Here is a 129,337-nt window from a genome sequence, read left to right as displayed (position 1 = left end):
CGTTGTTGTGCATTTAAATGAACTAATCACCTTTAATGCTGCATTGTTATGTGGTGTGTTTCTGAGACCTCTGTAGCTGTGGCAACGTTTCTGTTCATGTACAGGATACACCTAAATGATGAGTGATGCACAAATATAGTTTTCTTTGTGACGCAGCAGAGAAGTCCATGTTCCTAAGCCTTCTTTTATAGCATGGCTTCAAGCAGGAAGGCAATTATCATTCAAATGTTCTCATCACACTGAGTCTCTGGCTCCCAATTATTGTGTAATTGAAGTCTCTGGGTTTATGTTCTCAGGCCTCTCTGTCAGCCAAGCACAGAATAGCTGATCAGTAGTTAAAAGCAGCTTCAGCCTTTCTTGTTTTCAGTACTACATTCTACCAAAACCAAAGTCCTGTACAATCTGGTCATTGTTATATAAACCTTAAATAAACTATTTTTTCTTTACCATAGTTTCTGTTATTTATTTCACCAACTGAAACAAGTTACAGTTGTGGTCAGGAGCTTACATACACTCATCATGGGCATGAATGTCATGGTACTTTGGGGCTTTTAATGATTTCTTTGAATTTATTTTTGTATTTCCTTTAATCTACACACAGACTCAAATATATTCCGATAGTTCTACAATAGCTTTCATCTTTTACCGTATTAGTCATCATGATTGACTACAACTGGTAGTTACTCTTTGCCAGCATGAAAAGGGTTCCTCTGGAAGCACTGACTGAACTGACAGATTTTTAGAACAATGGAAAGATCCTAAAACTCAGTGAAGATCTAAGAAGGAGATCTATACATTTATACAAGTTATTTGAATGTCTAAGCACTTTGCTAAACTGTGAAGGAAGACCCAAAATCTCACCCTCAGATGTGAGGAAATTAGGTCGTATGTTCAGGAATAACCTAGGAACCACCAAAAGTTTCAAGCCTGCCATGAACTGGAAATGCTTTTTGGCCATAATACCAAAAGGTGTATTTGGAATATGGAATATAGGTGAGGTTTTTAAACCTAAGAACAGTGTAACTGCTGTCAAGCATGCTGATTATCATCATGCTCTGGGGCCGTTTTGCTGCCAGTGGTACTGTTAGGTTGCACAAAAAAATGGAATAATGAAGAAGGAGGAGTACCTCTAAATTCTTCAATTTCCGCTTCAATTAACAGCTAGATGACCTAAATCTGGATAAATTTAGGTGTTCCAGCAGGACAATGATGTCAAATACACATCATGGTTTGGAATGTTTAAGCAGGCTAAGATTAAGCTTCTGAGGTGACCTTTCCAAAGGCCTGACCTCAAGCCTAAAGGAAATTTGTGGACTGCTAAAAAGCCAGGCCCACTCCAGGAAACCAACCAATTTCAGTGAAGTCTTAGACCACTCCTCTGCAGAGAAGTCAATCATCCAACCAGAATCTTCCCATTCTGTGCGCATATTTATTTACCGGTTGGGTTAGAATTAAATTGAAAAAAAAATTCCAAACTGTGCAACCAATTCTTGTTGGGTCTTTTGGGGGTTTTTTTAAAAGTAATTTAGGATGTATGCTGGACAATCATTCAGCCCTGGGAAAAGAAAAGTCCACAATTACCGTAACATTCATGCCCATGATGACGTTTGTAAACTTATGACCATTTATTACATTTTCCATCATAAACTACCAGCTGTGTATAACAAGAAAAGGCAGAAGTAGTTTGGTGCCTTTATATGCCCTCAGACTTTGACCCAAGAGGCTATTTGTGTTATTTATAGTCAGTGTTTATTTCTTGTGGAAGATTATTTTTATTACTTCCCACAAGCAGTGTAAATTGTTTAGAATTAACAGTTAAATGGCACAAATGGCACATCATCAAAATAACATCAAAATTCCATTCAAGACCATTCTTCCCAAAGGGGGATGTTGCATAAAGTTTGGGGATGTGACACAACCAAAAGGATTCAGTTTTAAGTCTGCTGTTTGCTATTTTAGCCACTCTGGGAACCCATCAGCTCGTCTGCGGACTTAGCCTCCGAGGTCAAGGGACAGTTTTTTGGGGCTTCGAGTGTAGCTAGCGGATATACAGGCCAACTTTCAGTTTTTCCACTACATTTTTTTTTCTAAATAAAGCTATGAGCAACTATTCAGATGATAGATGATGTTTTAAGATTGCATTTCAGCTAGGGCATTCCCTTTTCTGCTCTCTTCATGACCTGTTTGCCTCCATGCACGCAACAGCTTGCTCAAACCTGATTGGTGAATAGAACTCTGACCACAAAGTCCTGCATATTAAAAGGCAGATTTTAAACTAATTTCATTGAGTCTAGTTCACCACTTATCAAGATTCTTTAATGGATGATCACTATCAGCCCTTAACCACTTAGCCAATTAGCCCTGAATATTTGAACCTAAATCCTGATTGTTGACTAACTATAATCTACATCATCTCTTTACAAAAGATACTACAGTTTCTAACATTATAGGCAAGTAATATTGTTGTTTAGTTTGCAGGACTTGTTAAAAATACTATACTAGACTTGGTGAACTCCTCAAACAGTCTTACCTGTTATCTTTGTTGTCAGAGTGTTGTTTCTACTCTTCACCAGCAGCTCACTTATGGCTTTCAAACTGTGCAGCCGAACGATTCCACACCAGACTTTGTAAAACTGGTTTTTAAGCTGGAGCCTTTTGGAATCATGAACTGATTTTATTTAATATGATGGTGGTTTATATTTCTGCTAGAAGAGCCTCTGCTTTTGGCTGTTTAGGTTCCAGTTTATAATAGTCCTCCCATTTTTTATTTCAAGAGAGCATCTTCTTGCTCCTTTGACATTTTACCTGAGTCTTTGTTCAAAAAATGCCTTTCAGTCTATCAGTCCCTGTGTGCTCAGTAAAACTGATGCTTCACTCTGGTCAGGTCCCTGTCTATTTTAAGAATGGCATCATCCTGCTTCAAAAAAATTCTAGTTACATACCAACCTTATAATTAGATTTTATTGCTGGGTTTCAAGAAAAGGTTTTGAGAAGCAGCTTACAACTGTTCTAGAAAAAGACGACATTATTGATCTTTTTTTTTTTATCTTTTTCTGGTGATTATTTCTCTGAAACTGCTCTTGTTAGAGTCTCCAATGACATTTTGGTGTATGGTGATGCAGGACATTGCTCTGTTATACTTATCTCTGTTGATCGTCACATTATGCTTGATTATCTGAGTTACTGGGTGGGTATAGCTGGGCCTGCTTTTGAGTTTACCAGATCCCTATCCAGCACATTTCAAGCACGCTGAAGGACATTTCTTTTCGCTGCTATGTAAGTGACATCATCTCTCTCTTATGAGACCCAAGACGTTTCTTAGTTAGAGAACTTGCATAGGTACTGTAATAAAAGTTGAATAGTTGGCAATTATTGTCAAGTTAATGAAGAAAAATGAGAAGACCTTGTTTGTGGCTCCAACAAACTTGAACCCAAGGTAATGGAAACTCCAGGTTCCCTTGACACATTTGCTCAATCTTCTATGAGGAACCTTGAGTGAACTTTTGACTCAGTCTTTCTTAAGAAGGAGCAAACTTACAAAATATTGGTAAGTTGAGTTCTTTTGTATCACACACTGAATTGGAGATTATTCATTCATGCCTTTATTTCATATTATTATTTAGATTTATTCTCTGTTTACTTGTCTGAACAAAACCTCCTTAAAATATCTGAAGTTCTACTGTAAGGCTTCTGATCCACTCGTATAAATCCTTGTATCGCACATTTGATAATTCTGTTACACTGACTCTCCATTAAAATCAGGGTCCACTTTGAAATTCTAGGCCAGTGAACTTTTACATCCATATATGCTCCGGAGGTCCCCTGAGGTTAAGTGGTTAGGACCTGATGGCTTTGCATGATACAAGACATAGCACTAAAGAAGAGAGAGTTTTAAAAATGGTGGCTGCCAGTTTCTTGAACTCTCTCTCAGTGAACCCAGAAGCTGGGGGCTCAGTGATCTCTTTAAAAGTAGGCTAAGCTTTTTAAATCTTTTTAAATTTGCTTTAAATTAACTTTTTGTCTTTGATTGTCACGTACCTTGTAATATTTATCTTGAAATGTGCTACATAACTACTGTTTATTTTAATGAAATACACAAATTTAAAATTATATGACTAAACAACATTTCCATGCTACTTTGTCATAGCATTTCCATCATTATCTTTGGTTTTACTTCTTAATGGCACCACCGAATTGATCGTGCCCACTGACTTGGTAAACAGCACCTAAAATCCAATACTATCTTCCATAAAAGGGAAAAAAACAAGGACGGTAACCAGTGACGACAATTCCTGCTTAGATTACAATAAACCAAAGCTGATAACAAATACAGACTTTGTTCTCTCACTTCAGTTACTCAAAAATCTGTCATGTGCTCCTTCTTACAAAGACGGCAAAGAAGATTAAACTTTTGCAGTCTAGATTGCAGCTGCTATAATTTGCTGTAATTAAAAATGTTGAAGCATGTTTTACTTAGTTTTTTTCAACTATCTTTGCAAGTCACATAACAAGAGACAGTTTCAGACTAATAAAAGATGGGGGGACTCTTTAGTTAGCATGCCTAAATTCAGCAGCTTTTCGAATGACAGAATACATTAGAGTTTTTATGTAGGTGGTAATCCACTGAACTGCTTCTAATACATCTAGACATTGACCACCCCGTTAGTCACAATAACAAAATCCTTGACAACATGACTAAAGCTCAGCCACAGCAGCAGTAAACTGAAAATATTGGTATTTTCCTGCAAGTGCAAGGAGTCCTCTGTACATGGTGCCTTATGAGGGGATTTTCCAAAGAATACAAATGGAGCACAAATCTTGTTGCCTGAGGACACCAAAGGGAAAGCCAACATTTCAAAGCACACCTACATCATATTGATAGTGGTACAAAATATCCTCCATGTCTTCTTTTGATTGGATGGAAGCACTTTTTTCATGGCCCATTTGGGCCACATCAACCTACCACAACACCTGCAGCTTCTCTGCATGTGTCACTCATGTATGATTTTTTTTCAGTTTTCAAGTTCCTCTATGACATAAATTATTCCCATAACCTTATCAGTAAATTTTACACCAAGGTATTGCATCTGATTCAAAGACACAGAACACTTTTTTATGGTTTTTCTCAAAAGTGATGTTTGGTTTCCGTTCGTACTTCTTTAGCATTAACCACTGACAGATGATGAATCCAGCTGAGGCCATGAGAAACGAAAAACCTTCTGATGATTTCAGCCAGACAGTTCTATTTTTATGCTTCCTTTAAGTTGCGAGTTGTCTGCAATGGTAGTTAGCTGCGTCTCACACAAGAACGTGACCCAATTTTCTGTCAGAGATTAGGTTATCCTCCTCAGTGTCAATCACTGCCTTTGAAGCACTTTCAGTATCACACTCTCTTATGCCATTTTTATTTCCCAGCAATTACTTGAACAAACTGGGTTTCACTTTGATAGAAGTTTAAATTATTTTATGTTATTTTTTTAAGTAAGCAGAAATTACCTCTCTATGTATCGATACACAATACTCAAACAGTAAATAGTCACTTTATAAATTTTTGTGCAGCTGTCCAATATCGTGCAAAGGTCTTGAGCCAGATGTTATCATAATTTTCTTAAATGGTCTTGTACAATAGTTCTCCAGGCTGCTTTTCACTTTCAGTCCAGTCCTGGGACCTGCTAATTTTCCAGAAAATTGACCAAGGAATGTTTCTTTTTCTGTGTTTGTTTTGTTCTTTTGTCCACTTAACACTGAGTAAATGAGCTATTTTAAGTTTTATTTTTAGGCACTTAGTTACCAGAAACCAGCTGCAAATTAATAAGTTAATTAATTAATTAATTTCAATTAAATAAAAAGATATTTTTTCCTAATTCTTTGGGTGAACTTAACAGTATTTGATTAATAGTTTGGGGAGGTTTTGTACTAACAAGGTGAATCACAAAACGTTATTAGCCAAAAGTGTGGCATCTTTCAACTTGGTGTGTAGCATATCCTTAATAAAAGTAATGAAATTTAATAAGTGGAAAACAAAAGAAGAAGTTACAAGTGCCTAAGGTATCTGCAGTGGATTAATAGTATCTGAAAGTGATGCCCAGCAGGCAGCAAAGACCTGACACTGAACATGAGAGATTCATCTGCATTTCAGCTGATCCATCTACTGTTCACTGAAGCCTCAACAGAAGAAATGGTCTCAGTGGAAGGGTGGCTGTCAAGAAGTCAGGAAGGAAGAGATACGGGGAGAAAAAGTTGATATATACCAAATTTCACAAGAACTGCACAGTGACAACAGATCTTGTGAAGTGGTGGATTTAAATTTTTCGGTACAAATCATTGTACACAGGAGGTCAAGAGGTACAACACTGAGTGTCTACAGCCATCTGTAATAAATGATGGAGGTGCTGTCATGGTTTAGGGCTGCATTTCAGTCAGTGGTGTTGAAGAATAAAAGGTGGTGCTGTAAAATATTGATTTTCAAGCTTGTTATATTTGTGCAAACTCTGTTTTTGCCTTACATACCATATTTCCATTTATGTTTGCAAATGTTTCAATAAATCACTGCACCCATTTCCCATTTTCTTAGCAAAATATAAAAAAGGGAGGGGCTGACTCAAGACTTACGCAGTGTACTCTACAAGTTACGAAATGCAGTGCACACATGGACTTGCCTCAAGGCACAGGGAAACTAACACTGATTTAACTCTGTAAGAGGTTTTCTGTGGGTTTTGATTTATAATTTAATATTTGACATGAATTTACATAACTCTGTTTTTCTTTTTGTCTTTCTTCTTCAGGGCCATGTTAGCCTAAGAGCTTAAACTAAAAATTCATTACTGGCACTGATCAAAAGCTTCAGAATGGCATCTTAACCAACCTGTGATGGTAAGACCTCCCCAAGGTCAAGAACTACTGTATTCGTTTAGGAAGCAGACTTTAAACCTTAGTGTTACTTCTCTTTTTACAGTTACAATATTTCTGTTGTCAAACCCTTGATCATTGCAAGAGAATCAGGTTAGGGTCTTTGAATAAGCCTTGAATCAATTTGGGTGGGAAATACAAGTCAATATTCTAGGAAACAATCAATAATCTTCTCCTTTTGGCAACACTGAATAACATTTTCTGCTCGGTTTATCCACTATATCTATTACAGCAACTACCACACACAGCCTGACCGCTCAAAAAGTCACTGCTGCATCCAGTGTATTTGAATAAAGCTATTACTCATCTCTCTCTTGCTTTTAAGTAGCACCGGTGGATATTATTTCAAGTCAAGCATGAGTGAACGATTCGCCTGATAACAGCATGGGTAGGATGCAGCATAGATTCAGCTCCTCTGTGGACATAACAAGGAATTGTGGGTAGCCCCGAAGGGAGTTACGGCTTGACAAATATTTGAAGTGTAGCCCAGCTCTGTTTACCTCAGCCAAAGGTGCAGGTCAAAGCTTTTACTGATGAATTCTGCATCACAAAGGAGACAGAGCCAGAAGTGTCAATCAGAGATATTTAAAAGGAAACATGTTTTACAGAGCGTCAGATGATATAAAATGTGCACTTGGTATCTCTGCTCCTACTTATTATACAACATTTTAATTGAGCAACTGACTTTCAGGAAATCTGTGAGAAATCATTAAGATTGATGTAAGGTCGCTAAAAGATCCCCAGTGTGCATGAACCTGCAGATTTCAGTATATGTGATGCACTTCCAGAAACCAAGACTGAACACACAGTTGAACTCGGATTGTTTCACATTGTAAACATGTATTTGCATACTCTACGTCAGTGTTTTAATCTTATGAAAACCATCGACATCGAAAGTGAAAATCACGACAACATCTAAGACATTACTAGAAATGTTCAGAAAGTGGAATTTGACAAAAAACAAAGGCAGCAGACAATACCCAAAACATTTCTGTAAATCAAACATAGAAAAGAAAAGTCCCACAATGGGTTAAGTGAAAAGACCAACACTGAGATGTGTTCATATACACAGTGCAATCAGATTAGAACTATTTTTAAAAACTGTTTTGTTAGCAGGTCCATAATGGTTGCTTGATTATTTGCTGTGGAAATATATTATCCATTATCAGTGCATCCCTCAAGATAATTGGATTTGTACAGTGTTGTTTGACTACTGATGTCACCTCCAATAAAAAGAAAGATTTATGAAGGCATCTATTTTCCTTCATCATGGAGTCATTGTGGAAGTCCTTAATTATAAAACTGGACCTCTCGAAGAGCTGTGAAATTGGATGGAATGGACATATTTGTCAGACTAGAAATATTATATTGATATCAAATTGATTCACAAATGGAAATACAGTGCTTCAGGGAACCTGCTTTTCTGCAGTAAAATGTCGAACCTGAACTTCTACAAGAGCTACAACTGCAAATCAGAAGAAGGAACCAGAAGAAACCATGCAGACATCATTGTCTTCTCCCAAAGGAGTTCTGATTTTTCCAGTGTTGCAGATCAGAGGCCAACAGTACAGTTCATGGATCCACGGTGGGAATTGTGCTGACCTTGTTGTTCCTGCTGATCCTGCGTTCTGGCTTCTGCTTTGGCACTTTGGTCTGGATCAGCTCCTCAGGCGTGTTACCCAGCGGTGGCAGTAGCCTCTTCTTGCTATTCCTGGTCTCAGGTAACCACTGAGGTGGCAGCTCAAAAGGTCCAAAACCAAACTGTGGGGAGTCCTCTGCTTCTGTAGGTGTAGCAGGTGCCACTTGTGATGAAGAGGCATAAGCGCATGTATGGACTGGAGAGGCCCGGGGGGCTATAACTGAAGGAGGGACCTCCTTGGTGATAACCAGCCCTCCTCCTGTGCCCTGCAGAGAGTCCTTTTTATTAATCACTTCACCTCTGAGGCTTCCCATTCTTGACCCACCTTTCTGGTCATCTTTGGGCCCTGAGCCTTCTCCTGATCCTTGAGATGGGAGCTCCACATCATTCTCCCCATCCTCCTCCTCTTCTTCTTCAGACGGTCTGAAGATCTGCTGTTGGCCAATGTTAAACATCTCTAGAAGCTGGCTTCCAGATCGACCAGCAGTCTCCAGTCCTACTGGCTCCCCAATCACGCCATCTGCTCCTAAAGAAGCCAGACCTCCAGTGCTAACCACGTTACGGCGACTGTAACGTCTGTGAATCCTGGCCAGCAGGTCCAGACAGCTGTGACGCGCTGAGCGGTTAACAGTCAGAAACAAAAGTGGGTTGGTGAGCAAGGATACCTTAGGAAGCCAGAGGGCTGTGAGATACAGTGAGACAGGCAGCTCTTTAGCATCTGCCAAAATAGTGCGGTAAAATACTAAGGCCCCATAGGGCGCGCTGCAAGCTGAGAAAGCCAGTACCACAGCCAGAAGAGTTACATGAAGTTCGGCTTCCCTCTGGGACACGTATGGGATAGAGATGCTGTTCTGGGGAGTTCGCAGAGCTGCGATGATCACCTTCTTCTTCTGGCTGGCACTTAGTGCTCTGCGGATCAGAAGCATGAGAAGGAAGACCAGAGCCAGGGGGAGGATCACTGTGGTGATGTTGTAGATCAACACATACACCATGTGACTCAGCGAGCGGGCGGGGTCATTTGAGCAGGATGAGGTCACGTACACATCAGTCACATTGGTCACAGCAAACACGGGGAGGCTGACCACAGTTGCATGGACCCAGATATAGATGACCAGATCTCGAGATCTTGCGTCTGAGATTTTCCTCTCCAGTGGGTACAACACTGAGTAGTATCTACAGACAGAAAGACAAAGTAATTCAATGCTTAACAACATGTATTTGATATTTGATAAACCCACTCAATGTCCATTATGCGTTTCCTACTTCACCTTCTAGAGGCTTATTCAGAGAAGGCTTTCTTGCCTTGCTGAATGGAAGAAGTAATGAGTAATCTGTTTTCGGGCTAAAATAGAAGCAAGAATCCACATATGAGGCTGTGAGGAAGACTTTATTCCACTTTACACAAGTGCCTTACATGTTTGAGGTTCCTCGTGTTAGAACATTTCTTACAAGCAATTTCTTTTGAGTTATTTGGAGCTAGCTTGCTGACAAAGCCAACTAGCGTTAGCTGCTAATTTAGCAGTCTCTCGTCCAAAAAGTTGTGACTTCTGGCTCAACAAAATAAATAAACCACTCACAACTCTAAGCACTTGTTACTAAGCTATACTTGTTACTTAGCTCTCCTATGTAATCTGTAATACAGTAGCTAACTGCCTTCTCAGCCTGATTGTAGAGGAGAGCATCTATTAGCAATAGGTACAGGGCTGTTAACAGCTGATAATGGTTATTAAATGGTCTGATAACATTCAAATTGGGCGCTTTCCCCAGTGGAGAATTTTTTACATCCTAAAGCTTGCAGCAAATCAATAGAGGCATAGTTTTGGTGATGTTCACACTGTGAAAAAAAAGCTTTTTCCTAAGCCAGAGTGTCACCTGAGTCCAGGCGTACTGAAAATGCTCACAGAAATCCATCTTATGGTGATTTATGTGAAAATTATTTTAAAATAAACGTTAAAAATACTGACGTATGAGCTTGAAGGGGTTTTAGCAGAAAGGTAGTGCTGGTATAAAATTAATGAATCCATTATACAAGCTCCAAATAGACAAAAAGGTGAGAGGTGCAGTTTTCTGGGAGTTTTTTTATGTAGTTACTAAATTTATCCTGCAGCCTCTTCACATATTTATTGTATTACATAGGCTTATTATTTGTCACAGCCATTTTGAGGTATTTTTATAAACAGGAAAAACAGGAAATTCCACAGGAAATGGACAAAGCTCAGTTATCTAAAAATAAAGCCAATTGTGCCATTTTTAGTGGCCACTTTGGATACATTCAATCATGAACATTTAGCCCTTTTTAGATCAAAGAATTTTAATTTATCCATGGTATATTAACTTCTGCAGAGGTTAAAATTATATGGGTGATCTCTTGATAACTGCAGTGCAGATAATAGCATGCAGATTGCCTCACATCCTTTTGTTTTCCCTTACTCATAAGGAGAATAAACGAAATGAAAAAGTCATTACTACGATGTCCCTTGACTATCTTGTCTGTGCTGCAGTATGATTGTGTGTGTTCGTGTGTATGTACACTGCAGTCCCAACCTGTGTACAGAATATCTACAGCCTCGATTACCCTCCTGGAGAATAAATAATTCATTGGTTTGATATCATTCTGACTGTACCAGTTGCTATGGAGGCAACATAATCTCTATAGCAGTGAAACGAGGGCTGGGAAGAGGTTGCAACAATACAAAGTCTCCCTGCAATCACTATAAAGTTGGTAGAGGATATTCACGTACTACTGCAGTCATCCATATTATCCCTGGTATATTTTAATATTATATATTAATAAAAATGTGGCTTCTGTGCACTTTTATGCTCCATTTTGAACATGTCTATTCATGATATTTGCTATTTTTTTCTGCATTACATACAGAAGCTGTGTTATCTTAAGCTGCAACATGCAAAGAGATAAAAACATGATTCGATAAATATCATATAATAATAAGTCATGTATACGATTCTGAAAAAGGAACTCTTTTAGGTTTTCTCAATACTTGTATAAGTATATTTTTTATATTTCGTATAAGTCTGTGCATCTGTACTTGGGCTGCCCACTGTTTTCTATGCCAATTTTCTATTTTCTTACTGGACTTTTTTTTAAGCAAAAACAACACTGGTGTGGAGAAAATGCAAACATTAGAGCCACTGAATAACTACAGTCATTTTTACACATGAGTTCTGTACAATGTTGAGAGACTCAGCTGGGAACAATCTGTGAGAAAGGTCAACTATGGACAAAGTGGACAACAGGAAATAGTCACAGTTTTAGGAAATATTATACACATAACCAGCACCCACTTGCAATAATTAATGAAAGCAAAAGGTTAATTAAAGGGTATAGCATAAGAAAATGAAATTAAACTAGTTAAACAATATGCTTCAAACACTTCAGCTGAGATAAAGTGGGGAAATAATTAAAATTATCACCTGTTGATTTTATAGGTTTGCTCATTTACAAAAATGCAGAAAAGTAAATTACATAAAGGTTCAAAATTGATTTGCATATCAGTGAGTGAAATAAGTACTTCATCCCCTACGAGCAAGTCAGAGTCTGTGTGCTAATGTGGCAGACAGATTGTGTTCAATTATTCAAACAATGACAAATACTCCTGATCTCAATTTATGTGTACAAACCACACCTGTCCAGAGAATCAATTTCTTCTACTCCAACCTCTCTACACCACGGGAAACACTAACGAGCTGTCAAAGGACATCAGGGACACAATTGCAGTCCTGCACAAGACTGGAATGGGCAAGAAGCTTTATGAGAAGGTGAGAACTGTTGGTATGATTATTTGGAACTAGAAGAAATATAATGACCATCAATCATCCCCTATCTGGAGCCAAATCATGCCTCATGGGGTGAGCTACACAGGACGAGCATGTTAATGATCTCAAGGCATTTTGGACCAAGAACATCATTGGTAACACACTACGCTGTAATGTAAAGGATTCAGAGAAGGCTTGGAAGAAAGTCCTGGGGTCAGGTGAAACCAAAATCGAGCTCTTTGGCATCAGCTCGAGCCGCCGTGTTGGGATGCGGAGAAATGCTGAGGATGCCCCAAACCACCCTATCATCCCCACAGTGAAGAACGGAGGTGCTAAGGGTACAAGATGACTTCACTGCATCGAGGACACTGCCAATGGACAGGGCTATGTACAGTCATTTTGAATGAGAATTTTCTTCCCTCAGCCAGAACACTGAAGATGAGCTGTGAATGGGTCTTCTAGCGTGATAATTACAAACATTAACCCCAGGTTAACAAAGGAGTGGCTAAAGAAGAAGCACATTAAGGTCATAGAGAGTCCTAACCAGTTTCCAGACTTCAGTCCTGTAGAAAAATCTGTGGAGAGTGCTGAAGCTTTGAGTTGTCAAGCGACAGCCAAGAAACCTAAAGGAGTTGGAGAGTTTCTGTAAAAAGGAGTGGGCCAAAATCCCCTCTGAGATGAGGGTCAACCTGGTGACCAACTACCAGAAGTGTCTTACCACTGTGCTTGGAAAAAAGTGTTTCTCCACCAAGTACTAAGGCGCGTTTTGCTAGAGGATGAAATACTTATTTCACTCAGTGACATGAAAATCAATTTGTAATCTTTGTGTAATGTTTTTTTCTGGATTTTTGATTGGTAGTTTTTCTTTTCTCCATTAAAAAGAAACTACCATAAAATGAGACTATTCATTTAGTTGTAAGTGAGCAAACTTACAAATTCAGCAAATTCAAAGTGGTACTGGGAGGCCTGGGACACACGCTCCACCAATCACAACCCTGCACCTCCTCTTAACAGGGTGTTAAAAGAAGGTGTAGAGATGTTTTTCTGCTTTAAAAAAATCTTTCAGAGTTGGATTTCCAGGTGTTTAAAGAAAGAGAATTAGCCGAGTTGACTATGCTAAGCAACATATTGACAAACTGATCAGAGAGCTGATATAAAGGACCCACTTTTTTTGCCCCAAGCGGTCCATCCAGATACAGAGAGGTGAGTAGGAGGTGCATGTTAGTGTCTTTCAAAAGCATCATTTAAACACAGTGATTCTGGCTACAAACCTGAAGTGAGAAAAAATAAACACATCACTCATTTTACTGAAAGGATAGAGTGCTCTTTGGGTTTTGTAATTTCACGCACAATCCACACTTGATGACTGAAAACAAATGATGCTCCCCCTATCTACTTTAATTCTGTGTATACACTGAAAAGTATCATGTTTTTGCATTTACCTGTCCAATGCGATGGCGCTGAAGCTGAGAACGGTGACAGAGCAGAAGAGTTTGTGGAGGAACTTGAGAGCTTTGCAGAGCACCAGCGTGTGAAGCCACAAGCAGCACCGAGGATTGGCTCCGAGTGCCACATCAAAGGGGATGCACACCAGGCCGGCACAGATACCAGACCATGCCAGGTTCTTGATGAATCGATTGGTCACTGTTTTAAAGACGTTTGTGCAGCAGGTGCACCACAACACAGTGGCATTACCTGTCGAGAGAAAGAAAGATGTTTAAAGATTTAGAATAAAATGAGATTAAGTTTGCCTACTAACCTGCACCCCTCAGTAGAAGCTACAATTATCGACTCCTATAAGTCTGCATCTCTGCCAACCAGTCAAGTTTTGTTTATACGCACTCATTGTAATAAATGTAATGAAGATTTTATTCATTTAAAGGTTAGCTCCAAGGTTTGGTGTCACCAATCCTGCATCCAACCAAATGTGAAATATGGTCACAACTTGGTTTTCTGATCTTGAGTTAAAGTGTAGAATTATGGTCATATTATCAGTTCACATACAAAAACTTGAATTCTACAGTCTGTGTTGTCATAAGTCTAACTCAGTTTAAATAAAGGTTGGAAACCTGAACGCTGGTACAAGCAGCCCTTTCCTTTTGTTGTGCTGGTATGAGTTTTTACCAGGCACACCATAGATCTCAAAGAAAAGACCTGGTTAGCTTGAAGACTAAATTGCCCATTGACAGGAAGGAAGGCTTACTTATCTTACTGATCTGCTATAGCACAGATTAATGATTTCTCAGCTGCTTATTCCTGACGTCCATCCAAGACAAACACTGCGACTGAACAATGTAAGGAATGCAAGTACTTCTCGGACTGAGATTTAAGCCAACTGACAGATGTACGAAAGGAAAGAAAATGTGTCACTTTCAATCTGCCCGTTTTACACTTGCCATCAATGAACTCATCTGTGAACTGGAAGTCTTTACACATTAGATTGGAAGCTGCCTCACAGCAGGACGAGGAATCCGCTACCAAGAATACTGCTTCAAATCAAAATCAAACTCTTTATGAATTTGTCCAAAAAAAAAATGGGGGGGAAAGTTCAATTTGAATGTTATTATTTGCATCTGGACACCCCTTTTTACCCCCATTTTACTGCAAAAAGGCTTCCCCTGTGACAGTTCAAGGAGTTTCAGCCCCCAGACTTGCTCTTTCTTTTCTTTTCTTTTCTTTTTATTTTTGGGGGATTTCTTGAAAAAATTATGAAAATTGTTTAAAGGTAAGCGCCTTCTTGTAAAGACTTGATGGCAGAGCACAGGACAAAATTAGTGATGCAGGTGCCGCTAAAGCATAAAATAAAAAATAGCCAAATGAAATAAATCTATATCAGCAATAACAAATTCGTGCTGTATGTCACTTGTAGCAGGTTCAAAGAGGGATAAAAAGAAAAAAACAAAAAAAAAAACAGTTGGTCCACCCTCATAAGACATCCTCCCAATCATTTACATCTAATAGCCTGCAAGCTGGAACTTACTAAAAAGAAACTGCAACTGCAACCAAATCAAAAAGGACAACAGGAGACATTTTTATGTTTCTATTTCTCTCTGCATAATTTGGAGTGACAAAGTGGTAACGATTGGTAATTAAGTTTCAAAAGGTGAACTTTTTCCTTCTTGCACTGCATTAACTCATGTCAGGTCACACGGGACCCTGTGTGATTTCAGCTCCTTCAAAAGTAATTACCCACAGAGTGTTAGCTGCACTCTGGCTGAGAGCAAGATGTTCTGCAGTGAAGGAAACTGTTTCACGTTTTTCCTGAGACCTGTGCTTTAAAATAAAAGGTCTCAGTTTGTCAGAAGAAAAACGCATTCATCGTCAGGTGGATGGGGGAATAGAAAAGTAACCATAGTTTATAAAACTAAATGAAAGAGAGAAAAAAGACCTTTTCTATGAAAGCAAGGTCGTATATAACAACCACTTATCCCTGATTTCTGTTGTTATGTACCTCAGGAGGTTTCAAATGGAGGCGGAAGAAGCTGTTTTCAACAGGACATGGTGTGCTTTAACTATGCAGAACTGTGATACAGAATAGCACATAGGCGTGGTATTTCGGGGAAACCCTGGTAAAAGTACATTCTGCTAGGCTGACTAATGTGGAATAATTAAATCAGCACAAATATTAATTATTTCAAATGCAAACTACATAAAAAGAATGTTTATTACAAATGTCTGTTCATACGGTATGTTGACATTTTATCTTGCTACCTTTGGTCTCTAATGTGAGGCAATTAATACCCAGTCTTTCAAAAAAAAAAAAAAAGAAAGGAAGAAAGTGTGATACTACATTTATAAGGCGATAAAACTATTACTTAAGATATTTTTGTCCAGATCATTTCCAGAGTCATGCTACCATGTGATGTTCAAAGCAGATTTCAATAATCAAAATACAAGAGTTGATTTTTATCTTATAGATTTCAGACAGAAAATAAAAACCAAATTTAATCTCTGTTAAATACTCATAGAAACTGGTAGCTGCCAAAGATTAAAAAAAAAACTGCTGTGACAAAAAACAAAAATCGTTTTATTTTTTGTTTTTTCAGGACTTGTATTGTCTGGAAAAACAACATCACCTTGTACTTTTGAGCCCAGAATGCTCGCTGGGCATTTGAGGAACACCTTGGTAACCATAGTCAGAGCAGCCAATAGCGAGAGAGCGCAAACAGTACGGATGATTATTTTGCCCGCTTAACAAATGGCACCCTAACTAGTGGTAGCAGCAACGTGGTCTGCTTCAATTTGAGCTGGATCATTTTCCTATTGATGTCTAACATGTGCTGTTCGACATACTAAGTATACTTAACAGTTTTTTACTTACATCCTGGTGATTTATAATTAACCTAGTTTTAGTGACAGGCTCATTTAGGTGCAGTAACCGCAGAGCTAGTCAGCCACATAATTCCCCACAGACCTTAATACAACTGTTGGCAAAGTCAGCCAGTGCCATGCACACTGTGACACATTAATGAGATTTGCAGTAAAACTCAAATCTTTGCCTTATCAGTGAAACTGCATAATTATGGCAGCAAATGTTATACATTAAAAAAAATCTAAATTTTGAGGAATCTATTCTCCCTTTCTAGGAGAGTTAGATGAGAAAACTGGAATGGCTCGCACATCTGTGCATTGAGGGGGGGGGGGGGGGGGGGGGGGCATTTCCTGCTGATGCCTCTCTCTTTACTTCAGTTTAGTTTATATTTTAGGAAGAGTTACAGCTTTCTAATGGGGCCTATCTACGTCTGTTTCTGCAATGAAATGACTGCATCAAACTAGTTTCCTCTTTATTTATGGTGTAAACAAATAAGATTTCCTAACTGGTCAACTTTGGAGGTATTAGGCATGTTTGGCATGTTTTAGCACTTTCCCCTCCTACCAGGGTTTAAGCGGTTATCCTTAAAGGTATGAGACAGAAATGCCCTCCTGATCCAAATCTGAAAACAGAACAAGTGTTACAGAAACATTTCTGAAACGTGACAAAATCAGAATGAGACTACAGTCACATTTGAGAAGATTGTGTCTCTACACAACTTAAAGATGATAATGTAGAGCGTTACAAATGCAGTGGTTAAGTGGTGTAAAAATAACTCCCCAACTTCTAACGCCTTTCAGCACACCCACCAACAAGTGCCCATGATTCTCTGGCAAGCTACACACTTCCTATCTGGACACACGTGTATCCAGGTGGGAACATTGAGGAATTAAATGGGATATTTAACACCTGCCAAAGTACTCAGCAAAGTATACTTTTGCTGAAACCACTATATGGCTATATGTCAGTCAACTCCCAAAACAGCATTTTACAGCACACTGTGGCTTTTCAGACCCGTTAATCAGCAAACCAGCTTGATGTTAAGCCAAGGATCCCTACATTTCAAAACATAAAGCAAAAGATGAAGGGAAGGGAACCTTAAAAGAAGCAGAGGAATTTCTATCGTTAATTACTTGTGCTGGAAAACAAACCTTCAAATTTAGATAGCAGGGTTTTTTTCCCACTAGAGAGACTGTTCGTTGGCCTAATTTGTGATAGAAAAACCCTTCTTACATATCCATTTCCATGGGTTCAAATGCTCCACATTCATGCATTATAGCTGAATGTCATTCAAAGCTTCAAAGCAGATCCTACAGTTATAATTTATTAGTCTTATTAGTGTTGTTTTGTTGCACACATCTACAATGTGTGTTAAAAAAAAATCTTTTAAATTTAAAAAAAAAATGTCATTCTTCTCGAGTTTGAGTATTTCAGACCAGAAGGTGGATGATTCAGCGAGTTAATACCGATACAAAGTGCACAAACTAAGTGAAAACAATCTGCATCACTGAGAATTTAATGTGCTCTGGATGTTACCACATTGAGGCTTTTCAACAAATTTGCAGTTTGTGCAACATTTAATTTCCTTCACCTTCGCACATCTCTGTGTGCCATAAGAGAAGAAGTCATAAGCAGATACAGAAGGCAGTTACTTTTATCTTTTCCATGTCAAATGCCTCAGGTAATAAACATGAATCCTTCAACGATTTGTATTGATGTGCACAAGTTGTTAATGACACAGATGCCTCCAAAACAGACATCTCCCCATAAAAATTGCATGTTTTTTTCCCCTTTCAGCCAGTGATGCAGGTTTTCTTTTGGGCACTAAAACCCCCATAGAGACAACAAAGTGCCTACATAATGGAACCAGCATATCCTGCTCATCTATGATAATAAGTGATGTCTGAATATAAATATGATGCAGCTAGGCTTTTATCATACAATCAAAGCCTTTTTTGAAATCATTAAAAGTAGCTTGAGAATTGACCACAGACACTTTTTTAGGGGACTCAACTTCAAAAGACAGCCCCGTGGAACCATCATCATTTTAACACTCATCATTTTATGCTGCAGGTAATATAATGCATGTATTTAAAGGTGCCCACTGATGAAGTGTTCAGTTTCTGACTGGTCCTGAAATTGATTCAGATATCTGATGCTAATTATCTTTATTTTTTCCAGTAATAATTATTACTGTGATTATTGTGATTATTTCATTAGCAAAGGGGAACCCATTACTGTTATGGCACACACAGTCTGTTTGTATTTTATCACTCATTGTCTTATAGCTGTCATTAATATGTCTCCAAGAATCTTAGTGACCACACAAAGGTGCCCTGTTGTATTGACGTTAGAGAATTTATGCTATTCACCTTCCTGGAAGTGGGTTTGGTTCATTGGTGTATGTATTCCCTGCGACACGTAGAGCATGCAGAGAGAAACAAAAAGGCATTTTGAGCCATGCTGGCAGAGGGCAATTTTTACAGCTAGTCAGGGCACGCTTCTCTGACTCTGCGCATTGCACTGAGCAGCAGGAGGTGGCACTGGATCAAAGCAAGTCATTTGGACGTGTTTTTTTTGTCCGTTTTGTATCAGTTGCACAATATTTCATCATGGTGAGCTGTGCTCCTGCTTCTCACTGAGCCCATATGTTTCCATACAACACTAAGGCTGTGTGTGTTTCTGTAGCAGGGCAGAGAGGGCAACACAAAAACATTTGTGACAAATAACACATTTATTTGTAGCAATCATTAGAAGCGGGTTAATTATGCTTCTGGCGATCTATATGATGGAGACGGGATGTCAAAGCCAGGAGTGTGCAAGAGCAGTAGATCATTCTACACAGCTCCTTCCACACTTATACCACCATCATCATCACTGATGTCTAGTCAACACATATTCAACTCTAAGGAAGTTTAAAACATGTAAGTTACTGCTACTATTTATCAGTTTTCTGGTGGAAAAAAACAATAAAAATCTTCTTTGCTGACTTAAATATACAGCAAATTTTGCCAAAGTATTTCTGCTTATTTTAAATGGAATGCATCCACGTCAAACCAGAAAATCAGGAGTTATGTGTGTGACTGGTTTAGTGTTATTTGAATGGTTTTAGCACCTTGATCAAACTTATACATGACTGCAGGGGGCTGAGAGGTAAGCAGAGTAAGCAGGTGACATGGGCTGTGGGTTGTTTACATTTGGCAGCTGCTGGTGGTTTTAACGGGATATTAGATTAAAAATAATAATAATGTACCCTTGTAGCAGTTTTGTTTGTTTCTAATAAACTGGCCTACGCACTCATTTCTGTCATGCTTTTCTTATCCTTTACTTTTTAGTCGTCGTTTGACTTTTCTTTTAGTCGAAGATACTAGTTTACTATACTGACCAGAAGATGATTGATTGGCTGACTGATAAACGCTGGAAAAAGTCTCAGATATTTCAAATACATTCTACTGGGACACAGGTTGTCCGCACAGGAAGATCCCCTACACAAATCTTAGAGTCTCACTGTTTTCAATTGTATTTGAAAAGCAGTGCCCTGTAGTTCAAAAACTGTGCAGCTGTTTAATCTAAATTTAGCAGAAATGAATAAGTAAATACATAAACGAGGCTGGGTTTTTAATATGTTTATGATTCCCTACTGAGTTTGCATTGAATGTGTGGGAGTACTGAGCGGACTTACCGATCAGCGAACCTAGGAGGATGAAAACCTGAACGGTGGTGGTGAAGTCCCGGTAGGCTTGCTCTCGCACGAGTCGCTGCCGCTCGTCCAGCCCGGTGCCCTCGGCAGGCGGGCTGCTGTCCCACCGGGTCGATGGGCTCGAGGCGTTCAGTAGATCCAGCCAGAGGTGGGCTGCTGTGAAATTGACTGCACCGTCCCCCACCATCGCTGCCCGGCTCCCTGCACTATCCATGTCGATTCACGCCGAGATCCTAAATATGCCTTTCTGTTGTTGATGTTTGTTTGTTTGTTTGTTTGTTTTTCAAGAAAGCTCACAAAGAGTCAACAGCCAAGAGTAAAGGGGCATTTCTGACCTGCTTTTTTTTTTATAGTAAAAAGGGGGATAATCGACATATCACATCTTATGTTGCACGGGAGATCTCCATGAAGATTTAACGCGGACACAGGCAGGAAATGCGTTCCTCTGCCAGCAATGAGATGGTCTTTTGTCAGTAATTATGTCTGATAAATTGGGGAGGAAAATACATGTTAAAATAATCCCAGTCTGTATCAAAGCACGGGGAGATGGAAAGCCTACGCTGTATGCCCCATATTTCCCCAGTAATGCGGATGCACGGCAGAAATCGGTCACTGAAATCCGTGCGCAGTGTGGCTGGATGGATGCTGGACTATCTGACGCCCAGTGCACCTAAAACCACACCGGTTTGCGAAGTGTCCATTCCGGGAACGACGCCTGCAGCACCGAGAACACAGCACCATCACCCCTCGCCGTCCAGAAAAAAATAAATAAATAAAAATATGTGTGGCTGACAGACTGTTACTCCTGCTGCCGCTGCCAATCGCACTGTCAGAGGCCGTTTATTGGTAGACTGGATGGTGCGGGGAGCCTGCAACTGAATATTTAACAACGTGAGGTGCAAGACTGAAGAGGAGAGCCCTCCTCTTCATGTAGCACCGAGAAACTCCACTTAATCTTATGAATGACAAGCAGCATGGAGGAAGAGGAGCCTGGCTGATACCGAGAAATAAAGGTAACGGATGGCTACATTCCTAATAGGCTGTTAAATCACAAAAAAAAAAAATACTTTAAGGAAATACTTCATTACATTACTTCACCTTAAAAGTCGTGTTTCTAAGCAATTTATAAACCTTTATATTGGTCAAAAGGCGGGATTAAGGATTAAAATTCAAAAACAAGGGTAGGTTTAACTTCACTCTCTTTTCACACTGACCCTGTTGTCTTGGTCAGTCTGTACTCTCATGGGAGCTTGCGACATTCCTCTCATGGTTGCTGAAAATACCAAAAATAACCCCGTACCAGAGGACATTTCATGGATCACTTAGCATTTTAATTAATAATGGACTTTCTTTTGGAAAATACCATGAAAAAAATGTTTAAATGTAGAATTAGTGCCATTTAAATACACTCCATGTTTTCCTGTTTGTTAAATAAGATGACATCCTATTACACAGAAAATCCACATTTTCATGTGATCAAAATATCAGTGAGGGACATATGTCTGTATGTTTTTCCCAGCTTTCGAATAAGACTCCCTTCTCTGGTGCAGTGTACTCTCGGATCCTTGCTCAGATCATCACAGTATATACACATTCTTGAAACAGGCATGGAAATAAAACCAGCACAGCAGGATTTATAATAGTATTTACATATTTGCTTTTGCTTTATTATAGGTTATATTGTACATGACAACAAATTTCTTTCATTTTTTGGGCAAACATCAAATATTTTTTACAAAGATCACTTTTTTCAGCTTTCTTAAAATACAGAATTATTCCAGTCCCTATACAATTTAAATATCAAATACTGCTAGATAAGTGCCAGAAAGATAAAACAAGATTAAAGAAGCTTAACTATTGGTTTTCAGTAGGTGATTCCATAACATGCTACCGTTTTGATAGTTTTCCACTCAAGCTGAAGTTACAAACTGCTCCATGCATTTTCACCAGTTCAGATGCCCAAAAATCTGGCACCAGCACCACATATTTACCCCCCCCCCCCCCCCTTTTTTTTTTTTTTTTTGCTATACAACATTAAACACTAAATAAGTTACAAATAGCACAAAAGCAGAACTGGTTCTGTACCAACATCATGTCAGTGGAGAAGTTATCATATGTAGGTTATTTTATAGGTAGACATTTTGTCAAGTAACTGCAGGAAAAGTCCAAGTGTCTTCTACTTTTGTGAGATACTTCAACAAAACAATCAAGTTTGAGCTGATGGCTGTGGCTTATGACGTAGACCACTACTCAGACCTTGAGTCTGCATCAAGAAGTGGGGATGACACTAAATTCAACACCCTACCCCAACAAAACTCTGTAGTGCTCTTTATGTGCAGTCCCTTTACATTTCCTTCCCATGACAAGACAAAATCTCAGATTCTTTTTACTATAGACGATTTTTTGCTACAAGCCCGTGTCCTACTGAAAAAAACTCATCTGAAACCAAACGATTGTTGGAGTGTTTCCGATGCAGAACACTAGACGGTTAATGGAGTTCTCACAATTTTACTAATTAGAAAATACAGGCACTGGTAACCATTTCTAAGAACAACCATTCAGAGATGCTCGATGGATTAATACAGTATCAAGTGCTCTTGTTGCCCAAGTGGGTCTTGAAGAACTCCTGGACTCTTTCCCACAGGTCCAGCTGAGCCTCAGAGTGGGCTTTTGGCTCCCCACCAAACACCACAACACTCCCTACAGCTGGATGAAAGCCAGATGAACAATAAGGCATGTACGGCACATCCAGAAAGTGACCAGCTTTTGGATAAGTAACAACCTCGTAGGATTTTTTGCCATGCTTTTTCAAAATTTCAGCAGCCTGACTGGCAAAAAACGTGCTGTTCCAGTTGTGGTCATCTTCAGAAGCAGCAAACAGGAAATGGCAGGTGGCTCGTTCAATTGGAATCAAAGACGCCCTGTTCTTGCCCTTGGTGGGGTCTGGTAAGGCGTCACGTATATCTACAAGCCCAGACTCTGTGAATTTCACATTCTCCATGACAGGGGGCAGTGGCGGGAATACAATGTCTTTGTAGTGTAAAGGAAGCACAGTGTTTGCATTACAGGCATTAATACAGACAGTCGCTGAGATCCCAGAGAGAAAAGATGACATGCTCAAAGCCAAGGCACCACTATGAGAGATTGATATGACGCCAATCCCAGGACCTTTCACCTGAATCAAGAGGTTTTATGTTAGTTAAATTTTTTAAAGTAACAGGTGCACATCTGCTAATACAGTGCAGATCACAAATTGATGGACACTAGCATTTCTTTGTTCTTTAGGCTCAGCTTCAGTTAGAATGGGTTTACTTCAAAAAAGAAAGATATGCGAAAAGAGGAGAAAAGGGAGCAGCTCATATTGTTATCCGTTCAAGATGCTGGGAGTTCTGCAATGACTGAGAGACATTTAATTGTGCAGTAGAGGACAACAACCTTGTTATATATATCCAATGTGACCAAAGAGGGAGATTATCCTTAGCTGCACAAGTCAATCGACTAATTTTAGTTCAAGAAATATGAGAACAGGGTGTTGTATGCTCACTAGGACTAACAAAGTGTTTGCTGTTGTTTCCATGTCTGACAAATACTTTCTTTAAAATATAAAACTAAATTTTGCTTGTCTTTGTGTGTTTCTACTCAATTACTTTTGAACCCCTAAACATTTTGTAATGTTATCGAACTATTACTACCACAGATCATTACACCTTGCTGTAAACCTCCAAAATCAAAATTACTTATGGCCAATTAACTATTTCAACTAAAGAAAAAATGACAAAAAGCTTGTAATATTTTAAGACTTAAGAAATATAGAGGTTTCATCATTAATCCATGATGGTGATATCAGAAGAAAAGCCAGCAGGTGGCAACATTGACACACTAGACACAAATATAGGCCTCTATCTCAAATCCACTTCAAATGCAGATGTTTGAGCAATATTTTCACAACCTTCACATACATAAGATGCATAACATTGAATTACTTCTAATAAATATGTCCTTTGCTGTTTGCTCTTCAATACTAACCTCTTGCCGCTTCCTCAGATATGTGACCGCCTCCTCGAAATATTCCAAATCCAGGTTTTTAGGGTTTTTTGGGAGATCCTGGTAACGAAAATAAGCCAGTGCCAGAACAACAAAGCCTTTACTTGCCAAGAGGCTGGATCTGGGTTCAGTGAGACCTCCACCAAAAGTGTACAAATCTACAATTCCTGGGAATGGGCCATTTCCTAAAGGGGGGGACAGTTAATGTTGACTTGATACCTAATTTTGTGAATAATTTGTTAAAATCCTACTAACCTGGTGGTATGAAGAGGACACCTCGTATTCTGCCCTCTTGTAAAGGTATTCTCTTCATCCCCTCAATCATGTATCCTCTCTCATTAGATTCAGATGCTAAAACCTCGCCAGTCTCTCCATTAAGAGCCTCCAGGGCCACGCGTGTTGGGCTGAGCACATCCTTCTTCATGAGTTTAGTGTGTGGTGCGTCTGGTGCCAGGGCCCAAAACAAACCCATGGGCTCCACGCCGGTGTAACTACCACCCAGAGAGGGTGTGCGGAAGACATCCACCTGACCACTTTCATCTGCTTTGTACAGGGCAGAGGCTTTGAAAGTGACACCTTTGTCATCAACCAGTCTGGACCTCAGCTCCACTGGTTTGTGAGGAGTGAGTCCCTCTACTTTTACCCGCACCATCTTGTCAAAGAAGCTGCGAACACTAGGGAGAATTTTCAAGCGGATCTGTGATTGCACCATTTCAGCTGTTTAAGATGGGAACGGTTGTTTCACTGTAGCCTGGAATCGTGTCACTGCACCTGTCAAGGCAATTGAGAATTAAGTCAATGTAACTGCTTTCACCTAGAAATCACTTTTATGGGTTAACATCATCATTTACAATAGAAATATTCACAAAACAACAAAAAAAAGAGATAAATTTTAAGAAAAACTATTTATACCACAATACGAAACCTAACTGGGCTCATGAGATATATCACAAATCTCATTTTGCATTTAAGCAGCCTATGCATGGTGCCTAGGTGGAAGATAAAAGACAGTCTGTATTCAGCAAGAGGCCTTGAACATAGCCATTGCTCCAGTTTAGATAATTTATTTTGGAGATTGACTACAACAACCAAACAAGGACCGAAGCTGTGAAGTTAAATTGGAAAAACAACAAATGTAGATATAACTACTAAACTTATGATTATCTGTACACTTGCTTTTCATATATATGTAAATTAAAATAGCAATATACCCGGTATAGAATTTGGAGAATACGTGGGGTATTGTAGGATGTGTTCTCTCCAGCCTTGTTGGTGAGCCTTGTACATTAGAATGACGGCATTGACACAAGACCACAAATGAAATTTAAGAATAAAATGGATAAATTTAAGTGAAAGTAACCAAATGAACACTATAATGTACACGTTATTATTAAAATTAACCTTTTACGCACAATAAGAGAGTGACGAGTCACATTGGCACAGTTATCAGGGGACACTATGGTCTGTCACACTTTCTAGCTAAAGTGTTTAAGTAAGAAATGGTTTGATGGTCATCAGTTGATGGGAAAGGCTGGTGTCACGCTGAGATTAAGCAGCCACACGGCGTCACACAGTAATGTTTAACTGGGTGAAAGGTCAAGAAATTCTTTCGTTTTCTCCGGTTGACAAAACAACAAGGGTAGAAAACACAAACAAGCTAACTTGAGTTGCTTTCATTGTTTGGGCTAGCTATAGTTGTGGGCAACCAACAGGCTAAAACCAGGTCAAAATGTTTATATTAATATCAGAATTAACACACCCCCTCTCCAGTCTGACCGTACCTGTCCAACCTTGAAGCTTTAATGTACAAAATCGACGCTAATAACGGAAGTAGCACTGTCCAAGTAGAAAGCAAGCGGAAGCAGCCACTTATAAAAACGGGGGCGTCGGGGGTACGATTTAAGATCACCTGTAGCTTTGTCGTGTTTGTATTGCGTTAGTGTAACACTCTTTTTTACCCTGGTTTTCTAAATATGCCTTTCAAAATGTCAAAAGTGAGAGACATTTTTATTTCATGACAGTTTGAGAAGAATTGTTATCACCACCACCACCCCCACCATCCGCAATGTAACCGTCCATAATATTTTGAACCAGGTGATCTGTCAAAAAGCGATCGTCTGCGCGTGATTTCTAATGTTTCTATACGATTTTATGCCTAATGTATTTGCTTATGTTGGTAACCTGTAGTCAACTGGAATTACAAAGGGTTTATATAAAAATAACAAAATTGCCTGTTTTGCAAGTGTGTTCATGAGTCTACGTTATTGTACCTACTCAGTTTTCTACAGTATAATCAGTTCAATCATTTTTGGCTACTTAAAATATCCTTACAGAAAATTTATGTTAAATTTGTCGCAATTTCTGCTGCACATTCATTCACATAGACGTTCACATTCACATACAGTTTTAATGTCAGTTCCTGTTTTTATATGGATAAATAAAAGATACATACTTACACTTTAAAATCATTCATGAGAAATATGTCTGAGATTTCCTTGACAGATTATGGGGCAACTCATTTATATAACTAAATACCAGTAATCATCCATTTTTATCACGACACTAGAATGTAAATGAGTGTAAATTAACACATTTCTAATGATAAAGTAATTTATACGGAGATCTTTCTTTTTTTTCAGCAAATATCATGAAGTAAAATACCTATACATGTAGGTAAGTAGTCGATGGAGCCACTAGATGTCAGCACTAGTACAGACTTCTAATGCACAGTCTCACTCAAAGATAATACAGGGTACTTTACATATAGCCTGGGTCTTCTGTAGAAGACTAGCACTTTTTATATATACATATATCTTAACACAGAATAGACATTTGCATCCAGAGCATGCCCCAGTCTTATCTGTGTGAACACAAATCCAGAACAGAACATGATAAGTCATATCTCATTTACTTATCTAATGTATTTCAATGTAGAGCGAGAGATATTAGTTGTTAAACCACCTTAGTGCATACATTTAAATTTTTATGAACAAAGCGGTTGGACAGTGGGTGTCCCGCTTCTTGTTTCTCTACTGGGTATGAGTTTCTTTACAAGACTCAGTGGCATGTCTAGGTGTCAAACTGGAGTCTTAACATAATCCTATAACTGGCTGACCTTTACTTGGGCCTCTGTTATCAGGGAGATTTCTTCTCAGGGAGAGGAGAAGAGAAAGGAAACTTTTATGGAAAGAGGGGAAATTAAAACATGACAAAGGTGTGAGTAGGGATTAGGACGGCATCCAAATTTAAGCAAAACTGGAAAGGGTAAATTTTAAAAATGTGTTTTAAAAGCTATGCAGACACAACACGTTGGCAAAACATTAAACAGTCGTCAAAATTAGTGATCTCTTATTGGACTCTGAGGGATTTAAAAGGAAATTATTCACGTGACTCGAATGGATTTAAGAGGATAAGAGAGATTACTGTATGATAGGGATGAAATTAAACTCACATTAAAGATAATTCTGGTTAATATCATCCAATTTAAAATCACTCAGTGAGACCTTATTTGGTTTCCATGACTTCTTTATCGGTATTTCATTTTTTTTTCTCTTTAGGACAACCATTCTTTAAAAGTGCATGACAGAATTGGTTAAATGTTTTTTGATCTATCGGCAGTGATGTTTGCAAGCAATTGATCAACTTTCTTATGGTAAGCTCTAGTAACATAAGGGGTTTAAAAGGAGTGACTACCCTCTTTCATCCATATTTGCAGTAAAACTTCATGATCTGCAGAGCTGAGTGACGTTACAGTGATGTGTAAACTGCATTTAGCTATAATGAGAAATCTCAAAGATCTCACATTTCTCCTCTAAGCGAATGAAAGCAAAAATTTTCCCACTCGTTTCCTGCCTTCTTCTACAGGCATATTGCATAAAGGCAGACATTTAGATCATGTGTCTATTTATGCATTGCCTCCTCAGTTTAAGAACCAGCCATCTGAGTTAATACACACTGGGATGTTCTTTCACTGTAGCATCAAAACCAATAAAAAAAAATCACATCAAAAGATCTAATGACACACTCACAGAGGCACCAACCAAGGCATTGTTGGTTGCCTCTGCAGAAATCATCGGGAAAATTATTCATTAGATATAAACCCTGGGAGATAATTCAAATACTAATACATTTACATAATCTCACACTTTACCTGTGATATAATGGTAATGTCCAGAATGTATTTGTTTTTAAAGCATGGTTGATGTATATAGAGTATATTAACCTCAGTAAAGGGGAGACAGACAGGCACTAGCATTCTGTTAAAGAGATCATCAGAAAGAGCAAACCTTTAAATTAACAAATAAATTAAAAAACACCTATGCATGAAAAAAGTATAATAATTCAAACATGAAAAATGCAAGGCGCACACAAATAAAGAATCTATTAACATGTCCACAACCCCTCTGGACTATTCTTTTCTATTCTTAGCATTTTAGATTCTGTGGAAACACAGGAACATCACATTATTCCATTCTTCCCTAATTCATGTAATAACGTTAAATGTTAATTGACAAATAGTATGTTATAAAATTAGATATTATATACTAGATATATTGTAGAATGTTAACAAAATGAAAAATCTTTACAGTCATTTTTACAGTATTTTACTGTCATCTCATAAAGCATAACTGATAAACAGGTGAATATTATTTTCGATTATTACTAATTCTCTGATAATATTTGGCTTTTTATCTCTTGAAGCTGATATCTCGGGATATCAGATATTTATTAACCCAAATCTGTTGGCGAGCATACTCATACGACTTTATAAAAACTACATGCAACTGTAGCATACAGTTAAGCATTTGCATTTTTATTGTCCTTTTGTTTGATTCTTTTTTTAGTGATTCTTTTGTTTCCCCTCACCAAAACTCTGCGCTTTTATTTTGAAATCCAGCCCAGTGACTTGACAACCCATGGATCCGCCCTTTTTTTTACAGAGGTAGCCATGGACACCGCGCGAGAGCGAGTCAGCCCCGTAGAGTTCTCACAGCGAGTGTTTCCGCTCACCTAAAATAAAGAGCTGGCTGAGTCGAGGACAGGGGACGAGCGGAGCGGCACTGACGGAACTTGACGCCGAGGACGTCGTATTTTTATATTTCTATACTCAGGTCCGAGCGTCTCCATTTATACAGTCCTTAATGCCTCGAATGTGAATGTAAGAGAGGAGGGCTCGCCGCCGCTGGTAACCTTTACGTTGGTGAGTCTTGAACGTATTTTTGCCAGCTAAGCACACACAGGCCACACGAGAGCTCTTGGTCTTCTCTCTTCTGTCTCTGTCTTTCTTTCTGTCTCTCTCTGCCCGTCAGTATTTGGTCATTACATAATAATTATAATAATAACCAGGAAAAGCGTAACCAATCTTAGGGTCACGCTTACTAACTCGTTAGTGTAAATAATTCGTTTGATCTTTTTCCTTTTATTTTTGTTTAACAAACGAGGTCGATTATTAAACTAAGCTAGCGTATGATAAACGTAGTTACTGTTTGGCTAAATGTCATATTTTTTTTTCTCTGACGGTCTCTTGGATATAAGTTTGAATCTGTGGAAATATCTCACCTTGACTTGTCAGATACAGTGAAACAAAGAGCAAATTGTCTGTGGTAGCTGGTGAGTCCCGTCTAACAGTTACCCACTGTAACAACGTTACAGCTGGTCATGTGAACAAAAAAAGGAACGAGGAAGCAAGAAGTCTGCTTGTATTGTGTTGTTTATGGTGCATACATAAGAGGCTGAGTCGGTGAAGAACCGGGTACATCCAGGTGTATTGCTTGTTTGAATCGTGTTGTTTTCTCTTTTTATTCAGCTTTTTTTTTTTTGTTCCCGTGGCATTGGCAGCCCACCACACTCTTTGTTTAAATACCTCACTGTACAGTTGCACGTGTTGAAGCGTGTGACTGCCGTAGGACTGCTAAAAAGAGCCAGCTGACCACATTTGATACAGTTGCAGAGATGCATCTTTGAGCTATTATTTGTCTCTCTCTGTGTGTGTGTGTGTGTGTGTGTGTGTGTGTGTGTGTGTGTGTGTGTGTTTGCGCTGGGGGGGTCTCTCATTCCCAGCAGTGCAGTTTCCCACCCCACGCTTTTGTTCCAGTAAAACTTTTTTTTTGAGTCGTTTCCTGTTACTAGGGAAAGGGTAAGATGTGACACTTGACCCAAAGCGGAGAGCAGGGAAGTTCAGATGTGAACTGTTGTGTTTATACCGAAGATCAGAGTCTGGGAAGTATTCAGGTTCAATTTCCTATTGTGGTCTCTTGATAATACAAGGCTGAGAAATGTTTTGATCCGATCTCTGTGCGCCACCTTCTTATTGTTTTGGTCGTTTCATAACATATACCGTATGTTTATTTAAGCTCCGATTTTCAGCCCAGTTATCATATTTTGTAATCATTTTTACCTTTCTATTTTTGTTTTAATAGAAATACAGCATTTCATATCATGTAGACATCCCAGACTTTTTAAACATGCACCAAAGTTTTTGTCTTTTTCAAAAGATTTTGTTTTTTATTAATATGTTTCAGTTATGTGCAAAACATTTTTATCACGCTAGTTAAATGATTTACTCTAACATGTGTACAACATGCTGTGAATAGCACTTTCCTGCCTACTGGCTACTTTATTGAGCAGGTCAAGGTTCAACAGTAAGTTGTTTGTGCCCATCCCTCGCTCGGTTTGCTCTTTAGAAATCCAGCTTACAGCTTCCATCTGCTGTCAGCTCATGTTTTATGTGAAAAGACTTCAATACATTCACTAATATGATGGGCTTATTGCCCCAAAATTTCCCAATATTTCATAATGCTGTCACTCCTGCTAGTTGTTGTTCAGCGATACCCAAATGTTTGCGTCTAATTCCTAGAGCTTATTTTTGTTGGATAGGTTTTTTTCAACAGAATTAAGGCGTGAGCTGAAAGGCTGTTTTTCTTTGCTGAACTCACTCATGTTCTTAATTTATTTATTTATTTCCCCCATTGTTTAGACTGACTAGTTTTGTTTTCATGCATTGTACAAGCCTTAGCATCCGCAGAATAATGGATATACAATGTGAAGCTTTAATGGTTCTTAGTTTAAAGGACATTATGTAACTGCAGTGAAATTTTTATAACTCTGGGCCCTGAGTTTGGGGGCGTTTTCTGTTTTGACAACATACCTAGAGAAAACACATTGTGAGTATAAATGAGAGTACTGCTTTTGCCTTAAATCCTTTCCTCATCTTTCACCACTATCATATTTCCCCCTTTTTCCCTTGTTTCTTCTTCTTTCTCTCCTTCATCTTTCTCTGTGTCTCTCTCTCTTTCCTTGCGGCAGTACAGAGGGATGCTGAGGCACTGTGGGGTTTAACACTATCGTACTTAATAACAAAGGGTCCTTTCTCTTCTGCCATGCAGAGCCCCGTTTCTGGGCTCCCTTCATAGGCCCACGTAGGCTCTACCAGCAGCAGCAGTAGCATGGAGGGCTATCGGATGGAAATCTCCTCTGGGCTGTTTCTTTGGCGCACTGAGTCCTCTCTGTTCCCGGACACATGCCTGTGCTGCTGCTCTCTCCTTGGCTCCCTTTGCATTCCAGGAGCCTCGGGCAGCTGAAAAACTGCAGTAGCAGTCTGCTGACTGCCTGGTTGGCTCATTGGTGTCTCAAGTGGAGAGTTACATAGTTTTTTCCCCCAAAGTTCAAGACTACACACTCTGAAAATGTGTTTATGTTTTTAAAACCTCAACTTCTTTAATGTGCTAGACCTAAGTATGGCCTACAGATGTAACACATGGAACGACCAAGAAATGTCCAAATGACTTATGAAGTGCAGTTTTAAACTTGAGGGATGTCATGATCCAGTTTTTTCCATTTGATAGCCATTCCTTGGTTTTGGGTATCTGCTAAGACAGAGTACTTATCCAGGTCCAGTGTTAAATTACCACACTTTTTTTCCTCACACTGAAAAAGAGACTGGGAATCATCCTTTTATTGGGCTTTACACAAAGATTTTATTTTCTAATGTTGTAAAATAAAACTTGATGGATGAATTTGTTGAAGAATATAAACTTACCTAATTGGTATTTTTTTTAGTAAAGTAATGCATAAAAGAACAGACCAAAAACAACTGAAGTTACAATTTTATATATCTTTTTTGCCAACATCTCATTTCCACTCAATTAAAGAGAAAGTCATGGTAGTTTCTAGTTTATTTAGGGCTTTTTTTTTCCGTCTTTTTTTTTTTTTTTTGCCTCTTTGTACACACACAATGCGGAACTGACAAGAGATAGCTGAAGTGAAATATTAATCTAGTTCACAGTGTGTTGCTGTAAGTGTAATAAAAGCTTACCGAAACAACATCCTTCTAGTTTCTACTTTATATAATGTCTCTCCCAGCACAGATAACGAGAGCAAAACTAAAAGGGAGAGAAGACAAAAAACATTTCGTTGTCTGAGCTTTTCACTTGACCACAGTTTGCACGTAATGAAAAACATATAAAGAAAAGCTGTCAGTTTAGCAGGCATGAAATACATCCAAATCGCTTGCTCTTTTGCTGTTAGCTCTTTTCAGCTCTGCTGCTGTCGCATGGCGACATAAACATAGAACAACAGTTAAAAGATTTGAATAGATTGGTGCAGAGACTGGGAAGTTGTCACTGATATGCGATCCAGCTTTACAAGTCAATATCTGATTACAATATTGGATCGTTGCATCCTTAGTCTTCTTAATCAGACTTTGTGGTGCAGATTGAAAATTTTGGTCAATAGACTTCCTTGTCTATTAACTTAATGGCAAGCTAGAACTGCCCGTACCAGTTTTGTTGGTTGGCTGTTCTTGCCACTTCCTGTCCTCCTGCCTCAGAATGCTGTTACAGTATTGTTTACTGTATCTCATTTTTATGGGGGGTTGGTATGTTTTCTGAAACTCACACAGTTTTTTCCTTTTAGTTGCCTTTTTGTTGGTATATATAATTTGATAGTGATATTTAGTATAATAGTATAATGTAAAGTAGTTATACTCTAATAATTCATTTAGAAGTCAACCATTTATATTGGTTTGATTTCTAATATTTGCTATCTTTAAAGACACTGTACTTTAGTTTCGGTCTCAATTGCTTTGTTAGTACTGTGCAGCTTCTGGCAGGAAGTGTTTTTGTGTGCAGGTTGATTAAAAAAAAGGTGTTTCAGGAAACTTGAGGTTGAAAATAGAAGCACATTCTATAATGTGATGTTTCAAGCTTAACATCTTTTGCTGCATTTGACAGGAAACCCACACATTTGCAAGGCAGGTTGACATCCAGACTTAAAGTATTCCTGTGCTTTTAGCTGTCAACCTGCCTGCTCTGTTATTAATCAATTAAATATGTGAACATAAAGTCAGTGCATTAGAAGATGTGCAAAAATTCCTTTCATGTTGTGAAAATGTCTTGTTATAGCTAATTGGAAGCTGTGCTTTTTAGGATACCCTAGAACAGACTTAATGACTTTCTCCTTTTTCAGACTCTCTTGTGTGAAAGCAATTAAGCTAATTCTGCTTTAGTTTTCACTTTGTAGACATTCTGGCTGGTCAATACTATGCCCTCAGCTTTTTCAGGAGGTCAGTCCTGCATTTTAAATGCAGCCCTAAGCAGTTATTTAAACCTCAACAATTGCAGTTTTTTGTCTTTCCTTTGTGCATTTTGTCCTTGATACTTCTAAAATTGACATTCATCTGTCAAAAAGATAATGAAGGGCCTCTATATAACCCGACAATAGCAGCCAGCATGGACAAATGAGAAAGCATCTATGGATCAAATGGCTGGCACAGATCCATTGCATGTGCTTTTGACTAGCTGCCCTTTGGCTCAATGCAGTGCCCAGACTGTCCTGCCAAAATTGACTTACGTCACTGTTTCCCACTGGCTTGCGCCACAGTCAGGTATGACTCTTCATCCCACTCTTAGGGGCATCAGAAAGATGGCAGGCAGTGGGTGGGCTGCTTTCCCTTGTTTGTGTTGGAAATTTGGAATATAGCCCTGTCCAGAGCACTCAAATGCTAAAACACAGGCGATTAGAAATACAATGTTGAAGTTAATTAGAACCTATCTAATCACCTTGATGCAGAAAGCACACTAAAAACACATGACTCTCATTGACTTCTTAGTGAAGCAATGAGGAAGCAGCTATATTTTAATTAAACTGTCATATCTGCATCCTGTACCTGAAAAACGTAATAAGATTCCAGTATATAGTCACTATATACTGGAATCTTATTACGTTTTTCAGTAACTGTAACTGTAAGTAACTGTAAGGACATATACACTATATTATAGTGTATATGTCCTTACAGTTACTTTCTTCTACACAGTCCAGATCATATGCTGTGTCAGTGCCAGTGGCCATCCAGCAGATCAGCAATTAAATTTGCGGCTCTCTAAGTGCAGCCATGCCATTACTGTAGGCATTAGCTTCGCAGCCTTGTGGAAATGTAATGGGCCTCTGCCTCCTCTTGAGAATATTCTGCCTGCAGGCCATCTAGTTTCCCACAGAACAGAGCCACTTCTACTTCATCCTTATCCCTCTGATGCAACATAAACAGCTCTATGTGCATCTGCATCTCATTTACGTAATGGTGTGTTGCATCGTATCACCTCAATCAACCAACAAATGCTTTTAGGAAGTTATTTAAGTTGGTATCATGGAGAGATATTGGTGGAGAGAGGATGAGGTTGTTGCTCTCTATTTGCATATTACTGTTTAAAGATGTCTCACAGTAACTCTTGATGTCCTTCATGCTTTTGTTTGCTGTCTGCCCAGAGAACTAGGTGTCTGATTTTTGCATTTGCATCTTACCTTTAAAAAAAAAAAATTACAGCACTGATTTTGATTAAACTTTTTTATACAAGAAAAATAATCCGTAAGTATTATTTTCCGTCTCCAAGTAGTATAGGGAAAAGGAATCTGAACAGACTGATATCATTGCCAATTTACAGTATATGGTAAACAAAATATGGGAATCATTTCTGAATGCATCACCTATTGCCATTATCTTTGCATACATTTTCCATCACACTCCATTGTAGTAAACAACCAACAGTATGGAATAGAATCACAGTTGAGGTGCACACATAGCATGAAAAAATCTTTAAGAACACTGTTTATTTAGATGTATAAATAATATTATGAAATATAAATGATATCCTTACAAATGTCTGAATTTTTGCTGATGCTGACTGCTTTAACAGCACAGTAGAGTGTGAGACATGATCTTCTGGAAATTAAACTTCTTTCATGATGATGATTTTCTTAGACAAACTCCTTTTTCCCAGTCATCTGGGTCTTTGCAAAAGTTGCAGTTGTAATCACACCCAAATTTTCTCTCTCACACACATTTTTAGCCTCTGTCTCCACCATGCCCAGCCGCCAGTGTTGCTAACTCACCAGCAAGAGTGATCTCGTTACATCATCTACAACGGACTTTAACGTCTGGTTTATTTGGTTAGATGCTGTGGCAGAGCCAAGATTAGGGATCGAGTGGAGATAAGAGGAACACTGGCTAATGCTGGAGGATCCTAATAATAGATCAAACAAATGAGGAGGAAATGGACGTAGAGTCATTCATGCAGTTATTAATATTAGGAATTCAGCTGCTGTTTAATAAGATGCAGGTCAGGGCTTCACTTTGTGACTCTGTCTTCCAGCCCGTGCACTGTGGCTATCTCTTAATTCCCTCCTGTCTCTGTGTTGCTTGTGGTTACGTAATCCTCGCTGAATGTTGATAGTAATCCGCGCTCTTCCTCCCCCCTCCTCATACCTCTCTGTCCCTTCCTGTCTGTGTGGCCTGCACAGGTTAAGCCATAGAGGACTCTCCCTGGTTGTCGGAGGAAAAGATGTGCGATGGAATGGTAGCGTTTCAGACGAGAGCCCTGTCCTCCTCTTCTTCATCCTCTACCTCCTCCTCCTCTCCAGCTCACAGGCTGGCTGCCTCCGTGCTTATCCTCCTCTTCATCCTGCTCCCTCATGGTCACGCATCAGGTAAGTCACATGCTCATGGCTTTTTGAATTCTCTGCCTTTTCTCTCACACGATACACATCAAATAAACTGTTATCTTTGCCTGTCTCTTGTGAATTGATTGAGGTTATTTTCCCCTCCTCCCACAGGTCAGTTAGATTAAATCGTCTTCCTTTACCCTTGGGTTGGTCAGGTTCAGAGCGGCAGCTAAGAGCTCAGTCCCACACGCTCTGTGAATCCATTCACTGTCCTAATGAGTCACAACAGTTTTCCTCCCCTATTGAGTGAAACAGAGAGATGCGGTCACATTTCTGTCATAAGGTTTTAATCAACCATGACATTTAGAACCCTCCGAGAGCTTTTGGCACGGCTAGACAACTTTTGTTATTGCCCCACAACAACCCTCAGATCAGGTTTGGCGTTTTACCCTGAGGTCCTACATTATTTGGGAAGTGTCAGGTTTTAAAACTGAATTCATTGTTGTCTAATGGAGGGAAATTTGGTCTTGCACGTGGTAAACAGTAACATAATACAGGAACTATAAAGCTGATGTCCTTTGTTTCCTCTAAAGAAGTGTAATGTCGATGCTGTGGACTTGCTGAACCCCTCCACTTGTGTCAGCTTTCTTTTCTCTTCCAATCTTCCAGTCCCCTCCCCCCTACATACACACAAAACGCAACCACACTCACACTCACATGCACTTTCCACACATAGCCAGCTTGTGAAATGTGCCAGATGTCCTTGCCACAGAGTGCAAGCATACTGTGTGAGCGTGTGTGTCTGTGTGTGTGTCTGTGTAAGGAGTGGTTTAAGGCTCTCAGATGTTTATATGCATTAATTGATTTTCTTCTTTAATTCCTTAAATAAATAGTGTGTTTATGAGAGTCAGAAACAGCAACAGTAGGAGTATAAAACGAGGGAGATGTGCCGTTGAGCAAGGGAGGAGGGGATTGCTAATGGCAACTGTATTATCTCTCGGTATGCCTTATGTAACACACATGACTCATGTTGAGCCCAGGGGGGCTGGTATCACGCTCACGTTCTGCGTCCAGCACACTCGCACGCATAGACTGTCTACCAATACCAACAAAAGTGTGTCCTCAAATCCCTAGCCCACGTGCTCAGGGTGCTGTAGAAGATTGTGTGTGTGCACACGCGTGTGTGTATGTAATCAAGTATTTCTGTTTGCTGTTTTGCCTCCTGTAGGGCTGAACACAGATATTCGAGCCACTTCATTCTTTTTGACACAGAAAAAGGAACCTGCGCCTTTAAGACTGTCAGTCAGCTTCTGGGAAGTCACAGCTAGTTCTCTATACTCGCAACATATATTTGAGCATAATATGAAGTGTCTTGATCCCTCCGACATACAGGAAAGAAAGCAAAACAATGCTTAGAAATGAATTAAAAGACAACATTGTGTTAATGAATCTCAACGTGAATGACTGTAATGAGTCTGTACTGCTGTTTAACTTGGTTCCAACAAAGGGTGTGCCACTAATGCTTGCCATGGCCATGTCAAATGATTCAATATTGGTATATGTGTACAAAACAATCCCTTTTTTAAATATATGGTAAATATTAACCTAAGTCTTCTATCCTCTTACTGCAAGCATATAAATGTTTGAATTAGGAGACAAATATTACTTTTTGATGAGTGTAAAACAGTCTGATTTGAGTCTGTGTTTGACCTCTGCAGTGATGCATATTATACAGTTGAAAGGATGTAGGCTCATTTAGTTGTTTATACAGCATTTCAGAGGATTGTTTTATGTAAGTAATCTTTGCATGACAATATCAGTCAGCTCAAACATAAATATAATCAATTGTGCACCCTGTCTCACATGGGATGAAGAGGACTAGTACTATTATGGTATGTAAATTGTACAAAACAGTCAACATTTTTAAAGAGAAAGCTCTTGTTTTTTGTTTTTTTTCTTTTGTAAAGAGACATGCTTTTGTAGGCCAACAAACAGCCTACTGTAAAATAGTCTGCTGTGTGCACTACATTTCATGGAGTTTTACCATAATTCTGAAATATGTGTGTCGTCTGTCCATTCCGTGGCCCTTCATTTGCTTCTGGAAAACAAATGTTGCACACCCTTGCTTCAGCACTAGACTTTTAAGCTCTGTAGCATTCTAGTCTTGCTGTCTTTTTAGCAAGTTGCTTGAAGGAATCTGTATAAATCAAACTAAGTGTTGAAGTTTTATAGTGATTTTGTATATACTTTTTTTCTTTCTTTTTTTTAAACTTCCACTTTTATGCAAAAAATTGTTTGTCATGCTGCAACTAGCTGTTCAGGAATGCAATGGAACATTTCAAACGCTGCTGCGTGTTAACTGATAAAAATCCAAAGGTTATTTTTAACTGTTGTAGCTCTGTAAGTTTTTTTTTTTTTTTACTTCCGACCACTTCCTTACAGTACATAAGGCAGTGTTTAAGCTGACTCACAGTTCAAACGTTCAAGTGTCCTATAACACTTAATATTTTCCTCTTTGGCATTAATTAAGTCCAAATGAAGATGGCTTATGCACAAGTTTTGGGGGGGTTTTCAGTACAATATTTCAGATTTCCTTTGAGGTTTCTGGGGTATCTTTTCAATTCAAGCACCGTATTATAAATTTAAATATTTGATCACAATCACAAGGAACTTGTAATGAGCAATGAAACATTTAGAGGCTTAGCTCCTTAGTAAACAGAACTTGAAGCTCATTTCATTCTTCTTAATTGAGCCCAGATCGCACAAAGCAAGATGAACCTGATATTTATTGATGAGACTCTGGTAAACTATGTCAGGATTAAAAAAAGAGAAAGAGAATTCAGCCAAGAAAAGTCATTGGAAATAATGGTAATACGGAGGGTTGGCTGTAAACATAAGTGCCATTAGAACAAGACACGAGTTGCAGCATTTACAGCAGAAGTATGGTGTTAAATCGATAATTAGAGTCAAATTACCATAAAAGCAAAACACTCATGTTAAAGCGTTAACTTCATCATTAGCTACTGGCCGTTTCCTTTCGCTCTCCTGCTCGACATACATAATTCACACAGGTAATCCCTTGACGTGTTCCAGGGATGGAGATTGCTGTGGAAATTTCATGAATCTAAAATTTCATCACAGCCAACAGGCCTATTCCAGACTCCAGCAAACAGCAGTGTTGATGATGAATAGAAATGGATACTAGAAAATATACTATAGTCCATTTAAATAGAAGTTTACACTACAGCAGAGAGCAGCATCAGATTTCTACTTCAAGTCTGTGTAGGTTTTGTGGATATAACTCTTTTAGGAAATTTGACCTTTAGCTGATGGAGAGAGAAAATGATAGACATTAACCGTTTGAATGTGCTTTGCCTGTCTTTGGTTCCTTTAACACGTCCGGGAAAAGCTTTAAGCGCCTGTATTTTCGGCCTCATGTTCTTTCTGGAAAAGGTCAGGAGAACAATTTCTTGTAACTGCTAATACAGCCTGTTAGAAAGTAGTTGCAAAGCCTTCAGAGTCTAGGTATTTTTAAAACTGGCTATGTCTTGTCTCTTGTCATGTCTTTTATATCTGTCGTTCAGCTGTTCATTGTAAACAAGATTACCAGAAGGTTATCTTCTGGGTTAATGTAAATGGCTCTCTGGGATTTGTGTTTGTGATTGCTTCACATGATTACATTTGCGTTTATGATTCTCGACATTCTTCCCAAAGTAGCAACATACTAAACAAAACATCCTATTCATTGAAGCAGGGTGCCAGTAAACAAACATGGCTACGAAGCAGCACCTTGGGTTTTGTGTATGCAAAGGATAAATAGCATCAGTCTGGAGGATTTTCAGGGCACAGTGCAAACGCTGCTTGTTTCATGTCTTTTCTGAGTCTATCTGACATCCCACTATGCTAGCTCCACAGAGCTCAGTTCCTAATATGGTGTCAATTCCTAACAGTAAGCCTTTGTGGTTTGTTTCAGAGGAAGTGAGCCCAGACAGTGAGTCAGAAGTGAAAGAGCAAAGATGGAAGCTCAGAGGGTCTATTCACATAACTGCATGCTGCGTGTTTTCTGCTCTAAATGTGTTGTGTATCAAGAGCCAGAAAGGCTATAACTTTCCCAGTCAAATAGATAAATATTGCCCCCCCCCAAAAAAAAAGAAAGAAAATTATCCTCTGAAGTTGAGTTAAAGCTGTACATGAAAGCACTAGCAAGGACCAGAAACAAGCCCGCTGTGTGCTCTGTGTGGTGGTGACATTAATGTATGTTCATGTGTGAGAAAAGGAAACGGCTCTCCAGGGCTCTGGGAAAAAAAAGTATAGGATAAAGAAAGTGGTGGAGGGAAGAGGGAATGAGAGCAGGACAGGGTCCAGAGGGCTGCATTTTTAATTTCCTTTGTAATTTGTGTTTTTAACAGTCAATTGTTGTGCATTCATGGAGTAAATACATTTTTCTCTGCCTCATCAAGAGCTATTGTGCTCATAAATCCATTTTTCTTGGCATGTCATAAATCAGTCCAACCCAAGGAACTTTTTTTCTTGAAGGCTCAGTTTTAAGTCTTAAAGAACAAGACTTGACAACTCTCCTCTCTCTATAATAATGGAGTAGACTCTAGTGGCTAACATAGCGTCATTGCTCTGACCACAGAGGAAAATATCTGAATGGGCCATGCCCTACTTCTTGCATCTTCAAACAGGATAAGTCTTTGAAACTTGTTGCTTTATGTAGCAACAAAATGGTGTGTGTGTGTGTGTGTGTAACAAAAAGACCACAGTGTGTGAGTCTCCTTCTACACTATTGGTTTCCAACCATCACAGAAAGTTTGCTAGATAGGCTGGGTTTACAAACAGTGCAGCCCAAGGGAGGGGGAACAATTGTTCCTATGCAATTAACTCTTCAGAAAAGCCCCCTAAAGTCCTGTTAGCAAGGCGGTTGCAGGCAGGCAGGAGTAATCCAACACACTGGCTACTGGCTCCTTACTGAAATGTGAGAACAAAGAAGGCTTTTAGCCCTCTATAGCCCAAATCACAGCAAGCTGCACCTCCCCTAGATCACCACTCAGCAATTAGAACTGCTAACTCAAGTCTGTGTGTGTATGTGACTGTGTGTAGAACACACTAGAGCCTTTTTTTTATATGATGTCTCTCTTCTTCTCTCGCTCTCCTTCTCTCTCTTCCTCTATGTGTAAAGCCAGCCATTAGCCAGGTGAGACTGGAACCCATTAGCAGCAGTCTGGTCGAATGCAGCAGCCTTTCTCTTTCATTACCTGTGTGTTTATCACTTGAGCCATCAATCTCTGCTCTCATCTTGTGTCATTTAACAGCTCTACCAACCAATCAAGCCCTAAGGGGAAACTTTAAATGCCTCACCAGACAAAGAAATACTTCATGAAAACAGATGCTGCAGTGTGGACAGGTGATGCAAGACTATCTCATTCACTTTAAAGTGTTGACCAGACAGTTCCATTACTGGTACACATCCCAGATGGCCAGGATTATTGTTAGCTACACAGTGCTGCCTCCCAGCTTTTTGCCACTAAGCTTGTCACAATGTATGATTTACATTTTTTTCTTTAGTGTTTATCTGTATTTTAAATTTTCTTCCCATTGATTTTGGTGCAGTTTTTGGTTAACATGTATATTGTCCTGTCCTTAAGATGCTTGACTAGTCCTTTGCCATTGACAGATGTTTCATCATAAAGGTTAATGAATGTCAAACAAGGAAGTAGTGGTACAAGCGCACCATCAGTAATGTACAAAATGATAATGTACAAAATGTACACAAAGCTGCTTTTATAACATAACCTCATTCTTACTGGTTACACCTCAGGCTGATGTAGTGTGTGTTGTGTTAAAATCTATGCAGTTATCATGATTAAAACATGCCGCTTTGTTGTTTAAAGCTTTGGTTTTGGGCCTCTTTTCAAAAACTGAGAATCATTTTGAAGCAACATTAAGGCTGTGGAGAGGAGAGGCGGTTTGTAAATTGTTTTCCAGTGAGATGTGTGTGGTTGTCTGAAGCAGCAGGCAGTCATAATGATTTCCAAAGGGCCTCATCTGAGGGACCAGCCTGCTGAGTAGAGGACATCTCTGACTAATGAGCTGCTAAATATATCCCCCAGTCTCCTGTCTTGTGTTGCTTTTGCTTCTGCTTTTTTCTTTTTGTCATTTATTCACTCAATTTTTCTTAACGTGCATTAACTCCCAATGTTTTTGCCTACCTTTGTGAATTTCTGTTTTCTGTTTCATGTTTTTTTTTTGTTTGTTTGTTGTTGTTTTTTTTTGGACTTTGCATTGTCAAGCTGTCACACCTTTATGTTAATCTCTTTCTGTCGTTGACTCTTTTTTTTCTATCGAAGTTCAGTCTCCTTTTTTTTCTGCCTTGTCTTTTTTCCCTCCTGTCTCGCCTTAACTTTGATGTGTGTTTTTCAGGCATACTGAAATGGTGTGGGCTGGGTTTTTTTTCCCTCCTTTTTTTTGTATCACACCGTTAGTCAACAGCAACATCCTGTTCAAACAAGTTCATCAGCTCACACATAAGGCTCCGAGCATCCCACACACATATGCTGAATCTGCCAATGGTTGAGACATCCAAGCTGTTTCAAACTGTGAGCAATCGTCATGAGCGCACATGACGTGGGTGCATCGTGCATCGTGAATGGTTTTCTGTGTAGCAGTATGGAAGGGTAAAATGGAACTCACACTTAATCTCATGAAAATGTCGGCAGGATCAAGCATTGCTGCAAAAGTGTTATCACTACTACAAATACTCTACATGGTTTAGGGAACGAAGCTGACCAGATTAGCTTTCACTGGACTAAGACAACTTATCTGTTCTGTTGTTGACTTGGACAGCAGCAGACAGTACAAACCGGTACACTGAAGTGGAGTCTTTATACATCTGCATGGAGCCTTGCACTACATGTTTGATAATGACCTTTATCTCATCAAGATCCTAGCTTAATGGAGGAACGGAAACTCTAGCTTGCCTTGAATATATGCAATGACTTTACAGTGTGCACAATCTGACACTGAGTTAACGTCGAGAAAAGTTCAGGAATTTGGTTTTAGTGATAGGGGCCAATGATCAGCTTTCTGCTGATTTGACCAACCCCCATAATATAATTGGAAAAACAATGTTATCTTGCTTTGTAGCTCAGTTGATCTCTGACACTGTTGGCAAATAAAGCTGCACTTCCTGTTGTTGCGTGTCAATGAGGCCTTCCAACGCATCGCCATTTGAAAGCTTTTACCATGAAGCAGAACAGCGGCTACAACTCCAAAACATAGAAAGATACTTGGCTATACAGAAATGTTTTTGTCCTTTTACCTCAGCAGTACCTCTTTTAATGGTACCTATCATGTTTCAGCCAAAACTGCAAAAGTGAAGTACATTGTAGATATGTGCAGTGTATGTTCAAGCCTCAACATGTGGAGCTGTGCCGAGGCAGTGAAAATGGGAGAATAATGCACTGCCTCGCCACACAAACCCTAACTGTTACCCTAACTGTTACTTCAGCTTTACTGCAACTCTTCCTTAATCTCCAGCTTTCATTTTAAAAAATCAACTGGTTTAATAACTAAATAACTTCTCCAAAGTGCATATTGGCTGCTCAAATACAGTCACTCTCATGCAGAAAAAATGGAAAGCAAGATAAAATTTGTCTGACAGATTTACTGTTATTGAGCCAAGGGGAAGGGCTGGGCTGTACATGTGCTATCCTGCTGCATGCGTGCCGCTTGTTGTCATGGGTGGAGGTGCTGTACAGCTGTTTCTCTTTAACCAACTGAAATGCAGTTGGTTAAAGAGACTCTTATCTGATGTTCTTGCATAGAGAAATCAGAGAAATACCATCGCTTGATTTTGCACATGCTTTCAGTATTGAAAACGCTTCAGTATTATTTGTGTTTACTGTTTTGCAGGCCTGAGATGGGTTCTCACATAAAGCACATCCCCTTAGTCTCACCCTCTTGACACGGCTACTGACTTTGCAGTGAATGCATTGTACGAAACTTGGCTGTGGTCTCAGGAGAATGTCCCAATTACCAATCAGCATTTCCTGTCTATTTCTCATTATTTCGTGTTTCTTTTTCCTTCTTTTCTTTTGTCTTGTCTCATCGCTCAAACTTTAAACAGCCCATTAGTTGGAGTGTTGAGATATTTCGTGGCCAGTTGGCTTAGGTCCACTCTAATGCCCTCTGTGCTTATTACGTAATTTGTAAAACAGCTCTCTGTGACAAACAGCAGCCAAATGGTGAAAGTGTTTGTTTATGCTACCCTGGAATCCATTTGGATAATTGTGTTAGCATTTACAGGAAGCCGGCTTGTGTATATCCTGAATATCATATTTTTGTATTTGCATATCTATTTGTATAGGTGTCTTCCATCTATCAGAGTCAAGAAATGTCTTTTAAAGTGCTTATTTTGTCTGACAAAGTGTGAGCCAACACACTTAGATTTAGAAATTATGTGTTTTTTTGGCTCTTCATTTTCATGCAATGAATTTGCTAAATATGTTTAAATTGAACAGCTGGGGCTTGCATTTGTAGGCTGAAGTTATTACTACTAGTTGTTTATGTCGCTGCGCTGGAGTCCCACAATTTAGTTTTGATAATGTATTTGGCACATTTAAAAATAACTAGAAACTTGTGACACTCTTAATGACTGGAGGCTTGGCTAACTTCTAAATATGAACAATTATTCTATTGTTTGTAAATGACTTATTTGTTGTTCATTGTTTTGTGCTTCCTCTTTGTGCTCTCATTCACAGTGCTAAAATGTAGTGTGGGTAAAGTTGCCCTCCTGGCCGCAGGGCCATTCAGGCTTTGAGTTTTATAACATAGCCGTTCATGTCCATAAATGGCTATGTTTTAGGTCTACCCAGCAGTATAAACTGTACTTTGTAATTGCCTTATGATGATACAATAGTTATCTCTCCTTCTCTTTCTGGACCACTTACTAATAATAAAATCAACCTGCGTTTCTCGCTTGAAACTCTGTTGTTTTGTTTTTACCCTTTTTTCAAGCTATTATGTTTCTATATTCTTAGAAATACATCATTTTATATTCAGTGTTTTCCATCAGGGATGTTTGGCCAAAGAAATCAATTTAAAACTAAAGACGAGACTGGAATCATTTTGTATTTATCGCTGTTTCATACGAGACTGGAATTTTTTGGTCGTGAATCATTTTTGTCTGTGTTGAATACAGGCAGGAACATCTTTGCTTTATTACTCTATTCAGTAGGACTGACAGTAAGTGGAGATGTCATTATCAAGTTTATATTGCCCCTGATGTGTATGCAGTTTCTGAAATAGTTAGCCTCTGACATACTGAACACAATTCATTGCTTGCTAATATGTGAATTTAAAGTGCTGGCTGCTGTTTCTTTGTAACAGTTGTATCTCTGATTAGGAGATAAGGTTGCCTCTGCTATACACAGAACAAACAAAGGGTATAAATGGATCAGGCTTTACAGTAAATAGTCTATCGGAAAGTGTCTGGATTGTTCCCCGGGAAACCTTATGAGAAAATTAACTGATCGTTACAGCAGAGTAAACAGACTTGCAGTGTTTCTTCTTAGATTTGCCACAGACATCCTTTGACGTTCTTAGCTTGTTATTAAGAGTGTTTGGTAACAGTTTAAGGTTTTATGCTGAAGAAACATGAAACGGTGTATTGTCAGCTAAGTATGTTAAGTATATGGGCCAACTGTTACAAAAAATGTGAGGCACACATGGACAAGAAATAGCATACCACTTCTATCAGCAGAGCAGGCTGCAAGTGTTAAGAGGTGACACACACTCATGCTTGATGCCATTTGTCCACCCTCTCGGTGACTTGCTCAAGCAGTTGCTCTGTCTTCGTCCAGTTGGACTTCATTACGTTGGTGGTAAAAGCGAGGCTGCAACAGTGACTGCATTGTCTGAGTGTGGGTAACATTGTTTCTGTATTCCCTGCCTTTCTCTTTTTGACAGGTATAGGATACCATAATCCTGTATTACCCGATGTTGACATAACAGAAGTAAACATTTATTGTTCTTGCTAAGTCTTCCAGTGCTCTGCAGTACGACTGCTCCATTTATTCGTGCTTTCCCTCTAGCCCAGAGGTGTCAAACTCATTTCAGTTCATGGGTCAACACGGTGCAATTTGATCTCAGAGGAGCCAGACAAGTAAAATGAGTGCATTAAAAAATCCCTTCCTTTCATTGAAAAGATGTATAAGTTACTTGTGAAACCACTGAGATTTAATGAGCCATTCATTCACAAAACACCCTGAAATCTCTTAATAAAAATAAGTGCAGTTTTGTCAGTATGTCTCAGATTACAAAGCTGTTCAGTGGAATACACTGAACCCTTTGGCCATATGTTGGACATCTCTAGCTCTAGCCAGTGTGTTGTCTGTAATAAACTTGTGTCCTGTGCTTTTGCAGTGAACCTGTTAATGAAACAGCTCACGCAGGACTGAAAGGATGAGTTGGCCAGAAAAGAGCAGCCAGCTGCAGATTGAGCTTATGTCACGAGCACGAGTTTTATATAACATTTCTTTGCTATTATATCTCGTACACTGCTCTCAGCAGTGGCTCTGCTACTATTAAAACACCAGCATGCCAGCTCTGGTGAGCAGGGTTGGTGATTTCACCCTGACTTTCACCTTCAACAAATGTTCCAGGCTCAGCATTCATACCTCTTCAGGCTGTTAAGCTCACACTGTTGAAATATGATCAACCCACAGTTGCACTGACACTGCTTTGGTTAGGGGGGGGGGGGGGGGTTGTGTGTGTGTGTGTGTGTGTGTGTGTGTGTGTGTGTGTGTGTGTGTGTGTGTGCCTGAACACATGCACGTGTATGTAGAAGGGGTCCCACACACTCTTTTGTTTTCCTCTGAAAGCTGAGAAGAAGGAATGTCTGCCTCCCAGCTGTCCTCAGCAATGAGGGTAACAGCAGAGCGAAGGGGGAGCTCACTATTCGCCTCCTCTAACATCCTCCCATCTGTTACATGGAGGCTGAGAGTGAGTGTGTGTCTGTATGTTGAGGTCACACAATAGGGGTACTCCCCCTTGCCCTTACCCTTAGTCGCCTTGGCCTCTCATGCATATTTAACCCTTTAGATGCAAAGTTGTCTGTTGCCCTATTCAGAGGCACGCTGCTTAAATCTGTCACTGTGCCCCATCCCTCAATGAGCAGGAACAATGGGATGTATTGGCAGCACACGTGGCTTGCTAAATGCATTGCAACAGCAGGGGGGTAATGGGTGTGGAGGGGGAGGGGGAGGATGCCTCTACCTGCTTAGAGGCGATGCAGCGTGGGTTAGTTGCTCTGGGGTGCAGCTGCAGGAAGATAAGTGGCGACTGGATGGCTAAGTTTTCTGCAAAATGCTCCTTTGGAGGCTGGCAGCTGTTTGACTCATGTTTTCTGGCAAGTTTCCTGTTTACCCTACAAATGACAACGTTGGCTTTGGCAGCAGTGTAGATAACCAATAGTGGTTGGCCTTGGAGAAAAACAAGTATAGCCTGACTGATGCTGGATCAGGGGATGGGGGTCGGGGGAAGCTGTGTTTATACATAGGGAGTAAAAATTCAGATTCTGATTGATATTTACACATCCAACCCCTTATCCAACTTAGGATTGGCCACCAGCTAAAAATAGACGTGCGCGTGTGTTATGAGATTCAGCCAAAGTAGCTTTAGTTTTTATCGACAATAAGGTTGATAACAGAAGTAGTGAAGATGATGCTGTCGTTGATTATAGTGGAGCTGGAGTCTCTTCAGAGGGAAACAAATAGACAGCGCTGCAACTCACAGTTTTCTCGAGCTAACAATAGCAACGCTCGTTACTATAAACACAATCAAAGCCTTTGAGGCGAGGAAAACTGATCTAGTTCTGGACAAATGTTAGCTTGGACAGCTCTCACCACAGGGATAAAATGTATGTGCAAGACACCTTGTGATATACCTGCAACCTCTGCTTACATAGTGAGTAGACTGCTTGTATTTGTGAGTACTCAGGCTATTGTATAAAGGCAACATCACCTCCCTTTTCTTCATCCTCCACCTCCCTCCTTTCTTATGTTCTTCCATCTTCCAGTTAAAGCTCAGGACATTGATCAGCAGCACCTTAAAAAATGTGTTTCATGCTTTTAGATTTCAGCTGTGTTTGAAATTTATTCCAATGCTACAGTAATAGAAGTTCACTGTTTTTTTTTTAAATATTTTTTTCTTTAGTTTCATTTCCAATATTTTTTCTTTTTCATTTTTTGTGCTCTTTCTTTCTCTTTAAGCCCAGCCTTTACATATTCTAAGTGGAGTATGATTTGAGTAGGACTGTGTGTTTCAGTGTATCAGGGTTTTTAGTACAACAGGACACTGCTATTATCTGTCGCTCACATAACAAGCATCGGATGTTACATATCACCCACCTAGGTCGGCGTACTCGTTGTGTCACTGTATACTGTGTGAGATGTCTCTCTGCTTTGCTTGAATGTGTGTGAAAGAATAAGTATTACACATAGGATGTTGTGTCACATTATGCAGAAGCAATGACTCATCTAATAACTTCTAGTTTCGTGCCTACATGACCAAATTATGAAATGCTTTCACTGTCATGACTTCACAATAATAGGGTTTTTCCCAACATGTGGAAACCACTAAAGATGTGTTATCCTCCCACCAGATGAAAATAACCAAGACGCTGAAAATTTTTTGACCTTTTTAAGTGGAGTTTAATTTACTAAAGCATGGAATACATTTGATTAGCATATGGCCAAAAATGCCAGGAAAATACACAGACTTCTGTTGCGTAAGGCACCCTAGACCAATTGATGTAATTATGTGCAGACCAGTCATGTTTATGAGGTCCATTATAAACCAGGAAAAATCTTTTACAAATACCAAATTTGGTAAAGTCAAAACTTTTACTGACCAGTTTTCTGTCAGTAATCATTTTAGTAATATTTTTACTTTTGGTAGACCTTTCACAATGACCACACTGTCAATTTTTTATTCTTTTTGGATATTTAAAATGAATCATAACAGATTTTACCAATGGTAGAAATGAGTTGGCGAGACCACTAATTCTTTCCAATGCTACCCTCAACACAGGCTCTGGTGTACTGTACTGTACTCTAATAACAACAGCTTGGCTAAAAATCCCACGGATTAGCAGGAGAGACAGGGGAACGTGGCAAAAAACAAAAAAACACCCATCCCAAAAATGACAGCAACGTCGTCAGAAACAACAACAACAGAGGACTTGGAGGGAGGCCGAAAAATGAACAAAAACATATTTACACAGCCAAAGAGAGCATCGTCATCCCCTCGGTTTTGAGCTTAATCCAATGCACCCCCCCCCCCCCCCCCCCCCCCCCCATAGCATATATCCATGCACACAAATTCCCTCGCTCCCTGACACACTTAAACATGCCCACTGGAAAACACACCCTCTTTTATGGCCCATTGTTGCATAGAACAACCAGACAGTTGGCTACAGAAGTCATCAGTATCTGATTTGCTTTAGAGCACACCCAGCTTGTAATGGAGGATAATTAGAAATTTAATTTGCTGGGGCAAAGAGGGCTCAAACCCTTTTTCCCACTTCTGTTTTCCTCAATCCATTCCCCACCCCCTCCAGCTCTTAGCAGACTGACTACCATCAGTAACAGATGGGAAAAGGGAGATATTCACAGCCCGTCCGACACTTTAGAGCAAGGCAGGCGATATTAACGCCCCCCGTGGTCTTAGTCTCCTAGAGCATAGCCTTAAGGCGCTGAATGTTGGGATTAGCATTCAGCCTCATGGGTGCCCTGTGTTTCCCCAACCTTTTAGCAACTAAGCTCTTTCGTCAGCTTACAACTGCGTTCTTAGATTTATTCTAATATTTTAACCTTTTCACATGTTTGTTTTATTTAACTCAATATGGTAAATGTTGGAGCATAATACTGCTGGGGTCTTCAGTGGATAATGAAGGCAAGGGGATAATCTGTTGGCCACATCCTTAAACACAAATGTATTTGTACAAATGTATTTTTTTTTTTTGAAATTCTATAAGTGTGCTTTTTACACTTGTTCCTTCCACTGGCTTCTACAAGGCACTTGTGACTCTCCTTTAGTCATTGTTGTTTTTCGACATTTCTCAAAAACCTGCTCTCTTGAGCAAACTCTTAACATCAGACCAGCGAGAGAACAGCTTGTGTTTAACTGTGACTCATTCCCTTCTTCATAAGCACAAAACGTGGTGTGCTGAAATCCACTCTGGCATTGCTTAGTGCTTTAATCATTTTTCCTAGTGTGTGCTTTCAAAGCTAGTATTCAATTTAGGCTGAGAGGCTGATGGAAAAGGGGGAAACAGCAAGGTTATACATTATCTTTACCACTGCACCATCTCTGGGCACCAAACGAGTGTTTATTCTTTCCTTTAACAGCCTCTATCTGTTTTTGCTTGTCCGATCCATGGTGTGGTATGAACTGAAGACTCATCTCCCCATTGCTGTAGTGCAGAGCCTCTCCCTCACACTTATGACTGTTAGTTGACACTTACCTGCCGCAACATGTCTCATTGTGGATTGTGATTGCTCAGAGCCATCATGTTCCACGGTAATGACGTATTTCTGCGCTCTTCCTTCTCTCGCTCTTCCTCCCTTCTCCTCCTGTTCTGTTTATCTCATGATGAGTGCATATTCCTGTCAGTATTTTATGATTTTACTGCTTCTCGTTATTTTCTTTACCGCTTCTAAACGTCACCTCTATCTTCTTTGGTAATTTTCAGAAGTACTTCTTTTCCCCATCTGTGCTCTTTTTGCAGTTGAATATAATTATATATTTGACCCTCAGGTAGGCTCAAACTAGTTTTGACAAGTACAGTCCCATGAGGGTATGGGTTTAAGTCAAATTTCTTCACTGCTCCACTTCCTTTTGACGTTTCTTTATTTTCCAGATCTTTTTCATCATTTTCACTTTTTAAGCTGTCATCCATTTGAGTTTCTCTATTCCCAAAGGATCCAGTAAGGGAAAAAGTGCGTGTGTGTGCATGTGTATTTTACCCATACCTGAGTCCATGTTAGCACTATAATGCAACACAGAATTACTTTTATTATCACTTGAACAGCTAAGTAATTTCATAGCACCGTTTTAATAGTTTTGTCTTAAGCTTTATACAAGAACCTTCCTGAGACCAAAGCTGACATATTGAAAAAAAGATACATTTACAGTCTTTTCCACAAATTCTTACTTGTGTTGTTCAATCTGGGTAGATAATAGAGGTATCTGATGCTGTTTAAATCATCCTTACAATAGTACAGGGAACCACACTGTGTTCCTCTGCAGTTTGTAAAAATATTCTGGGCTGTTTCTGTCGTGACAAGCAAAGGCTTGTCACTGATTTTCTTTGTGAATGCTAGTCTTGGTGTAGCAGATGCAAATGAAAACTCCAATAATGGAACTCTCACAGAGCTCATATGCAGTTCAGGTTTTTCCTGCCTTGACTGAAAGCACTTAGCTTGCTGGGCTTCTTAATGGAGCAGAAGTTCCCACATTGCCATGCATTTCATTGCCTACGGGGTTCATTCAGACTGGCCTGACTTCAGTAAACTGTGTGACCTGAACAATCTAAGCCTGTCATTGGAACAGTTTCTTACTGCCCTGTCAGCTAACACCATGATCATGCAGGAGCCTTGTTGACTTACCAACAACATAAACAAAAGTGTATGTGCTTAAAGTTACAAGAAGAGCGAGCCTCTCATTCTTCACTCACAAGTATTATACATGATTTGAGATAAAGCCAGATTAAACTCATTCTCTGGTCTCTTCTGTGTTTTTCGGCTCATTATTTTTTATCAAGCAGCACATTTAAATACAGTATGCAGTCTGAACTCATTACTATAGAATAAAGAGAGAGAACAGAGGAAGCCTTTGTTGTAATAGGTTTAAGGTATTGGCATAGTGCATCTTTTTTTTTAAATCTGCATTTGTTGAAGAATAGCATTAACTCAACTTACATTAATATGCAGACGCATATTCAGATGCATTTGTATCTGAAGCAGTCCTGCAGATAAGAAAACATTCAAAAGAACAAAAGGATGAATGCAATTACCACTGATCTGTCTTCTGCACTGCTATTGACTACCTTGCAGTGCACCACAAAAGATCAAAACAGTGGCTAAAGGCTGTTGCCCCAAAATGCCCCCTCAGGCCTTTTTTTTGTTCCCTGCTGCCTTTCAGCCCAGGGTCATTAATTCATCACCTTACCACCTCCGTTACTACCATCCTTTACTCAGAGGTCCTTTAATCACCCACAAGCAGTTCAGGGACCGAGTCATGGTGTCAAATGGCATCCTGAAATAAGTGCAGACAGTGTTTGTATGTGTAGGAGAAAGCGTGACTGTGTGTGAGTGTGAACACTTGATACTACTTTAACACACAAAGCTTGGCATTTCTTGTAAGGAAACTCCAGCTCATTGTTAGGGTCTGATTATTACTGGTAATCTCTTTCAGTACATTAAGGCAGCTCTTTAAATATCTCTTTACAGATCCTGCCTATCAAAGCCAACATGTTTGTGTCTGTTTGGATTGTAGATTTTAATTTAGGTAGCTGCTGTAATCATGTTTTTGAACTTGAGATTCAGGATGGATCATCTAATTACATTTTGAGATGTGTGTTCTGTATTAAATCTGTGTACTATAGAAGCTAACTAGAGCATAATTAGTATTTGATTAAAAAACTAAGCAATCAAGAAAATGAATGTAGGAGCAATTATATTAAAACCAAATGAGAGGTTTCAGTAAAACCAAATGTGAAACATTTGTGTGTTTCTTTGTCTTACATCATCTTTGACTTTTGGAGACTTGACAGGGTGCAGCTGCTAATCTGGTGATATCATCTGTCCTTTTGGGAAACTTTAATCAGCATTTTTCAGGGTGCTATGTTCTAAATAGTTAGTTATTCAAGATAATAACAATGTTATCTTGAGCTTAAGCCATAATGAAAAATAATTGCTAGCTTCTGCTGATAAAATTAGATGATTTGAAAGTAAAGAGGGTTTAATGTCAACCTCATTATCTTCAATTTTATATCTAAAACTGTACTTATAATTTTAGAATATACATACAATAATGTTATGGTAACTGCATGTTTTGTTCTGCTCAAAACACCCAAACACACACACCCACGAGCTCAGGGTGTGCCTTGTTTCTGGGTGTTGACTTTGTGTGTGTGTGTGTGTGTGTGTGTGTGTGTGTGTGTGTGTGTGTGTGTGTGTGTGTGTGTGTGTGCGCGTGCGCATGTTTGTTGTGTATGAGTAGGCACTCGCACATTTAGAGTGTTTGCATTTAATCTTGTGCTGCCAGCTTAGAGCGGCATTTCTCTACGGAGATTACAGGATGTTCGAGGCACTGCTGTGGAAATAGTCTCTCTTTCAATCTCTATACACACACACACACACACAAGAGGCAAGACAAAGTGCCTGTTTGTGGTGTTGGTGTGTTTGTTTATGTCAAGCAAGTGATAAAGCACTGCATTAGACCTTGGCTAATATGATTTTATAAGTACTCAGACCAGGGATTAAATAATGAGCCATATGGTCATTAGCGCTGATGGCATTATTAATGTTTTTGTGTTGAGTGTTTAATTTTACTTGTTAGTAAAAAAAAGCCACAACACAGTGTATAATTCAAATCAATAAATCAGACAAATATGATGTACGGATTAAAAGACAAAAAAAAATCCTTCACTTATTATGACAAAATTAATTTATACATTATTGCCCAAAGGGGTTTAAGTGTTTATTGGAAAAATACCCGACCTCCCTCCAAATGGGTCACATGGGTGGTAATAAAAATGTATGTGTATGATCCGCATATCTTTTTTCAGTCATACCGAAAGCAAAGTCAGTCTCCTGCTGTCTCAATTTACACAGGTGTTGCAATGTTGATGTCAGATCGGCTGGATTTACAGGCTCTGCTCTCGCCAGTACCAGCTCTTGTTGCCTGCATGTATTAACATGGCAGTGGGAGTGCAGCACAAATTCACTCTAACACGCACAAGACGCAAAGAGCAGTTGCCGTGTCACTGCAGTATGTATGTGTGATATATGGAGCACAGGAAGGTGGATCAAAGCTCGATTAACTTTAGGTCTTCTGACTCATCTTGTGTTTATTGGCTGGCTTAGAGCTTCAAGTCTGTCATTAGCACGGAGCAAATGAGCCTCGCTAAAGACTCTGTCTCTCTGCCAGACAGATAGAACCAATGTTAGCGTGGGCTGAAAACGGTTTAATGAACAGCAAATAATCAAGAGAAATTAGATCTGTATGAAGCTCCTTGTGACATTTTAATCCACTGTAGGCTCTTGAGGTATTCTCTAAGATGCACAGCACGGCTGTCTCCACCTAACTTGTCATGTTGATACAGTGCTTCTCTCTTGCTGTTGTAAAAGCAGCCTAGTTTCAAGTAACAATACCACAGAGCTTTAATTATAAGCTCAACCTGTCAATTTGACAGAGGCTCCCTCTGAAAAGTTGTTTGACCCTGTGGCAGTCGCCTGCAGGGGAGACCAAGATGCAGTTTATGTCAGAGTAATGAAAGGACAGCACTATATTCCAGCAGCATTAATCTACCACTAAAATTTTAGTCAACGGAAAATGGGTCCCTGTTAAACTTTGATGGAGTCGGACAGAACACAAACTGTTTAATTCATAAATTTGGCACAATAATGGTAAATTATTCTTCAGATAACCCAGCAACTTCTCAGTCAAACACTTCCTGTTTCCTTGTAAGCCCTATAAATTGGAAAATTCTACATGAATTGATCCTTAAGATGTACATCATTTCCAGAAGGAGTTTCAGCTTCATTTAGTTACATAATTTATAATCGCTTTATATGGATCAAGATCCCAAATTGGATGCTGGCCTGCAGCTGGCAGTTCCCTAAGTAAGTGAGGGGAAGAGTTCTCAGATCCTGTTTACGTCTTGCTCAGAAGAGGTTCTCCACTGACAACTTAAGCAGCCCACTAATAATTATTTCTTTGACTTGTTTTTGTATCTTCAGGTTGTCAGCACCCACCTGGTGTGCAGCACGGATACCTGCTGAACCAGACTGAATCCAACCGGGGCTCTTTCCCACCTGGCACTGTGTTAGTGTATGGCTGCGAGTCTGGATACATTGCCGAGTCTGGATCCAGATCCATCGTGTGTACCACTTCTGGAACCTGGTCCCAACAACTGCTACGCTGCATCAAAAACAATGGTAAATAAGCTTCAAACATGCAAATATACCTGTGATAAAGCAGACAAGCAATGCAATTTAGTGTTTTTAATGCGACTTCAAGTAGCGTACTGTCAATTTTGTGGTCAAAATCCACATTTTTAGCTGATTTTGCACATAAGAAAGGCACTTTTCTTTATGCTGATAAAACGCGCAAATTATTTTTTAATATTGCGTATGCACTTATGTAGGCAGGGCTGGGAGGATGTGTATGGATATTTGTATTGCTGTCATACATATTTGTATTTTATAGTTTATTTACTCTTAATGTCTTCCCTATAAGGCGACTTTTATTACTTCTAACATTGATCACGTGCTCATAAGAGACATGGCTGTACCAGATCTGAAGTGTCAGACCTCTTTAGAAAATTTAGCTTAATTCTGAGAACTCAAGCCAAAGGAATTAAATAAGTACACATGTAGTAAATAACAGTGAACACATTTTCAACAACAAACATAAAATCTCTATTGCCTGTCTCTCTCTCCAGTATGTTCACTCCCTACCCAACCAGAAAACGGGGGCTACCGTTGTCATCCGACTCACTGCAGCCCTCTGATTGAAGGCACCGTCATCGAGTACTTCTGCGCCGAGGGTTACGCTCTGAAGGGAGAGTACAAGTTCCTCACCTGTCGGAATGGCGAGTGGGACCGTCCCATGCAGATTAGCTGCCGACTCACAGAAGGTCTGCCATCTCAGCTAATCTCTGTTAGCTGTTATAGCTCTCTTCATGAGCATGCATAACCAGTTGCAGATATGTTAAAATCAGCAGATCACATTCTCACTTCCTCTACGTCTTGTTTTGTCCTCTCAGAGAAGGAACCGAGTTCTCCACTGGGTACACCTGCTCTGTCTATTGTGATAATCACAGCCGGCTCTGTGGCATTCGTCCTGCTTTTAGTGGTGCTGTTTGTTCTTGTACAACCAAAGCTCAAGTCTATTCATCACAACAGGTAAGACACATAAACTTTGCTGCAGTCTCACACCAGCAAATACTTCACGATAAAAAATTAGTTGGATATGTTGCTGATAACAAAAACGCCGCTTCTACGCAGTCGTGTAGTTTCTCAATCGACTGAAGGCATTTTTAGTTGTGGTTTCATAAATTTCAGGACCTTATGTAACATTTTAGAGGGTATTTTCTAAGACAATTGAATAAATTGTGTTCATATCCTTGTTGCAAAACATAGTTGCTCATCTCTTCTTAATGGACTCCATTGTAAAGCTGGTTTCAGGGAAGTTGCTCCTCCGAAAACATCAATAAAATTGGCCAGTAAAGTGTGATTACTTGAAATGACATCAGGCTTTAGATTTAGTCACATTTTACAGCCCGGTAAAGACTTTTCAGCCTCTGTGTGGCTCTGTTTGTGTTTTGTTTGTTGAAAATATATATATCATATCAGTCTTACATGGAAACTTTCGGAAGCTTAACCTTTGTGCCATAAATGAACACAATCTTTCTGTGACACACCCATCATTCAGACGTTTTGGTTGGCTCGAATCATAAAAAGTTTATGTTTGACTAGTTGCGCAGGTTAGCATTTCTTGAATTCCTTAGTAATGAAACATAACCTATGTTATGAGTTACTGCCATCTGCGTAACTAACCAGCTGTGGTTTCAGCTTGAACATGGACTTGGTTTGGTGATTCACCTGGTTCACACTTTTCATTCTTTCTTCATGTCTGTTTATCAGGAGGGAGCAGGGTGTGTCGGGCCAAGCCAGCTCCATCATGGTGGAGGGTGTACAGGTGACCCTGCCCTCCTATGAAGAGGCAGTATATGGAAGCAGTGGACCATGTGGCCCTTCCGGTTCTCTTCCTCCTCCTTCTTCACCGCCGCCTCCAGTCCCTCCAGAGTCTAGAGTTCCTATTGTGCTCTCTGAGGGGCTTCCTCAGGGAGCCACAGGAGGTCAAAGCTCCAGGAGAACCCGCCACCACAGAGACTTAGACTTCTGTCTCCCATCCACCTCCTCTTCATCCTTCTCCTCCCGCCGTCATGCAGAGACGGTGTTGGTTCACCAGGCTCCCTCTTCCTCCTCTTCATCATCATGGATTACAGAGCACCCTGGGGGTGCATGCGCAGGTCCCCTACCTCTCCGTAGAGACTCTGACAGCAGCGACCAGCACAGCCTGCTTTCTGTCACCTCAACAGATGATTTTTGTGATGGTAAGACAATGCAGTCTGCTCATTTTTCTCTGATTTTTAAGTTGTAGCTGCATTGGTCTAACTGTGTTCATATATATTCCATAGACTGAGTTACAGCTAAGATTCTGAATAAAGACAGAGGAGCACTTTAGATTAAAAACTCAACCACTCTGCATTGGATTAAGTTTGTAAATTTAAATAACTGATTTTTTTCCCTTTTTTGTTTGTTTTTTTGTTTTTATAGAGGATAGCATTAAAAAGTAGCCAGTGTGACACCTGTGTAATATGTACATGGATTTTATTTTCCATAGAACATGTAAAGTGCATATCAAGGGCAAGAGTAGACAAGATCAAAAATGACAAATGAATAAAACTCAATATAAACTTTGATGTAATGTATTTTAAGTGTGATGGGTTGAGGACTGCACTAAGAATGACCCTAAAGGTACTGGTCATTTGTCATATGACTCTTCTCCTCTCCTGCAGATATTCCCCTGTTGAAGGAAGCATGAAGCCTGCTGGCCTGCTATCAGCATCAGCAGCAGAGCCCCTCTTTCCCTTTCTCACGCTGCTGGCCAGAACTGACTGTGGCTGTCAACCTTCTTCCCTGATCCTGCCCCACTGCAGCCAGCAGAGAAAAGACTAGAACTGTGCCCTTTCCCTATCACAGCCTCTTCTGCCATTGCTAGACATGCAGAGCAAAGCTGACAACCAATACCCATATTGCACTGTAAGGCAATTACGGAGCACCACAGGACCCACCTGCTGGATCAGACTAAAGATGAGCCAGACAAGCAGAGTGGTGCCAGTTTAAGTTAAATCCTGTAGATCCTGTGTATATGAGTAAAAAACATACCTGAGTCAAGGTTGTGTACTATAGGCTATGTATTACCATACACTTGCCTCTACCCAGATGTATTTCTCTATATTAACATTGCTAAAAGAGGCTTCTTCAGAGAAGGCTACAACAATCGAGACACGCCAGCTGCATCTGACACAACTGTGGATACAAAAAAAAAAGAACAAGAAGAAAAGGAAAAAAAAGTGTGATTTTCGCTCCTGATGCTGTCGGCACTCAGTCTTCCCGCCATACTTGAAAAGTTGTGAGTGATGCCTGAGTTCCTTGTGAATGCTGCATGTGGTTTTCAGTTGTTTGCTGTCACGGCACGGCGGCCTATTCTGAATGAAGCATGAAGCCTCCTCTCTGACTGTCTGCTTATCTGTGCATCCAGTTGGCGTCTAACGTGTGGATAAGTAGGAGTGACAACCACTTCACCAAATCACAACTATAAAAAGATCTGTTTCTTCTTTTTTTTTTTTTGTTCTTTTGCTCGCTGCACCCGGCATCTGGAAGCTGCTCCTTCTCTCAAATGAGTGGGATTAATTGGTGTTTTGGATCCACAACTTCGCTACACATCTTAGCTGTACAGGGAAAGAAAAACAAAATGCAACATTTTATCTGAGCTTAAGAGTGAGCTGTTATTGTTGTTGTTGTTGTTAAACAAGGTGATTGGGCACATGAGCCAAATTTAATTTCTTCCCATCGTATTTATTGCGTGGCGTGTGGCTCGGTTTGCTTTAAGTTGCTTGATTTTGAGTGCGTGTCTGTGCGTGTATGTTTATGTGCCAGCGAGGCCACAGAGAACATGTCCTCTTATTGGTTAGGCCTTGATACAGCCATTTCCTGATTTGCCTCCCTTCTGATCCAAGGCTGGCTTCACAATGTCCCTGTCAGTCACCATAGGAAAACATCCCTCCCAGCATTGAATAAGTCACATGAACAAACCAGCTTCACTTCGGGCGTCGAGTCCACAACACAATGTGTGTATTATTCATTCGCTCTCAAGCTAGAATAGTTATTATGTTCTGCTGAATGGCTGTAAAACACGGGCCTCCTCAGAGGAACTGGCTCATGCTCATCTTCACACTGAACTAAGGACTCTCCACTTTTGTGCATTATTGACACAAACTGCAACTGGTTGCAGTGAATTAAATAAGAGTTTTGTTATAAATATAAATATATACAGCACCCTGTCACATGTACTCACTCACCCCTCGAATGCCAAGTGCAAGCTTAAGAGAGAATCTTGTTATTCTGTTAGAAGTCATCCTCTGTTTTCGTTGCCACTTGAAAAGCTTAGGGGGTTGAGCTGGTCACCCTGACAACAGCATGACTGGGATGGATCCTCAGAGCTACTTTATAACCTTAACTGCCTGGGAAAAAAATACAATAACACAGCAACCTGTCTGAATTTCTATTCTCAGTTTTATTTTGACATTCGTTTGTCACGTCAATGGCTACATTATTAATGCAAACAGATGTTGCCTTAGACTTGTAAATGTTTTTTCTTTTTTTGATGTATAATCTTAAGCCTCTGCATTGGTTGCGCCACAATACTGCAACATGTTCTGTTTTCCCAATGGCCTTACTCTATTCTTTTCTATTCTATGCATAAAACTGTCTGTATATGTATCAATGAGTTTACTTTTGTTGTGGACACGACTAAATGAATGTCCATCCTTCTCTGTCCTCCCCTAGCTTTTCCAGCTACTGTGATGATGATGATGATGATGATGATGATGATGATGGTGATCCTTTAAGCACCTATGTTTTATTTGCCCTTGGCTTTCTCTTTTGTTACAGGGCATTAAAAAAAATTATGGTAAAGGGGAAAAAATTTAATTCATTTGCATTCAGAAGCACTGTTGTACAGTGTTGCTTCCCAGTTAGAAAAACATCTGGATTTTTGTTTGTTTCAATGCTTTCAGCTTTGGTTTTTCCTCTGTACATGGCAGTGGGTGTGAAGATAGTAATTTAATATTTGTATAAAGTTTAATTTAATTTTACAGTGTGTATATAACTTTCTAATTAAAGCTTTCTTTTGAATGTGTAAAGTGACCTGTCTCTTATTCATTGCCACATCGTGCTGGACCTACTCTGTGTTGCCGAATTTATGCACTTCCAGGAAAATATTGATCACATTCTCATGTCAAGACATTTCCAGTGCAATGTGTATCCGCTTGTGTTACTCGGAACATGATTCATTTTCCTTTGGACTGGAAAATGGAAGACCTGATTCTCGTTTTGCACATGGATGGCCAGCTCCAGTCTGAATGAATGCACAAGCAGACTTCCTAGAACCATATTTTTAAGCCTAACAGGGCTGTGCAGTGAATCAGATTTTTATTTAAATACAAGTCTAGCTTCCTGCAATTATTAAAACAAGATAATCAAGATGGAAATTTGGGGTGGGCGATATAAACGATATACAATAGAAATGATATAAATTTGGCCAACGATAGAGATTTTGACTATACCGCTCTATCACGATAGCGTATGTTGATGACGTCATCAAGCGGCGCCTGTTCTGGTCGAAAGCATTGCAGCGGCTACAACCATTATCATCTGCAAATTATGATGGGCGACAGTCACAGCAAAGAGGTGAAGCACTTTTGAAATATGGGGAAAGCCAAAAACTGCGCTTCCTCCACTTTGACATTGATTCATTAATATTGAATTCTCTGGCAGCTGCGCTATTCCAATGTTGTTGCAGTATATTAATGACTAACCTCGTATTGTGGATGAATAATCTCAGCTGTTCTCCTGGCTGAAGTTTGCTCTGTGTATAGCATCCTGCTATGCGATTGCATTTGTCCCTAACCACCAGAATCCCTCACGTTAACTTTTATCAGTGGAAAGAAGTTGGCGTTCATCCTCCAGCGTCACTGTGCTAATGTTATGCTAACATAGCTGTGTCGCTAGCAATCACGTAGCACAACATTATATACCAGGTAGTCCAACTTCAGTAACCCTGCAACGCCACTGCTGTTTAGTTTTCTGTCTTTATGTTGGAAGTGGTAGCAGAGCTGTATGTTTGAATTGTTTCAGAAATCTCTCCGTCAGAACATGGTATGTCATGTTTAGGTGGAAACTAGCGACCTTGAGGCGACTTTTGTTGTGATTTGGCGCTATATAAATAAAATTGAATTGAATTAAATGGTGTGGAAATTACAAAAGAATATATTGCGATATATATCGTTACCGCACGTGCTTCAAATTATACCACGATATGGATTTTAGGCCATATCGCCCAGCCCTAATGGAAATCTTGTTTAGCTTTAAGCATCGTTTTACTTCACTTTTGCCTCTCCATTTAATGTCCAAATTGAATTCACAGGCTATGGCAGAACTGCTTCTTTTAGCTTTTCAGCTGAATTATAATTAAAGCTAAAGGAATCATTCAGTATTAAATAATTCTGATCTATCCATATTGATCATATATATTTTTGCATTACCTAGCAGCTCAGTTTTGGGTGGTATTGCATCTCCTCCAAATCAGTAGAAATAAAATTTAAACGTTTAACTGATAGGAGATGGAAATATGTGTACTCATGGTTAAAGGTTATCATGGTTTGTTTTGATCTATGTGTGTTGTCTGCTGTATTTGATTGAAACCTGAGAAGCCTATCCTTCTTTAAAGGTGTGGTATTGCTTTCTTATTACCTGTTTGTTTGTTTTTGTTTTGTTTTCTGCTTGATTTCTGTAAAAATTATTGCAACTTGCGCCAACAGCCCAATTAAACCGTAGACATAATGCTCAAAGTGAGAAAATTGGTTTTAAATGTTTTCTATATAGTTGCCGAGTGACACCTAGTGGTCAGACTCCAAAACTACATGAGTCGGATTTGTGACGTCATCTCCGTAGACGTTCTCCCAGCACTTCGGCTTTTTTCGAGTTCTGCAGTGTCAGGCTGCGTCACTGATCACGCGGGATGTACCCCACTCCCTCCTCCCAAACTCCCGGAGACAGCTGAGGTTCCATTTTGTTTTATTCTGGAGTTGAGGCTCACTCTCGCCAGTCAGTAAAATCAACTGCTGCTGCAGTCCTCTTAAAGGTACGTGTACATCGACTGGAATTTATTATATCTACATTACAGACGGGTGTCATTACTTGATATTATCTGGGTATTTAGTTATCTTTGGACCGACGGTTGACAGGCTATCGTTGCGAAAGCGGGCCACAGGCTGAGGCACATAAGTAGGTCATTTGTATTCCTCTGAAGCTGTGTTAGCTAAATCCTTAAAAACTAACGCAAGTGTTCTGCTTGTAGCTAATTAAACGTGACCAAATCATGAGCGGATGTCGTATTTTCATCGGCCGGCTGAGCCCCTCGGCCAGAGAGAAGGATGTGGAGAGGTTTTTCAAAGGATACGGCCGCATCCGAGATATCGACCTGAAGAGAGGATTCGGCTTTGTGGTGAGTCACCGAGCGAAAGTAGGTCAGGATGGCTGAAAGGTATTTAAATGTACTCTGAGCGCCATGCACGGGTCTGCTGTTAGATTTAGACTCCATACTTTATTTTACAGACCTGACGTGGTGTTTTGAAGCAGGCTGCCGCAGGGAATCCTCATGGTTTCGTTTTTACGGCCTACTTCTTGATTAGCGACATACCCACCAGTAAATCAGGGCCAAGTCGAGAATCGTTCATATACTTGGAGCGTTTACTGCATACCAGAGTCATAAAGAAAGCAATTCAAAATATATGTATTTTTTTTTTAAATCGGAAATTTCATAATAAAAAATCCTAAATTTAGAGGTGGAACAAAGCTCGACTTTAAGCGGTTTTGTATATATTTCAAGGTGACCATTGAAATAAAGGTATTTTGCATAATGCTTCTAAATACCTACCCAAATAAGGACCTGGGAGCGTTACAAGATGGCTGCCGAGTGTCGAGACTTGGATCTGGAAAGATTTTGTTTTTTTCTGCATCGATAATGTTATGGCATCCCCTAAAGAGGATTTGGCCTTCCCCCAATGAAAAATCACCAACCTTGTAATGACGTTATGATTTTAATAGTTTATTCTACTTATTAAATGGCCTGGGCTAAATGATTTCTCCGAGATTTTGCTCCATATCGACATTGACAGCATCACACAGTTGCTGCAGATTTGCTGGGTGATCATGATGAAAACATCCCAAAGGTCCTGTATTGGATTGATGTCTGCTGGATTGAGGAGTACAGTCATGGTCTCATTGTCAGGTTAAAAGAGCTGTTTTAGATGGTTTGAGCTTTTTGACATGCAGCATCATCCTGTTGCAAGCAGCCATCCAAAGACGGGCACACTCTAGTCATGTAAGGATGGACATTTAACGCTAGAACCACCAGGAGGTGTCATTCTTGAAGTAGTGTTATAAATTTTAATCAAATTTTAACTAAGATTTGACAACACGTGCTTGAATGTAAGATGAATTTTCAGGGGTTTTAAGCAGATTTCTAAAATTTTGTCGATTATTTCATTACAAGTTAAAATCCACATTAGAATAAACCGAACATGGCACATATCTATCACAAAATCTACATCTATCAGTGGGATCTCTTTTTATTGAAATAATAAACACTTTCGTTAAAGAAATCTGCATATATGGAAGGAAAATCCATAGATTTGATTCGACAAAGTAATACCTACTGAAAAATCCTGGCATTAGCCATTACTTCTAAGCTAATAGTTTCCCCTGTTTTCATGTCCTTGAACACAATTTGGTCTCATTTGCTCTGATTTGTGTCCACTTATGCAACATTAATATTTCCCTCTCTAGAAGGACAGAAAAGTCCACATTGCAACACTTGGAAGGGTTGAATTGAATCACTTTACCGCTCAGACCAGAGACCGATTTTGAGTCATACGTGTGATGAATTTTTACACTTTTCTAAAAGAGTGATGTATCTTTTAAATGTTATTCGTTACCATTCTTTTGGTATTAAAAGCTATTTGATTAGTCATTAAATGTTTCAGTAAAGTATTTAAAAACAGGACACATTATTGGTGATGAAAAGGATAAACATTAAGAACTGTGGATGTAAAAGGTGTTGTGTGCTTGGTCTGCAGGAGTTTGACGACCCCAGAGATGCAGAAGATGCTGTTTACGAGCTTGATGGCAAAGAGCTGTGCAATGAAAGGTAATGAATTTCCTTTAGGAAACGAGTCCCTTTATTCACATTTGTTGCCATAATAAAATATATTTTTAATGCTTGATACATCAGGGTGACCATTGAGCATGCTCGCGTGCGTCTGCGCGGTGGCCGCGGACGCGGTGGCGGCGGCGGAGGGGGGCGTTTCTCTGATCGCTACGGCCGCGGCTCCCAGAACAGCCGGAGGTAACAGCTCCCCTTTTTAAGATGAAATGCAAGTTCCCTTTAATTCCATTCAAAAAAAGAAGAATGGATGCACACAAAACCTCAGCAAGCACGCTCTGTAAACAGCTTCTGTTATTTGGTGAAAGGTCAGTCGTCAGATTATTGTGGCAGTTTAATGGCCTGCAGGCTGGAAATGTTCATAGCCACGATTAACATGCAGCACAAGTCTTGTCTTCGCTGATCTGGAAAGCTCTTTAACATGAGTTAGCCTTGTAATGACAGTTTGCTGATGAGAGCTCTTAGACTCTGGGTAAAGTCTGTATCAGCCCTACGCTGTTATTGCTCAATTGCTTCTTTTATATCTTTCCATTTCCAGTCGTAACCCTCCTCCAATGCGCACCGAGAACCGCCTGATTGTGGAGAACTTGTCCTCTCGAGTCAGCTGGCAGGTTAGTATTGGCTCAAGCGTCTTTTAAAAACCAGAACAAAAGCAAAAAAACAAACATGACAAGCCTTTGAAAGCTGCAACAGAACACAAATGTTATCACCTCCAACAGTCTATCTCCAAAAATACACATTAAAGTTTTAGAATTGCTGCTAAAAACAGACTATGTTACTGAAATCAAAACAGTTCGAACAGTTTTACCTTGTTATACATCAGTCAGCCCAAGTTATTCTTTTTCAGAATAATTGCTCTGATTAATCTGCATATCATGCAGTTCATTAGTGATGCAAAGAGCAGCAGAAGCAGCAACAAAACACTTAATTTGTTCCTGTTTTCACATTTTAACCAATTCTTCACCCCTTTATTTGCCAGTCATATGGAAGAGCTCGCTTATGGTGGAGTTAACCCCTTCTGGGTCCTTCTGTCTGGGTTGAGCCTGTGGTGTCAGCCAGTCTGTCCTACTCCTAGTTGATGCCTGCTGGTCATGTGAGCGCTCGCTCCACACTAGAGGCGCTGGCGGCCCCCTTCGCTCGCTCGCAACGCCTGATGTGTGGTTGAGGGCGAGAGAGAGGAAACAGAGGGTTGGCAGAGAGAAAGCAGAGGAGAGAGCGAGAGTCGATGGTGGTGGCGTATTGATCGATGGTTCGTTAATTTGAGGGGCTTCGATCGATATCCCCCCCTCCCTTCCCCCCTCTGGTGTTCCCGCACGTCGTGAGCGAGAGAGTGTGAATTCCTGCCAGGTGCCCGTGGATATAATCTGCTGTTTTCCCGGTTATGGTGGGCTCGGAGAGCCTGCGGCCCACCCCAAAGGGTTTCGCTCTCAGGTAGTAGTTTCCTCTCTTCCACCCTGTTCACTCTCTTTACTGAGGTGGGGTGCCGAGGCAGGGATGATCCCGGCGCGGAGCCCTGTGTCCTCCTTCCCAAGGAAAATGGGGCTCTGAGTGCCAAATGCTGCCCAGGCTGCGCCTCTGCAGTTCTTGCAGATGGTGTTCATCTCTCTGTAGTTTTAACGAGCGGTGTGTCCAAGGACCTCAAAGCTGCTGCAAGTAATCCGCCAATCACAATTGGCTTAGACCTTAATTAGCAATTATGAAACCTTCTTCCCCCCCCCCCCCCCCTCTCTTCTATTGTTTTTGTAATTTTCTATATTGTTGAAACACTTGCAAGTTGAACAGACTGTGAGGTTCTTGGACTCATTCTCCTTATCTGCAGTAGTCTGTGTAGTCCTCTCAGAGAATCTAACCATCTCTCTTCAGTCCTGTTTGTGTCTCAGCCTGTGCTTGTGTTCTGAGGCGCTCCGTAATTTGACCAAAGTTTGCATGTGTAGGACCTGAAAGATTTCATGAGGCAAGCTGGAGAGGTGACTTTCGCAGACGCACATCGTCCCAAGCTCAACGAAGGGTGAGACTATTAACCGGTGCCCAGTGTCTGTTTATAATAAAAAAAGGAAAGTGAGTTTTTGACTTAACAGTGTGTCTTATTTGTTTTCAGGGTGGTTGAGTTTGCTTCTCACAGTGACCTGAAAAATGCACTTGACAAACTCTCTGGAAAGGAAATTAATGGCAGAAAAATCAAGCTCATCGAAGCTGCCAAGAAGAGGTGTGTTTGTGGAAAGCCGTTCACTTCAAATAACGCCAGAATTTATGAAAGATGTCTTTTTTCACTTTTTCCCTGTTTATCTTTTATTTCTTTTCTTTTTAAAGTAAATGGCCTGTATTTTATATAGCGCCTTACTAGTCCCTAAGGACCCCAAAGCGCTTTACATATCCAGTCATCCACCCATTCACACACACATTCACACACTGGTGATGGCAAGCTACATTGTAACCACAGCCACCCTGGGGCGCACTGACAGAGGCGAGGCTGCCGGACACTGGCGCCACCGGGCCCTCTGACCACCACCAGTAGGCAACAGGTGAAGTGTCTTGCCCAAGGACACAACGACCGAGACTGTCCAAGCCGGGGCTCGAACCGGCAACCTTCCGATTACAAGGCGAACTCCTAACTCTTGAGCTACGATCGCCCCATAAAGTGTGCTTCAAACTGAATTCACCCAGTTGTAACAAATCAGTGCTGCTTTCAAGGAACTGCATATGCTTTTATGAAGAAAAACAGCTTATGTTGAAAGTCAAACATGTTTGAGTTTTGATAGTAATTAAGGAGACATTAGGTTAACCATTCAGTGCACCTGAACTAAATGTTAAACCCTCGCTTTCAAATTGTGCCATGTACAGGCTGGTGGAATGTAATACTGTACTAGTTTCTGATTACTGTGTTATGAAGGCAATTCTCAGTAACATCTGTAAAAATGGTTCCCTTGAGACGGATTTAATTAGTTTGGGTTTCACTTTGAGCGCACCGCATAGACTCTTACTATTATTAACTATTATCTGTTATTAACAGATTAGTTTTCTTTTTTCATGAAACTGAAAATGCTCATTTAAATAAAAGCTAATAATCAAATTTTTTATGAATATTGATATGAAGCTGGTGTAATATATATTTATATATATTTTTTTTCCCCTCTTTCAGGTCGAGAAGTCGCTCACGGTCTGAGAGCTCCTCTCGTTCGCGGTCCCGTTCCCGTGGCCGCTCTGCATCACGCTCCCCAAGACGCTCCCGCAGCCCTGCCAAAGCCCACAACCGTTCCCGCTCCCGCAGCGGCTCGCCTGCCGGCGGCGCATCCTCCCCAACCTCCAAATCTAAGGAGCCCGCCAAGCGCTCCTCCAAGATGAGCAAATCAGCGACCCCGCCCTCCCCAGCGCCTGCCCAGAGAGCCTCCGCCTCCCGATCCCGCTCGCGTTCACGCTCCCGCTCTCGTTCTCCTTCTACTGACAGCCAGCGCTAAAGGCTGAGTGTAAGTTATCGGGAGTCAACAGAAGCCACGGCTTGTTTCATCAGTAGAATCAGCTCGGAGGATTTGGCACACTGGAGCTCCTGTAAACTCTCTTTTGAAAGAGTTTTCCCGGAGCAAGGTTTGCTTTTTCCTGTCTGGACATTTCAAGTCACTGTTACTTGATTTTCCCACATTTACAGGTGTTCTCTGAATCCAGAACATTCTCGAACAGAACTTCTGTGGACAGCGATGCTGTTTGTCCTCTTCCTCACTAGTCAAGAAAGCCCGGACGCGTATCTGTTAACACCCTGTGGCTCAATTTCAGGTGCGGACATGCACCACCTTTGTTTCTTCTAGCAAAACGCTGTGTGAGCCAGCATCTGCATCAGTTAAATGAATCTCTCCACTATAATAAACTCTGAACAGGGATTTGAATTTCTGTTCAACTCTAGGATGCTTTTGATACGTCACCACTTAATCCTTTTGTGATACCTTTTGCTGGTCAGTGGCAGAATTTGAGATCATATTTCCTGTGCTTATTGCTCATGTTTTCTGAACCCCACAGCTGCTGTATAACTTCTGATGGTTGCATGTGCTTTTGTTTCATCAGAATATAATACCTTTGTTTTGTTTTTTTACCTATTTGTGCTTAATACTCTTAATGTAACTTTGGCAGCTCTCTATCAAGAACAATTGTGTATAATTAAGCACAGCATCAGTTAAACAGCTGTACAGAAAAATTAATTTAATAAATCCCACTTTTTTTTTTTCTTTTTTTTTTTTTTGCGGTGGCTTTATTATTTTAAGAGTCAAAAACTCAAGGATCAGTGGTTTTGCTTACAGAATGCAGTTTTCATTAGTGTTGTACTTGTTTTTATTTGGGATTTTGTGTACAGATTGCAGACTTTCGTTTTAAATGTAATTCCAGTGGCCCTTGTTGGTACTATGAGAGTTTGGGTGGGGGGTAGATTTTTGTACATGAGGATTTTATTTTCAGTGAAAATTATAATGGGTGTTTGTATGGTGTAGAAAGACAATAGACTTAACTAATAAAAGAATTTTCATTAAAACTGGATCGTCGTCATTAGTAACTTAAGTTATAAAGCACCAATACATTTACAAGTTTCAGATTGCAGTATGCTATAATAACTCTACAGTAGGACATTTTTCCGTTTGTATAGTCAGCTTTAAGATTTACTTGTCTGAGAATTCACATCATTGATTGATGTTATACAGTAGACTCTTTCAGCTCCTCCCCAGTAGCTGCAGGCTGGTAATTCTCTGTGGGTTAGAGGCAGGCTCATTACAAACCAAGCTCTGGCACAAAAGTTTCTAGTAGTTAGACATGAAATGTTAAGGTCTGGTTATTCGTCTGCGTAGACAAAACATGATCACACGGTTATTCTTTGATTGTTCTTTTTTTTGTTTTGTTTGTGTGAATGGAAAAATAAGAACAAACAGCAAACTGTTTTCTCAGTATCTGATTGGTAGTTTGAGATTTTTACAGACATTTTGACATGTTCAAGCAGGAAAAGCTGGCCCTGCGACAGCCTGGCGACCTGTCCAGGGTGTACCCCCGCCTCTCGCCCTATGACAGCTGGGATAGGCTCCAGCGCCCCCCGCTACCCTGAAAAGGATAAGCGGAAGCGAATGGATGGATGGAAGCAGGAAAAGCTGGAAGATTCAGTTTTCAAGAGTTCATGCTGCCTGACAGAAAAATTGTAAATGAGTTTGTAGCTTCATAAGTCATCCAGTGGCTTAGATAAGTGTCACTGAATTTTAAAACGCATGCATCGAAAAGATATACAGCCAACTATTTTAAAAGCTGATCAATCTTTTAGTCGTTTATCAAAGAAACTCCAATCCAACGAAAAATGAAGCTGTGATTTTTCACAGTTTTTATTGGTTCTAATTTTTGTCCTCTCTGTTTGATGGAGTCTTAAGGCCATGTTAAGAAAAAAAATATTGGTGATCATTCTGAGAATAATGTAAAGAGAGGCTGCTGGTGACATTTTACAGAGCCACCATAGAGAGCATCCTAACGTACGGCATAACAACATGGTATGCAGGGTGCTCAGCTGCGGACAGGAAAGTACTGCAGAGGGTCATCAACACAGCCCAGAAGATCACTGGCTGCTCTCTGCCCAGCCTGGAGGTCACTGCAAACTCTCGGTACCTCAGCAGAGCTGGCAATATCATCAAGGACCACTCTCACCCCAGCAATCAACTGTTTGAACTATTACCGTCAGGCCGACGGTACAGGTCACATAAAACCAGGACAAACAGATTCAGGGATAGCTTCTTTCCCAGAGCTATCACCGTAGTAAATAAGCATAAAAACAATTGAACCTGCTTAGCTATACCATACCGTCACTGCCATTATATCATGCTGCTATTCATACTGTCATTATATTAATGCTGATATCCCGTATATATCGTACTTACTATTGTTTGAGTACTTGAGATTGTTTTATTGTACTTTTTATATTTTACATTTATATTTATTATTGAATCTTTAGCCAAGGGAGTGGCACTCCAATTTTGTTGTACTCTGTACAATGACAATAAAGGCTATTCTATTCTATTCTAAAAGATTTATTTTGAGAAGAAAGTCAAAATATGGAGATACCATTGCTGTTTCAAGACAAACTGCCACGGCTGCTACGCCCTTTACAAATTGCCTTGTGTAGGTGAGTTGGTGAAACAAATTGATCAGCCAACTGACCAGATGCAGCTTTGTGCACATCCTTTAAACATCCTTATCACCACGCTGTGTTCCCAGGAAGGAAGAGGTTTCCACAATCATTGTTGCAAAGTGGAAGCATGTAGGAACCACAGCAAGTGCCATTTCAGAGGTGTGAACCAGTGCATTTGTTCATGTAGTGTTCAAGCTTCCTTAACACACCCCAGGATGCCACAACTGTAGGTACTATAGAGCAATTATGGTCTTCAGCCTGGAGTTGATGTTGCCAGATGATACCCAACCTTCACTGACTATTTTGACTCTCCTGATGGCAGGTCAGCAGTGGTGGCCAAATCACTACAAACAACCTCAAGGCTTCTAGCCCAGCCCCCCTCCTCCATATACCAGGGCCAACAATAGGCTCACTCAGCTGCTTCCCCAATCCTGTGAACAGCTGTCTACTGCTCATTCCCTGAAACAATACAGTGTTTTCTGGGGACTCTCTTTTGCCATTCTTTCTCTCTGCACTTGGTATTTTATGCTCTTGAAATGTCTCGAGGTCGTATCTTGAGATTTTAGGCCCAGTTGAGCAGATGACCTCCTTACCCTGCTCTGATTAGATATCCATGTCAGGCCTCAACGTTGCCTGGGTAACAGGTGGGATATTCAGAATCAGAATCAGAATACTTTATTCATCCCTATATATATACAGAAAGGCTCATATGACCACTAACAATATCCATCAGTGACTGAATAAAATCACTTACGCATGGCTGAGTCTGGAGATCCCAGAGAACAGATATCCAAAGGAGAAGCCCATGAAAGGCATGGGAGCGCCAATGGCCAAGAGTGAAGGAGACAGCACAGCCATGGCGATGTCTCCATTTTCGATGCATGTTAAGATAAAGATCACCACTAAAAAAAATCTCCATTATAGTGAGGTGACTGTTGTTGTGATTTGGTGCTATATCAATAAAATTTAATTGAATTGATGACTACCTGAGAACAACAAGACAAATCACTGTTTAGCTTTTATTCTTGTTTTATATCGTTAACAATTAATTATGTTGTTCTATATTTTAATTATTCAGTAAGAAGTATACAGTAAGAAGTACAGAGGTTATATAGAACATTGTTATTCCAAAAAACACTTTTGGCCCAACACTTACTGAATTTGTTTTGACCTGGTTCCTCAAGTTCCCATATGATGTAGAGTGAAGCCATGTTAATGACAACGTGTGCAACCATTGGAGACGTGAGCAGGACAGACGGAACAATTGACGGAAAAAGTGTGGACTTTATACCGGTTTTTAAATTGTGTTGATAGGCCACGTAAAACCAGAGTTATGATAAAAAAAATGCAATGTTTGTTTTTTTTCCCCTGAATACTATCATTTATATTTACTGCGGGAAGAAATGGTAAAAACAGCATTTTATAAGGAAAGCGCTTGAAAGCACTCGCCCCCTGTGAGCAAGGACAAAACCAAAAACAACCCCATCCTTTCCTATTGGTGGAAAAATGTACCATGTCGACCAATCAAAAGATTGTAAATGCTGTAATTTGATTATTTTCATAAACCATGTAACTTGGATGGATTCGATGCTGGCGTGACCACAGTGAGTGCACACGTCTAATGTTGCTCACAGTGGTCCAAGGGACTGCTCAGGGAGTTTGTGTGTTTGCTCAGACACACAAAATTCTAAAAATTAGAAGGAACATTGCTCACCAGCCACTTTATTAGGTAAACCTGTTCAACTGCTCATTAATTCAATTCAATTTAATTTTATTTATACAGCACTAAATCACAACAGTTACCTCAAGTCGCTTACAGAGAAGCAAGTACTTTGGCAACAGCGGGAAGGAAAAACTCCCTTTTAACAGGAAGAATCCTCTAGCAGAACCAGGCTCAGGGAGGGGCGGGGCCATCTGCCAGGAGTGGTTGAGGTGAGAGAAGGTAGATAGGACATAACACATTCTGTTGAAGAGACTCAGAGATTAAGTATGATTCAGTGCAGTGAGGTCTATTAACACAAAATGAGTTTGAAAGGTGATTGAAGAAGAAATACTCAGTGCATCATGGGAATCCCCCAGTGGCATTTTAAGCCTGAAAGCAGAGATAGACAAACTCTATCTGAATCCAAACTGGAAGCTGGTTCCGTGGAAGATGGGCCTGAAAACTGAAGGTTCTGCCTCCCAATCTACTTTTGAATACTCTAGCAACAACAAGTAAGGTAGTGAAGTGCTCTAATAGGGTGATATAGTATTATAAGGTCATTAAGATAGCATGGGGCTATCTTCAAGCAGGATTTTGAATTCAATTTTGGATTTAACAGGGAGCCAGTGAAGGAATCCAAGAGAGAAAGGAGAAATATGCTCTCTCTTTCTAGTCCTTATCAGTACTGTTGCTGCAGGATTTTGGATTAACTGAGGGGTTTTCAGGGAGTTTTTAGGAGATCCTGATAATAATGAATTACGGTAGTCCAGCCTAGAAGTAATAAATGCATGAACTAGTTTTTTAGCGTCACTCTGAGTGCAGAATTATTAGGCAAATGAGTATTTTGTCCACATCATCCTCTTCATGCATGTTGTCTTACTCCAAGCTGTATAGGTTTGAAAGCCTACTACCAATTAAGCATATTAAGTGATGTGCATCTCTGTTATGAGAAGGGGTGTGGTCTAATGACATCAACACCCTATATCAGGTGTAGAGATGGCACGATACCACTTTTTTATGTCCGATACCGATACCGATATCATAAATTTGGATATCTGCCGATACCGATATGAATCCGATATAGTGTTTTTTAATCAACAAAACTGTTTTTTAAAATATCTTGCTGCATTTTGCAAGTCTGCAAGTTCATACTCAAGTTTAAAACAACAACTACACTAAAGCTATTCTGTTATACCTGTATACAAAAAAAATATTTCATAGTTCAGCAATACTGATCAATCTAATAAACTTAGACCTACACCATCCTCCCTATTCTGGTATTTTAAAGAGTACTTAGCGTAAATATTAAGCAACCTAACTAATAGGGTTCCAACTCCCAGCAACAACAAAATTAAATAAATAAAAAATAAGGAACCACCCCTCACGCGCCACCTCATGATGCTTAATCGACGTAATCAACCTTAATTTGATGCAGTGTGAAAAAAAAAATGCACAGAAATCAATTATTTTTCAAGAAATATTAAATAGATTCAACATCTTTCTTCAACAAAATTGCAGACTGCACAGATGGTACCTTCCCAAAGTAAAAAGTACTATAGCTTACTAGGGTATATATATTAGACTTAATAGTCACTATATACAGTAATTGACTTCTATTCATTTTACATCAAATTAAAACTTTGGGTGTCAGATAATTATTTATTAAAAGCTAGACATTTTAAATGAGAATAAGAAAGAAAAGTATGTCTTTGTGCCCCCTTTTCCCTGTTAATGCCCTATCGGCCCCCCTGGCTAAACTTTGCTAGATCCGCCCCTGCACAGTTACCAGCCGTCAGCTACGTAGAAAAAGATCCTCGAGTAGAAAGTAATAATAAATTAATTCTAACAACAGCTTATCAAGCTTAAACGTGCTGCTGTTGTTCAGCCGCTGGTTTCCTCTTTCTGGCGCAAAGTGGACCAAAAACAAACGAGAGACAGACTCGTGACAGAAAAGCCGATCAGCTGATTTAAGCAGTTTCACGATTGAAGTAGCAGCCGGAGAGCGAGAGGCAGTCGCTTGTTAAGCTTAACGTGGGAATGCTTTACAAACATTCAGAGATGGACTTACACACTTGCTTTACTTCTCTCGGGGATAACTTTGTCGGAGATGAAATGCCAGGTTGCTAGCGAAGCTCCACATGCTATCCAGACCACCGACAGGTCCTGCATGCCACAGCTGCTCTATCACGTGATGCATACGTTCTGAGGTGAGTTACGGCGTGTTGCAAGTTTTGTGAGGTGCTTTCGTGATATTTAATGGATCGGATTACATTTTTTATTTTTCTCCGATATCCGATCCAGTAATTTAGGTCAGTATCGGACCGATACCGATACGTAATATCGGATCGGTCCATCTCTAATCAGGTGTGCATAATTATTAGGCAACGTCCTTTCCTTTGGCAAAATGGGTCAAAAGAAGGACTTGACAGGCTCAGAAAAGTCAAAAATAGTGAGATATCTTGCAGAGGGATGCAGCAGTCTCAAAATTGCAAAGCTTCTGAAGCGTGATCATCGAACAATCAAGCGTTTCATTCAAAATAGTCAACAGGGTCGCAAGAAGCGTGTGGAAAACCCAAGGCGCAAAATAACTGCCCATGAACTGAGAAAAGTCAAGCGTGCAGCTGCCAAGATGCCACTTGCCACCAGTTTGCTCATATTTCAGAGCAGCAACATCACTGGAGTGCCCAAAAGCACAAGGTGTGCAATACTCAGAGACATGGCCAAGGTAAGAAAGGCTGAAAGACGACCACCACCGAACAAGACACACAAGCTGAAACGTCAAGACTGGGCCAAGAAATATCTCAAGACTGATTTTTCTAAGGTTTTATGGACTGATGAAATGAGAGTGAGTCTTGATGGGCCACATGGATGGGCCCGTGGCTGGATTGGTAAAGGGCAGAGAGCTCCAGTCCGACTCAGACGCCAGCAAGGTGGAGGTGGAGTACTGGTTTGGGCTGGTATCATCAAAGATGAGCTTGTGGGGCCTTTTCGGGTTGAGGATGGAGTCAAGCTCAACTCCCAGTCCTACTGCCAGTTCCTGGAAGACACCTTCTTCAAGCAGTGGCACAGGAAGAAGTCTGCATCCTTCAAGAAAAACATGATTTTCATGCAGGACAATGCTCCATCACACGCGTCCAAGTACTCCACAGCGTGGCTGGCAAGAAAGGGTATAAAAGAAGAAAAACTAATGACATGGCCTCCTTGTTCACCTGATCTGAACCCCATTGAGAACCTGTGGTCCATCATCAAATGTGAGATTTACAAGGAGGGAAAACAGTACACCTCTCTGAACAGTGTCTGGGAGGCTGTGGTTGCTGCTGCACGCAATGTTGATGGTGAACAGATCAAAACACTGACAGAATCCATGGATGGCAGGCTTTTGAGTGTCCTTGCAAAGAAAGGTGGCTATATTGGTCGCTGATTTGTTTTTGTTTTGTTTTTGAATGTCAGAAATGTATATTTGTGAATGTGGAGATGTTATATTGGTGTCACTGGTAAAAATAAATAATTGAAATGGGTATATATTTGTTTTTTGTTAAGTTGCCTAATAATTATGCACAGTAATTGTCACCTGCACACACAATATCCCCCTAAAATAGCTCAAACTAAAAACAAACTAAAAACTACTTCCAAAAACATTCAGCTTTGATATTAATGAGTTTTTTGGGTTCATTGAGAACATGGTTGTTGTTCAATAATAAAATTATTCCTCAAAAATACAACTTGCCTAATAATTCTGCACTCCCTGCATTTGTTTAATATGTGCATTGAAGAACATATCCTGGTCAAAAATGGCTCCAAGATTCCTCACAGTGTTACTGGAGGCTAAGGTAATGCCATCCAGAGTAAGAATCTGGGTTAGATACAATATTTCTAAGATTTTCAGGGCCGAATACAATGACGTCAGTTTTATCTGAATTTAGAAGCAGAAAGTTAGCGGCCATCCAGGTCTTTATGTCTTTAAGACATTCCTGCAGTTTAACTAATTGGTGTGTGTTATCTGGCTTCATGGATAGACACAGTTGGGTGTCCTCTGCATAGCAGTGAAAATGTATGCTATGTCTTCTGATGATACTGCCTAGGGGAAGCATGTATAATGTAAACAGAATTGGTCCTAGCACTGAACCCTGTGGAACTCCATAATTGACCTGAGTGTGTGAAGAGGACTCTCCATTTACATGTACAAATTGGAGTCTATTAGATAGATATGATACAAACCACTGCAGCGCAGTACCTGTAATACCTGCATGTTCTAATCGCTCTAATAGGATATTATGGTCGACAGTATCGAATGCTGCACTAAGGTCTAGCAGGACAAGCACAGAGATGAGTCCACTGTCACAGGCCATAAGAAGATCATTTGTAACCTTCACTAAAGCTGTTTCTGTGCTGTGATGAGCTCTGAAACCTGACTGAAACTCTTCAAATAAACCATTTCTCTGCAGATGATTTGTTAGCTGTTTGACAACTACTCTTTCAAGGATTTTTGATATGAAAGGAAGGTTGGAGACTGGCTTATAATTAGCTAAGACTGCTACTACTGCCAGCTTGAAGGCCTGTGGTGCATAGTTGATTAATAGAGATAGGTTGATCATATTTAAGATTGAAGCATTAATTGATGGCAGGACTTCTTTGAGCAGTCTTTTGGGAATGGAGTCTAAAAGATGGTTTGGAGGAAATCATTACTAAAGTTAACTCAGAAAGATCAACTGGAGAAAAAGACTTTAAATGAATATTCTTGTGTTCTTATTTTCTTTAATCAGTGATGAGTAGTAAGATGTTCTAGCTTTGCGGAGGGCTTTCTTAAACATCACCAAACTATTTCTTTAGGCTACATGATGATCTTCTAAATTTGTGACACGCCATTTTCTCCCCAGCTTACAAATTATCTGCTTTAAGCTACATGTTTGAGAATTAGAACATGTAATCAATTATTGTAAATTTAAATGTTATTAGCAAATGATCACACAAGAGAGGCTTTTCAGGAAACACTGTTAAATGTTCAATTTCTGTGCCATATGTTAAAACAAGAGCTAGAGTGTAAATAAAGTGGTGGGTGGGTTCTTTTACATTACTTTTACATTATTTTACATTAGATTAATACAAATGTGAAATAAGTAAAAGCAACTGAGTGAGGGAAAGCAACTGAATGCATTTAGGCATGAGGGGCTTACAGAGAAAAGGAAAAAACTATCCAGCAAGCGGCAGCTCTTTAGGGGAAAATGCCTTGTTGATGACAGATGTCAGAGGAGAATGGCCAGACTGCTTTGATCTGATAAGAAGGCAACAGTAACTACAGTAACAGTAATCGTTTGTTACAAGAGGGTATGCAGAAGAGCCTCTCTGAACATTCAGCAAATTAACCTCCTAAGACCTGAACTCTTCCATTTTTTTTTACCTGGTTTTTGTTTCTAAGAAAAATGAGAGCCACATATGAGGATATTCGTTTTAAATTTCTATAAAACAGAGGCAGTATAATGTCCTTGTAAGTGGATATCAGGCCCTTGTAGAGCAAAATTTAGTATTTTGGTCTAGACAACCCAAAATGTGATGTCCACATATGTGGACGCCAAGTCCTAGGAGGTTAAAACGTGAAGCAGATTGCTTACAGCTGCAGAAAAGTAGGAAAACATTGCCTGTTTGATGAGTCTCAATTTCTGCAGACATATTTGGATGGTAGTGTAAGAATTTAGCGTAAACAACATGAAATCATGGATCCATGTTGTTGATGCAACTGTTGCAATTTGGTGCTATATAAATAAAACTGAGTTCAACTCAGTTCAATTCAACTCAATTCATCCTGCCTTGTATCAGTTGTTCAGGCTGGTGGTGTAATGGTGTGAGGGATATTTGCTTAGAACACCCTTTAGCACCATATGAGCAGGTCACAAATGTCACAGCCAAGCTGAGAACCCTGTTCATCCCTTTATGGTCGCAGTGTGCCCATTTTCTGATAGTTTCCTCTAGCAAAATAATGCACCATGTTAGAAAGCCTAAATAATTTCAAACTGGTTTCTCGAACTTGTTATACTCAAATGACCTCCACAGTCACCAGATCTCGATTGAATAGAGCACCTTTGGGCTCTTATGGAGCAGAAGATTTAGAGTTGACAAATCAGTGGGAACTATGTGATGCTATCATGTCAATATGGACCAGAAGCTCTAAGAAATGTTTCCAGCACCTTGTTGGTTCTGTGCCAAAAAGGGTTAACGTTGTCGTGAAGACACAAAGGACTCTGAACTGGTACTACTAGGTGTACCTAATCCAGTGCCCAGTAATTGTATACTCCCGTCCTTATTGTGTATTCATGTGAAAAAAGGACTTCTAACTGGGAACATTCACTTTAACGCTAAGTTCCTGACATCGTACACAAAAACATGGCAGATATTTCCCCCACGATGACGAACATTTAATTGATGTTGCAACACAGATGTATTGCATCTTTTTTTAATTTCTATGGCTGATCAGGTAATAACCTTGACACTGGAAATATCGGACAATAGTAAGAATGGACAGAAAGTGCAATTCATTTCAGCATTTAATAAATAAGTTTCGTTGCCTGTCAGAGATTTACAGTTAACAAACAGTCAGGTGAATAAACAACACTGAGACACTTAAGATTGACAACGTGCGGCACGGGTGAAAAGCTCAGAGCAAATCACACCGAACTGCAGTATTCGTTTATTTTTATAGGTTACATCGTCAATATGCAAATATAATCACATTTCCTGTTACGCAGGTCCTGATGCTGTCTGTGTGTGTAAGCTGTGTGTGTGTGTCACAAAGTATGTGTGTTGCAAGTCAATTTCTAAGAATAATATAATGCAAGTCAACTTCTGCGGATATGTATTTCTGTACTGGTCTCTTGTCAGTGTCACAGGGTCAGCTTCCTGTTTCAACAGAAAACTGTCTGGTGAAATATGTATAACATAACTTTTGAAGCATAAGCAAATAAAACAATAAATCAAATCAAATCAAATCAAATCACTTTTATTGTCACATCACATGTGCAGGCACACTGGCACAGCACATGCGAGTGAAATTCTTGTGTGCGAGCCCCACAAGCAACAGAGATGTGCAAACACAACAACACAAACGAGCAAAATACAAGAATGGCCAACCTGAAACTAATAAATATATGTACAATATATAATAGTGTATGCATTTCTGGATGTGTATACTAAATATTTTCCTACGTGTGTGTGTGTGTGTGTGTGTGTGTGTGTGTGTACACATTTTTACAAATTAAATAGTAAAAAAAATAAAATAAAATAATAATAATAATAATAATAATAATAATAATAATAATAAAATATATAAAATATACAGAGTTGAATATGTGCAAAACAAGTGGCATTTATATACAGTGTGGAGTGCATAATGTTGAAATAAAAACTCCCTAACATCGCCAAAGGTAGGAAAGGTGTTTTTTCGGTCCTGAAATCCATGCACTATTGCTTGACAATGAGGTCAAAAAGAAAACTGATTGAGTCAGCAGCACAGAAAGCATTAGTGCAGGTTGCCAGGAATTTTCTTGGCATTTATAGAGCATATAACAATAGTGAACTCGTGGATAATGTGCTGAAAGCATATCTGCTAATGGGTGCCAGAATGTCACTAAAGATTAACTTTTTTCATTCATATCTCAACTTTTTTTTCCATCAAATTTGGGCATTTTCAGTGATGAACATCAGGATATAAAAGTGACAGGCAATGGATATTAGGGAAAATTTAATCTGAACATGATGACTGATTGCTCTTAGTTCTTACTTGAGTTAGTGTAAAAAAGAAAAAGAAAAAAAAAGATGCAGAGCTGATCTGAATTTCCAGTAGCAAACAAAGGATATTTTTGTAGACCGGTGAATTTGGACAGACATATCAAGTCAATCAGTTATGTTAGAAAAACATATCAGTGTGTTATTTTAAACATTGACCAATTAACTGCATAACTTTGTGTATGCACCTGAGGTTCATGTCCACCTGTAGACCCAGACCAGATTAACCACAGCTGTTATATCACTGAACTGGAACACCTGTGACACAAAATCACACTAACCTCTTACAGGGTGCTACAAATACCAGTAAGAATGTCTAATAGTAATACAAATTCCAGTCTGGTGTCAGCTATGGAAACTTAATGTATTGAAATAAAGTACAGTGACATAAATGAGAGTTCATGGGAGGTATAATAAATGGGCGTGGAAAAAAATTACATTAACCAAGTAACTGAGCTCATCTCTGTCCAAATTTTGTAGGAGGCACAAATCATAACAAAATATCCATAAATCCATAAATAAATATAATACATAAATAAAAAGTGCATTATTTAACTGGTTACTGTATAATCTTTTTAAAATTTTGCATAAATACCAACCTTAGCTATGAAAAAGGCTGTAAGAGGCATGATGACATACTGAGCCACAACTGCAATAGCCAGTCCTTTAGGTTTCATCATGTAATGCTGGAAACTGGGGAAAGTACACAATTATTAAAATATATATACACTCTAGTGCACCTCCAAAATTTAGAAAATTGGAGGTCTTTTTTTTTAAAGTAAACTTTCATGTGTTCTATATTCATGACCACAGGTTATGACCATAGCTCGTGAAAATGAGAAATCCAGTTTCACCAGTTATTAAAACATTTAATACATCTTATGTCAGTGTATTCATTTTTACGTCCTCCCTGTCTCGTCATGTTCATTAGGTTAAGCCGTGTCTCCCTTCTGTGTGCAACTTCCTCTTTTCCCTCCCTGTGTACATAGCTGTGTCGAAAATTCATGGGCTGCATCCTCCTGAGGCTGCATTTGTAGGCCGATTACATCACAGCGACGCGCCGAAGGCTGTCCAAATTCGTAGACTCCTCCGAATACAGCCGACAAATGCGTCCTCCTTTTCCCCGAATTTGAAGGATGGGTCGGGTGTGTTCTTCGTGGGCCTACCATATCCCAGAATTCATAGCGCGGCCCAGCCAAACTCCAGTTTCCGGCAATGGCGGCCGCTACTAAGTTTTAAAATTACTCTTATTAATCTTTCTGGGTCACAAAATTAACTTTTAACATATTTTCAGGCGAGAATGTGGGTGTGTAAACTTCAAACATCTGCTCGGTTTATCAAGGTGTCGCATATTTGCAAAAGTGCTTCGACGTTTTCGGAGACGTCTGTTACCCACCAGCTCGATAGCTAGCCGAGAGCTCGAGGGTCACTAGAGCCGCAGAGAACGGCACAACTCCCGGCACATCATTTTCAGATCACCGCGGACTTTCGCTACTCAGGTTAAACGTAATATATAAATCACCTAGACAACCTAAAAATGTTATTGTTGGGCTTTTTTCAGTGTTTTATTTGTTCGTGAGTAAATCAGTTTGGCTGAGATTAAAGTTATTAGATTAGATTAGATTAGATTAGATTAGATTAGATTAAATAAAACTTTATTAATCCCCCGGGCAAGTTCCTCCTTGGGCTTCACACAGCTGAATAAACGTCAAACAGAAAACTGATTAAATGGAAGTGTGAGATGGTTGAGAATTTACTCCAATGTTCTGTTATATTTTAGATAGCAAGGAGCAGACGGCCGAGTTTATTAAACTCCACCGAGACAGTGGGGACGCTAATCAGAAGGCTAGACTGTCCAATTTCCCCAGCTGTTTACTTCCGGTCTACCTCCTGAGGACCTGGCCCACGTAGACCGCGAAGGCCGGGTCCTCATGTGTCCCATGAAATGAAGCAGGCAGCTCAGAGCGACCCAGAGCAAATCAAAGTTGGCATTCAGCGGTGAGTGAGAGGAAGGACGCTAGCATCAACTAGCTAGCCGGTCGTCACGGCAAAGCTACAAGAGCGTCTCTCAGCATGGGCCCGAAAAAAGTTCTGTCAGCCGAGGAAGGAGACGATATTAAGAAGTCGCTGCTGCAGTTTCTACTGTCAAACTGCAGCAGAAAGCCATCCTGGACCTGGTCGAGGAAGTTAAGGCTCTCCGCATCCAGAACGCCGAGAAGGATCGGCGGCTGGCGTACCTGGAGAACAGAGTGGCGGATTTGGAGCAGTACACCCGGATGAACGATGTTATCATCACGGGGCTTCGCATCAAACCCCGGTCATACGCCGGGCGGTCGCCACTGACAATGTAGGAGGGCCAGGAGAGGAAGATGTCAACTCCACGGAGCATCAAGTGGTTACCTTTCTACGGTCCAAAGGTGTGGAAGTGGATTATAACAACATTGAGGCTTGCCACCCTCTACCCCGAAAAAATGAAAGTGACAAACCAGCCATCATTGTGAGATTTGCAAACAGAAAACAGAAAACAGCACTGTTAAAACAAGGAAAGAAACTGAAAGGATCCGATGTCTTCATGAACGAACATCTGATAAAAAGAAATGCGGACATTGCCAGGAAAGCACGTTACTTGAAGAAACAGGGAAAAATTCAAAATACATGGACCACCAACTGCAAAGTATTCATTAAACTCAATGGAACACCGGAACAAGCCAAAGTGTTGGTCATCAGAAATATGGAAGAGCTGGACAAATACTGAGGTCAACTTACTCTGGAGGTATGAATACACATGTGACGTGACACACAACACAACACATGGCACAGTCCAAAAGAACTTCATCTGCATCCGGCAACAATATCAACATAACTCATTGGAATTCTCTTTATGATAATCTGGAACTGAGAACATTTCGATACACAGACCATAATGTTCTAGACTTAGAAAAGGATATAGACCCGGAAAATAATTTCTTCTACAACATCAGCTGTAACTGCTGCTACTTCACTGATGAACAGTTTAAGCACACCATCAACACGGAAAATAAATTATCAATAATCCATTTTAATAGCAGAAGTCTGTATGCCAACTTCAACAATATAAAGGAATATCTAAATGAGTTGACAAATCCATTTGGAATTATTGCCATTTCTGAAACATGGATCAATGCGGAGAAAGGAATGGACTTTGGACTGGAGGGATATGAAGTGAATTTTGTAAATAGAAGGAACAAGAGTGGAGGGGGAGTAGCTGTGTATGTGGATAAAAACCTAAACTACAAGGTGGTAGAAAGTATGACAACTGTAATTGATAATTTACTAGAATGTATAACAATTGAAATTTATAAGGAAAAAGAAAAAAATGTAATAATTAGCTGTATATATAGAACACCTGGCTCTAGTATTCAAGTATTTAATGACTTCATAGAGGAAATATTCTCTAAAACAAATCAAAAAGTTATGTTTATCTGTGGTGATTTTAATATTGACCTGTTGAATCCAAAAAAGCATAAAATGAGCGACGAATTCCTAAACACTATGTACAGTTTGAGTTTACATCCTAAAATAACCAGGCCTAGCAGAATTACACCACATTGTGCCACCTTACTTGACAATATTTTCACTAACAATATGGAAAACAACATTGTGAGCGGATTATTAATTAATGACATCAGTGATCACCTACCAGTTTTTGCAGTTTATGACACTAATTATAAGAAAAATCAGCATGAAGAACAACTGAGATACAGACGTGTAAGGACGGAAGAAACTATGACTGCATTTAAGAACGATCTATTAAATCAGGACTGGGACAATGTGTACAAAGAAGCTGATATTGATATTGCATATGGCATATTTTTAAGAATATTCATGGAGTTGTACGATAAAAACTGTCCAACAATAAAATACAACAGAAAGCACAAATATTCAGATAGACCATGGCTCACTAAGGGTTTACAAAATGCATGTAAAAAGAAAAATACACTCTATAGGGAATACCTAAAACAAAGAACAAAAGAAGCTGAAAATAAATATAAAAAATACAAAAATAAGTTGACCAATATTATACGTGTATGTAGAAAGGAGTATTATAGTAAAATATTGAACAACAATAAACATAATATGAAAGGAATATGGGATGTTTTAAACGGTATCATTAAAAATAATTCTGGACAACAAAGTTATCCACAATACTTTATCGATAATGGCAATATTATGGAAAACACTGCTGATAAGGTCAACAGCTTTAATCATTATTTTGTAAATATTGGACCAAAACTGGCAGAACAAATTCCTGAGTCACTGCCATCAGTAGACTGTAGTGAAAACCTGATTGATAGGAACCCTAACTCAATGTTCCTCACATCAGTGGAGGAAAAAGAAATAATTGACATTGTACACATGTGTAAATATAAAACATCTACTGATTGTAATGATATTGACATGAAAATCGTCAAGAAGGTCATTGAAGGAATTGTAGGACCTCTAACATATATTTGCAACTTATCATTTCAGACGGGAAAAGTGCCAAACAAAATGAAAATAGCTAAAGTTGTGCCGCTGTATAAAACCGGGGATAGACGCCACTTCACAAATTACAGGCCTGTTTCTTTACTACCACAATTCTCCAAAATCCTAGAAAACCTGTTTAATAAACGATTAGACAAATTCTTAGATAAATATAAATTACTCTCTGACAGTCAATATGGATTCAGATCAAAAAGATCAACATCTCTGGCATTAATCGAATCAATTGAGGAGATTACGAATGCTATAGATCAGAAACAGTATGCAGCTGGAGTATTTCTGGATCTCAAGAAAGCATTCGACACAATCAATCATGACATATTAATTAATTCCCTTAGAAATGCACAAGTGCAGATTCATGTAGATGGTGTGGAAATTGAAAGAGTACTTGAACATAAGTTTCTTGGTGTGATTATAGATGATAAATTAAACTGGAAGTCTCATATAAATCATATACATAACAAAATTTCAAGAAGTGTCTCAATCTTGAGTAAAGTAAAACACATTCTGGACCACAAATCACTCCACATTCTCTATTGTTCCCTGATTGCACCGTATTTGAATTACTGTGCAGAGGTTTGGGGCAATACTTACAAATGTTCGCTATCATCAATCTTTATATTACAAAAAAGGGCCATAAGGATAATCCATAAAACTGGTTACAGAGATCATACAAATCCACTATTCTTAAAATCAAAAATTCTAAAATTCACAGATCTGGTTCATTTTCTCACAGCACAAATTATATATAAAGCAATAAATAACCTGCTTCCTGACAATATTCTAAAAATGTTTTCTAAAAGGGAACGGGGATACAATTTGAGGGGGGAATTAAATTTAAAACATCCTCGTATCCGTACAACATTAAAAAGTTTTTGCATCTCTGTGTGTGGAGTGAAGCTGTGGAACAGACTAAGTAAAGATATGAAGCAATGTCCAAGCATGGCGCAGTTTAAAAAGCGGTTTAAGGATATGGTTTTTACAGGGTACAGGGAAAAGGTAGAGATTTGATAGGGTGTTCTTGTCTAATATTTTCATGTGTGTGCGCATGCACGGGTTTGTTGGTATGGATATATATATATATAATTGTAGGCTGTGTATCCTTGAGGTGTTAATGGGGTTATTGAAAATGTGTATATGTGCGTATGTGTGTATATACGTATGTATGGATAGATAGAAACATATATGTGTATATATTTAAAAAAAATAAATAAATAAATAAAATAAAAAAAATTACACGTAACATATAATGTAATTGCAAGGAGGTATTTCTGTAGTCTATTGATACTAGATAGTGGAAAAGGGGTGGGATTAAATAAGCTTATGCTTCTTCCTGCTCCTTTTTGAACATGGACGTTATTTGGAGTTGTGGTTGCTCGTTTTCCTTTTGTTTGCTTTGTTCATTTGTCTCTTTTAATTCTATTTTTTTTTATACTTTTTCAACATGTTCAAAATAAAGATTCAATCAATCAATCAATCAATCAATTTGGACACAGCTACCGTGTGTGCGACAGTGGCTCAGGGGGTTGGGAAGCGCATCTGTAACCGGAAGGCCGCCGGTTCGATCTCTGTCCTGGTCGTTGTGTCCTTGGGCAAGACACGTTACCCTACAGCCTACTGATGTTGGCCAGAGGGGCCGATGGCGCGATATGGCAGCCTCGCCTCTGTCAGTCTGCCCCAGGGCAGCTGTGGCTATAACTGTAGCTTGCCTCCACCAGTGAGTGAATGAATAGTGGAATTGTAAAGTGCTTTGGGTGCCTTGAAAAGCGCTATATAAATGCAATCTGTTATTATTGTTATTATTCTTTGTGCTTGTTGTCGGTTAGTCTGTCTGTCATGCCCCTGCTCTCTGTCTCCTCTTCCAGGTATTCAGGTTTCTTGTTTTCAGTTCAGGCTCTGTCCTGGTCGTTGTGTCCTTGGGCAAGACACGTTACCCTACAGCCTACTGATGTTGGCCAGAGGGGCCGATGGCGCGATATGGCAGCCTCGCTTCTGTCAGTCTGCCCAGGGCAGCTGTGGCTACAACTGTGGTTTGCCTCCACCAGTGTGTGAATGTGAGAGTGAATGAATAGTGGAATTGTAAAGCGCTTTGGGTGCCTTGAAAAGCACTATATAAATGCAATCCATTATTATTATTATTATTCTTTGTGCTTGTTGTCGGTTCGTCTGTCTGTCATGCCCCTGCTCTCTGTCTCCTCTTCCAGGTATTCAGTTTTCTTGTTTTCAGTTCAGGCTCTGTCCTGGTCGTTGTGTCCTTGGGCAAGACACTTTACCCTACTGCCTACTGGTGTTGGCCAGAGGGGCTGATGGCACGATATGGCAGCCTCGCTTCTGTCAGTCTGCCCAGGGCAGCTGTGGCTACAACTGTGGTTTGCCTCCACCAGTGTGTGAATGTGAGAGTGAATGAATAGTGGAATTGTAAAGCGCTTTGGGTGCCTTGAAAAGCGCTATATAAATGCAATCCATTATTATTATTCTTTGTGCTTGTTGTCGGTTCGTCTGTCTGTCATGCCCCTGCTCTCTGTCTCCTCTTCCAGGTATTCAGGTTTCTTGTTTTCAGTTCAGGCTCATGTTAGGTTTTAGTTCTCCCAGTTAAGTTTCTTATAGCTCCACGCCACTCATTTCCTGTTTTTGTTTGAATGTCACCTACTGTAAATAAAAGCTCACTCGCATCAAAGCCTGTGCCTGCATTTGGGACCTTCTCTTATAACTCCACACATCTGCTGCCACTGCCATGACAGAAACAGTGATTTACATAGATTTTTTAAAAGTTATTATTTTAACTATAATGAACTAATACTGAAATTAAAACCCAGCATTGTGAAAACCTGTGCCCTTCTTTAAAAATCCTTTAGCTATTTGCTGAATTTCCAAGGAAAATGTCAACATGCAGATGAATTACACTTTTTCACATTGCCTAATATTCATTCAAAACACTGCGCTATTGAGAGAGAAAAAAATAATTCAAGTATAATGAACCACTGCTGCTTTTAAAGGACTAATATTGCTTAAATGAAGAAAAGAAAAAATCTTGATCTGAGTTATAACTGCACAGATTAGATAGATGTTAGGACAACCAGAAGTACTAGACGCACCATACACCTGAACTAAATGTTACATCTGTTCCTCTAAATTCTTACAGACATGTGGTCATAATGTTGTCATGGTCCGGGTGAGTGCTGGAGTTTTCTTCTTTTTTGCTGTCTCCACTTCTGGGCAGAGTCGCTGCGTTGCGTTCAGTTCAGTTCAGTTCCGTTCAGTTCCGTTCAATTTTATTTATATAGCGCTAACTCAAGCCGTTCTGACGCTTCTCCACACCTGGGAGCAATTATGCTGTCAGCATTTAGGATCAGCGATCACCATTACTCTCCGCCAAGTGCTCAGCGTGCCACAGTCAGTGTTAGTCGCTACAGTTTTGGTTAAAGAGCTGATTTCTGCAGAAAGCTGTTGACTTTGTTTGTCTCTACAGACCTCCAGTCGGCTTTCAGGTTTCGTCTTAGACAACACTTACTCTCACCCAGCTGCTGGTCTAAATGTGACTGTTCAGTTTCTCTATCCTGTCACTCATTCAGCTTACCTGCCTGCCCTCCTGTCACCATCACAGAGCCCTACGGATCACCTGCTCTGTAATCAGCTCACCTGGACAACTCATCCTTCCCCCACCTTACCAGTCCACCACCTGCAAAACTGTAAGATTAATTAATCTACACTCTGCTTTCTCCATCTCCGGGGCTCTGGGTCATGGTCCCTTAATCTCCTCTTTTTTTCTTGCAGTGTACTGAGACTCCTGGTTGCATTTCCTGGTGCCCATGCCCTCCACCAAACCTTGAACTTTGAGTGCACTGATGTCTGGTGATGTTTCCGACCCATTCTAGCCTTAGTTTCTCATTGTGACCTTAGATCTTGAAAAATACCCAAGTTATAGTCCTCTGACCTTCTCTGACCTTGTTTCTCATTATTGTTGATAATTCCGTTCAGAGTTCATGATTCATAGTCTTGTTGTAATAAAGTTCTTGTGTTTTACGTCACCCCTTGTCTCCGTGTGTTTTCCGTTCTGAGACGGCCCACTTTGCACGGTTTCAGCTGTGACAAATGTGCTGTTTTTGATTGCTGTGGCATCTCACTAGAGCATTCAAAGCATGGTTTCTCATAAACCTTAAAACCAGCAGCACATACACGGACAGCCCTTTGCACTGAGAGTGCACTGCAAAAGTCTTGAGCCTCCCCTTGTTTCTTTATATTTGTGCTTCCATGGAGACTTTCTTGGGATTTTTTTTAAAAGTGGTCTTGAGCAAAAAACAAAACACAATTGCACAGTTACTCTTTGATGGAGGTTTTTGTATTTGTTTTGCCTTTTTTGTGGAAAATGGAATACGAATACAGGCAGCAGAGACTCTTAGCCAGAACTTTTTTGTTGCCACTGTTTCCCATTGTCATTTAAAATGTTAGTTTTCCTTGACATCAAATACAAAATTTGTCCATATATCTACCCTACTCTACTCGGTGAAAGTAGGAAGAAAAAACTCTCATTTAACAGGAAGAAGCCTCTAGCAGAACCAGGCTCTGAGAGGAGCGGTAATTTTCCATGACCAGCTGGATCATTTGTTTTGTCCTCCTCCCCTCCACCCCAATCAATTGCAGGAGATGGATCTGCCTTCCTGTACCTGTGAGTACCTAGTGGAGTACCTGGGCATCATCTTATCCCAGGACAGTGATGGTCTATGTAGCTGTGCTCTTCCTTCTGAAGTCGAGCACCATCATGTTTACATCTAACCGTTTTGTGGGCACCACGACCTTGAGATCTACTGAAAGTCTAAGGTGGTCAAGGTGAACAGGAATGAAAACTGGACAGTGCTCTGTGGAGCTCACGCAGTGCATATCACAAACTCAGAGCTCTGCTCATCTCACATACTGCAGCCTGTAATGTAGTAATCCATGAGACGGTGGACGTGTTTCCTGGCATTTCCTCAGTGGTACTTATTGGTACTTAGTGGACAAGAGCTTGAAAAAACATAAATGTACATAATGAATTTATTTTCAGTGGAAACTTGTAATTGTATGATGTAGGAAAAAGATAGACTCATCAGATTTTTCAAAAATGTATTTAAAACTGGATTTTGGCTTCATTAGTGCTTTATAACTGAAGTTACTAATACATTTACAGGGTTCAGATAATGATACTGTTTTATAATCAAGAAATACAGTTGCACATTTTTCTATTTGTTCATTAAGCTGTAAGTAAGCTAGTTTTGGTTACTTCATCTGGAGCCCCTTTGGTGAAACCGTTCACGCTAATAATAATAATAATAATAATAATAATAATGGATTGGATTTATATAGCACTTTTCAAGGCACCCAAAGCGCTTTACAATAGAGACATATATGAGTGGTAATTGACATCACACATCAGACTCTTTCAGATCCTCTCCAGTGGCAGCAGCCTGGTAAGTTTCTGTGGGTCAGACAAGCAGATGTATTAACACAAACCAAGATTTGGCACAAAAGTTGCTCAACCTGTGGTTAAATGTGAAATCCTAAGGTCTGGTTATTCATCTGTCTAAACAAAACACAATCACAAAGTTATTCTTTGCTTTGTTTTGGTGCTGTTTTGACATTTTTTTTGTGTGTAGAATGGAAAGCAAGAACAGGCAGCAGAGACTCTTAGCCAGAAACCTTTTTGTGGGCTCATTGGTGCTTGCCTTTTGTTACGACTCAGGTCATAATTTCGTGTATTGTTTTCGCTCATCCACACCTGATGGTGGAATTGCTCATTTTCTCTGCCTCTTTTTTTCTGCTGCTTCAACCACAGACTGTGTGTTTAGTAATGTACTATGTGTTCAAGTTCCTGTGTCTAGAATAACTAGGTAAACTAGGTTTTCCTAGTTTCCAACCCAACCAATCGTGGCAGATAGCTGCCGCTCCCTAAGCCTGCTGAAGGTTTCCTCCTATTAAACTAGAGTTTTTCCTTCCCACTGTGGCCAAGTGTTGCTCATAGGAGGGTGGTTTGATTGTTGGGGGTTTCTCTGTATTATTATAAAAACCTAGAATGTAATACCTTAATACATTTATATTATATATAATATACTAAGTGCCTTGAGGCATCTACTGTTATGATTTGGCTCTATATAAATCAAATTGGATTGAAATCAAATTGAACTGAATTTAAACTATTGAGAGTGCCAGATGTTAATAATAATTACTAATGCTTAAATGCAGAATGCCATAAATTTGCATTTAACTGTCTCATACCTGTAACTGAGGCTCAAGTGTGCATTTATTGTGTGTTCGTCTCAGGTCAGAGTGGTGCAGTGGTTAGCACTGTTGCCACATAGTAGGGCTTTTGTTCTTGTAGAGGCAGATATGAGGCACATAATGCTTTCGGTGATCAATGAGACCACTCAAATGACTAACAATCAAAGCAAATACATTATTAATAATGAAATTATATAGAATAAATTACACTATATCTAATGTAGCACCTTTTTAAAAGGTCAGTTTGGGTACCAGTACATGAGAGTATAATATTGTCAATAGTGGTTCTCCATAACCTACAACATGAAAGGGTACAACAGGAGTACCTTAGAAGGCATCGCCCCTTTTACAAGCCCATAAAGGTACAATAAAGTACTTTGGGGAGAATATATCTGTATTATTTATTGTTTTGCTCTATACTTTGTGTAGTGTAAAAAGTACTGTTTCTTCAAACACAAAATTTAAAAAATGTTTAATTTAAAATATTTTAAATTTAGCAACTGGAGTAATGCAAACACTCCAATCTGAGATGCTGCAACCTGGATGTAGTTCAGTGAATTAACCCAAACTTTGTTCTAGCATTGCCCACTTCAGATGTCCACAACATCCACACCCACACTTGATCAAGTCACAGTTGAATTTTTGTGAAATAACGACCAGCCATACATCTGTACATACTTGTTTTTTTTTTTTTTTTTATCTTGCGTGATAAAAGGCCTGTGTTAAAATGTAACATCTGAATCCTGCTGTCACTCTTACCTTTCTCTTTTCTCTTGAACCTTTGGTAGCACCTAAACAGCATGATGATCATCGCCGCCTCCAACAACTGAGACACCAAGTAGACTGTTGGGAATAGATACAGAGGACCCACCACTTCGTCAGGGAAAGCTACCTTCAATATGGTGGTGCACAGCGGGACATTCTGACAGCCTGTTTCCATGGAAACGGTTCTCCGCTCCCTGAAGGCATATGGAAGGATATATGTGTGTGTGTGTGTGTGTATATATATATATATATATATATATATATATATATATATATATATATATATATATATATATATATATATATATATATATATATATATATATATATATATATATATATATATATATATATATACATATCCATTGATGATTGAATTAAACAAATAACCTACCTGTGGATGAGTCTGAAGATTGAAGAGAACACGTATCCAAAGCAGTAGCCCATCAAAGGCATGAGACCAGCGATGGCCAAGAGCGAAGGAGACATCATAGTCAGGATGATATGTCCGCTTCCAATAGCAATTAAGCTCAAGGTCCCCACAAGTATAATCAGCATTATAATCATGCCTACCTAAGAACAACAAGACAGGACATAAATCAGTGTTTGACTTCTCTTCTTCTTTTGTGTTGCTCAAAAGAATTTGAGTATAGGATCAATTAAATTACACTTCTGGGATATTGATCTGGTCAGTTAAGTAGAGAGGGGGTTGTTAATCAGTTTTAGTGGCTTGGATGTTGATGAAATCAACAACAGGTGTGCCAGAGATGCAAAAACAAGACAATGTTCAAAACCAGAATAGTTTCACAGGTGGAGGCCGTTGAGATTTTACCCTCCTCATCATTTCTGATTGATTTAAATTTAATTCAACTCAACTTAACTCAGCTTATTTATAGCTCCAAATCACAACAACAGTTGCTTCAAGACACTTTATATTGTAAGGTAAAACCCTACAATAATACAGAGAAAACCCCAACAATGATATGACCCCCTATGACCAATCACTTTGGTGATAGATGAAGTAAAAATGCCCTTTTAAAAGGAAGAAACCTCTGGCAAAACCAGGCTCAGAGAGGGACGGCCATCTGCCGTGTCCAGCTGTGTGTGAGAGGAGGAAAACAGGACAAAGACACACTGTGGAAGAGAGCCAGAGAGTAATTATTAAATGCAGACTGGTGTATAAACACATAATGAGTTTAAAAGGTGAGTGAAGAAGAAACTCATTGCATCAGGGGAAGCCTCAGCAGCTTAGACCTATTGAAGCATAACTAAGGGAGGATTCAGGGTCACCTGATCCAGCCCTAACTATATGCTTTAGCAAAAAGGAAAGTTTTAAGTCTAATCTTAAAAGTAGGGATAGTGTCTATCTCCTGAATCCAAACTGGATGCTCGTTCCACAGAAGAGAGGCCTGAAAACTGCAGGCTCTGTCTCCCATTTTACTTTTAAATACCTTAGGAACCACAAATAAACCTGCAGTCTGAGAGTGAAGTGCTCTACTAAGGTGATAGAGGTGATATTAAGCTGATGTTGTTAGACACCATAACAGCTGAGAAGATCGTTGAAGCCCATCATGGACACTTATCGCACTCACTGCACCTGTAAAGCCACCAGCATTTTGGAGGACGTCACACACCCCTCACTACACTCTTCATCTTGCTGCCTTCTGGCAAGAGGTACTGGAGCATTCAAGCCCTCACTGCCAGACTGCGAAACAGTAACTTCCCCCAAGCTGTCAGACTCCTAAACAGTTAGTGACTGGACTGACACACACACATGCACACCTTCATACACATCACTACCGAGCACTTATAGGCAGAATCTCTCTCTCACACACACGCACACCTTCATACACCACGTTACTTTTTGCACAATACTCAGTCTTTTTCACATTTCTTTTGCACTGTTGTGTCTGTATCGTACTGTTCTGTCAGGTACAGTCACTGTCAGGTACTGTCAGGTTCTATGTAGTCCTGTGTTGATTGTCTGTTATATGTCATATGTAACACCATGGTCTTGGAGAAACGTTGTCTCATTTCACTCTTTACTGTACCACTGCACATGGTTGGAATGACAATAAAGCAAATTTGACTTGACTTGATTTCTAAGATTTTTAGTGCCCAGAACAATAAACTCAGTTTTATCTGAATTTAGAAGCAGAAAATGACAGGTCATCCAGGTCTAGATAAAGTTGGGTGTTATCTGTCCAGTGAAAATGAATGCTATGTCTTTAATGTTATTGTCTGTATAATGTAAACACAACTGGTCGTAGGACAGAACCCTGCACTGCGGTCCAGCAGGACAAGCACAAAAGTGAGTCCACTGTCAGAGGCCATAAGAAGGTCATTTGTTACCTTCATTAATGGCTTTTCAGTACTGTAATGAGCTCTGAAACCTGACTGAACTCTTCTAATAAACATTTTTTTTCTACAGATAAGAAAATAGCTGTTTTACAACTGCTCTTTGAAGAAGTTTTGAAAGAAAAGGAAGGTTCGACAGTGGCCTATAACTTGATAAGACAGCTGGGTCAAGTGTTTGGAGGCCTGTGGTATGCAACCAGTTAATAGGCCCTGTCAAGGAGAGCTGGACAGGGCCTTAGAAGGTTCTTAACCCACCAACAGGACAGGTAACTCCTTTGTGCAAAAAGGAACAGGATGAGCACTGTCAGAGCCCTAAAAAATTCTGTGAATGTCTCTTTCATAAGGGTGGCCTGAGGGCCAGACGTCCTCTAGTGGACCCTGTCCCTGACAGTGTGGAGGGTCTGGAGAAGCCATGGCAAACAGTATGCTGCCTGTAATATTTTTTAGTATGGTGGGTCAGTGATGGTCTGCGGAAGCATATCAAAGTGACGCACAGAACTCTACAGGCTAGGCAACAGCTCTCTGACTGCCGTTAGGTATCATTAGGAATTATTTGAGTTTAGAGAAAGATGTTTAGACTTGTCTGAAGACAAAGTTATTCAGTTTCTCTGTGTGTCAAGTTAAGAAAAAAAAATCAGCAAATTCTAGAATTTGTAGGATGATGTAATCTACAGGTTTTCCGTTTTGTTTGGGGTTTTTTTGTTAAACAAATATTTAAAATATGAGTCATTGAAGTCTTTATTTGCCATTCCTGTACCAACTGAATAATCAACACTGTTAATCAGTTTTAGTGATCTGTCTGACCTTCATTCTCCTGTCAGTATGCACAAACCTTCGTGAACTTCTTCGAGTACTGTGGCCTGTAGGTCTTGATGATGATGCCGATGCTACACGGGACAAGGATCAAGACCAACGATAACATAATTTCACCATAAGGGACAGCGTTCTGCACGCTGGGGAAACCCTGGCAGTAGATGTAGAGCAGGAGAGGCATCATACCCAGAGCCAACACTGTAGAGCAGGAAGTCATCACGATGCTGGAGAAGACAAGGATGAGACAAATACGTTGCTTTACTCTGAGCTATGGAAACTAGCCTTTCTGAATTAAAAATGACATCTGATTCTCACAGACTTCATGATTTCCATATTCCTCGTATTTTACTGACCCCATTAACCCTTCTCATAACTGCACAACGCTAAATGTCCTTGTCAACCTGATGTTCAAACAATTTACTAGAGATATTCCTGCTTCCTGGAATATTCCACTGACATGCTGGACATCAGATAGAGATATGCCAAAATCTAACTGAACTGTCTGAATTGTGCTTGTCTTGGTGTTATATTTGAAAACTGCACAGGCAGACACAGTGTGAGAAAGTTCGCAAACACAATCGAGTGGTATAACTGTTGCAAAGTTTTCTGCCTGAGCATTAATCACTTCAAATGACATTTTTAGCATCTTTTTGCTCATTATAAATGTATTACAACTACATAATTTCCCATGTGTACCTGAGGTTCATGTCCCCCTGTATAGCCAGAGCCATGGAGTTGGAGAAAATTCCTCCAGGACAGCAGCCACATACCAGAACAACCACACCTGTTATATCACTCAACTGGAACCCCTGTAACACAAAATTCCAATAACCTCTTGCAGGATGCTGTAAATAACAGTAACAATGTCTAATAGTCTAAAATACAATGTCTGGTGTCAATTATATACTGGTACATCAACACAAATTCAATTATACTGGGCAACTTTTGTCATGTGCCTTGGGAGTGTCTGGGAGGTGTTCCTCTTTGTTAGAGGAGTTCCAGATTTCCGTCCTCTGGGGTGGAGTTTCCAGCACCTCACCTGCTCCTCGTTTCAATGGCAATCAGTAAGTAGGGTTCTTAAACCAGCACTGCCTACCACTCTCCACCAGTTTGTCCAGCTACTGTTGTGGTAACTCTGACTCCTTGTGATCAAGTTCATGCTCGTCTGTCCCAGGTTTAACATTGCCTTACTGTTCTCAGTTCTATCAGATTAATCTCCTGCCGTGTGACTCTTCAGCGCTTGTCCTGTTCGGTTCTACTACATCAGTCAGTCTACAAACCATGGGGTTCACACTCACCACGCTCCTTGCCCTGCCTTCCTGACTGTCGTGGCTCGCTTGGATTTTCCTCCCTCTGGACCTCCTGGAAACCATACCGTCTCCTCTCACGTGCCCACCTGCCATGAATCTGCCTGATTGCCAGTTTGCCTGAGCTGAGTTGAGTAACACTTGGCAGTACAGCTCCGTTAACCTCTGTTTCCCATGTGAATTTCTAGTCTGTTCTAACTACGTTTACTTGTATATAAATCCCTGGACCCATCCCTATTTCTTGATCTGTTCCCCTGAGTCTGGCAGTGAGGTGTGGAGTGAAAGTGAGCGTGAGTGCTGAAGAGGATTGTGAAACTGGAGAGTCTGTGTTTTTTGAACCCGTTTCCCTTCCATCCCTGGATCCCTCAAAATCTCAGTCCCATGCACTGTAAATAGTTTCACTTGGTGTGATTGTTAATAAACTTGTGACTTTTATTCTAAATTCATCTGGTCTGCACCTGAGTCTGTTCCACTCATTTTCCTCACATAAAAAAATCTGTTTTTGGTTCTTCTTTTTGGTTAACTCAGTGTAATTTTCACATTTTTTATTATGAATCCCTGTAAAAAGATTTTTGTGGGGAACACAAATCATAAATCACTGTCTGTATTTGTAAATTTGTAACTTTGTAAAGACAAATGTGTATTATTTATACTGCATGTTAGTAATCTTATTTAACTTTACATAAATACCAACCTTAACTAAGCAAAAGGCTGTAAGAGGCATGATCCCATACTGGGCCATAGCTGCAATAGCCAACCCCTTAGGTTTCATGATGTAATTCTGTAAACAGAAGAAGTTAGCAAAATTGATCATAAATTTACCAAACATGTATCATGCCACTGTGTTTATATTAACATGAACACGACGGCATGTCTTCCCCTTCTCTCTCTGCCCCCACTTTCCTGTCCCTTCTTCACTGAGTCTATCCAATAAAGCAGAAAAAGGCCAAATGAAATATATATATTTTTTAAAAACTAAGATTACTATAAAAAAGTGCATTTTAATTGAAAAGGGTAAACTTTCATATATTCTGTATTTATTACAATAGATAATGTTCAGAAATCCAGTATCTCAAAATATTTCTATATTTTATTCCAGTTTGAGTAAATTACTCAAACCATGAATTCTTTGTTCCATCCAACCATCCACTTCTTTTCTGCTGCTTATCCAGGTTCAGGTCATGGGGCAGCAGTCGGAGCAAAGAAGCATAGTCTAGCCTCACCCTGGCCACCTCTTCCTGCTCATTTGGGGGACACTGAGCCATTACAAAGGCAGCTGAGAGATATAATCTCTCCACTGAGTCCTGGGTCTGCCACAGACCCTCATCCCAAAACGAACATGCCCTAAATACCTCACCTAGAAAGCATCCATGAGGCATCCTTGTCAGATACCCAAAACATCACAACTAGCTCCTTTCGATGTGTGGGACCAGCGCTGCTACTCCAAGTCCCTTTTGATTGGCTGAGCGCCTTACCCTGTCACTAAAGGAAAACTCAATCACCCATTTGTATCCTTGACCTCATTCTTTTTGAGTCATTACCTATAGCTTGTGACCATAAGTGAGGGTTAAACAAAGATTAACTAGTAAATTTACAGCTTCACTTTTATGCTTAGCACAGAATGTGTCAACCTGAAGAGAGAGGTATCCGTGAGGCCAAGTTAGACTACAAGAGAAAGACCGAAGAACACCTAGACAGCAACAAAGGCAAACAGGTGTGGATGGTATTCAGCACCTTACCAATTAAAGGAATAACTTCGGAGCTGTGAGAGGATTGCCTCCAGGGTACGACCCCAGTAACCCTGCCCTGGGTAGGGTAGAGTGGACCCCTGTATCGAGTATAAGGGTATACTTGATACAGGGTTTGTCTGAACAAAAACAGAATCAAATCGACTTTATCAATTGTAAACGGTATAACTTTATGGTCTTTACTTTACAATATAAAGTGCCCTGAGGCAACAGTTGTTGTGATTTGGCACTATAAAATAAAATTGAATTGAAAATCCAAATTCAGCTGACTACCAGGAGACTTTAGAGGACTTTGAGCTTCCATCTGTTGACAATCTTTATGGAGATGTAGAGTTCTTTTTCTAACAGGACTTATTACCTGCACACAGAAATAAAACTGATAATTTTTATGATGACCATTTTATTAGGCTACTTTGCTTGGCTGGTCATCCAACTCTCTTGGGTGAATCCTACATAGAATCTATGGGGTATCGTCAAGAGGAAGAGAAAAAAAAAAACAAAGCAAAATTACAGGTGAGCTAAGGTCCATTATCAAATCATCATAGCACCTCAGGAGTGCCACGATGCACTAATTAATGGAAGACCCAAGCAGAGTGTATAAATCAAGAACTGTTCCAGAAGTTGTAAATAATTTAATGACTGCTCTTAGGTGATGGTATAATATTTTGAGACACTGGATTTGTGATTAGTATGCCTCCCTTTGTAGGTTTTCTAGGCATGCCCACCTAGAAATCACTGGAGAAATTATCTACAACAGGTAAAATAAGCATTTCTAAGTAAATATATTTCTAAAGGTGCTACTGACATGAAATTCTCATCAGATGCTAACAACCCATCCAATCCACACATGCAAAGAAATCAAACCATAGATGTCCATTAATTAAGTTATGTATAGTAATGAGAAATGACACAGGGAAAAATTATTAATATTTCGTACAGAAGTCTTTGTTGGTGATGACAGCTTCTGTACGGAGAAACTAGTCGTGTGGATTGGTCAGGTGTGATTTTGGCCATTCTTCCACATAAAAGGTTCTATGAACTCTGAGCTCCAGCTCTTACCACAGATTTTCAGTTGGATTCAAACCAGGTGACTTGTTGGGCCAGTCTAGTTTCAGAGAAAGAAACTCAGTTTCCTTCGATCTGTGTTTAGGATCACTGTCTTGCTGAAACGTCCACCCTTCATTGTTCATCATCCTGGTAGATGGCAGCAGATTGTTATCAAGAATGTCTCGGTACATTTTCCCATTCATCTTCAATTATACGAAGATTGCTAGTATCATATGCTGAAAAACAATCTCACTCCATGATGTTCCCACCTTCAAACCTCACTGTCGGTATGCTGATTTTGGGGTAATGTGCAGTGCCTTTTGACCTCAAACATGGTTTTGGTCTCACCTGACCAGACTACATTCCCCCAATATTTCACATGCATGTCTAAATGCTTTTTAGCAAGCTTTAAACATGCTTTAACATGCTTACTCTTCAGTAATGGAGTCTTGTGTGCTGAGGTATGTATGGTGTGCATACAAACCATGGCAGTTGAGCGTTTTTACTTGTTTTCTTTGAAACACTTGTGCCTCCTCTGATGGTTCTTCTCACTCGTCTGTCTGGTAGCACCTGGTCATGTGCAGTTTATGGTGAAATTATGTTCTTTCCACTTCCAAATTATGGCCCCAACAGTGCTACACTGCAATCTTCAGTAGTTTAGACATTTATCTGTAACTAATGCCATCACTATGATTTGCAACAATAAGGCTGCGAAGGTCTTGAGAAATCTTGTTGGTTTTACCCTTCATCTGATGCTTCTTGTGTGGTAATGAGACACCTTTTTATAGGCAATCATTTGGGACTAAACCAGGTGAAATAGATTTGCATTAAGCGGCAGGATTGCTTTCTATTTACTGATTTCAGTTAGCTACTTTTTTCCCTGCGTCATTTCTCATGATCAAATGGTTTGCTACCAACATCTGGTGAGAATTTCACATCAACTATATTTACTTAGAAAAAATTGTGATGTTCATTACGTATTTTATCCATTATATTTCAACATGCTCAGCAATTCCTTGCAGGAACTGGAATGTGTTGTCAGGCATAAGGACATCATCGAAAACCCTGCTTACGTGTAATTTTTTCAAGCTTTGTCACAATGCTTTTCTGCATATAGACAAACCACACATACATTCGCATTCACTGCTGATCTTGGTCACCTTGATCTTAGACACCTCCATGGTGCATCCAAGTGAAACCATGGTGATGATGATTATGATTGTAAACATTACTGTAATGACATTGCCAATCACTGGGTCCACAGCAGGACGGTAAAATGAGGTGGTGTTTGCAACCGTCACATTGCGCCACAAATCTTGATGAGGTGTCAGGTTTGCTGTGTTGTTCATGGTGCCTTCAAATCAGAACAAACATGAGGTTCTGAGCTGTGAGTGAAAAAACAAAAGTGGAGATGAAGGAGGAAAGAGAGCAGAGTAAGAGTTAAACAGAATACCAGCATCTTTGTTTGTTTACATTCTGTTTTGTCCTTAAACTTTGTGAAGAAAACTTCTCTAGCAGGAAGTTCACACTCTGTCTTATTGAGGTATCCTTATGATACAGATTCTGAGCTGTGGTAAGATAATTTTCAGATGCAGTTTGAGCTGTACTTAAGTAATAGAACTAAAGAAGCCAATAAATTGCTAAAATAAATGCAGAAAATTCATGTATATGTACTTTTGTTTGTTATGCTTGGTTTAATGTTCTGTTAAAGCTGTCATATGTTACAGCACTGTAGTAAAGACTATTCAATACAGAGAATTATTTCACTTTAATTTGTCCAATAATAAAAGAAATAAAGCCGCTTTAAAATCTCTGTGCGCAAGAGTGTCACACCTGAATGCCTTCTAAGAACTTTGTGCTCAAATTGATGGAGTTTAAAGTTTAACAGCTGACACTTTGGGAATGAAACAACAACTGTAACAGTACACTCTGGAATACTTAAAACATATCTCAGCATTGGTCTTCTACCTTTTCCTCGGGACCTGTGTTGACTGAAGCAGAAAGCCTGTGTTAATAAACAAGGTTGATAACTGGAGGTTGTAAGGAAAGCACTTTGTAATACGACTCACAACTAAGGGGGGAATTCCTGTAATTAAATGAAATTCCAATGTGTTACATTTAAAATTATAATGTAATTGCACTTAAATACTTAAACGTAGGCAGACCAGAATAAAGGGTTTATGTTTTTACATGAACAAGGAAATAATAATACTGTAAGTAAACTTAAGTCGTGCATAAGTAATTTGAAGTATTCTCTAATTTCATGGTAATTTTGCAGAAAACCAAACAATATTTTCCTATCTTACTCTGAAAATATGTTGTATTTTCCAGGGTGTTGGTCATATTATGAAATGCATAATTTGACCTTTTACATCATTTTTTTTACATCTGTATTTAATACTCACTACACTGATGTGCATGAGATTGAGGACTGTTTTCCCTTACCAAAGTTTAAGAAAAACTTAATACCAACAAAATTTGCAGGCTTATGACCTTATAATGATGGAGCCAAGTCTAATTTAATTTGTTTGTTTTTTTTACAATCACTGTTCACAAAGGAGGGTCTCCTTTCCTGTAAGAAACCAGCAATGTTACTCTGCTCCATTATACAGCCCACATCTCTAAAATGATAACACATTTACAAGTTGAAACAACAACTGTAAGATGGAGGGATTTTCCACAAAATTAACAAGACATTATGCAATACTTAAAATTACTTACAGTATAGTTTGTCTCCTATCCTTGAGACTACCCAGAATTTAGACACCACTTAAAATTAATTGCACTACAAGAACTTTGCCAGCTTTGAAAATCACAGTTACATGTGCTGCAAACTGTCAAAATTTGAAATGCCTCCAAGTTCTTTTGGAACGTCTTTCAAGACATATATGGTGCTGTAAACTCAGATTTTGCTTCCCAATGTGAAGACATGATAGATTATGTAAGGTTGGCTGTGTCAAAATGATCATGCGGAACAAGCTGATATTTCAGTAAAAGTAATTTTAGGAATGGCGCAGAGTTAATTTAAGCTAGAAACAGAACATGTCCTGCAGGAATTTAATTCAAGTGATTTAAAAGTTCACTTTCTTCTCCATTTCTAACATACATACATACGGTGCAAATACACTGAATCTTTTCTTGACTTTTAACACTTGGGTACAACATGTTTAACTAACTAATTAAGTAATTAACTAAACAATGCATATTCCTCACTGGAAGCTACTTCAATCTGGTTAACCTGTGCACTACTGAGAAACAACACGCAGCATTTAATTGTTTCAAATTGCGCACTCCTTTGTCCACATGCTGTGTGCACACAAATTGCTTTCACAAGATTGCACATGTGTGTTTTCTATTCATTTTGTGCTGTATGAAAAAACACTATAGCCCACCAATGCTTCATAAAAAAGTCAAGACTGACTTCTGGAGTTTGCTGCAGGTGAGAATTGCACACCTAAACCTAATAGCTATTCTGCAGAAAGCAGAAAAAATGAAAAAACTCACGATGATTTTCAAGAAATAAACAGTTGACAGATATGTTTACAGGTGTATTCAATGCTTGGTTTACCTTTTAGGTCAGATTCTTCCTTTGCTCTGCTCTCGTCTCTTTGTCATAAAATAAACTCCTTTTGTGTTGCCACTCCTTTTATATGATTCAAATGACACATGGAGGCCTCTGGTTGTCCACAGGTGCCATCTAGTGCACAGCTGACTTCAGCACCTACAGAGGAGACCATCCTCCTCCAAATAAAACTAAAATAAAATAGAATATTATAATACTATAGCACTACAAGACACTTTATTTTAGTTTTTAAATAATGTCTCCTCTATTTAGAAGTAATATTTTCATCTCAGAACATATATGTTGTTCCGACCACAAGTAATCTACATATTGTGTAGAGCTGGAGTGGTTTGTGTGTGTGCTGTACTTGGATATTATATGTGAAGTCATGAGTGGAAATCACGATCAATTGAAAGCTCCCGAAAGACCAGAGCGGCTTGTTGTTGGTGGTGTTCGAGTCCATGTACTTACCCCCAAACCTCTCATTTTTGTCTGTTTCTTCTTTTTTTATTTGTCTCAGAGATAAATTAAATGTATGATTCAAGGAGTAAATCAGGCCTTCAAGGCCTTCAAGCCCAATTTTGTCACCACTATTTACTGTGTTTTTATTAATAAATTGTGACATTCTCTGCAAAATGTCATATATACATATATATCAGCTTTTGTTTGTTTTTTATTTATATACAAAATTGTGACAAATATCTTGTATGTTGCTGGTCCATCCCATCCATTCATCTTCTTCCACTTCTCCGGGACCAGGTTGCGGGGGCAGCAGCCACTGGAAAGCCCAGACCTCCCTCTCCCCAGCCACCTTCCAGCTTGTCCGGCAGAACAAGGCATTCTCAGGCCAGCTGAGAGATATAATCTCCTCCCGGTGGGACATGCCTGGAACACCGCACCCAGGAGGCATCCTTCTCAGATGCCCAAACCACCTCAACTGGTGCCTTTCGATGTGGAAGAGTTGCTGCTCTACTCTGAGCCCCTCCCTGATGGCTGAACTTCTCGCCCTATCTCTAAGGCTAGCAAAGGCTGCTATGGTCAGTCTGGACAGTGAATGGCCTACCCAGCAGATACTGTCTGAAGTGGGAAGTGAATGCCACAACTGCTAGAACCTCTCGCCTGGTCGTGCAGTAGTTTTGTTCGGTAGCTGACAGCCACCTGCTCCAATAAGTCAGGGTCTGCTCTTCGCCCCCTTGCACTTGGAAAAGGATTGCTCCGATCCAACAATCTTTGGCATCAGTGTCGAGGAACAAGTCACCCTGGTCCAGAGGGTAACCCAGGACAGGGGCTGCTGTACTGCCGCTGTGACGGTCCGCTGTGCAGGCCATTCCATCACTTGTTGAATTTTCTGGGAATCTGTGGAAATACCTCCAGCAGAGATGATTTGGCCCAGATAGGCAACCTGCTCCCGGAACAGGCAGCATTTAGATGGCTTCAGTTTTAGGTTGGCTCCACGCAATATGATGAACGCTTGCTCGAGCCGATCCAGGATCTGGGTGCTAACCTGACCCAGGACAATGATGTCATCAAGGTACATTAAACACGTCTCCCATTGCAGCCCAGCCAGGACTCTGTCCATAAGCCTTTGGAATGTGGCCGGTGCATTGCATAGCCTAAAAGGCATCACATTCCACTAGAACAATCCCTTACGGGTACAAAATGCAGCTGCTTTTTGTACCCGTAAAGGTATCTTATCTTATCTTTTCAGGCTCTGGAGCCCATCTCTACCTGCCAGTATCCTGATGTCAGGTCTAGTGTACTGAAGTACTTGGCAGTAGAAAGCGTGTCAAGCGTGGATGTGTGGCGGGGGTCAAGCGTCTTTAAGAGTTCGCTCATTTAGTGGTCTATAGACCACACACAGTTGGGGACTCTGATCTTTCTTTTTCACCATCACAATTGGAACAGCCCAGCTGCTATTGCTAGGCTGAGCTGACCCAGCCTCTAGGCTCTGCTGTACTTGCTGGTTGGCCACTATTTGTTGCCATCCTGCATGGCGAGTGTTTAACTGGTGAACCTGGTGTGGTCAAGATGTCATGCTGGACGACACTGATGCGACCAAGGTCATTTGGGCCAGTGGAGAAGACATCACCATAGTACCTCAGCAGGCCTGCCAGTCCGCAATGGGCAACGTGTGTGAAACCGGGGCTGCTCTCAGTAAACTGTGGTTTTATAGGGACATTGCAGGTACAGTTCATGGTGGTGAATGGCTGGCTGCATGAGGGGGATGTAATAATCCAAGAAAGGTGATCATGTGTGCCATGCTGTCCCACTGTAAGTGGTGTAGATGTAATATTTCCAGGGCCTTCACAATCTGAGTACTAAAACTGCTTAAACTCGCTACACACTGCATTCTGCTTTGCTACTGGGGTTAAGAAAGGGTTGGTGTGAGTTGAAAGTGGCGGGGTGAGATGCCATGCAGCTTCAAATCCTGTCATATTGGCTGCTGCTACGCTTGCCATTGACGTTAGTTCCATGCCTGTGATGAAGGGGTTGCCACTACAGATCTTATTGTTTCTGTCATTAGCACGGTCCATATTAACTTTGCCACTTCATGGGCATTCTGACAAAAATGGGTTGCTAATGTTATTGAAGTGTATTACCTTGTCGTCCCCTTCAGCATCGCCCGGCGCCCCCATTCTCTCTGCTGTCTGAGAAAAAATAAAGTTTGCTCCCCTTCTCTCTTGGCACTTTGCAGAGTTTAATCCTGGAAAAGAGCCCCTAGTGTTGCCTCACCAGGTCCGTGGCCCCAAACCGTAGTAAGAAGACCTCTGGCTGTTACTTCGGGTTCCGTGACTGGCTCGTAGCCGGTAACAAGCTTACTGCACAGGTCAACTTTGCTATTGAAGAGACAGAAGGAGGCATAGGAAAACTGCTTCACCGGAACTTTATTTTCTTCCAAGGCGTAAACACCGTGTACAGTGGGCTCCAACAATTTACTCAGAACGAGCATCGCACACACCTCGGGCTGCTGTGGGAGTTGTTATATTTTTTAATGCCTTTACTTTCTGTTTCTTCCGTAGCTACTCGTGATCCCCTTGTTTTCCTCTCTCCCTCACTCAGACACACACCTCCAGGAGCAGTCCCACACATCCTTCCACAGCCTTCATTAAAGGGCTATACCTGTAACATGAGGAACCCTGCTCGACAACGCCAAATTGTTATGGAAATTTTAACAATGACCTGCAACAAACCAGGTGAGCGTTTTGAAATAGTTTAATAACATATTGCAATATGGAGAGAAACATCCCAGCCAAAACACTAGGATCATCTCTGAATTGTGGCCACCGCCCTTACATCTTATATACCCTATCACAGACACTCTTACACAAAGAACATTGAACAGAACATCATATATCTCTATACCTTCAGCCAAGCTCATCCTTGCCCCTCTCCCACTGTAAGAAAAGTTGCGACCACCCGTCACCTCCCTAAGAGCATGATGTCTGGAGATCTTCAAGGGGTTTTTAAATGTTGCTCACATGCTGTGTGCACATAAATTGCAAATGTCTGTTTCTGTTGAAGTAAACACAAACACAAACACACTACAAACACAGCACAGCAAAGCTTCATTAAAGTTTTAAGACTGATGTCTGGAGTGTGCTGAAGGTGAGGTTTTCTGTTGTCTTTTGTTTTTTGTTAAACAATATAACAAATATCAGTTATTAAAGTCATTATTTGTCATCCCTGCACCAACTGATTAATCAACACTGTTAATCAGTTCTAGTGATCTGTCTGACCTTCATTCTCTTCACAAACCTTTGTGACCCTCTTTGAATACTGCGGCCTGTAGGTGTTGATGAGGATGCCGATGCCACACGGGACAAGGGTCAAGACCAATGATAAGATGATTTGAACATACGGGACAGCGTTCCGCACACTGGGGAAACCCTTGCAGTAGATGTAGAGCAGGAGAGGCATCATACCCATAGCCAACAACATGGAGCAGGAAGTCATCACGATGCTGAAGGGAAAGACAAGGGTTATGATCACCTCAAATTACATTTTTTATATAAATGTATTACAAGAATATAACTTCTCATGTGTACCTGAGGTTGATGTCCCCCTTTAGTGCCAGAGTCAATGTGTTGGAGAACTGTCCTCCAGGACAGCAGCCACAGACCAGAACACTCACAGCTGTTATATCACTCAACTGGAACCCCTGTAACACAAAATCACAATAACCTCTTACAGGGTGCCAGTAACAAGGTTTAACAGTGATACAAGTGCTGATCTGGTGTCAGTTATATTCTGGTACAGCAACACAAATTCAATTATATTGGGCCACTATGTATTATAGGGTGAAGAGCAAGAGTACTAAATGACACTGGAAAGAGAAATCAGATTTCCCTCATATTAGCTTCTCTTCATTGGTTCCCTGTTAAATTCAGAATTGAATTTAAAATGATTTTCCTCACATAAAAAAATCATGAATAATCAGGCCCCTTTATATCATAAAGATCTTTATTACCCAAAATGAGAGCTCTTGTGAAGTATGCCGACAGCATGGAAAAAGAAAATGCTTTTTTTTTTTTTTTAATTGATTTATTTTAATATTAATCTTCTTTCTGGTTAAGTCAGTTTGTATAGTTTTCTTATTTTTATTATGAATCTCTTCAAAGATTTTGTGGGGAACTAACTTTATATGAAGTATTATTTCTAATCTTATTTAACATAATAGCCAAGCAAAAGGCTGTAAGAGGCATGATCACATACTGGGACACAACTGCAATAGCCACCCCCTTAGGTTTCATGAGGTGATACTGGAAACAGAAGAAGGTAGAAAACTGATCAGAAATAATATCACTGGATATATAAACACACTTCAAAATGTTAAAAAGTTCATTTCAATTCAAAAAGGTAAACTTTCAGTTTTCTGTATTCATAGCAATAAGTATTATTCCAAAATCCTGTATCTGTAAATATTTGAAGATTTTATTCCAGTTTGAGTAAAAATAATCAGTCCTTCCTTCCTTCCTTCCTTCCTTCCATTTCCTGATGCTTATCCAGGTTCAGGTCATGGGGCAGCAGTCGGAGCAGAGAAGCATAGTCTTGCCTCACTCTTGCCACCTATTCCGGCTCACTCAGGTGACACCTTGCCATTTCAAAGGCAGTATTGAATAAGTATTGAACACTTTACCAATTTGCTAAGTGAATATATTTCTAAAGGTGGTACTGACATCATTTCAAAGGCAGATGTCACTAACAACCCATCCAATCCACACAAAGAAATTTAAACCAGGCATATCCATAACTAACAGAGTTTCCTTGGATCTGTGTTTGGGACGTCCACCCTTGTTTTATCGTCATCATCCTGGTAGATGACAGCAGATTTTCATCAACAATGTCCCGGTACATTTTTCCATTCATCCTTCCTTCAATTATATGAAGCATGCCAATGCCATATGCTGAAAAATACCCCCACTCCATGATGTTCCCACCTTCAGACTTCACTGTCGGTATGGTGATTTTAGGGTAATGTGCAGTGTCTTTTGACCTCCAAACATGGTGTGCATTACGGCATCCAAAGAGTTCTGTTTTGGTCTGACCAAATTATATTCCCCCGGTATTTCACAGATGTGTCTAAATTTTGTTCAGCAAACGTTGAACATGTTTCAAAATGCTTTCTCATCAGCAATGGAGTCTTGCTTCATGAGCATGCTTACAGACTATGGCGTTTTAATGCATTACGTATTGTTTTCTTTGAAACAATCGTACCTGCTGATTCCAGGTCTTTCTGTCCTTGACTCTTGGACTTGAACTCTTCTGATGTTTATTTTCTCTCGTCTGTCTGGTAGCACCTGGTCATGTCCATTTTATGGTGAAATTGTGTTCTTTCCACTTCCAAATTATGGCCCCAATAGTGCTACACTGGAACCTTCGCTAGTTTAGACATTTATCTGTAACTAATGCCATCACTATGTTTTGGAACAATAAGGCTGCGAAGGTCTTGAGAAATCTTGTTGGTTTTACCCTTCATCTGATGTTTCTTGTGTGACACCTTGGTAATGAGACACCTTTTTATAGGCTTGGGACTGAAACTGCTGAAATTAGTTTGCATTAAGCGGCAGGATTGCTTTCTATTTACTGATTTCAGCTGGCGTAATGACTTTCCACAGCTTTTAGCAATTTTTTCAAGCTTTGTCACAATGCTTTTTTGCATATACACAAACCACATATACATTTGAATTCACTGCTGATCTTGGTCACCTTGATCTTAGACACCTCCATGGTGCATCCAAGTGAAACCATGTTGATGATGATTATGATTATAACCACTGCTGAAATGGCATCATTAAGAGCAGAGTTCACAGCAGGACGGTAAACCCAGGTGGTGTTTCCAATCGTCACATTGCGCCACAAATCTTGATGAGAGGTCAGGTTTGCTGTGTTGTTCATGGTGCCTTCAAATCAGAAGAAACAAGAGGTTCTGAGCTGTGAGTGAAAAACCACAAGTGGAGAAGAACAACAGAGAGCAGAGTAAGAGTTAAGTAGCAGAGGTGGGACCAAGTCATTGTTTTGCAAGTCTCAAGTAAGTCTCAAGTCTTTATCCTCAAGTCTCAAGTCAAGTCTCAAGTAATGTCAGGCAAGTCAGAGTCGAGTCTCAAGTCACTGGAGTAAAAGTCCGAGTCAAGTCACAAGTCTGAAACTTTGAATTTCAAGTCCTTTCGAGTCTTTAAAAAAAAAAAAGAAAAAATAATGTTGCAGTTATGCTAAATGTAAATGTTAGACCATGTAATTTTAAAATCTGTGTTTTTCTCAACACATGACAAAATAGTGAACTTAGAAAATATACACAAATTGTGAAATTGCACCTCTTTAAAATGCAGCTCAATTAAACCTAGCTCCAAGAATAATTTTCACCGACAGTTCTGAGATAAGCTGCATGTTATTCTTGGATGCGGTTGTAGGACCGGCTTTAAAATCGCATGACAAAAATATCATACACATTAAAAAAAACTGTATCACCAACGTAGCCTGGACAACATTTGCTAGTTAGATGAAGTCAGCTATCTCATCTTAGCATATTTATATGCATATTTATAATCATACGGTTCTTGGAGTGAGTGCATACACTCATGAAGTTTAGTAACTTCAGGTCACTGCAACAAGCCCAGGTACAGTTTACCGACGGATGGGTGCAGGACCTTGAAATGCACCGTGTAGAACGAAAGACCATCGTACGTATCATAAGTTTACCAGTCTCACAAATTGTCGTCATAAATACACATTCCTTAACCGTTTATTAATAGGACCTTTGAGCTCAACGTTAATTAATTAGTAGTGGAAATAATTTCTGGTACCCATCACAGAAATGTAGCAGTGACAATAATATTGTATGCTGTAATCGTACTGGGCAATTAGTGATACAAAACAACTGTTTTATCCTGTGAATAAAAGTATATGTTTTTGTCAATGTACCATAATAACAGAAGCGAAACGCAATATTGTGTCAGGACAATTCACTATTTATGCACAATAAATAAAGGAGCATAGCGCGACAATTTCTGTTCAGCGCCAGACTTGCTTGTAACCTATATCACTAATTATGTTATGAAAATGACGTATTAACTACAACAGCAGACTGACCTTTGTGTAAATGCTTGGAGCAGACTAACCTGTGAGCTGGAGGGTTCTGGGACGTTATATTTGATCTTTGAATGGCTGCGATCCAGGCCATCCGTCGCGTCTTTGTTACTTCGGAAACATGGCTTGAACAATTTCTCTTCAACGACGTAATCCGATAACAACCGATCTCTTTACCCGTCAGCTTCTCGTGGCTGTCATGCGACCGGCTATTGCAGTTAATAATACAACGGCTTCTTGACATTTTTGTGTTTCTTTTTATCGCTGTATAACTGATTTCAATTGAAAGCCTGCGTGCGCTAGTACCGCTTGCCACGAGTTCCCAGAATCCTTTGCGGTTCTACCCGTGAATGACGTCACATTTTCAATCTCTATATAATATGCATGTTAAATTTTATATTTGGGGTAAAATATCAAGTCTTTTCAAGTAAACCGGTTCAAGTCCAATTCAAGTCCCAAGTCATTGGTGTAAAAGTCCAAGTCAAGTCACAAGTCTTAGAACATTTTTTCAAGTCAAGTCTAAAGTCATAAAATTAATGACTCGAGTCTGACTCGAGTCCAAGTCATGTGACTCGAGTCCACACCTCTGTTAAGTAGAATACCAGCATCTTTGTTTGTTTACATTCTGTGCTCAGATTAAGTCAGTCCTTAAACTTAGTGAAGAAAACTTCTCTAGCAGGAAGTTCACACTCTGTCTTATTGAGATATCCTTACGATATAGATTCTGAGCTGTGGTAAGATAATTTTCAGATGCAGTTTGTTAAGCTGTATTTAAGTAATAGAACCTAAAGAAGCCAATAAATTGCTGAAATAAATGCAGAAAATTCATGTATATGTACTTTTGTTTGTTATGCTTGGTTTAATGTTCTGTCAAATCTGGCATATGTTACAGCACTGTAGTAAAGACTATTCAATACAGAGAATGATTTCATTTTAATTTGTCCAAAAATAAAAAAAATAAATAAAACCACTTTAAAATCTCTGTGCGCTCTCTGTAAGAGTGTCACACCTGAATGCCCTCTAAGAACTTTGTGTTCAAATTGATCGAGTTTAAAGTTTAACAGCTGACACTTTGGGGATGAAACAATAACTGCAACAGTACACTCTGGACTACTTAAAACACATCTCATACTAGGATTAACTGGTTTCTGAAGCACTGGTCTTCTGCCTTTCTCTCAGGACCTGTGTTGTGTTTTGCCGTGATCATTTTTCTTACTCAAACACCCCGTTTTACATCAGCATGCACAGAGACTGAAGCAGGAAGCCCGTGTTAATAAACAAGATTGATACAGTAATTAGGGGTTTTATGGATAGCACTTTATAATACGGCTCGAAACTAAGGGGGAAATTCCTGTAATTAAATGAAATTCCAATGTGTTACATTTAAAATTATAATGTAATTGCACTTAAATACTTAAACGTAGGCAGACCAGAATAAAGGGTTTATGTTTTTACATGAACAAGGAAATAATAATACTGTAAGTAAACTTAAGTTGTGCATAAGTAATTTGAAGTATTCTCTAATTTCATGGTAATTTTGCAGAAAAACAAACAATATTTTCCTATCTTACTCTAAAAATATGTTGTATTTTCAATATGGCATTGGCCATATTATAAAATGGATTACTTTTGCCTTTTTACATCTTTATTTAATATTCATTACATTGATATGCATGTGATAAGGACTCCTTTAAGGGCTCGCAAAATCGCTAGCCCGACGTCCCGGGGCTAGCGATTTTTCCAGTCGGGCTGCCAAAATCTATCTCTGCCCTGCCCGTCGGGTTATCATAGGAAGGAAAAATATATGTCAATGCTTTTGCATTCTTTCAGAAATGTAGCTGGGTAATTATGTCATTGGCATCGGTGAGCCACTGTCAATATGTGACATATTGAAATCGCGTTTGAATTTGCACTAGTTTTTTGCTTTCACTTTGCAATCGCGCGAACTGTGTATAGAGAGCGACAGCACTGATCTGTGAGTGACGATAATTTGCGCACCAATTCCTCCGACATTGTCTTATCAATCATTAGCTTACTATGCAAACATGACAAGTGAAATCTCCCGCAGAAAGCTTAAACATGTGAGAGGTTGATCGTGCAGAGAATCGCTGAGCGTTATGTGAGTGCATGTGTAAAAGCAGCAGGATATATATTTTAGTCCTGCTGAGCCAAATAAGACAGGTCAGGGTGAAGAAGTGACCACAAAACAGAAAAGTTATGACAAATCAGACTATAAGGCAAAAAGAAAGTGCAGCTTTATGGTTTCTGTGACTGCAATATGACAAGCTAAATAACCAGGGCTGCACATAAGTGGTCCGCAGGTGCGCATTCACTGTCAAAATAAAAAACGCGCACAAGATAAGAAGTTGCAATGCGTGTTTGTGTGCATAAGATTTTCAGGAGGAGGACAGACATTTGTTTAGAACTCTTAACGATGTCGAAGAAGCAAGCTCCTTTAAGTAATTACTTTGGTGTTCCTCCACCTCCAAAGAAATGTCAGAAGGAGTCCAAACCACAAAAGAAGCGCGTATTCTCGGAAAAGAGGTTGCAGGAGGTGAGCTGGCTTCAAACAAATGATGAACGCATAGTCAGTGGCGTGTCCAGCAGGGTGGCCTGGGGGGGGCACAGGCCACCCCCCCAACCAGACTGGCCACCCCAGGTGCCACCCCAAAGGCAAAACAATAAAATTCAATCAAATATCAAATGTCTGATTATGTTTTCACGGTGAAGCTGAGATATCTGAGTGTAAGTGAATGCAGCATTGGCTTCTGCGCTACATCATGTTAGCAAAGGTAGGAGAGCCAAGCACGAAAGACGGCACAGCAGGAAACAATTTTTCGGTGAAAGAAAATGAGGACAGAATAAATGTCCCGGTAAGTAATATTAAGTTTGTTGAGTTTAGTAAACTTCGGTGAAATTAGAATACCAAGGAAAAAATAACACTTAAAGAATTATTGCAGCCATCGAATATTTCAGACAGTATGCTACTGAGGGCAGCTAACATAAGAGTTATGAGTTATAAGATATAATCTAAGTCGTAACATTGCTGTATGGAGCTGCAGATTTGGTTGCAGGTTAACATAGCTGGACTGGCCATCGGGCATACCGGGCATATGCCTGGTGACTTATTTTTTATTTTTTTTTGTAATGGCATGAACAATGAGAGGTGGTGGATTGGCCAGATGCAGGTCGATGTGTAAAAATAACTCAGTTGTTTGGTGGTGGCTATGACGGAGCTTCCACAGAGGCCAGCAGGTGGATGAGGGAAGGGGAGGCAGGAGGAGAGACCCGAAGCAGCCGCCAGTCCGAGTGTCAGGTGAACTGAACTTCAGGTAAGAAGTTATGACCTGCAGTCTATCTGGGTCTGATATAAACCAAGTTTAGGTGGAGTTTATTTTCGTTGTGCTGACTTTTTACCGTCAGTTGCAATAACTCGTGCTGCGTTCTAGCCAGCTTGACGGAGTTTTTATACAGCTGGGTGGGTGCTATGATGTTACTGATAGTGAACTTTATTTTATTCATAAGTTTAGTTAGTAGAGTTGCCAACGGCTCCTTAAAAAATGGAATGGTCCCTCATTCAGAGAAAATATTACACGTTTCGTATTGAGCTGAGAAGAGACGCAGTTTGTCCCGGACTTTAGCTATAATGAAAAAAAGACACAAAGGAGTTATTCTGTCGTTATGCTGCACAGCTGCCTCTTCTTCTCTCATTCTCTCCCCCTGCCTCCCCTGTTGCTACTTCAATCATTAAACTGATCAATGATCAGCTGATCGGCTTTTCTCTCTTGTTTATTTATCACCCACTTTGCGCCAGAAAGAGGAAACCAGCAGATGTCGCTCTAAACAACAGCAGCACGTTTAAGCTTGATCAGCTGTTGTTAGAATTTATTTAATATTAATTTCTAGTATCAGCTGATGTTTGCTGGAGCCACAGCTGTAAAGCTGCTGGTCATGATATCGGTTTGGTTATGTGATGAGAGGGAAACATGAAGATGAAACCAGGAGATGTCCTTACTGAATCATCAGAGCTGAACAGGTGATGGAGAAACAGGTTTACCTTTTAGGTCACATGAATGAGTTGAAGTTATCAACTGTTTCTGAGAGACAAATAACACCAGGATCCTTTTCTAAGCAGCTGACAGCTGGTAACTCTAAATCTTACAACCAAAGTTTTTATTTGACGTAAAATGTATAGAAATCATACATATACCAACAAGACTGTACATCACTGTCACAACAGCATTTGTTTTCATTCAAAGGCTTTATGGCTTTAATACCTGGTGGGCCGGTCTCTAGTCAAAATGCCCGATTTTCTGTCCCAGTCCAGCCCTGCAGGTTAATACTGGCAGTGTCACCATGCCAGCTGACTGTATTTCATCATCAGCCAGTGTTGTTCTTTATCAATATTACCAAAGTTTACGATAAGCCAGCATAGAAAGTATTTACTTGCTTTCAGGTTTCATTCAAATGTTAGCCTTTTCAGTTGTTTCTCCACTTTTTTCCTGTTTCAAAATCAAACACCAGTTTGTGAGAAGATTATCTTCTTTTTTTAACAGGCAGATAAAGTTTTACATTGGAACTGGCTAATTTGTCAATTGTTTGTTACAAATGTTCATATTTTAATATTAAAAATGTTTTTGCCCAAAACATATGTGAACTATATGTCAGTAAAAATACTATGCAAATATTGCTGTCCTTGACTGCTGAGTAAACACTGACAAAGCACTGATTGTATCTCTTGTACTTTATCAACGCAGTATCTAAAAACTTTGCACCGTAGTGGTTAAAATCTCATTCTAATAAGAGTTAAAAGCGCATTCAGTTATTAGGTTTACAGGATTATTGAATTATGGTTAACGGTTGGTAGAATTTTTTTTTAAACATTATCTGCCAATTACATCTGCCACCCTTCTCCAAATCTGTGCCCCTACCTGGCCCCCCCAACAAAAAATTTCTAGACACGCCACTGCGCACAGTGATGTGGTGCAGAATGTGTCGTGAAAATCCCACTCTAGCGGACAAAAACAGTGACTTTTATATGGACACAAACGCGCGTTGCAACTTCTTATCTGGTGCGCGTCTTTTATTTTGACAGCGAATGCGCACATGCGGACCACTTATGTGCACTCGTGTAAATAACATAATGTTCTGCCAGGTGTGTTGTTGGTTTTCCCTCGATTTCTGAGTCGACAAGCGCCTTTCTTACTGGGACCAGTAATTTTAAGAAAGGCCCCCATTAGAACCCATGAGAAATGCAAGAAACGCATTATTGCTCAGTCTGCAATATCTTTCCCAGAACAAACACCAATTGCAAATAACATACTAAAAATAAACCTGAAAAATCTGTTTAGAACAGCGCACTATGTTGCAAAGAGTGAACTACCACTGGCAAAATTTAGCAGTCTTTGCAAACTTCAAAAAGCAAATGGCCTCGATCTTGGTTCCACTTGCCTCCACGTGACTTCAGTGGAAATTTCAAATTCAGAATCTGACACAGACTGATTCATGTTCTACACAGTTGTTAGGGAGTTTTTATTGTTTTACTTGCTTATGCTTCAAAAGTTATGTTACACATATTTCACCAGACACAGTTTTCTGTTGAAACAGGAAGCTGACCCTGTGACACTGACAAGAGACCAGTACAGAAATACATATCCGCAGAAGTTGACTTGCATTATATTATTCTTAGAAATTGACTTGCAACACACATACTTTGTGACACACACACACACACACACACAGACAGCATCAGGACCTGCGTAACAGGAAATGTGATTATATTTGCATATTGACGACGTAACCTATAAAAATAAACGAATACTGCAGTTCGGTGTGATTCGCTCTGAGCTTTTCACCCGTGCAGCACGTTAACCTACACAAGTGTCTCAGTGTTGATTATTCACCTGACTGTTTGTTAACTGTAAATCACTGACAACAGTTCTTATAAGTTCATAGAAATTTCTGTTCAATTAGAACCAAGTATTTGAGTTGATGATTGTAATTTTTATACAATGTTGTAATTTGTGTTTCAACAATTTTTTGATTGTTTTGTTTCCATTACAATATTATACTTTAATGTATAATATTGTAAAGGAAACAAAGCAGGAAACAAAACATCAATCAAAAAATTGCTCTTTTTTATTCCGGCTACTTAAATTTATTTTGGGCTATCAAAAACTGAAGAGTCCCTGCCCGAAGGGCTACCAGGGATTTTGAAATTTTGCAAGCCTTGCCTTTCCCTTACCAACTTTTAAGAAAAAATAAATACCATGTAAATTTGCTGGGTTACATCACCTTATAATGATGGAGCCAAGTCTAATTTAACTCGATGTTTTTTACAATCACTGTTCAAACATAACCTTCAAAACAAGGGTCTCATTTTCTGCAAAATACCAGCAAGTTAAGGAAGGTTGATACATAATACAGCCCACATCTCAAAAAGTACAGAGCATTTACACAAGAAATTATGCAGTACTTACAGTATAAGTATTTGTTTTTCCTGTAAAAGCCTGACTTGTTACTCCCTTATTGTAGCATTCCTACTTTTTTCCACTGTCATTTCAAATACAAGAAGCGAAGAAGAGTAATGATAGATTATGAGAGTTTGGCTATGTGAAAATGTTCAAGAAAAGAAGTCAAGATGGAACAAGGTGATGTTTTAGTAAAATTAATTTTAGGAGTTAATTTAGGATAAAAACTATAGCTGTCGAAATTAACGTGTTAATTGCGATAATTAAATTTTGGAATTAATTACGTTAGAATATTTAACTATTTAGCGCAACACGTAGATAAGTCGCTCCCATAATTCCACTTGATTTGTTTACCGAGCCACTGAAAATGGAGAAGCAGGAACAGGATGGCCTTCTGGATGGGGAATTTAAATACAAGAAGAACATAGATGGGACAATAAACAAACGCGTTGTAATTTGCACTCACTGTAGTAAAGAGTTTCAATTTCACCGTTCAAATTCGACCTTAAAATACCACCTTAATGCCAAACACGCGTTTGTCGGGGCAGCAGCTTCACCCGGCCTGCGTCAGACCACTCTTAGTGAACGCAGGCCACTCGGTAAGTCTTCTTTGGACAAACTGACCGACAATATAGCCAAATAGATAGCAAAGGACTGTAGACCGCTAAGCATTGTGGAGGACAATGGCTTTGCAGATGTTTTAAAGGTTGCATCTCAGGACGCGTCCTACAAGCCCCCAGCGAGAAGCACAATAACAATTCGAATCCACGAACTGTATGAAATGGAGAAAAAGAAAAAAGAAGAGGCTCTAGTTCACACAGAATGCGTGGCTCTGACAGGAGACCACTGGACATCATTGAGTAATGACAATTACCTGGGAGTTAATGCGCATTTAATCACTGAAGCCTGGGGTCTGACATCCTTTGCGCTGACTATAATGAAAACGGAAGAGCGGTACTTTGCGGAGGCTTGTGCAGAGCAGTTCCAGACTGTTGCTCGCAGGTGGAGAATTGAGGAGAAGGTGACAACAGTAGGCACGGACAGTGCGCGCAATATGATCGCCGCGGCTCGCATCACGCCATTCAATCACATGCCGTGTACCGCGCACATTCTACAGAGATGCATCACAGTGAGTCTCGCAGACAGTGGCTTTGTCACAGTGAGTCTCGCAGACAGTGGCTTTGTCACTGCGCTGGCCAAATGCCGCAAAATTGTTGGCCATTTTAAGCACAGCCCAGCAAACACAGCAGAGCTGAACGCAGAGCAGGTGTCACTGGGGCGCAAGCAGGAGCCGTTGGCCCAGGACGTGCCTACGCGCTGGAACTCCACGCTGGAGATGGTGAAGCGCTTGATCCGCAACCAAACTGCAGTAACCGCGACTCTGGATAAACAAAAGCATAAACTTGTCCTCCTGACGCCTCCAGAGTGGGACAAACTCCAGAGACTGGAGACACTTCTAGAGCCCTGCAGGTGAGCCTGTCATTGTGACCATAATTGTAGGTTTAGATTAAATGTATCAAACATACATCTTAAATCAGTTTTGTTATTATGAAAATGTCTTATTTAAAAAATAAATGAAATCAAATATTTTATTAATATTACCTAGTATTAAAAAGCTTTTTTTAATTTGCTGTCTTATCTGTGTGTGTGTGTGTGTGTGTGTGTGTGTGTGTGTGTGTGTGTGTGTGTGTGTGTGTGTGTGTGTGTGTGTGTGTGTGTATTCCACTGCAGATATGTGACTGAACTGCTGGGAGGAGAGGCCTACGTCTCCTGCTCTGTAGTTCTACCAGCCTTCTGCCACCTGCGCCGTGTCATGGAAGTAACTGATGAGGACCCTGCATATGTGGTGAGGTTTAAAGAGAAGTTTAAGGAAGACCTTGCTTCCCGCCAGGAACATAATAACTATGCATGGCTCCAGATCGCAACTGCACTGGACCACACTGGCAGGCATGCTGCATGAAGACTCTCCTAGAAGATCACACACTGCAGAAGAAGGTCCAGCCAAGAAGAGGCTGAGCCTGCTGCAGATGGACTCTGACTCTGAGTCAGAGGAGGAGGTAGTATTTAGTATTTTTTTTTAGTATTTATTTATTTATTGTCATTGTCAAGAACAATGAAATTGCGTTTGGGGCTTCCATACAACCCAAAAAAAAGAAGAAAGAAGAAAATAATAAATACCCCTTAAAACCCAAGTGTACATATTTAACCCAGTGTGACTCCAATGCAATAAGACAATCCTTAGCAATAATGTTCGTAGAAATTCAGACAAAGACCTGAGAAACATGACAAAATACAACAATGCAACCCATTCAATATTATTGTACTGTGAGATATGATATCAGATATGATAGTTATCTATTTAAGAAAGAGGGGGGGGGGGCAGGAGGGGGAAGAGAATAAAGATATGATGCACCAATGCAGACCAGTTCATTGCTATTAAGAAGTTGGATATGGTTATTGTCCGTGAGAGGGGGGCAGAGAGTTCAGGAGCCTCACAGCCTGTGGATACAGGCTGTTGGCCAGTCTGGATGTTCTGGCCTGTATAGACCTGTACCTTCTCCCTGAGGGCAGCAGATGGAAAAGGTGGCGCGCAGGGTGATGTTGGTCCCGCAGGATACTGTGCACCCTCCTCAGACAGCGAGTGGGGAAGATATTACTGATCTCTGGCAGACTTGTTCCAATAATTCTGCCAGCTTCTTTCACCACCCGCTGGAGTGCTTGCTGATCGGCCTTGGTGCAGCTGGGGAACCAGAATCCATACGTCAGAACGCTGCTGATGGCACAGTTGTAGAAGTTCAACATCAGAGATCTGGGAATGTGTGCGCTCCGCAGTCTCCTCAGGTAGTAGAGGCGCTGTTGGGCCTTCCGTACAACTGAGGTGATATGGTTGCCCCAGGACAGGTCCTCGGTCACAGTTACCCCCAAGAATTTAAAACTGCTCACCCTCTCCACCGCCTCACTGCCAATGAAGAGAGGCAGATGGTTGTTATGACCCCTCTTCCGGAAATCTACAATGATCTCCTTGGTCTTTTTGGTGTTTAAGACCAAGTTATTGTCGTGGCACCATGACTCTAGTTGTTGCACCTCTGTCCTATAGTTTGTCTCATCATTGTTGGATATAAGTCCGAGCACTGTAGTGTCATCTGCAAACTTAACAATGAGATTGGACGCGCCGGAGGAAATACAGTCATGGGTGAAGAGAGTGTATAGCAGAGGGCTCAGAACACACCCCTGAGGGGCACCGGTGTTGACCACAAGGGTGGAAGAGGTGTTCTTACCCACTCTGACACTCTGTCTACGGTTAGTGAGGAAGTCCACAATCCAGTTGCACAGAGAGGAGTTAAGTCCCAGTTGGTGGAGTTTGGGACGGAGTTTGTATGGCCGGATGGTATTAAAAGCCGAGCTGTAGTCTACAAAGAGGAGCCGTGCATAGGTGTTCCTGTGTTCCAAGTGCTTCAGTAATGTGTGCAGCACTGTGGCAATCGCATCCTCGGTTGACCGGTTCTCCCTGTATGCAAACTGGTGCGAGTCCAGGGATGGTGGAAAAGCAGCTCTGATGTGTTTAATGACCAGTCTCTCCAGGCATTTGGCGGGAATGGGGGTGAGTGCCACAGGTCTGAAATCGTTCAGACATGTGACATTTGACTGTTTTGGGATGGGAACGATGGTTGCTGCTTTGAAACAGGATGGTACCAGTGAACAGGACAACGAGGTGTTATATATAGAGGTGAAGACGTCCGCCAGGTCCGCAGCACAGTCTTTTAGCACCCGGCCCAGCACTCCATCCGGCCCGGCCGCCTTCCTGGTGTTAATGCTCCGGAACACACGCCTCAGCTCATGAGTGCTCAGGACCGGAGCAGGGTCGGTTGAGGGGAGAGGGGACAGGACAGGGTCGGTGTTCTCCCTGTCAAAACGGGCATAAAAGAGATTTAGATCCTCAGCCAGAGTAGAACTGTCGGCTGAGGGTGATGGTGTTCTTCTTTTGTAGTCCGTGATAGCCCTGATGCCCTCCCAGACCTGCCTTGGGTTTGTGTTGTTCTCAAACCTGGCCTCGATACGCCTCCTGTGCTGCTGCTTGGCAGTCTTGATGCCTCTTCTCAGGTTGGCCCTGGCAGCACTGTATGCCTCCTGGTCCCCGGATTTGAAAGCGTTGTTCCTTGTTCGAATAAGTTGTTGAACTCCGTGTGTCATCCAGGGTGGATTATTAGGGAACACACGGAATCGTTTCCAAGTTGTTACATTGTCCACACAGAAACAGATGTAGTCCAAGACAGTGGACTACATCTGTTTCTGTGTGGTACAGCAGGACAGAGCCATACAGCGCTACAGAGCAGAGCCCTGCACTGCCTTAGAGGACTGTCCCTTACAGTGGTGGGCAGCTCATGCAGGAGCCCACAGCCAGCTGGCCCGCCTTGCTCGCAGATACCTGGCCACTCCTGCCTCCACAGTGCCCTGTGAGAGGCTGTTCTCTGTAGCAGGGCACATTGTGAACAAGAAGAGGTCTGCTCTGCACTCAGAGAACGTGGACAAGTTGGTTTGTCTCAGCAACTGGCTGAAGGATGAGTAGACCAGAGGACCGTGTGTTTAGAGCTTGTTCTATGGTTGAATGTGATTTAAACAATACTTTTCACTGTTGTTCATATTTTTTTGCACTAATCTACCTTACCCAAAAGGATGATTGGAGATTTTTTCTATTTTGCTTGTTGAATTAGGCCTATGTTCTGTGAACTTGAAGATGTATATGGATAAAACAATGTGCTAGATTTAAACGGGTGGAAAACATTCAGTAAAAATCCCTCACAATTATTTGAAGCCCTGTTCTGCTTGTACTGCTTGTACTCACAATTAATAATAAATAAAACAAACAAGTGTGTTAAAAACCACTATCTGTCCCGATTTTTACACATATATACACATATACACATATATTTCGAGTTGCGATTAATCAATTTTTAGGCTGTGATTAATTCGCTTCCAGCACAACACCCAGCCTACGTCAGACCACGCTGAGTGAACGCAGGCCACTCAGCGTGGTCTTAGCATTAAATAACACTAACAAGTGTGTAAAAATCCGCTATCTGTCCGTATGTTTGCACACATTTTGGTCATATTTCGAGTTGCGATTAATCATGATTAATTAATTTTTAGGCTGTGATTAATCTGATTAAAAATTTTAATCATTTGACAGCCCTAATAAAAACAGAACATGAGGTTTATTAAAGTCATTTAAAAGCCTACTTTCTTCACTATTTCTCACTAATCGTATGCATGCAGTGTAAATACAGTGAACTTTTATTTGACTGTTTAACACATTTAACTAATGCTTAACTTAACAAAGCATATTGCTCTGCATTTTCAAGAAATAAACAGTTGACAGATATGTTTACAGCTGTATTCAGTGCTTGCTTTACCTTTTAGGCCAGATTCTTCCTTTGCTCTGCTCTCGTCTCTTTGTCAAAACATCCTTTTGTGTTGCCACTTCTTTTATCTCTTCAGGCCTCTGGTGGTGCCATCTAGCGCACTGCTGACTTCAGCACCTAGAGAGGAGACCATCCTCCTCCACATAAAGAAAGAAATGAACTAAAGTAGCACTACAAGACACTTTATTTTATGTAACAGTTGGTGAAATGTTATTATTTGACCACTAGGCGGAGCTCTTGTAATGATAATGTAACTAACGCATTTTATTTTGTATGTTTTATTTTTGTGTTGAGCATGTTAACATTTTCCTTTTTTGCCTACTGGATTGGTGTACAGTTAATTTGATACATGGAAAGTAACCAGTTAATTCTGTAAGTATAAGGTAAGGGCAGAGGTCACTTCCTGTTTTGGGAAGTAAGGTCAGAGAAGCTGCGCATGGTGACGGTCTAGCCGTGTAAAAGTCAAGCTAAGAAAGAAGAAATAAGCCCTAAGTTCCAATTACACCGGTTTGTCTACTTGCAGGCCAAAGTGGTATGTTTGTTTATATTTTGTGAATTTTATATTGTAATATGTTTTAATGCTGAAATATAATTTTCTTGTACATTTGTATTCACCAGTTCTACGGTGTACCTGTGTACGTTAAGAGAAGCACAGTAAACATCAGTAAGGAAGAACTCTCGTGTCTCTCGTGTATGTGTACAAACCGGCATATTTTAGTTTTCAAATACTGCCCCACCTATTCAAAAGCATGTAATAATAATAATAATAATAATAACTTTATTTATAAAGCGCTTTCAAACAAAGTGCTGTACAACTATTTGAAACTAAAGAGATAAATAAAATAAAAGTGATACATAGCAATACAAGTAAACTAAAAGCCATAGAATTAAGACAGGGTAGGGTGTTCCGACCCCAAGTAATCTTCATATTATGTTTGGTATCTGGACAACTGGAGAGGTTTGTGTGCATGCTGTGCTTGGATATTATATGTGGACATCATCCAAGGAGATGTAGTTCATGCAGTGGACAAATGGCGACATCCTCTCAGATAGAACCCACTGCAGTTCAGAGGGGAATATTTTGACAAGGAGTGATAAGTTACAGATTTTCAAGTCAGAGTGATCTAGCTTTCATCTTTGATCTAGCCAAAGATAATAAAGACATAACTGGACTGTATTCTTTTTGAGTTTGTCTTTTTCAAAAAACTGTCTGTTACATGAAGGCTTTTTTGAAACTTTTGACTATAGATAGTGATAAATTAAATGTATGATTCACGGAGTAAATCAGGCCTTCAAACCCAATTTTTGTCACCAATATTTACTATAAATCACTCAAAGGAATCTACAACTGACATACTCCTCAGACTGCAGTCTGTTGTGAGATGATAATACTGGCTTTCCGCTGAAGTCTGCCAGTAAAAACATCTCTGAGGTAGGGCTGTTCATATAACGATATATATCGGATGACAATATAAAAACGTCTTATCGTTTCATTTTACGCTATCGTTTGTTTCGTGGTGTTGCAAAATAAACTGTTTACAGCAATATTTTTTCATCGTTTTGATGGTCACTGTAGTGGCTATATTAATTTCTTAAAGTTCTCTCTTTCTCTTATATTTAATACAACCACACTAACGGACAAGCGCCTGTTTTTATGCGTTGTCATTAGCGACAACGACGGTAAAACCATCACATGTCCGCTTGTTTATTTTCCACATAAACCTTTCACAATAAAGCTCAAGATACTGATCAGACTTTTCAAAATAAACTGAATCACGTGAAATAGTATGAAATAGTTTACACAGCTACATTCTCACCTGAAAATATCTTAAAAGTTTATTTTGTGACCCAGAAAAAGTAATAAGATTTTTAGCCCCGCTCCTCCGCCATTGCCGCGCTTACAAGTACGCACAGGCTCCGACAACCGTGGCCGACAAATGCGATCCTCCTTTTCCCCAGACTACCCTTTCTGGGTCACAAAATAACATTTTAAGATATTTTCAGCCGAGAATGTAGCCGTTTAATGCTCAAATATCTACTTAATTTATCAAAATATCAGATATTTGCAAAAGTGCTTCCACGTTTTCGGAGAGCTCTGTTATCCACCAGCGCAATAGCTGACCGGGAGGTCAAGGCTTGATAAGAGTCCGCGAGCACAGCTAACTCCTGGGGTATTGTTTTCAACCCCCTGCGGTCTTTTGCTACTCAGGTTAAACATTATATATATATAGTTAGTTAGTCAATTATGGCTATGGATTGAAAATCCCCCCCACACCCCACCCCACCCCTAAAGGCTGTGTAACCGGTGTGGCTTTGCGTTGTGTCTGATAAAAAAGGTAAAAGAAAGAAAGACCTCCAAGTAAATAATTTGCCCACTCCAGCTCCTACGACCAAATACAAACAGTGGGGAAGAGGGTTAGCTCAACCCACCACAACTTCCAAGCTAGCAAGGAATAGATATTCATGCTAGCATTTATGGCGCCTAAAACACATTTATGATACACACATAGTACACACTTATATCACCTAACAAAAACAGGCTTAATAATGACAATAATTGAACTAAAATCGCAATCAGAAACATCAGAGTGGCTAAATATGAATTATATGTGTGTTTTAAGTAGGGCTGCTTGATTATGGCAAAAATGATAATCACGATTATTTTAACTGAAATTGAGATCTCGATTATTTGACGATATTTATTTAACCCTTTAAGACCTACCATAGAACCAAGTCCGCCAGAGCTTATATTATTTTTTTACATGTTGTAGTGCCATTTAAGATAAGATAAGATAGAACTTTATTAATCCCTCGGGTGGGTTCCTCTGGGAAATTCGATTTCCAAAAAAGCACAGCACCGACAGAAGTTACAGAGTTACAGAATATTATATATATATATATACACACACACACACACATATATAAATACAGAGGCAATATAAATAAAATATACGAAGGGGATAAATAGAACAAATAGGAATAAAAAATAAAAATACAAGTGAATTGCACATTTCAAGTATTGAGGTCTATTGCACTGTTGACTATTTACAAAAGTATTGCACAAAAGGTATTGCACAGTGAGGTGAAGAGGCACTACAGCTTAGTTGTTCCCCCCCTCCTTTGTCCTCCTGTTTCCCCTCCCTCTCCCCTCCAGAGAGGAGTTAAACAGTTTGATGGCGTGTGGGACAAAGGAGTTTTTAAGTCTGTTAGTTCTTGTCTTTGGGAGAAGCAACCTGTCACTGAACAGACTCTTCTGGTTGTTAATGGCCGTGTGCAGAGGATGCCCAGCATTGTCCATAATGTCCATCAGTTTCTTTAATGTCCTTTTCTCTGCCACTGTCACCAGAGTGTCCAGCTTCATGCTGACCACAGAGCTAGCCCTCCTGATCAGTTTCTCCAGCCTGGATGAGTCCTTCTTTGCTGTGCTGCTCCCCCAGCACACAACAGCATAGAAAAGTACTCCAGCAACCACCGACTGGTAAAACATCCTCAGGAGCTTCCTGCAGATGTTAAAAGACCTCAGCCTCCTGAGGAAGTACAGTCGGCTTTGTGCTTTTTTATACAGGTGCTCTGTGTTGCATGACCAGTCCAGTTTATTGTCCACCCACAGCCCGAGGTACTTGTACTTGTTGACCACCTCCTCCCCCTCTATCTGAACCGGCAGTGGACCTGCTCTAGACCTCCCGAAGTCCACAACCAGTTCCTTAGTCTTTGAGGTGTTGAGTTGCAGGTGGTTTGTGTGACTCCATGCGACAAAGTTCCTCACCAGACTTCTGTACTCCTCTTCCTGATCATCCCAGATACACCCCATGATGGCTGTGTCGTCTGCAAACTTCTGGATGTGGCATAATTCAGAGTTGTAGCAGAAGTCAGAGGTGTACAGGGTGAAGAGAAGAGGGGACAGCACAGTTCCCTGTGGTGCTCCTGTGCTGCTGACCACTGTGTCAGACGTGATGTCCTTCAGCCTGACGTACTGTGGTCTGTCGGTGAGGTAGTCGGAGATCCAAGCGACCAGGCAGGGGTCCACCTCCATCCTGTTCAGTTTTTCCTGAAGCATACAGGGCCGGATGGTATTAAAGGCACTGGAAAAGTCAAGAAACAGGATCCTGACCGTGCCTTTTCCCCCATCCAGGTGTGAGTGGGCTCTGTGTAGGAGGTACAGGATGGCATCCTCCACTCCGACACCCGCCTTGTATGCAAACTGTAGTGGGTCCTGGGCATGTTGTACCTGTGGTCGGAGGAGGTTGAGGAAGAGCCGCTCTAGAGTCTTCATAAGATGTGACGTCAGTGCCACCGGTCGGAAGTCATTCAGCTCATTGGGCCGGTTCTTTTTGGGGACCGGGACGATGCAGGATGTCTTCCATAGGGCGGGCACTCTCCCCAGTCGCAGACTGAGGTTGAAGACTCGTTGTAGCGGCTCCCCAAGTTCAGCAGCACACGCCTTTAGCATCCTAGGACACACCTTGTCTGGGCCTGCTGCCTTTCTGGGGCGAAGCTTCCTCAGTTGTCTCCTGACCTGATCCACTGTGACACTGGGAGATGTTTGGGAGGAGGGGAGGGGGGGAGATGTCTTGCTGCTGAGAGAGGGATTGGAGGAGGGGGGTGTCATGGTGTCAGGAAGGGGGGGAAGCGAGGGAGGTAGGAGAGTGGGGATTGGACTCTGTAGTGAAGGTGAGGGTGAGGGTGGGGGGGGTTGTGGGCTGGTCAAACCTGTTGAAGAAGTTGTTGAGTTCGTTTGCCTTCTCCACAGTCCCCCCCACTGTGCTTTTCTTGGTGTTGTGGCCTGTGATGGTTTTCACACCATTCCAGACCTCCCTCATATTGTTCCTCTCCAACTTCTGTTCCACCTTCCTCCTGTAGGTGTCCTTTGCTTCCCTCAGGCAGCGTTTCACCTCCCGCTGTGCTGCTTTCATCTCCTCCTTCACTTTGCTCCTGAAAGCCTTCTTCTTCATGTTGAGGACAGCTTTGACTTCCTGTGTTACCCACGGTTTGTTATTAGGATAACACCGTACCGTCTTAGCAGGGGCGACCGTGTCCACACAAAAGTTGAGGTAGTCTGTAAGACAGTGTGTCGCCCCCTCTATGTCCTCACCATGTGGGCTCAGGAGCACATCCCATTCTGTGGTGTCATAACAGTCCCTCAGAGCATCCTCCTTTTCTGGGGTCCATCTCCGGATGGAGCGCGTTGTGACCGGCTGCCTTTGGACGAGGGGTGTGTATTGTGGCTGTAGGTAAACCAGGTTGTGGTCTGACTTCCCTAGTGGGGGGAGGGGGGTGGCTCTGTATGCATCTCTCACATTAGCATACAGTAGGTCAATTGTCCTGTTGGTCCTTGTGGGACAATTCACAAACTGGTGAAAAGCAGCCAGAGTAGAGTCCAGTGTGGCATGGTTAAAGTCTCCAGATATAATAATGAAAGCCTCTGGGTTTTGTGTCTGAAGTCTTGCTGTGACTGTGTGTATTTTCTCACAGGCAGCTGTTGCATCGGCCCTCGGAGGGATGTAGACACACACACAGATCACATGACTGAACTCCCGAGGTAGATAATATGGCCGCAAGCTAACAGCTAGCAGCTCCAGGTCCGGACGGCATACCAAAACTTTAACGGAGACGTGTCCAGGGTTACAGTATCTGTTGTTAACGTAGACAATGAGTCCCCCACCTCTGCTTTTTCCGCTGGCCTGCGTGTCCCTATCGGCTCTCACGGATGTGAAACCGCATAGGTCTACGTTAGCCTGCGGCGTTAGCTCGGTTAGCCACGTCTCCATGAAGATAAACAAGCTGCACTCACGGTATAGTCTGTGGTTGTTCAGAGCGCACAGTTCATCAATCTTATTCTGTAACGAGTTCACGTTGCCCATGATCACTGTCGGGATTGATGGTTTGAATCGCCTCCGGTGATCCGCTCTCCTCGTTCCAGCTTTGCAGCCTCTGTAGCTCCTCTTTAGCTCGGCCGGGATGTTGTGTCGCATGCCGGTCTGTCCCTTTGTTCTTAGTGCCAGCAGCTCCGCTCTCGAATAGATGAAGGAACTGGTTCCAGAAGTTTTAAAAAGTGCATTATCAGAATCAGAATCAGAATACTTTATTGATCCCTGGGGGAAATTATTTTTTGTTACAGTGCTCCATTTTAAACCAACATTAAGACAAGACAGACAATACGCTAACTAAGAATAGTACAATATATACATATATATACATACATACATACATACATAAGTCACTTATAAATAAATATTTGGAAAAGAAACATATGTAGCTGTAGCAGCAAACAGTGTGTTAAGTGGATGCGTTGTACAGGGAGATGGCCACAGGCAGGAATGATTTCCTGTGTCGTTCAGTGGTGCTTTTCGGTAATCTCAGTCTCTCACTGAACGAGCTCCTGTGGCTGACCAACATGTCATGGAGTGGGTGGGAGGTGTTATCCAACATTGTCTTTATCTTGGACAGCATCCGCCTCTCCGACACCACCTTGGGGGAGTCCAGCTCCATCCCCACAACATTATCCATCTTGTATCGCTATAATATATATATATTTGTGGGAGCATTTCAAGTTGCTATATAACTGTTATGGCCCATATTTTAATAATATGTATGCATTAAGTCCATAGTAACTACATTAATTGCAAAAAAGTGCAATAAACTACAAAAAAATTGAAAATAGTTTTTGTTTTGTTTTTTACATATATTTCTACTTGGAGAAATTTAAGAGGTTTATCCCTTAAAACTTTAAATACAAAAAAGTTGCAAAAAATAGTTTACAACAACAGGAAATTTATTTTGAGTGTCTTCATAGTTTTATTTTGGAGATACACCAATTTTTATATACACTGCAGAAAAAACGATAAAACAATCCTATGATGCAAATTTGCAAAGAAAGCAGCAGGTGCATCAAAATAAACTATTTCCAGCAGTGCAATTTGAGTTCTAAGCATCTCAGAAACTATTCAGAAAAGTCAAACATGACCAGTATAGGTTTTTAAGGCCTACAAGTAAAAAACTACATTTCCGCGAAAATGACGTCACTTCCGGTTTCGGCCAGGAAATGGCGGACATGCGATAGTTCGCGCTGATGTCTGTTTCACTGTGGGAAGTGTTACGAACAGCTGATCGGATCGGCAAAGCGTGTTTCTGGAATATTATGTTTTTGTTCCTGCAAGCGCTTTTTATGCAATTTTTGCAAAGCTATATGTGGAAGG

The 129,337-nt window shown here is 40.2% G+C and overlaps 5 protein-coding genes and 1 long non-coding RNA gene across 10 annotated transcripts; 3 read left to right on the top strand and 3 right to left on the bottom strand.

Annotated features, from left to right (window-relative positions):
• Positions 1-7,478: 7,478 nt before the first annotated feature.
• On the bottom strand, positions 7,479-24,774 carry gpr176 (G protein-coupled receptor 176). 2 transcript variants are annotated; one of them, XM_026143580.2, is made up of 4 exons: positions 24,634-24,774; positions 20,317-23,040; positions 13,765-14,017; positions 7,479-9,721 (listed from the first exon to the last, which is right to left on the bottom strand). In XM_026143580.2, the coding sequence occupies exons 2-4, from the start codon at positions 20,546-20,548 to the stop codon at positions 8,482-8,484; spliced, it is 1,725 nt and encodes a 574-aa protein (XP_025999365.1). In that variant the 5' UTR covers positions 20,549-23,040; positions 24,634-24,774; the 3' UTR covers positions 7,479-8,481. The 2 variants fall into 2 exon arrangements, 1 of the variants encoding a protein (XP_025999365.1); XR_013902026.1 differs by lacking the exons at positions 7,479-9,721; positions 13,765-14,017; positions 20,317-23,040 and adding exons at positions 23,452-23,509; positions 24,361-24,438 and having other exon boundaries at positions 24,634-24,773.
• A 4,527-nt stretch (positions 24,775-29,301) lies between these two features.
• On the top strand, positions 29,302-60,595 carry susd6 (sushi domain containing 6). Its single transcript, XM_026143175.2, has 7 exons — positions 29,302-29,578; positions 36,172-36,357; positions 55,341-55,538; positions 56,045-56,239; positions 56,369-56,507; positions 57,249-57,721; positions 58,187-60,595. Exons 2-7 carry the CDS (start codon positions 36,213-36,215, stop codon positions 58,210-58,212), a joined length of 1,176 nt encoding a protein of 391 aa, XP_025998960.1. The 5' UTR covers positions 29,302-29,578; positions 36,172-36,212; the 3' UTR covers positions 58,213-60,595.
• Positions 60,596-62,436: 1,841 nt separating this feature from the next.
• srsf5b (serine and arginine rich splicing factor 5b) lies at positions 62,437-69,190 on the top strand. 2 transcript variants are annotated; one of them, XM_080290192.1, is made up of 9 exons: positions 62,495-62,595; positions 62,674-62,738; positions 62,812-62,958; positions 64,592-64,662; positions 64,747-64,860; positions 65,216-65,288; positions 66,612-66,685; positions 66,776-66,883; positions 67,817-69,190. In XM_080290192.1, the coding sequence occupies exons 3-9, from the start codon at positions 62,833-62,835 to the stop codon at positions 68,130-68,132; spliced, it is 882 nt and encodes a 293-aa protein (XP_080146318.1). In that variant the 5' UTR covers positions 62,495-62,595; positions 62,674-62,738; positions 62,812-62,832; the 3' UTR covers positions 68,133-69,190. The 2 variants fall into 2 exon arrangements, with proteins under 2 accessions (XP_025998962.1, XP_080146318.1); XM_026143177.2 differs by lacking the exon at positions 62,674-62,738 and having other exon boundaries at positions 62,437-62,595.
• A 12,672-nt stretch (positions 69,191-81,862) lies between these two features.
• Positions 81,863-88,843, top strand: LOC145420408 (uncharacterized). The gene is made up of 3 exons (XR_013901710.1): positions 81,863-83,067; positions 88,388-88,504; positions 88,590-88,843. It is a non-coding gene; the product is annotated as an uncharacterized LOC145420408 (long non-coding RNA).
• Positions 88,844-89,901: 1,058 nt separating this feature from the next.
• LOC145420620 (hepatic sodium/bile acid cotransporter-like) lies at positions 89,902-102,760 on the bottom strand. 3 transcript variants are annotated; one of them, XM_080290023.1, is made up of 8 exons: positions 102,674-102,760; positions 100,266-100,490; positions 97,005-97,091; positions 95,700-95,812; positions 95,023-95,227; positions 92,227-92,405; positions 91,827-92,026; positions 89,902-90,267 (listed from the first exon to the last, which is right to left on the bottom strand). In XM_080290023.1, the coding sequence occupies exons 2-8, from the start codon at positions 100,452-100,454 to the stop codon at positions 90,215-90,217; spliced, it is 1,026 nt and encodes a 341-aa protein (XP_080146149.1). In that variant the 5' UTR covers positions 100,455-100,490; positions 102,674-102,760; the 3' UTR covers positions 89,902-90,214. The 3 variants fall into 3 exon arrangements, with proteins under 3 accessions (XP_080146149.1, XP_080146151.1, XP_080146150.1); XM_080290025.1 differs by having other exon boundaries at positions 91,827-91,910; XM_080290024.1 differs by lacking the exon at positions 102,674-102,760 and adding an exon at positions 101,074-101,091.
• Positions 102,761-105,957: 3,197 nt separating this feature from the next.
• Positions 105,958-111,574, bottom strand: LOC113037534 (hepatic sodium/bile acid cotransporter-like). Its single transcript, XM_080290026.1, has 4 exons — positions 108,875-111,574; positions 107,343-107,427; positions 106,714-106,828; positions 105,958-106,628 (listed from the first exon to the last, which is right to left on the bottom strand). Exons 1-4 carry the CDS (start codon positions 109,061-109,063, stop codon positions 106,388-106,390), a joined length of 630 nt encoding a protein of 209 aa, XP_080146152.1. The 5' UTR covers positions 109,064-111,574; the 3' UTR covers positions 105,958-106,387.
• Positions 111,575-129,337: the final 17,763 nt, after the last annotated feature.

This window comes from Astatotilapia calliptera, chromosome 15 (genome assembly GCF_964374335.1).
Source record: "Astatotilapia calliptera chromosome 15, fAstCal68.1, whole genome shotgun sequence".
NCBI lineage: Eukaryota > Metazoa > Chordata > Actinopteri > Cichliformes > Cichlidae > Astatotilapia > Astatotilapia calliptera.
This window is presented reverse-complemented; position numbering and strand designations above follow the sequence as displayed.

Excerpts from the sequence above, each read along its gene's own strand:
- gpr176 (XM_026143580.2), bottom strand. The coding sequence starts at position 20,548 with ATGGATAGTGCAGGGAGCCGGGCAGCGATGGTGGGGGACGGTGCAGTC. Across the intron at positions 14,018-20,316 it reads CCTCCTAGGTTCGCTGATCG|GTAATGCCACTGTGTTGTGG; the intron begins GTAAGTCCGCTC and ends TTCTCTCGACAG. Across the intron at positions 9,722-13,764 it reads AGCGCCATCGCATTGGACAG|ATACTACTCAGTGTTGTACC; the intron begins GTAAATGCAAAA and ends TTCTGTCTGTAG.
- susd6 (XM_026143175.2), top strand. The coding sequence starts at position 36,213 with ATGTGCGATGGAATGGTAGCGTTTCAGACGAGAGCCCTGTCCTCCTCT. Across the intron at positions 55,539-56,044 it reads ACGCTGCATCAAAAACAATG|TATGTTCACTCCCTACCCAA; the intron begins GTAAATAAGCTT and ends CTCTCTCTCCAG. Across the intron at positions 57,722-58,186 it reads AACAGATGATTTTTGTGATG|ATATTCCCCTGTTGAAGGAA; the intron begins GTAAGACAATGC and ends CCTCTCCTGCAG.
- srsf5b (XM_026143177.2), top strand. The coding sequence starts at position 62,833 with ATGAGCGGATGTCGTATTTTCATCGGCCGGCTGAGCCCCTCGGCCAGA. Across the intron at positions 62,959-64,591 it reads AGAGAGGATTCGGCTTTGTG|GAGTTTGACGACCCCAGAGA; the intron begins GTGAGTCACCGA and ends CTTGGTCTGCAG. Across the intron at positions 64,663-64,746 it reads AAAGAGCTGTGCAATGAAAG|GGTGACCATTGAGCATGCTC; the intron begins GTAATGAATTTC and ends TTGATACATCAG.
- LOC145420620 (XM_080290023.1), bottom strand. The coding sequence starts at position 100,454 with ATGAACAACACAGCAAACCTGACACCTCATCAAGATTTGTGGCGCAAT. Across the intron at positions 95,228-95,699 it reads CAGGGGGACATGAACCTCAG|CATCGTGATGACTTCCTGCT; the intron begins GTACACATGGGA and ends TGTCTTCTCCAG. Across the intron at positions 90,268-91,826 it reads GTTCAAGAGAAAAGAGAAAG|AAACTTACCAGGCTGCTGCC; the intron begins GTAAGAGTGACA and ends TCTGACCCACAG.
- LOC113037534 (XM_080290026.1), bottom strand. The coding sequence starts at position 109,063 with ATGAACAACACAGCAAACCTGACCTCTCATCAAGATTTGTGGCGCAAT. Across the intron at positions 107,428-108,874 it reads TGGAGGTGTCTAAGATCAAG|TATCACCTCATGAAACCTAA; the intron begins GTGACCAAGATC and ends TTCTGTTTCCAG. Across the intron at positions 106,829-107,342 it reads TACAGCCTTTTGCTTGGCTA|AGGGGTTCCAGTTGAGTGAT; the intron begins TTATGTTAAATA and ends ATTTTGTGTTAC.